The following is a 143,541-nucleotide window of genomic DNA, read 5'->3' as shown; positions in this document are numbered from 1 at the left end:
TATAGGAATCTCTGAAGTGATGGAAGGCACAGAACCCAGACCTTCTCAACTTGTCATGGTGGCCGTGCGTTTATTAATGGCTCATCCCTAAAAGAACGATCAGTATTGTAGAGGACCATGTGGAGGGTTTCGTGCACCTGAATTGCGGGTGCCTCCCCTGGTCCCCAAGAAATGCCAGGCAGAGGGGCGGACTCCACTTCCCCAGAGAGGGAGGTGGGCAGATGAGGAGAATGGTGGGAAGGGAGTTTGCCCTCAAAGAAAGAGAGTTTTTCCAAGCAAATGAAAGCTTTTCAGAGGAAATAATATCTAAAGAAGCTTTATCAGAAGTTGAGCCATGTAAAACCCTTGATGTACGGATAGAGAAAAATGAGTGCCAGCCAAGATGGGCATGACTTGGCCTCAAGCAGGTTAAAATCATCTCCTTTCATCAACTTCTTAAATGAGGGTGGCAATGACTCACCCAGATGAGGGAAGAGGGGTGAGCAGGGGGACGAGGAACGGGCACAATCCCAGGGTGGTGACAGGAGCTGACTGACACCTGAGCCCTGCAGCTGGGGGCCAGTCATGCTCTTAGACATCACCTGGTCCTGAGGGAGCCCCTCCACCTCCTCCCCCATTCTGAGTGGGGATCCTATGTCTGAGCTCTGAAAGCAATGAGTGGGAGGAACAAAAGGTCAGATTTAGGCCAAGGACAAGAGAAAACTTAAGTGTAGTGTAACTTCTAAGCTTCAGCTATTGTTCATGAAATCAGCTAGGCATTTTGTCTCTCCAAGGGAAACATCTCTTCAAATTAATGATAATTTACAACATGTCTTAGCATTTGCCTGGCACGATTGAAAATAAACATTGTAAAGCTGCCTTAGCCTTTGCAAGATGGAAATGATGCCAAGGCCGAGGCTCACACTAGCTCTTTAAGGGGCTCAGTTGCTCAGGACTGGTGGATGGCAGGTGGGTGGAGGAACCGTGGGCAGGGGCAGGTGTCCAGAGCGGGTGGGAAGGGAGATGGGGAAGGCACTGGCAGGACTCTGGTGGTGGCCAATGACAACCCGGCTTTCTGTGATAGGGCAAGCCTGTGCTGTGCCGATGTGCACGGGTCCTAGTTTGGACACCTGGTTCACAGCTCAGCAGCTACTTGACCTTGGGCAAGTTAGGCAAATTGGCAGGAGTGGAAGGGCCTGGGGGTTGGTTCTCCGGGACCATCATAAGGATTAAAAGACATGATGAAATGCCTCACTCTGTGCCGGGCACATGGTTGGTGGTAGATAGATGCTGATTCTTTTCTGTTTATGAACTTGGGGATGAGAAAACAGAACCTGGGTGATCTTTCCTCCCATCCAAGTGACTGGAACAGCTAATTCAGGTCTCAAAATGCCTGAAGCCCAGTCATACGCAATTTCCCCTCTCTCGCCCCCTCAGGCGATGCGTGGCTAGAGAGGCTGCCCGGCCCTGCCTCCAGGCCCAACCCCGCCCCGCCAGCCCCCAGCCCGCCTACAGCTGCCCTCTTCCCTGAAGTCGGGGGCCTGCTTGCCCAGCTGGCTTTGATCAGTCTCTCGCTGAGCCACTTTTCTGTTTTCATTCGTCCTTGTTTATGTTTCCTTGCAAACAAATGTCATGTCTTTCCCACGGGCTTCTCTGTAGCCAGTTTATTTTATCCTTGTGTAGATAGGGCCAGGTTTCGGCCCTTTGCCCCAGCCGCCATTTCCTGCGCCCAGTGAGCCAAACGCTGCGGCCTTCTGACACCTGTCCCGAGGTCCTGGAGTGAGGGACGTGCCCACGGGACCTGGTATGGAGCATCCTGGGGAAGGATGGGCAGGAAGTGTGGGGTTTCGCAAAATCTTACTTGTGAGCATATGTGTGTGTGTATATATACATATATATTATATATATCTATATAAATATTTTTTAAATTTAGTATTTTTTAAAAAATCATTAATATTTAAATAAAACTACAAGTAATTTATTGCTTATTTTCTTACATGTTTATTGTACAAAAATTAGAAAATAAGGGTAAGCAAAAGGATGGGAGAACCCCTTTTCCAAAGATAAATGTTGCTCACTTTTTGGTATGTATCATTCCAGACTTTACATATGTGAGCGTGCATATATATACATATACTAGGTTTCCATAACTGGGATCGTATGGTACATTGGACCCTTGAACAACAGGGGTTTGAATTATGCAAATCCACTTATACGTGGATTTTTTCCAATAGTAAGTACTGCAGTAGGATGAATCCGCGGATGAGGAACCTCGGATATGGAGGGCTGACCTATTTTTAACTTGTGGAGGATGGGTGCCCCCAACCCCCCCCCATGTGTTCAAGGGTCAATTGTATATGGTTGGAACATATTTTCCTGAGCTCTTCATGAACTGCATTGCATCCTTTTTTTGGTTGTCCCATATTTTATTCTCAAACTCTAGCAGGCATCTGAATCAATCACACAGAGGGCTTATTTAAACCCAGATGGCTGGAGGTACTGGGGTGGAACCCAAGAATCTGCATTTCTAACAAATTCCCAGGTGAGGCTGATGTAACCCAATCCATTGAACCTCCTTGCTTGAGACACTGGTTGCTTCTGAGTTTGTGCGTATAAATAACACCGTATTGAAAATAGGCCAGAGAAATCTTGGCATACTGTTAACTTCCTCAAAGATAAAGTTCTAGAAGCAAGATTGCTGAGACTGAGGGTATCACAGGTTTAAAGTTGTTGCTATATATTGGCAGAACATTGGTTTCAATTAATGTTTCTAACCAGTATACCAGTTCTGGACCTTGTGTTTATTTAATTCTTTTTTTAAAGCTAAAATGTGTCCATCTGATCTAGCTAATCTAGCTAAGGAAGCTGAATTCCCCTCCCACAGGCTGTATGACCCCAGGAAACTGCACCCACTGCTCCACGGCTGTTTCATGTTGATAGGGAAAGGATACTCCTTTGCCCACATGTCTAGGTTGCTGTGAGAATCATAAAATGATGGTGGGAGTAAGTGCTTTTCCTACACTGTGACCCACATGCAGGTGGGAGGGTCTGAGCACTTCCCTGAAGGATTAAGAAACAGCCTCTATTGTGGAAACTCCCAGAAAGTTAGAATTACTGGGGGAAATTTGCCTAAAGGGCTTGTTTTCCCAGCCAGAACTGTGGGCTCCACTAACTGAATGTAGGAGCCTCCAGTGATGCAACAGTAAATGTTTAACAACCTGCTCCCTCTCTGGGGTGGTCGTGGGGTCCGGGGTGGGGGTAGGGGTGGTAGGAAAGGCCTTGACTGTAGCCTTTGCCAATTACCATGGTGTAAATCCACCCTCCAAGCCCTCTTACAAGCTGCCAGTGTGTCATGAAATGTAGTAAAATAGTTAGGAATTGATGAGTTCTGAATATTTATTACTTTTGTGTATAATATAATCTATTTAATTGGAAGTTTATAAAATTTTAATTGCGATAATGGCTATGTTTCACAATTGGCTTGCAAAAATTTTTGAAAGATTTATTAATTGGCTTTCCTTAGCCAGTCCTAGGTGGTCCCAGCACACCACTGGATGCCCCTCTTGGCTGGGAACTCATTAAAAATGCAAGTCACTTTTCCATCTTTCTGGAGGAATAATGCCTGGTTATGCTGACTTCAGTTTTTACATTTGGCTGTGGGCAACAAACTGACAATCTGAATTATTTAAGGTTCCAAAGGTTTGGCATTTATATATTAAAATAGTCCAACATTAAGCTGTGCAAGGACTGAGGTCTGGGGTCCTGCTAAGACGTCTCGCTCTCAGGCAGGGCTGCCAAGCTCCTCCTGCATACGTCTGGTGCAGAGAGAAACCCAGCAATGTGGGAGAAGCAGGCTTTGTTTCCAGAACCTCATCACTGATGTCTTGAGAGATCCGTTTTCAGTTGCTGCCGTTCTTGCCTTTTAATTATCTTTGTTTGGGTTTATTGTGATCAATTTAATTTGTTGTGCGTTGGGTGGTGGATCCTACAGTGTGACTGCTTCTTCTCACATTACTAGTGTTCGTGGCCCGTCATTTTCCAAAAAGCCGACTTGAATTTATGTATACATTGTGGTCCAAATACGAGCTAGTCATACTTCTTTCACAAAGGCAGGTAAATAATATGAAACATTATTTTGGGGTCTCTACAATGCTATTTCACTGTCATGCACCACTGCCTGTGAATTTGTGCTATGTCAATAGTCTATTATGTGTTGTAGCTAACAAAGTAATAATATATTTGCTGGGTTATCTTCAAGTTTTAGGGAATCATTTAAAACTATAACTCAGGGCTTCTCTGGTGGTGCAGTGGTTGAGAGTCCGCCTGCCGATGCAGGGGACACGGGTTCGTGCCCCAGTCCGGGAAGATCCCACATGCCATGGAGCGGCTGGGCCCGTGAGCCATGGCCGCTGAGCCTGCGCGTCCGGAGCCTGTGCTCCGCAACGGGAGAGGCCACAGCAATGAGAGACCCGCATACCACAAAAAAACCCCACAAAAAAAACCCAAATAAAAACTATAACTCAAAATTTAAATAATATGCAGATCCTTTTAGTCTTCTCTTGCAAACAATAAAAAATTAATGTATGCTGCCCTCCGATCTTTATCATATTTGTTGAATTTCTGACAGCCAGAGTGGACTTGGGATGGCATCTGAGGAGAGCTGTCTGTCCCCTTGTGAAGTGAATCAGCGCTGACCTCCTTCTCACCAACACTGGCGGGGCTTCTCTTTCCTCCCCAGGATTGGTGCTCATAGCGCCAAGGATGCTGGCTGGTTCAGGTGACAGGTAGGAAGCGCACTGATCTCGCTGCTTTCTGCCCATTCCCTGTGCACTTGTGGGCGTGCTAGAGCCCAGTCCTGCCTCCTTGACCCTGAGATCCTCCACTTCACCCACCTGGACATGCTGATCACATGAAGCAGCCTGTCTACCGCAGCAAAGCCAAATGGGGTTTAACCTGGGAAGGCAAGGGTGGTTCAACATTTGAAAAATCAAGCAGTGTAATGCATCACATAAATAGAATGAAGGGACATAATCATGTCAATTGATGCAGAAAAAGCAATCTACAAACATCAACATCCTTTCATAATAAAAGCACTCAGTAAACTAGGATTAGAAGGGAACTTCCACAACATGAAAAAGGCCCTATACAAAAGCCAACGATGTTCTCGACGGTAAAAGGCTGAACGCTTTCCCTGAAGATAAGGAATGAGACAAGGATGCCAGCTTTCAATCCAACAGAATACTCAAGTTCTTGCCAGAGCAATTAGGCCAGGAAAAGCAATAAAATGTGTCCAAATTGAAAAAGAAGAAGTAAAACTAGCTCTATTTGCAGATGACATGATCTTACATATCAAAAACCCTAAAGAATCCACACCCCCCCAAAAAAAACCTGTTTGAATTAATATGCAAATTCAACAAAATTGAATTTTAAAAAGTCATATTTCTGTACAACAGTAATGAACAATCTGAAAAAGACATTAAGAAAACAGATCCATTTACACAGCATCCAAAAGAATAAAATACTTAGGAATCAATTTTAATCAAGGAAAGCAGGGTTTGTAGGCTGAAAACACACAGACACAAACCCCACTGTGGAGGGGGAGCTGGAACCAGTCTCACCGCACTGCGGGGGTCAGCCAGCAGCAACGGGTGTGGCTCAATGGGCTGCCTCACGTGCCGGCCCCTAAGTCTCGGCCTTGGGTTCCTTTCTCGGGAACTTTCCTGTGGTAATTTCACGCAGCCTGAGCCAGCCTTCCCAGAAATCCCCCACCTTACCGCCACTGCATTCCCGGAAGAAGGCATGGGATCAGCTGCAAGGCTTTGGGTAGTAGGTTGGGGAGAGACAGTGGCTGGTTTCCCTGGGACACCTCTACCATCCAATAAGCAACTGCATCATCTTACAAAAGAGCCACTTTCTCTGAAGGACTGGGATAGGAAAAGCCAGTCTTAAGACAAGAGTCTGCAATAGCCATTCTGATTATGGGGATAAAAATAAATCATCCTAATTCTGCTCTGGTGATCCGTGAGCTGCTTTTCAGCAGACGTGCAAATACCTTGGATGTTGGCTGAAGGCTGCATGGGGGTAAGCCCAGCACGTTTAGAAACTGTGCTAACTCACTGTTGGTCTTTAGGGTCCTGGGATCTCCCCTTCCATGTGGGAGCCATGCTTCCAGAAGGTTCACTCAGTACGAGGTAGCAGCTGATGTCCTCAGAGCTGGGTCCAGGGTGACCTATGGCCAGCATATTTTGGACATAGAGAGAAGGAAGACTCAGCCCTTTCCCCAGAGCTCTCCACGTGGCTCTCTAAGAACATTCAAGGGGGAGAGACCAGCAGCTGCGATCGTAGAGCTCCTGGGTCACATGCATGGCCTTCAGCTGGGATGTCCTTCCTCCCAGCTGAGGTCACCTTTCCAAGGAAACACAAGTTGGGAAAAGACACTTCTGAATCCAAAAATCTCGTTGAACCTTTGCAGTTCCATGGAGCCAGAGCTGGGGTGGAGGGGCTCTGGGCCAGGGTGGGGCTCTGGGGCCTGGAGCACAGCCAAGGACATGCCTGAGGGCCCTGCACAGGTGTCCCTCACCCTGCTCCCTGATGACAGAGAAGTCCTAGGTGATTCGTGTGGGCGTCCTGAGGTTAAGGTCAAAACCCTGAGACAGTTCCAAACAACCCACAGAGAAGCAGCAGCCTGTTATTAAGTCTGAAGGAAAACAAAAGCAAAACTCCCTTCCCTGTTTGCCTGGGGAGACTGAGGGAGAACTCTTCGTATTATATTTCTCTGTGGCTGGGTTTTCCCTTATGCGGTCCACTGACTCACTTCTTTTTAAATAGTGACAAGAAGCAACAGAAAATGAACTTGAAAGATGATACTTCCCTACTCTGATCCTTAACTTATCTTCTGGCACTTTCTCTGCAGAGTTAGCACAGGCTGAGGCCGTCAATAATTCCTGGGAATAGGCTTTCAGTGGGACGGACTCCCAGGCTGGAGGTCGCCCTGTACCTGGCCCGCAGCATCTAAGGCAACTCACCACTTCCCCACCTCCCTCGGTGTTAAGTCTGTTAATAGGAGATTTTCGAGAGAGGCAGCGACAAGGTGGCTGATGTCCCCTCAGGGGGCCCTATTTTCTAGCGTGAAGAGAGGAGTGTTGCCCACTTTAAACACTTTACACAGCGGCTCAGCCGCAGAAATGCTGCGACCGGTGCACCACCCCAGGTAACATCAGCCTCCTTGGCCAAGTGGACAGGCTATTTCTGGAGGCGCATCAGCTCTGGGATGAATGATCTGATTCTCCCTGTAGCCTGGATTGTGGCACAAGCCCGTCTCTGGAGTTAGAAGTGAAGGGAAGCAAGAGGTGGCATCTCTGCTTCCTGCTGGGGCTGTGGCTGGTTCATTTCCTGTTAGCTTCTTCTCAGCTAAGAAAAAAATAAGTGAGGGGGGGGTGCTGAGAAGAGGAGGTTTTGGAAGGAAAGTGGAGACTGGAAAATCCTCCAGGCCTTCTTGATGAGGTTTAAGACTCACATGTGATGTGTGAGATGAGCTGGCCAGGAGTCAGAGCTCCGAGAAAGTGCTGCGTTGGTCCTTTTGGGGTTTTGCACACCAACCCTGCCGGCTTCAGCAGTGGAGCATGAAGTTCTTGGCGAGGCTGGAGACCCAGCTGGAAAACTGAGGGGGCTGGGACGTAGGGGGCTGGGTGGGTCTGGGCCATAGCACCCCCACCCCTGCTCTTCCCCAGGGAGGGCAGAAACCCTGTATGGGTGGCCTGGGCTAAACATCTGCTTGGAGCAGGAAGCAGGGCTGGGACAGAGGACCTTCTTGTGGCTGGAAGCAGCCCAGAGCCCACATGAACGTGAAGGACAGTGGCACACTTCGGTGGGGCTTTGCTCTAAGCCGCCCCTGCGCAGCAGCCAGAGAGGGACAGCATCGGACAGTCTGACAAAGCAGCCCTGCCTCTGGGGTGAGGGGTCAGCACCCCACCCTCCTATCTCCTGCCTGTACTTCATCTAACCCCTTGGCGTCTCTACCTCCCTCTGAATATGTGGTTAATTGTGTCTCCCTGGTGGGATTGTTGAGAGGGTTAGAAGGAACATATGCACATTCTGGGGCAAAAAGGAACTGACCCAAGTAACTTTGGAAAATGGTGTTTTCAACTAGAAACTATAAGGCTAAAGGCAAAAGGAACTGTGTGTAAACACTGTACTCTAGTTGGTAAAGTAGTTTCCCAAGGGCTAACAACTTTGAAGCTGTTATACCTGCATACTGGGGTTGAACAAGTGGGTAAATGGACAGTGGGTGGTGGGAGCCTTCCTCCCAGTAGTGCTGGGGGCCAGCGCTCAGCTGGGCCAGGATGGTGCACTGCAGTCCAGACGCTGGTCGGTGAGCTGTCTCACTAGAACATACTTAAACATTGCATTGAAAATCAAAGTCTGCTGAATTACCATGGCTGAGTAACAGATTGCCCCCAAATTAGTGTGTGAATCTATGCTCCCAGTTTCTGAGGGTCAGGAATTCAGGCAGGAGATGGTGGAATTCAGAGGTGGTGGCTTACCTCTGCCCTGAGATGCCTGGGGCCCCAGCTGGAAGATTCAAAGGCTGGAAGTTGGAATCATCTGAAGGCTGGTTCATTCACATGTCTGACGGCTGGCTAGGACCTTTGCTGGAACTGTTGGCTGGAACACCTCTATGTGGCCTGGGCTTCCTTACAATGTGGTGGCTGAGTCCAAAGGAGAGTGGAGAGAGAGAGAGAGACAGAGAAGGAACCCAGAGGAAGTCATATTGTCTTTTATGACCTAGCATTGAAAGTCTCCAAGCCTCACTCCTCTACATTCTGTTGGGGGAGGTAGTTAAAAAGTCCACTCTGGGTCAGGAAGAGGGACCCTGTCTCTCGATAGAGGACTGTCAACTTCACACTGTAAGAAGAGCACATGGGACGGGAGCACTGGTGTGGTCATTTTTGGAAAATACCTACAATCTCCCATAGCCCCTCCTAATTTTTTTCCCTTTCCCTGAGGTCACCACTGTTCCCAGTGAGGTGTGATTATCTCCTCTGTGCCTTTGCATTCATAGACAGTATAGACTTGGTTTAGGGCTTTTGGGGGAGGGGATACATATTTAGTTTTTATATTAGTGGAATTCTCTTACATCTTGTTTTTTTCACTTAACATGGATTTACTTATTAGTACATGTAGATCTCTTTATTGCAGTATAGTCTTCCACAGTTTGGTTATGCTGTAATTTATTTAACTACTTCTTTATTTGGATGGATCTTTGAAAAGTTTCCTTTTATTTTCTAGTATGGATAATACTGTAATAAATATTTCTCGATGTGCTATTTCACCCACATACACAAAATGTGAACGTTTCCCAGGAAGGAGGTGTTAAGTAAATTGGTGAGTTGAAAGAGCCCACTTTTCTAAAAAAAATTTTTATTTATAATCATTTTTATTTGGCTGAATTGGGTCTTCATTGCTGCACCGCAGGCTTTCTCTAGTTGCAGAAAGCAGGGGCTACTGTTCGTTGGTGCACGGGCTTCTCATTGCATTGGCTTCTCTTGTTGCGGAGCACGGGCTCTAGGCACGCAGGCTCAGTAGTTGTGGCTCACGGGCTCTAGAGTGCACGCTCAGTAATAGTGGGGCATGAGCTTAGTTGCTCTGCGGCATGTGGCATCTTCCCAGACCAGCACTCGAACCTGTGTCGCTTGCACTGGCAGGTGGATTCTTAACCACTACGCCACCAGGGAAGCCCTAAAAGAGCCCACTTTGAATTGTAATGGGTGCTACCAAATTTCCTTTGAGAGAGGCAAGTCATGCACTTACCAGTAGAGTGTAAATGTGTTCATTTCCTTTTGTTCTCACCAGCACTTAGCAACTGTCAATCTTTTAAATTCTTGCTTGCCTTGTGGGTGAAAACAATATACTATATAGCATGTGTTTTTAATTTGTAGTTTCCTTCCTAGAGTTAGGCTGAACATCTTCTCATATGCTTATCAGCCATCTGCCCTTGTTCTCCTGGGAATTGCCTGTTCATTTCCTTTACTGAACTGTTCATTTCAGTTTTACTGAAAAGCAGAGAAATGCAAATGTAAACAGTGAGATTTTTTTTTTTAGCAATGAAATTAAAAAACATTGACATGTATACACTGATGTGTATAAAATTGATGACTAATAAGAACCTGCTGTATAAAAAATAAATAAAATAAAATTCAAAAATTAAAAAAATAATAAAAAAGATGACAAAGATTCTCAGTGCTTGTGATTGATACATTTAAGTTTAGAAAAGCCACCCTATAATTACAAATGTTAACTTATATTTTCTTTCTAAACATTTTAACTTAAAAAGCAACCCCAGAGCCATAAAAAATAGTCTTAGTTGTCTTATATGAGGTGATACCAAAGTTGATTTTTTTAAAAATGAATAAAAGTTTTCAGCATCATTTTTTTTTTCTCCCAGACTTTTGTTATTTACTTTATCTCTTAAAAATTCAAATACGTCATGTGATCTTTTTCTGGACTATCTCTGTCTTCCGTTGATCTATTTAATTTTTGTGCTAGTACCCCTTGTGTAAAGGCAAGTCTCTTAATTTATTAGGCAAGAAAGAATACATTTGCAGTGTTTCCTCTTCCTGCCAAGGAACATTGTCTCTTTGTAGGTGCAAGTGTGACTTTCCATCTATCGGTAAAGCTCTGTGGTATTTTGCTTTACATAGTGGCTACTAGTTCTGGAGAGGAGTATATTCCTGGATGCTGGCTGTGCCGGTGGTGTTGGTGTTGCTTTCAGGATATTGGGATTGTTTTCAATCTATCACCTTTTGAGCTGTTGAGAATTTGAGATCCAGAGGAATCGAGTTGGTGAGACTGAGCAGGGGCTGGGGGCATATGGGGAGAAGTATTTGGGAGGAAGTGTCTTCACATCCTAAGACATCCTGGAGCAGAGAGAGATGGCAAGCTGGAATATGTACCAGAGGGATTGTGTGTGCAGTGAGGTTTGTGCAGGTGGAGAAGCCGGAGGGGACTCCGGGTTGTGGGGTGAGAACCAGCCTGCCTTGGGGCTACAGGGATCTGAGGGGTAGAAAGAAGGCAGCTCCCCTAGGCAGGCAGGCCCCTGTCAGCTCATCCAAATACTGTCCAACGTGTTCATCATTTATTTATTCATTAATCTGACAATGATCTCTAGAATGCTTGTTAATGTGTCAGTGTATTCCAGATGCTAGGGATATAGAGGAGGAAATGAATGGCGTCTCTCTCCTGGAGCTGACATTTAGGAAGAAGTAGATGAATGCAGGGAAGTTGTTATGTATATACATGCATATGCTATAGAGTCTGAGGGTGATGGATGCTAGGTGGCTCTGATAGGTGCTGTTTCAGCAGAGATTGCAGTGACAGAGTGAGCCATGCGGGCCCTAGGGGAGGGCACTCCTGGCAGAAGGTAGGGCAAGTGCAAAGCCCAGAGGCAGGAGCATCCCTGGTATGTTTGAGTCCCTGGAGCTGAGCGAGGGTGAGCACAGAGAGGGGAGACTTGAGGAGGTGCCTGGGGACGCAGGCCACGGAGCTCCAAGAGCCCTAATGAGGCAGCAGTGGCGACTCTGGAGTGGGGGGGGGGGAGGCAAGATTTCAGGTCACCTGCTGCCACGGTTCAAGGTAGGCCCACTTTGATGTTGGGTGATGATAGTACGTGTGTGAGCATGTATGTGGTTAAGTGAATATGGTCTGAATCTGTATGTGTGTGTATGTTTCTGCATGTTTAAATGTGTGTTTATGTATGTTTGAGTGTATGTGTGCCTGAGTGATTATGTGTGTGTCGGTATGAGTATACATGTGTTCACATGTGTGTAAGTGTCTATGTGTGTGTGTTTAGGTGTTTGTGTCTATTTGTGTGTACATGTGTTTATATGTGTGTGTGTCTGTGCTTTATGTTTGAGTCCCTGACAATACACAAAGCAGGAAAGGTCCCGACAGGGAATGAGATCCTGGTGGGGAGCCTCTCTTGGCATCCTGGCTGGGTCTCTGTCCTTGCCATGGGTCACAGAGCAGACCAGTGTCACTGATGAGGTCACAGAATAAAGCCAGGATCCCAGTGACCATGGATGCCTAGAGGCCACTGGCCTGGGGCCAGCGGAGGGCTTCAGCACTGCCCGAGCCAACTCTCACCCAACGGCTGGAGCTCTGAGTCCCTGGGCACTGGTGTCATCATGAAGCGTCACTTCACGGACCATAGGGGAGAACAGTCACCAACGGACGGGACCGTCCTCAGCCTGGCCAGCCCAGGGTCCATGGAGGAGAGCGTGGAAGTGCACTGGTCATGTAGCTCGAAAGAAGGGGTGTGGCTGATGTGTCCCTGAGAGGGTGGTCCTGGAGGGGATGGGGAGGGGAGGGCACCAGAGTGCCCCTTGGTGCTGTCACCAAAGTGCTTTGTTGACCATAAAAATGGACGTGGGTCTGACTGAGGCCGCTGTTGTGAGCACATGAGGTGATTTCAGAAGGTATGAGGATGAAATCCTAAAATGTTAGTCATATATTTTAATGTGCTTTGAAAAAAACAGAATTGACATGTCAGTTCTGTGATTTCAGCAGTGATGTAAAAAATTCCTTTATAATAAATAGATTAAAGTTAATCTAGAACATCAATTTGGAATGACCATGGGCAGCACCTAAGGGTCACACCGGCTCTTGGGGCTGAGTGAGCGGCACCAGCTCTGGCTCCATCAATCATTTCAATGCTCTGTGCCTCAGTTTCTTACTTTGTCAAAAATCATAACAATGGAATTTCTTAGTTTTTTTTTTTTTAATATTAAATGAGTTAAAATGTGGCAAGCACTTAGCACTTATATGGTGATGAGATCCAATGGATGTTCAAGAAAAGGGTGAGATGCCCCTGGGGGAAGACGAGACATGTTACAAATGCCAAGGGGAAGGTTGGGCTGAGTGGCCTGGCCAAAGCACTTCCCAAGTCTGGTTTCCTAAACTGGCTTTACTGAGCTGTGATTTAAATACACAAACCTCACCGATTTTGTGTACAGTTTGAAGAATTCTGACATGTACACATTTGTTTAACCACCACAAAGATCATGATGCAGAATACTTTCATCACCCTCTAAAAGTTCTTAGTGACCCTTTGCAGTCAGTTGCCCTGCTGCCCTTAGCTTCCGGTAACCCCTGTTCTGTTCTCTCTCCCTATAGTTTTGCCTTTTCTAGAATGTCATCTAAATGGAATCAAATACTCTATGACCTTTTTACCCTGAGTTCTTTCATTTAGCAGAATGCATTAGAGACTCGTCCATGTTTTGCATGTAACAGTAGTTTATTCCTTCTTATCAACAAAGAGGGTTGCCCTTTGTGGGTAGGTGTCCCACAGTCTGTATTCAGCAGTTGATGGCCTTTTCGGGTTTAGTCAAGTGCTTGGATATTACATTCATACATTATTTGATCCCCGTCATCACGTCCATAACTTTAAGATATATCTGTTTATACATTTGATCTTTATCCTCGCCCCAAGAGAAAGGCATTTCATCCCCACTTTATGGGGAAACAGGCACAGGGAGCAAAAAGTACCTGCCCAGGGGCCCCTGGAGCCTGCATCCTTTCAGAGACCTGAGGTGGGTTGTGGCACGGATCCCTCAGCACCGATGAAAATGTCCTTCCGCCTCCCAGGGACCTCTAAGAGAGAGGAGCCGTCTCCGCGGCCCGGCCTGGCCGTTTCCCACGAGGAGGACATCTACTTCTCAGGCAAGGGTCGGGGCATGCTGGGCTGGAGCAGCTCGCCATCGTCCCGGCCCTCCTCCGAGTATCAGTCCTACTCCCAGTACCAGTCTTGCTCTTCCAGCACGTGTGGTGGCGAGGACACTGCCCGGCAAAGCATGTGCGCCTTCTGCACCCATGTGTAGACCGTGCAGGGTGTGGCCGTGGCCTGGGAGACCGACTGTGGCTTTGAGCCGGTCAGTCGGCAGCCTCGCATCCACGAAGCAGAGTTCATCAAGAGGCAGAGGCGGAAAGGCTCCTCCTTTGAGATGGCTTCCAACACCGACCTGCGCTGGGAACTGGAAGATGGCAAGAACAACACCTGCCCAGAGCTGGACGACACGGAGCTGCTGGTGCCCCTGGAGTGCTGCCTGCAGGAGCTGCGGGCCACCCCGGACTGGCTGGTCACCACCAACCATGGGCTGCGGTGTGTGGCCTGCTGCCGGGTCTTCCCCACGCTGGAGGTGCTGCTGGAGCACGCCCAGTACGGCATCCAAGAGGGCTTCAGCTGCCAGATCTTTTACGAGGAGTTGCTGGAGAGAAGGTGGGCCCGGGGCCAAGTGCAGGAGCAAGTGCCAGAGGGGGAGGGACAGAGCACTTCGGACAGGAGTGAAAGTCCAAGACCCCACGTCAAGCTGCTTCCATCACAGTCACGGTCAGAGAAGCAATGAGCTGGAGGTGATGTGCCCCGCCCTGCGCTCACCTCCGGCACCGCAGCTGCTCCTTTCCCGGCCATCAGGACCACAGCCACGGGTGCAAGGAGAGAGGATGAGGGCCGGGGAAGGACGCGTGCTGAGATGGGAGGGCCGTGAGAAGGGACGGGGAACGCACCCTCCAAAGGGCACAGCGTTTCAGGTAGAGTCCATTTCAAAACCCGAATCAAGTGTTTCTGACGGTGGGTGCAAGACCTGAAGCCCGCAAGCGTGTGGCCAAGGCAATTCTTATTTTTTCTGGTGGGTCTAGCGGGTCGTGACTCATAGGAGAGCCAACTGCAAATGAAGCATCAGCCCTATTTTTTTCATTGTTAGGAACTCATCATAGGCCCTAGTTCTATGTCTTATTTTAATGGGATTGAACTTGAATAACTCAAAGTTTAAGGCAATGACTAACTGAGTGAATCATGTTATTGGACCCACCGGAAATTGCCATTTCTGAAGGTTACACACTGGCATGGACATCCCGAGACAGCAGGTTCCCAGGGGTAGAGATGGGGGCTGGGTAAGTCCTGCTGATGCATGAGTTCAGATATGCCAACTCTGTTTTAAAATGTTGCTACAGAATTTTTCTTTGCCCTTACAGGGGGCTGCGTTCATTCAAGAAAATACATGGATGGCCCACTGTGTGTTAGGCATACTGATGAGACATGTACCCCAATCGTGCAGTGAGAGGCAGGTAGGACAGACAATTGCAAGCCAAGGGGATGAATCACCTAAAGGAGGCTTGGGGAGCCCAGCGGAGGGCCCCCAAACTCATGCTGATTGTTGAGGAAGGAAAACGTTCCAAAGAAGTAGGTGTTCACAAAGGCTGGGAGGACAGGTAGAATTAGTGAGAACCAGGAGTTTTCTTCAGAGTCATTAAAACTAAGAAAGATTGTTTCTAGGAGAGGGTGAGCCATGTTAAAAGTGAGAGTGAGTGGGAGTGAGCTGAGGGTAAAATGTTTCCTTTCATTTGGCACATGGAGGTTGCTGATGGCTGTGATGAGAGCAGTGCCAGGGACTGAGGGTGGCAGAGGCCAGGCGGGCATGGGGCAGTAGCGGGCACACAAAGAACCACTGGACACAAACATTAGACAGCTCTGCTGGCAAGCTTGTCTGAAAAGGAAAGCAATGATGGCTTAGCTGGACAAGAGGAGACTACACAAAGGCAAAGATGGGGAGAGAGCACGTTTATTTGTAGTGGGAATGATCTGAAAGAGAGAGGGAGGCGGAGAATGCAAGAAAAATGGGGAAAGAAGAGCCAGCTAAGAGGAGGCTGGATCCTGACCAGATACGGAGAAACCAGCCCCTGACGAGAGAAACTTCATGTTCTCTGTTGTAGGCAGGTGGGAAGTTAGGTCAAGTAGGGTTTGGGAGCCAAGAGGATGGAACTTGAATTTTTTTCCCCTGAAAACTGCAAGGAGCTCCTGAGGAATTTTCAGCAAATCAGGTTGGCCTTTGTGAAAGATCTCTGTGGTGAGCAGGGTCAAGAATGGATGAGAGAGCATCACTGGTGCCAAGGAGCGCAGTTGAAGAGTTGTAGGCAGGGTGAGTTCAAAGAGATTTAGGAGATGCAAATCACAGGTTTGGGCTAGTGTTTGATGAGGGTGGTAAGAAGAAGTTGTCCACAACAACTTCCAAGTTTTTTTTTTTGTTTTTTTTTTTACCTGAGTGGTTGGTGAATGTGGGTTCCATTTTGGAGCACCAAAGGACAAGATTTGCTGGGATGCCCATGAGCCCACTTTTAAATAAGCTCAGTTCATGATAGAAACCTTTGGAAGGGAGCTAGTTAGAAGGATCTGGGGCTTTGAAGAGTGTTAAACGGGATAGAGATAGATTTGTGGTCATCTGTGTATGTGTGGTTACCATGGCCCTTTCCGTGGCCTTGTGTTAGATGCATTCTCTGTACCAGTCCCAGTGCAGCAGAAGCTATGGGATCATTTTGGAATGGATGTCAACCGTGGGGATGATATTGCAGCACCATTTTCAAGATGCAGCAGAGTCACAGACTTTCTCAATTCACTGTGAATAGGGCTGGAGGACCTTCAGGAAGAAAAGAAAGGATAGGACAATGGTCCAAACTTTGTCAAGCTCTTCTGAGAAGAGCTATGTGGTGTTGGAGGGAGCTCAGTAGGCAGGTAGAATCCAAGGACTGTCTAAGGGGAGAGGAGGCAGCTGAACCAGAAATAGTGAGCACTGGTGAGGAGGAGAACATTTCTATTTAGAAATCAGTTGCAGAGGGAACAAAATGAGGCATGGCATCTAAGCTCTGGAATTTCAGCCTTTAAAAGACAAGTGTATTTATGTGTTAAACATGGATATTCTAAGGACCAAGCATTGTTCTAAACACTTCATGAATAATAAGTCATGTAATGCTCTCCACAAACCAATGAGGTGGGTCCTAGGATTAGTCCTGTTTTATAGGTGAGTAAGCTAAGAGCTTGTCAAGGTCATAGAGCTGGTGTACAGCAGAATCAGGCTTCACACCCAGGCAGCCTGGTTCCAGAGCCTACACTCTAACCATCACACGAAGAAGCAAAATTTTAACATTAAGACAGATGCGAGATATTCAGAATAGCAAACATGTCAACTCCACAGGTTGTATTTTCTTTGGATTAAGCAGTAGCAGCTACAGACAGGGGGGAAGATGATGGGCATTAAGGACAAATGAAAGATGACAAGAACATTGGGGAAACAAATTTTTAATGTAGAGGATAACTTCAGCTGACATGGATGGAGGAAGGAGGGGATAAAATTGTTCTTCGGATAGTGACTTATTTTTAAAACATATCTCAAACTCAGCTGAGGTAAGTATTCATTCATGGTTTAAACTCATCACTTTGTAGAGACCTGGGACCTCCACCAAATAAGACAAGGATCAGGGTGAGTAAGGGGAGCCTTTCCAAAGGATCAAGGGACCTCAAACATTTTAGATCTTGAACCACTTTACACCCTTTATTTTCCCAAACTACAGAAAGAGATGGAACTTATTTTATGAAATTTACAGAAATGTGACAACAAAGCCTGACAAAGATGGCACTAAAAGAGTAAACAATATATTGATCTCACTTATAAACACAAAACGATATCTAATCAAATTTATAGAGTGTGAAAATAACAATTCACCATGATTTGAGTTTGGGCATCTCATGACTGTAAAGACAGAAGTTGTTAAATCTAACAATACTTCATATTGAAAGAAGGATCTTATGATAGTCTTAGTAGATATTAAAAAGAAAAATATTCAAAAATAACCCCATACATTTATGGTCAATTGTTTTTCACCTATGGTGCCCAGATAATTCAACAGGGGAAAGAATAATCTTTTCAGCAAATGGGCTGGGACAACTGGATATCTGTATGCAAAACAGTGAAGCTGGCTTTCTACCTCATACCACATATACAAATTAAAATAAAAAAGATCTAAATGTAAGAGTTAAAACTATAAAACTCTTAGAGGAAAACAGAGGTGTAAATCTTCATGACCTTGGATTAGGCAATGATTTCTCTTAGATATGACACCGAAAGCACAAGCAAACAAAAATTATATAAATTGGGCTCCGTCAAAATGAAAAACTTTTGTGTTCAGAGGATACTATTAAGAAAGTGGAAAACAATCCACAAAATGGGAGAAATAGTTGCACATCGCATATCTGATAAAAGTCTGGTATCCAAAATATGTAAAGAACTCTTACAACTCAACAATAAAAAACAAGTATCCCAATTTAAAAATGGGTTAAAGATTTGAAAAATATTTCTTCAAAGGAGATATACAAATGACTAATAAGCATATGAAAATATACTCAACATCATTTGTCTTTAGGGAAATGCAAATCAAAACTACATGAGAAACCCACCAGGATGGCTATAATAAAAAAGGACATAATAAGAAGAGTTGGTGAGGATGTGGAGAAATTGGAACCCTCATACAATGCTGGTAGGAATGTAAAATGGTGTAGCCACTTTAGAAGACATTCTGGCAGTTCCGTAAAAAGTCAAAAATAGAGTTACTATACAGCTCAGCAATTCTGATAATTGAAAACAAATGTCCACACAAAAACCTGTACATGAATATTCATAGCAACATTATTTCTAATACAAAAACGTGAAAACAACCGACATGTCCATCAAGTGATGAATGGATAAACAAAATTATTCAGCCATAAAAAGAATTCAGTACTGATCTATGCTATAACGTGAATGAACCTTGAAAATATTATTCTAAGTGAAAGAAGCCAGACACAAAAGGCTACAAAATGCATTATTCTATTTATATGAAATTTCCAAACAGGCAAATTTATAGAGACAGAAAGCGGATTGATGGTTGCCTGGGATTCAGGGAAAGGAGAGGAACGAGAAGTGACTGCTAATGGATATGGGGTTTCTTCTTGGGGTGATGAAAGCATTCTGAAATTAGATAGCAGTGATGATTACACACTTTGTGAATAGACTCTAAACCACTGAATCGCATGCTTTAAAGAGCTGAATTGTATGGTATGCAAATTATATCACAATTAAAAATGTAGTGAATACAACAATAATTCCTATATTCTTTTTAAAACTAAGGATAGAAATTTTCTTCAGATGAGATAAAGTATTTATCTTAAACCAAGTAGCAAAAAATCTACAAGTGTTCCCACTGAAATCAGGTAAAACATGGCATCTATTACAATTTTTTATTTAACATCATTCCGGAGGTTACAACCAATTCAATAAAACATGAAACAGAAATGTTATATATAATGGACAGAACACTGTTCGTTTTTTTAGAAAAAGACAATATACTTACCTTGGAAACAAATGAATTTCCAAAAAAAAGAGGTAATCGAAGGATTGAGGCAAAATATATATCGAAAGATTTCCTATGTACTCAATGTGACTTATTAGGAAATAACATGGAAAATATTCCATTCACTAGATACACAGATATTCTTGGAAATATTGCAAGTGCAATGAAACATCAAAGTGATTATCTCCAGTTGATAATTGTTGATGAATTTTGGTTTTCCTGTAACATGCAGTATTCTTTGTTTTCCATTTGAGGAAGCATGGCTTTTATAATAAAAAGGCAATAAAACATTTAATCAAACATTACCTGAGGTTAGAAGTGACATGTCCACATTTGTGTCCACATTTGTGGTCTATTGACCACATTCTGAGAAGCCCAGCTCTTGACATCTTAATCCTTGGCTCTTCTGAATCAAATTAGCTTTGATTTTAAGAGGACTTTATAATGAATGAGGACTCAGCCAACTCAAGAGAGTTAAATTACAAAGCTCTTTTTGTGGTGTGTCCTCATTTCTTATAAAGGTTGAAAGCTGTGAGTGAGAGGGAGATCTCATGAGAAAACTGTGGTGGGAGCTCAACAGCAAGAAAGGGTAAAAGATAGTGAAACTGGGAAGAAAACAAGATCATGAAAACGGGACTTTGCAGGGAGACAGAAGGGGAAAGAGAGAAAGGGCAGATGTTAAGGAGGATACTTCGACAGGGGAATGTGACGTCACAAAGGTGGTCCAGGTATGAGGCTTGGGTGGGGGAAGATGAGGGTCCATCAAAGATGTCAGAGTCCTGACTGACCTTTCCATGGGAGTCTCTGAGGTGCTCAGCTATGGATGCTGTCATGGGCTGAATTGTGTCCCCCTCCCCCAAATTTAAAGGTTGAAGTCCTAACCCCTAGTACCTCAGAATGTGACCTTATTTGGAGATAAGGTCTTTAAAGAAGTAAGTAAAGTAAAACAAAGTCATTATTAGGCTGGGCTCTAGTCAAATATGACTGATGTCTTTATAAGAAGAGGAGATTAGGACACAGACACACACAGAAGAAAGACCACAAAATGAAGACACAGGGAGAAGACAGCCATCTGCAAACCAAGGAGTGAGGCCTCCCAAGACACTAACCCTGCAGACGTCTTGATCTTGAACTTGTCCTCCAGAGCTGGGAGATAATACATGTCTGTGGCTTAAGGCCCCCTGTCTGCAGTGTCTTGTTATGGCAGCCCTAACAAATGAATACAGATGCTGAGGTGGCAGCCAGGAAGGCTTGAGGAGTCCCTGTTTCTGGTGGGGAGGCTTCCGGGTCTCAGGCCCTCAGGAGAGCAAGCACACAGTGAGTGCTTAATCAGTATTTTGTCGATTTATATGCCCAGAATGGCATGACTGAATTTGGGACCCAGAGGCTGACTTTTGGCAAATACGGAGTGGGATTACTGGCCCTGAGCACTCAGAGTGCTTTGGGCTCCCATCAGAGGGGATCTGGTGTGTGTGTGTGTGCGTGGTGGCATGTAGGTTGGTTAAGAGAATACAGTATGTTCCCTTCCATTCTCTTCTAAGTCTCTACTGCTTCCCCTGTCAGTGAGACTGACGGGAAGCCCCCACCTAGAAATGAGCTGGGCCAGGGATGATAAGGACCAAGATGTGCTGAGCTGTAGGCAGGACGGAACAAGAGTTCACAAAAACAGTTCATGAAAATGCCATGTCTCGAGCTCAAAGCACGGCGCCAGGAGCCAGACCCTGTGTGTACACGTAAGCACGTGTGTGTGCATTTGTATGTGGTATGTGGTATGTGTTGCTGTGCACTGGGCCGTGCTGTGCCTGGCTGGGGTGCAGCACAAGGACCTGCAGAGAAGGTCCATGAATGATGCTCTAACCCCTGAGGGCTTTTTTTTTTTAACATCTTTATTGGGGTATAATTGCTTTACAATGGTGTGTTAGTTTCTGCTTATAACAAAGTGAATCAGTTATACATATACGTATGTTCCCATATCTCTTCCCTCTTGCGTCTCCCTCCCTCCCACCCTCCCTATCCCACCTGCTCTGCTGCCGGACTTCCTGCAGCCCCTCCCAGGGCACACCCAGGAACTGCAGTGTGAGGTACCATCAATCTTAGGAGAAGAGAGTGAGAATTCCCTACAGCAGTATTTTGCAAACTTGAATACTATCCTTTGAAAGGCCAAGAACAGGCCCGGGTTGACTTAGTTATTGCTGCTTACACAATGACTTAAACAACACAAATATTCAAGTTTATAAGTTCCTTGATAACCATAAAAATAAAAACACATTTACACATTAAATACAAACACAATTACAACAGCAATAAAACTCAAACCAACAACATTAATTTTATGTCACTGCTGAGCTTGGTGTTTGCAAAAACAAGTTGCTTCCTAAATGAATATGGGACTGCATACAAGGTAGATTCTTCTGGGGCTGATGGGTTCTCACTGCAGCATGCTAAGATGACACAATCTCCCAGTGTGGACAGTATGTAAAGCTATACCATTGGAGATCATCCCATTGCCAATGCAGGAAAGACACAGAGATGATTGATGGCCAGTGTCTTGTATTAGGTATCAGAGAGTCCAGCAGGGACATTTACGATGCTGTATGTAGAGATTTGTATAGGAAACCGTGGGGGCTCTGAAGAGGGGACCTAACTCAGCCTTTGGGGGCTTGGAAGGCTTCCTGGAAGAGGTGATACCGCTTCAAGAAGAGTCTTGAAAGGATAGAAACCCAGCACCCCCCTGAAGGGGCAACTAGCCCAAACATCCCAAACTGAACTAGGACTGGGGCTCTGCATTTCTAGAATAAAGGCTATCACTATAAAGAAGGAAAAGAGGGTTTCTTTTGCCCTCTAGAGAGCTCATCCCTTTGTCCCCATGATCTTCTCTTCAGGCAATTAACAGTTGAGCAATTTCATCATCAGAGAGCCATTCATTGACTTAAGACTTGTCCTCATCTATTTTAATTACAATATCCTTGGAAAGCGCGCACACTAAGACAATATCAGCCTTTTACGTGAATTATTTCACCAGTTAGCTAGAGGTTCAGAGAAAGTCCCTGAGGGAATGGGAATGGAGTTAGGGCAGGGCTGTGGCAGAGAAGTGGGACCAGATCTTGGAGCTCACCTGCGGAGGGGTGGGTGCCAGGAAGAGGGAAATGTACCCTGAAGATGTCTTGTATCTCTCATCCGTCCGTGTGTGGAGTGGGGTGCATGTGACTGTGCCCTCAGGGGAGTAAAAGGGTAGGTAGGGTGGGATGTCTTCTCACTCACCTCTGAAGGAGGTTACTCTAGATGCTGCGCAAAGCACTAGCTTCTTGCATCTTGTCCTCATCCAGACAGGAAGGCTGGGAGGTACAACCTGGCCTGCCCGAGATAGAGGCTGGCTGAGCTATCAGCCAGGCTTCCCTTTTGACCAGCCCTGGCTCAATTTGGGCCAGTGTTTTGGAGGAGCCTGAGCAGTCCTGACTCTGATTTTACTGGACTCAGCACTCCTCTGCAGAGGCAGAGAGGAAAGCCAGGCTGGCCGTGAGAGACTGGGCTGAAAGATGCCTAGTCCAAGAACAGCATGATGACCTGGAGCTGCTGGAAGACAATCAACAGCCAGTTTTTCTTGGACATGACTCTGAATCTTGTGCACCCTCTTCTCACAAAGCCCCAGAAGCCCTCGGTTGCCCCGGTGACTGCGTCAGTGACTTCCCATCGCTCTCTCTGTTTCTAAAGTGCGCGTGATGATTGGCATTTTGCATGGACTGTTATTTCCCAGGCAGGACTACCCAGGGCAATGTAGGGCATTCATGTCATGGCCCCTGCCTCTGAATGACAGTAGTTCATCCACCCCTCAAATCATTGTGACAATCAAAAATGTCCCATACATTTCCAAAGACCCCCTAGGGGGTCCAAGCTGCCTACTGAAGGTTGTCTCTCCAAGGACAGCCTCTGCCAACCTCTAGCACTGACCTTTCCTTGTTTGATTAACCCAAAGTAATAAGTACCCACAGGGCACAGGGGATGGAGCAGGGAGATCAGGATGGGCTCACCCATGTGGGGATGATGGGGTGCTGAGGGGGTGGGTGCTGGCATGAGAGCTGCTCCCAGCTCCAGATCTCTGTGGCCCAATAAAGGCTGCTAGTTAGGAACATCTGAAATGCACGAGAGGAGAGAAGTATCTTCTCCCAGACTCCCAGGCTATGTTTTTCAATCCCAGGCTAGGGTGAGTGAATGAAGAATTTTCTTGGTTCTCTTGTTGCCTTTGTTTGGGGATAGGCTGTCCCTCTCCGTGATAGCTGACGTTGGTGGCTGAGTCTCTATTCTCCTGGCTCTGTATCCCTATCTCGATTTGTCAGCCGCCTTCCTCAGCTCCCTCTTTGGCTGCCTCCTTCTTTCCTCCTCCTCCCTTCTTCCCTGCTGTTATGGGCTGAATTGAATCTCCCCCAGAATTCACATGCTGAAGTCCTAAACCCTAGCACCTCAGACAGTGACTGTACTCGGAGATAGGGACTTTAAGGAGGTAATTAAATGAAAATGAGGTCAGTAGGGTGGGCCCTAATCCGATATGACTGGTGTCCTCATAAGAGAAGATTAGGACACAGACACACAAAAAAGAAAGACCAGGTGAAGACACAGGGAGAAGATGGCCATCCACAAGCCAAGGAGAGAAGCCTCAGAGGAAAGCAAACCTGCTGACACCTTGATCTCAGCCTTCTAGCCTCCAGAACGGTGAGTACAATACATTTCTGTGGTTTAAGCCCCCCCAGTTTGTGGCACTTTGTTACGGTAGCCCAAGAAACAGCTTCCTTTCTTTCTCCTTCGCCCCTGAGATATATATTGATGGCCCATCATGCACTGGGCACTGTGCAGGAATGGGTTTTCTAGGGCTCAGTACTCAGCCCTTCTCTTGTCTCAGATCCTGGACAATGACACTTGTTTTCAAGGTATCTCACATTGGCTTGAGTCAATTGTCTTTCCTTTTTCTCTACCCTCACTGGGAGTTATAGACTCTGAAATTCAACATTTCTCTTGGATTATTGTCAATAGCATTGGAGATATTAGACTCAACGTAGCCCCTGCCTCCAAACCTAGTGGTGCCTCCTCTGTGATGCCTGGGGGACCCTTGCAACATCTCTCCTCCTTCACTGATGGCAACCACCATCATTGGGATGAAGTACAAACTCCTGGATCTGCCATTTGCGGGGCTGCTAGGGCTTTGTTCCTGCCTGTCTCTCCATCCACATCTCACTCCCCAGACTCAACTGGTCTTTTAGGCCCCCAGAAGCCACCTTCAGGACTTGAAAGTCCTGCGTCCTTTAGCCTCTGTGCTTTGGCACATGTTCCCTTGCCTGGAACAGTCCATCACCCGCTGCTGGCGGGACTCTCCCAGCATCCTTTAATTTTCAGTTCAAGGGCTGCTTTCATGGTAGATGTTGCCAGCAGGACTATAGGAAGAGGAAACAGGCATGGGCTCTGTTGTGATCAGTGATATAGATGACCTGTCCAGTTCCCAATCCCACCCTCTTTCCAGTCCCTTCCATCTGGAGACTTCTAGAATCTGCGGGCCGTTTCTTTCTGCATCCAGCCTGCAGAGCCTGACAACCAAGCTGACGATCACTGCTAAGGTCATGGAATGACCCAAACTTATATACTATAGCTTTGGAGAAGCTATTTCTATCTAGATGTACTGCCAGCCTCATGGCTTCATATTTCCTTACCTTTAGGGAAAAACCAGTGCACTCCACACCCCTTCCCTAGTTGTGCATGGGAAAGATGCTGCAGGTTTCATGAAAGTTCCACCATTGCTGGCTGATGGCTGCTGCTTCTGATTGGATGGACGCGTCCTCTGTAACCATGATCTCTTCTTTCCTATCCTCCCTCCATCAGTCACAGCCGAAACCCTTTCTGTCCGGAGTGTACTCTTTGTTCACTCCCTATTGGTGATAATTCAAGCATGCAACTAAGTGCTTTTGGCTCCAGAATGCCTGCGAGCATTAAGGAGGAGGAGACCTTAAAAATTACTTGTGTAAATCCAGACTGAAAAAGCAACAGCGAAACCCACCGAACACCTTAGAAGGCGGTGTTTACTTTTCTTTGGTGCTTTTAGTTTAGGAATATACTTGCTATACACAAAATCAAGCTGATTAAAAAACCGTGCCCTCTTCTTTCATCAGACCAGGTTTTAGCAAACAACTGAATAATGGAAGAGGAAAAGGAGACCTCCACTCCCCAGCCTGCCATGTGATCGCAGAACACATTTATTTTGAGGGAATTTGGATTTCTAAGATTCTTTCAGTGGTGACCGATAGAATCAGGATTAGTTGAGTAGGGCCTCCGCATAGCTTAGTGTCCACCGGGACCTGGATCAACTTCAAAACAGTCTGAATGCTCGTCTAGAAACTCCAGACAGGGGGGATTTTTAGAAGAGATAACTTAAAAAAATAATTGGATTGTATTATTCTTCTAATTTAGAACATAGACCTGATGGAGCCATGGGTTGGACAAATAAGTTGGTGGAGGATTTTCAAATTGTCCTAAGGTTGTAAGCGAGTGAGCAGGCAGCAGCGTGAAGGTCAGTATCTGGAAGGTCTTTGCTATTGTAGTCCAGAACAACTGAAATACTGCATCTCATCTGGGTCACTGGCGGTGTCTGCCCAGGAGACTGGATGTGGTTCCCGGGTCATGCAGCAAAGGTCTTATCAAGATGGTCTGGTAGATTATTTGGGAAGCTGAAAAGTACTGAGAGAGCACACAGCTGAAAAGAGAACAACGTTACGTATCGCAGAACTGCAAGAAAAGCACTTTCCAGCCCCTAAATCTCCAGCACAGCATCAATTCTGGCAAAGAGAAACCGAGGCAAAGGGTGGGCATTTAAGACTAATGCTGAGTGGAATATCTGCTCAGTTCTGTGAGGAGAGAACGCTATTCAGAAATGATACAATGGGGGACTTCCCTGGTTGTCTAGTGGTTAAGACTTCACCTTCCAATGCAAGGGGTGTGGGTTCAATCCCAGGTTGGGGAGCTAAGATCCCACAGGCGCCTCATGCGGCCAAAAAGACAAAACATAAAACAGAGCAATATTGTAACAAATTCAATAAAGACTAAAAAAAGGGTCCATATCCAAAAAAAAAAAAAAAGAAAAACTTAAAAAAAAAGTGATACAATGACCAAAGCAAAAATTGGCTCCTTTAAATGTGACTGACCTGTGTAAAGGGCCCTTTCTACTTTCCACCAATGGGGAGTAAATAGCAAGCACAAAGGTTGAGGTGGGAGGCCATGGAGGACACCAAACAGTCCTGCTGCTTCCTTAGCGCCCTACCCACGTGCAGTCATGCTGACATGCCATTTTACATGTGGACAATGAGGTTCAGAGAGGTTGTATTGCCCAAGGACCCACAAGTGGCACCCAGGGTGGGATGTCTGTTGACTTTCAGAACCAGCGCTTCTCCTCTGGCATCCTCTCTCCTGTCTCACCAAGCGCTGTCTTCCATAGTCAGAATCCAAGTTCCCCGTCCAGATACTCTGTGGCCCAAGAGCCCTGGACAGGTCTCCAGTCCTCTTTGAGCCTGAGCTTACTAACCCATAAATTGGAGCCTGGGACCTCACAGGGATGGGGTGTGAGGCTTAGTTGCTCACACATGCAAAGTGGTTTCCAAGCTCTGGTCTGGAAGTCTCCCAGAAATCCAGAAATGTGTGCATTCCTGGGCTGTAGGACCCAGTTCGACATCCGTTCTTGCCCTCACTTCTTGTCCTTGGCATCAGACCCAGCAGCCTTGCAGCCAGTTCCCCTTTGGCTCCCCAGTTCCATCACCCACCTGGTGGTGAGAGGTGGGGCTGCTCCCTCCAGTCAGACTGTCTGGATAGTCAGCCCAGTCCCTGTAGGGCCCTGCTCCTTGTGAGGGTCTCCAGCTAGAAGAGCCCTAGGGAGCCCCTGGCCCCCTGGGAGTTCCTGGCATTTGGAGAGATCACAAGGGCTGTACACCCACTGGCCTGGGCTGCAGGGTGGATGTCTCCTCTGGGACGTGCCCTGGGGCTGAGCACCAGTGGGCAGCACCACCTCTGTCTCCACGCCTTCCCCACCCCCATTCACTGCTTTTAGAGAGAAGGAGAGGGTGCCATGTTCTCTTCCTCTTCCAGGGACCCCAGTCCCAATTAGGGCCCACCTTTTCTGGAACCCCACAAAGCCCTCCCCTGACAGACACGCACAAAACATACCTAATATACACTTTCTTTGCTGTAGAGATGCTGGGTTAGCACATCAGTCAGGCTCAAACTTAGAAGCATGGTGAAAAGACCATTGGCTCAGAGTAATCTGGGCTGAATGGCCTTGTCATCACATCCTGGCAAGGATCAGCCCTTTCATCTCTCTGCCTCTGCTTCCTTATCTGTAATAATAAGAGTAAAGATAGGTGACATTCACAGGCCAGGGGCCAGGTGCAGTGCTGTAACTGGAAATGTCTTACTTGATCTTCAACACCCAATGAGGGACATGCCAATTTTCCCATTGTACAGGTGGAGGAAACTGAGGCACATGGAGATTGAAAAGCTGTCCCAGGGTCTCACAGTGTCGGGATTTAGTGACATGGTGCAAAGTATCTAGCCCAGGTCTGTGGCTGAGGGCACCCTAAGCAGCCATTACTGTTTATAGTGTCCACACACTCTGAACTTATCTGTGTGGACCTTCTCAATTTTCCAAGCGTCTCCGTCCCTGATACCCTCCCACCCGCATCCAAATTCAGCTGCTCCTTGGCTCCCAAAGGTCTCTGTGGAGCGACTGCAAGAGGTTCCCTGGGCAGCAGGTTAGCCTTAGGTCAGGGAAGCCCCCGAATTTGGGAGTCGCCCCCCACCCTCTTCCCAACCTCCAAGACACCCTCCCCTTAGCAATAACTGGCCTGTAATGCAAAGTGACCTCCAATGTCATTGCATCTAGTATGTCCTGTGTCTGAGCCATCGCCTCTCAGAACCTCAGTTTTCACATCTGTGAAATGGGGGTGGTGAAATGAGCCGCCCACAGATCACAGAGAGGATCGCTGGCGGCGGCCCGCGCCTCCGCCGCTCGGGGCGCCCAGAAGCCCTGGCCCTGCGGGGGCAGGCGGCCCGAGGGGCGGGGGCGGGGGCGGGGGCCGGGGCCGAGCCGGGGGCGGGCGCGGGGCGGGCTGCGCGGCGGTGGGGTCGGTGTGTGGGGGGGCGGGTCGGGGTTGGTTGTGGTGGCGGGCGGGCGGCGGCGCTGCTCCCGCGTCACAGCGCCGGGCGCGGCGGGGAGATGCGGCTCCTGGCGCTGGCGGCGGCCGTGCTGCTGGCGCGGGCTCCGGCCCCGGGTAAGCGCGTTGGGACCGGGCGCCTCGGGGACCCCTCGGGTGGGGCGAGGGCGGCCGGCGCCGGGGAGCCCGGGGCTCGGGGCTTGGGCCTGGCCGGGAGGCCCTGCCGCCTCTGGGCTGTCCCCTCCCGGTCCCCGTCGGCGTCCGTGGGCCCGGGTCTGGTTGGCCAGGCGGCGGAGCACAGCGGCGCCTCCCAAGGGTCGGGGATGCTGCGCCCCTTCCTCGCTCCCCGCCCGGCCGGGACCCCAGCGCTCCGCGGAGACCCTCCGCAGCCCGGTTGCCTTCCAGGGGCCAGGCCTCCAAGTGGAAGATGCGAGCAGAACCGTGCGAGCCCTAGTTTTGGTTTGTTTTCTGTTTTCTTCCCAACAGGCAGCACCGACAGCTGTTGGCAGGTTAGTGTGGGCAGAAACTTCCCTTTAACTCTCTTCGGAGAGTTCCTCGGAGGACCCGGTCCGAAGGGGCCGGATCTGCGCCGCTGGCGGTTGGGGTCTAAGGACTTGTTCGCGGGCGTTTCATGATGACCAGGCCTGGGGAGATAGGGGATCCGCGGCTGCCTGGAGCCGCGGGCCCTTTACCCTTTTCCAAACCACCGTGCTTTAGGGCAGCCCCTACCCGCATTGCTAGCTTTCATTTGGGGTTTCTGCTCCCACTTCTAATTTGCCGAAGAATTTTCTCTCCTTATTTCTCAAGGCTGAAAGGGCTGTGCTGGCTAGAATAATAGTAATAATAAATACATCGATGGCACTCACATTTTCTGGGTGTCCATTGGGAGCTACAGTTATCTCATATAATCATGACAGTGCCCAAAAGTAATAATGACAAGAGTAAATATATATATCCAAGTGCTTTGCAAACATTAACTCAGTTAAGCTTGCCTCTGAGGGAGGTGCTATTATTATTACCCCCATTTTATAGATGAGGAAACTGAGGCCAGGTCCATGCGTTGACTCGCTTGACAAGGCTTATACGTGGTAGAACTGGGATTTGAACGCAGGAGGCCTGGCTAGGCTGTGTTGCTGGTGTTTTGTAAGTAAGGGGGCTGATGCGTAGAGTTAAGTAATTTTCCAAGGGTGGCCCAGCTACCAAATGGTGGAGCTGGCATTTGAGCCAGCATAGACCAGAGTTTTAGGGGGGAGGAACTTGGATCACAGTGGGAAGAAATTTACCCATTGTCCCCTGGCTACCAGTGCAGTGGAGTTTCCAGTGAACTTGAAATCGGCCCTGTGGAAAATGTTCCTTTCACAGTTGTCACTGTCTTGGCTGACAGTTACTGGAGGTTTGACTGAGATGGTTGGGCCAGGGCAGCTCTAGTGGCCAGCAGCCAGTGAGATACAGGGGACACAGGGATCTTTGTCGCCTGTGCTCCATGACCACCTTCTTAATTGCAGGTGCTGTCAGAGAGGGTGTCCCCAGAGAGGGGCTTTTTGGGGGTCAAAGACATTCTCATGTTTCCAGGAGACCTCAGGAGCCTAGAGAGCTGGAATTAGAGAACCGTTAGAGTCCACCCTGGCTGTGCCTAAGGCTGTGTAATGATGACAGCCCTTGCTAGTGCAGCAAGGCACTAGCTGTGTGCCTGTCTCTGTTCTAAATTTTTCACCCACAATCCCTCATCATATTCCCCTCAAGAGAGAGCCTGGCAGAACCACTTTATACATAAGTCTGGACTCTTAACTGGCACACTTTTCTGCCTCTCCATTGTGGGGAGAAGCGGGACCTCAGGGGTTACCCAGTCCCACCTATCATTTTACAGAAAAGCAAAGTGAGGGGCAAATATTTACTGAAAGCCGTGCTGTGGTCCAGATTGGTGAGTGACTGTTGTCTCTGATGCCAGATGGCCTAGGTGCTAATTCCAGCTCTGCCATGTTCTGTGTGAGCTTGAGTAAGTGGCTTAGCCTCTCTGGGCCTCAGCCCTCTTGTCTGTAAAAATGGGGATAAACATACTATGAGGATAAATCGAGAAAATACATCTACAGTAGAACAGTACTTGGTCTAGAGGTCACACCCAGCAAATGTTAGCGTTCATCTTTGGTCAAGGCCATGTGTTTGTCCTGGTTGAGAGCTATTTTAAGGTGACCGCCTTAATATGAACACATTACCTACTCTATAGACTGAGTCTCTGCTTGGTGCTCGGTAAATACCGGCTTCTAATGCCATGGGTTTTTAAGTAATACAATTGTATTTCTTTCAGAGATTTATTTGTCATGAATTCAGACTGTCCTTTTAATAAGAGTGAGATTTGCACTGCCAACTGGAACACACAATTTGCATTCAGGGAGCCAGGAGCTCCTGGCTCCCTGAAAGGATGGGGGCAGTCCGTTCAGGACAGAGAAGAAGTGTGGAGCACGGAGCCACTAGCACATCTCTAGCCAGGTCGGAACAGAGGGGCCCCAGCCTTGCTACCTCTGTGTCCCAGGTGAGGCAGGTGCCTTGCTTTTGTTAGAAGTTCTATACTCCCCTGCACCTGTAAGTTGCTATTTCTCACTTCATGATGAGTGTGAGAGGAAGAGAGAGAGGGACGGAGGGAGAGGGGGAGGTTGAGTACTACATGAGTTGGTTGTGTACTGTTGGGCCACACTGATGTCCTTTTAGGCTGTTTTGTGAGCTTTAGTCCTTTTCACAACATTATCCAAATGGGATCAAGAGGATTAGACCCCATAAATTTTATCCACAGGAACTTAATGTTCACTTATAGGCAGAACCAGCTACATAATTTGTGGGATCCAGTGCAAAATGGAAATGCGGGGCCCCTCATTTAAAAATTCTTAAGCTTTTAAGACAGCAACAGCAGAGATTAAATCAAGTGGGGACCCTCCAAGCATAGGGCCGTGTGTGACTGCAGATCATACCCACAAGAAGCCTATCCTGCTTACAGGTCACTGTGCGTGTCACTTTCTGTTATCCCCACCTGTTGCGCCCTCAGGGAGTGTAAATTTTATCGATATTTTCAAGGTGCTTTCTTGTTGGAGCCTTATACCCACCACGCAAGGCATCATCTTCCTATTTTTGAGATGAGGAAACTGAGGCTCTGAGGGCCTCACTCCTAATAGAACCAGGGTTCCAGCCCGGCTTTGCTGGATTCCAACCCCTGGCTCTCTGCCTATAGCCCCGCTACACCACTGGGAAGGCTCTGGGCCTTGAGCGTCCTAGCGCCCAGCCCACGGTGGGGCGGGCACACCCACCTACCAAGTCATGGAGCACGTGCTTGTTGAAGGAATATGGTTCTCTGCAGCAGGAATCCCAACCCTCTGTTTTGGGTCAGTCTCTTTCCTGCCCATGTTGTTATATTCCTCCTTTAAGAACTGGTCTTGGGGGCCCCTCCTGAGGTGCAACGGCCCCTCCTGAGGTCAGTCTGCAAACACAGGTGGCTGCCTGGGCGATGGTGTGGTGCACTTCACTGGAGGACACTGCACCATGTTCCTCCTGCCTCAGGGCCTTTGCACAGGTAGAATCGTCTTCTAGGAAGATCATTCTTCACTGCTGCCCTGAATTTATGTCATGAATTCTACCTCAGCCTTCAGTTCAGGGTCACCTCTCCAGGGTCTCTTTCCTCCCTGACACACAGAGATCAGAATCTCACCCTGATTTTTTTTTTTTAATAAATTTATTTATTTATTTTTTGCTTCTTTGGGTCTTTGTTGCTGCACACTGGCTTTCTCTAGTTGCGGCCAGCAGGGGCTACTCTTCATTGTGGTGTGCGGGCTTCTCATTGCGGTGGCTTCGCTTGTTGCAGAGCGTGGGCTCTAGGCACGTGGGCTTCAGTAGTTGTGGCACGCAGGCTCTAGAGCACAGGCTCAGTAGTTGTGGCACACAGGCTTAGTTGCTCCGCGGCATGTGGGATCTTCCCCGACCAGGGCTCTAACCCGTGTTCCCTGCATTGACAGGCGGATTCTTAACCACAGCGCCACCAGGGAAGTCTCTCACCCTGATTTTCATAAGCCCCACACCTTTTCTCTGTAGCATGTGTTGCTGTTTGTAGTCACATTCTCCTGTGTCTTTTTCCTGATGACCAGTGCCTAGCCCACTGGACTCTCAGCTCTGCGAGGTTAGGGATGTGTCTTCTTCTCCCAGTGTCTGGCACATGGCAGTTCTCAGCAACTATTTGTTGAGTGATTAAGTGAACAAAGCATAAGCTGGGGTGTAAGCTGGAGGAAGCAGAGCACTGAATGTGGAGGTGGCCAGGGGATGGGGGCAGGGGATCTACCTCCCACCTCCTTTCCCTGCAATGCAGGGTCAGAAAGCAAGAAATTAAATTCTCCAGCCTAGAATGACTTCGATGCTTCTCCCTCCTTGGCCGGGAGAGAGGAGACTCTGCCCTGCCCCTGGCTGCTCCCTTACCTTACCTGGTGTCAGAGGGTCTAGTGACACCCCACCTCCCCTGTCTTGTAGTTTGCTTGCCTTGCCCCTCTGCCCTGCAAGGTGTGGAGACCCAGAAGGGAAAGGCCTGAACCCCCATCCCCGGCCCCGGCCCCACACTCTAGTCAGCCTGCCTCCACTGCCTGCCTCTTGGCCCCTCTGCAGCCTAATGACTGCTATGGGGCAGAAGCTGTGTGATGCTCTCTCCTAGTATTTAAACATCCAGCTCAGCTAACATTGGCCAAGCACTGGGTCCTCTATCTGCAGTTTCTCCCCTCCCTCAAGCAATGCCACTTCTCACAGCTGCGTGCCTGAGAGCCGAGTTGTGTTCCCTGGGCTTAAGGTAGTCATTTCCAGTGTCAAGGGGAGGGCATTAGCTGGGGCACCAGCTTTCTGAGAAAGGTCGTTGCAGGCACAGGGATCCACACAACCTGAGAGCCTGTGTCTTCTAGCAAAGCTTAATGCGGCCGAGGAGCCTGTGAGCATCATCGTTTCAGTCCCAGCCCCATACGCTCTCATTGAAAGTGGGTGTAAATATTCGGGCTGGTGGTAGGACTAGGCCTGAAATGAACCTTCCTGAGAGCAAGGCTGCTATCACAAAGTGCCACAGACAGGGGGCTTCAACAACAGAATTTTGTTTCTCCCAGTTCTGGAGGCCAGAAGTCTGAGGTCAACGTGTCTGCAGGGTTGGTGTCTTCTGAGGTCTCTTTACTTGGCCTATAGATGGCTGTCTTCTCCCTATGTCTTCACATGGTCTTTCCTCTGTCTGTGTCTGCGTCCTAATCTCCCCTCATTACAAGGACACCAGGCATGTTGGATTGGGGTACACCCTATGGGCCTCATTTTAACTTAGTCATCTCTCTAAAGGCTTTCTCTCCAATACAGCCCCATTCAGAGGTCCTGGGGATTCGGGCTTCAGTATAGGAATTTGCAGGGGACGCCGTTCAGCCCGTAACAAGGGTCTTGCACTTCAGTGGGAGAAATGTGCCTGGGCCATTTGTAAGAGAGTATGGGGCTAACTGAAGGCAGAGAGGCACACCAGTAAAGAAAGAACGAGGGTTCTTCTGGGGAAGATAGTTCAGTCCGTCCCCTTTCCTGGGAGCTGCTGACTCGGCCTGAGCTGCAGAAGAGGAAGAGTTACTAGTTCGCCTGTAGGATGGAATCTGGCCTCTCATGGGGACTGGAGCACTTGGCACGTTCTCCTGGTTTCAGTCACTATAAATAATCCCTCCTTCATGCAGCATTGATAGGAGGAGACTAGGGTGTGGGGTCCTGGCTGTGCTCTCATCCCATCCATATTGTTTCAATTTCCTGCCTTCTCCTTGTCTCCAGTGGGGAGCCCTCGGGGGCGGGCAGAGCGGGACTTCAGTTCTGGAAGCCAGCTGCTCCATCTCTGCTGCTCTCGGCCTGCTGAACCCCCGGGCAGCTAGCGGAGTGGGGTCAGCCTGGTGTTTCCGGCTGTGTGGCCACTCACCAGGGAACTCCTGCTGTGGGACCCGTGTGAACTTCAGCCTGGATCCTGGCATTCGGGGAAAATGCTTTTGGACTAATTTAACATGGTGTGTGGGCAGGGTGGGGGCCGGGTGGGTGAGGTGCGGGGAGACGGTAAGGGCAGTTGCTCCTCTTTTTGTCCTGCGTGAGTGACTTGTGTGGACAGTGGGATTGTTACTCGGAAGCGTGTGCCTTCTTTGGTTACCTGTTGATCTGCATTCCCCGAGTATCTCCCTGGGCGGCTTTGTCCTTTGTCACTGTAGACCTAGAAGACCTTGTTCTTGTCCACAAAGAGCTGAGTCCAGCCAAGCATCAATCTTTTTCTTCTGAATTCACTTCCATCATTTTTTTTTTTTATGGTGACCAAAGACTATCACAGTGCAGTGAGTTGAATGATGACCCCCAAAGATGTCTGCGTCCTCATCCCTGGAACAATGAATGTCACCTTATATGGCAAAAGGTGCTTCATGGGTGTGATTAAGTTAAGGATCTTGGAGTATCCTGGTGGCCTGGCTTTTAAGAGATGAGAAAGAAAATGAAATGAAATTGACCCTCAGGTCATATCTCTCAAGGTGTTTAGTTTATTAAATCAATAACGGAAACCGTACGTAAGGATGAGCTTATTGCCTGGGTTTTTACAATGAAGGATGCTTTGTAGGTCACACTCCCCCCAGTAACCCCCACCCCAACACACACAGGGCCTCACCTTGTTGACTCACAGCCTCTTCGCAGTAGAAGGTCCAAACCTTTGCTCTCTTTTTCATCCTTCCTCCTTGCTTACCTGCAGCACTGACCAGAGTTCCAAGCTTTGGGTGACTCTGCCATCAGGGCCCAAGTCCCTTCATGTGACCAGAAGGCGGTGTTTGGGGGCCATTTGTAATTTGGGATGACCTTGGGGGCACCTGCTCGAGCACTGGAGTGGGCAGGGAATGGTGCTTCCTGGAGTCGTGTGCTGGGCAGTGCAGGGGTGACGATGTGGGACCTGGTGAGAGGACAGCCCAGCTTGGACAGAAGGAAGCTCTGGACCTCCTGTCCCTTTCTGGGCTCTGCCTGCCAGGCGGAGGTTCCCCCGACCGTGAGCTCCGGGGCTGCACCGCCGCACTGCACAATCCTTGCAGACGCCATGCAGCGCGTCTCCTGGGAGGAGGCCTCTGTGAGGGCGGCGAGGCTGGATGGTCTTGGGTGGCCAGTGGCACTCTCAGAAGTCAGCTTGGGGCAGAATGGCAGCTAGGAGGGGCAGCCCTAACTAAGAAGCCAAAGGACAGGAAGTAGCGGCCTGGGCCTGGAATCCTGGAGCATCTTTTGGGTTGCTGGGAGAGTCTGGCACCTGCTCCTGGGCTCATTCATTCTTTATTCTTGCACTTCAACTCCTTGACCATGGATCCTGGTCCTAAGAGACTCGGAGCAAGAAACTGAGACACCCCTGTCATTCCAGCTCCCTGGTACAGGTTTAACACCCGCCTGACCGGTACTGATAATCTGCCTTGGTTACAGCATTTTCCACTCAGGGAGGTGATGAAACTGATGGAAGCAGGCCTTGGGAGGCAGGTGGGGAGGGGAAATTGGATGTGAGCTGGAAATTTTTAAGAACTTCCCCAAATCCAAATCTTTATATGATATCTCCTGAATTTTAAATGTCAGCAGGTAATTAAAATAAAAAGAAATACATCTGGGCCAGGTGGTCCATGGCATCCCGCTTGGCTGGGATCATCTCATAGATGAGGACATGGGTGCCCACAGAGGCACACTCCACACCCCAAGGAGGGCTCTTTCGAGAAGGCAGAGAGAGCATAGAGGGGATGGGGATGGCCCACCTCTCTGGCCATGCAGACCAACCTGGCTCCTGGAGAGAAGACGCCATGTGTGTTCACCTGGGGAAAGGTGGTGGCCTTCCTCATTTTCTTCTTTCCTTTTTTCTCTGCAGAGGTCTGTGGGGCCCTCAATGTCACCGTGTCCCCGGGGCCTGTGGTTGACTACCTGGAGGGGGAAAATGCTACTCTTCTCTGCCACGTCTCCCAGAAGAGGCGGAAGGACAGCTTGCTGGCCGTGCGCTGGTTCTTCGCGCGCCCGGACTCCCAGGAGGCCCTGATGGTTAAGATGACCAAGCTCCGGGTGGTGCAGTACTATGGGAATTTCAGCCGCAGCGCCTACCGTCAGAGGCTGCGCCTCCTTGAGGAGCGGCGCGGGGTGCTCTACACCCTCTCTGTCTTGACCCTCCGGCCAGCCGATCAAGGGCATTACGTCTGCAAAGTCCAGGAAATCAGCAAGCACAGGAATAAGTGGACAGCTTGGTCCAACGGCTCCTCGGCGACAGAAATGAGAGGTAAGGGTGCATCCACTCTCTGGGGAGAGTGGGAGGGTGACAGGTCAGTGGGCCTCCCTCCAGCTGGCCAGGCAGTGGCCTCCAGGACGGCTGTGCTGAGCTAGAACACATCTTTTTGGCCTCTAAGGGCCAAGCCATGTGAGGCAGGCCTGGGAATGAGGATAGATCTTTACATGGGTGCTGTGGCTGACTTGTATTATAGGCGTGGAAGGCTGAACAGAAAGGGGCAAGTGTCTGGCCCCATGCCACCCAACCCACCCCTGGCCAAAACCTGTTTTGCAGCTGAAAGATTGGTCTGGCTGTGTTCTTTGCCTCCAGCTCAGGTCTGCACAGCCTTGATCTCTTTACCTGGCAGGGTGCCGGGCACCTATGGGAGGAGGCCCGCATTGGGAGGTTCTGATGCCTGATGTGAGTTGCCAGGCTTCAGAGCAGGGCAGCCTCCGTGGCTCTGACCCATCGCCCAGAGGAACTGATCCAAGCCTCCGGCAACAGCTCACTGAGAAATTCATCCAAAAGTGGGCAAGGGACCAGAGGTGGCCCTCCCTTCCTGGAGACAGAGAGGAGGCGTGGGCCGCGTTCCGGAACGTCTTAGCTACCCAGTGCCATATTTGAGGGCTATCATTTTTTGCCACTGATGTTCTATTCAAGAAGACGCCTCTCACAATTTTAATAAGACCGGCTACTGTGTACTAAAATTACATCTTTGAGTGCTTGGAACCTGAATTTGGTCTGGTAGACGATCAAGAGAATCACAGAGTAAAGCTGATGATGCCAAGTGTGAAAAAGAATCTACTTTTGTTGTATACCTGTCATATGATATTAAAGGCATTAGTGATGTTGTCGAAGGGATCAAACTCAGTTGTGAATAGGCATTTTTAATATCCTATATGTTAAAGTAAATCATTTACATGGATAGTCCAACTTCATTTGTCCTTGGAGTTTGCTTATTTTAATGTTGTTAAGCACGGAATGATATATCATCTGAAATGTTGTGCGCTTTTTCTCCTTAAGCAAATTAATTCAGGAAAACAAATGACTATTAATATAAATATGTATTTTGGCACAGAAAATAGAAGAGTGCATCGGATGACCACAGGCTAAGGAGGGAATCCACTCTGGATATCACTTGGCTCTGAAACATAAGGTCTTATATCTGCCCTTTTAATTTTTATGTCTGGGTGTATTCCGGAACCGTGTAGTAAATCTCTCGGCAGTGACGACTGCTCTGCCAGTTAGAATAGATAAAAGGATTTCCTACATTCAAGTGAGTGCCGTCATCCAGTCCGTTATTTCATGTGCGTCTACTTTCAGTGAATGAAGCTGGGTTCCTTCTAGAACATTTATTTGGGTACGTGCTGCAAAAACCTGAGGTGGTTCTTAAGACTTCAGTGGAGCTAATCTCTTTTCCCCACTTCTCGTTACTTTGATTTGCTCTTATGAGTGGAAGAGGAAGGGGTGGAGTTACAAGGCGTGTCCAGGGAATTGTGTGTAAACTGCAGCCTGTCACATCCCTGCTGGTCCCCGACATGCTGGCTCCTGACGAAGTCCAGCTCGTTAGCCACGTGCTTGCAGAGTGCTTTACCAGCGTCATGCAAAATGAGAAACTGGAACAGAAATTTAAGAACAGACCAAATAACAATTTGCCCCCATAATTGCAGTGTTACTTGCTTTATTTTACTCTGTGTGTTTTTGAGTTTCCCCCAAATCAGAGTAAGTCCTTGAGCATGTGTGTGTGTGGTGAAAAAAAAAAAAAGTAGCAATTATTGGGGAAAAAAACTATGTTAATAAATAAATTTGTCATGACTTTTTTCCTGAAGACACCTCTGAAAGTATGGGGCTAAAAAAATATTGGCTATATTAATTTGGGACAAAGCATAAGTTGCCATTTTATGTTTTAACTGTGCAAATTATTAAAATATGATGGAGAATTGGGGATTTTGAAGAATGGGGAAGTAGTAAATTGGGGTTTGTCTGGAAACCGCATATGTATGAGATCGTGGGTGGGGAGAGCTCCTGACTTCAGTGTTGTTGGTACCAAACGATATGATGAATAATGAAGAATGAAAATGTGTGATCCTCTGGGTGACAGTGGAGTCACACTTGGCTTATTTTAGAGAACCTGTCATACCATGTGAACTTAGTGTCATTTTTATCACACAGAGCTGGAAGGAAAGGCAAGGAATGTTACACAGTTTCTTCAGTTGCTTATGCCATGTGACCATTTCACTGAGCCAGAAGCCCTGCCTGCAGAGAACGTGGATCCAAAAGCCCTAAGTGACACATGGTGTTGGAACCCTCTGGAGCGGTTTCCAGGAGGGTTGATGTTAGGTTTGATTTCATTTAATTGTTTTATCAATGACATTGAAAAGCGGGCACACATCACCTTAATGAACTTTACAGAAAGTACAAAATTGGGACGTTCTTAACATCAGCAAGGAGTAAAACATAATGAAAAGGGAATCCAGGGAGGTAAGAAATACGAGCAGGAAATACCAGAATGAGATTCAGTTTGGAAAATGGCAGAGTGATACATTTGGGGAAAACGAATCACAGGCAGTGTTGGAGAGTCAACGGGAGGCTCTCTGTGAAGGAACTTTGGTGATGTCGGTGGTGAATTAGATGCGCATCTGCAGGGTGATATGGCAGCAGGAACAGCCTGTGTTATTTCCATCTGCATACAGTAAGTTGGCCTGGTGTCCCTGAGAATGAAGTTGGTTGTGTCATGTGTACTGTGCTGGGGAGACACTAATGTGGACTACACCGTCCGTTTGGGGAACCTCACTTTCAGAAAGATAGATTCAATCTAGAGCAGAGTAGCAAACATGATGAGGAAATGAGTGGCAGCCTTCGGAGAGACGATCAGTTCAGCTGGGGGAGCCTTGCTGGGCTCAGCGAACACATCACATTGGAAAATAATGTGGACTACAGTGTTCTGCAGTGCTCGGTAGATTCATTCATCTCTCACTCAGTGGGCATTTATTTTATGGTGCATCTGCTCTGCTGGACACTTGGGGACACAGGGGCGGATCTGTTTAGAGGGTGGCAGATACAGAAACAGATACGATGTCATGGAGTCAGGTGCAGCGGTAAAGGTGTGCATGGAGCACTGCGCACATGCACAGGAAGGCCCCTAAGGATGAGGCAGGGGGCAGTGCTTGAGCGGACACTGGCTGTTTACGTGGGGCAGGGAGCCAGAGGGGACGGTAAGACAGCGGATGGAGGGCCCTACAGCCGTGGGTCAGGACTGCTGGAGCCTGAACTAGAAGGTCGGGCCAGCAGTGGGTAACGAGGGGAGGCAGGCAGGGCTGATAGTGGAGGGGCCTGTACTGAATATTAAGGAATTTACACTTGATTTTGTAGGCCAGTATTCTCAACCTTGCCTAATGATAAGAATCTCCAGGGCCATCGTTAACATGCGGATTCCCAAGCATCTGCCCTGGAGATTCTAGTCTATTAGGTCTGGGTTGGAATTTTAATATTTAACATCCAGTCTAGTTGATTTATCATCAGGCATTTTGGGGAATCTCTGCTTTAGTCTTTGGAAACCCTGAGAAGCGTTTAAAGTCTTGACAGACCCCTCTGTTGGCTGCCTGGGACATGGATTTGGGGGAATCAGACTACAGGGTGAAGAGGCAGAGTCTTTTGTATTTTCCCAGGCTTGAAATGTTGCAAAGTTTGGCAGTAGGAATGGAGAGACATTGGAGGTCAAATAAGAAGTTTTGAATAACTGGGTGCAAGTAAGGGAGAAAGCTTTGGGATGATAGCCAGGAGTCTCACTCACTGTGTGCAGGATGGTGCCCACGGCTGACAAAGGGAACATAAGAGATGAAGCTGGCCACAGGGGAATTGAGAGTGAGGTTGGCTGGAGGCCATCCTGCACTGATGTCCAGTAAGCACGCAGAAATGTAGAGCTGAAGCACCCATCTGATCTGGGCGGTGACAACTGATTCTGAGTCAGGCAGGTGAAACCATGGGGGTGGGTAAGATCCCTAAGGGGATCCCCAAGGGGCAGGGGCCAAGGGTGAAGCCCTGGGAAGCACCAGTATTCGGGGCAGCAGACTTGGCGTTTGGAACGGGCTCCTCTGGGCCAGCCCCCTGGTGGTCTGGAAAAGGCAAGGTGTTTTCAGTAGGAGAGCAACACTGCAGAGCGAAGATGTAGCAGCTTCTTCCCAGGAGTGCAAAAAGTCAATCTTTGGGAAATCTAGAGGTGCACAGTGTTCCAGGCAGGAATGAGGTGCATTGACCTTGGCAGCCTGGCAGCCTGGTGAGCCCTGTGTCCTCCTTTCTGGTGACAATCATCTCTAGGTAACAGCTTCTGGCTCATTTAGCATGAGCAGGTGAGATGCAGGGTTGGGTCTCGCTGTAGGTGAGAGAGGAGGAAGTGAACTGCGTGGGCCTGCCCTGCCCGAACCCAAGACTTTGGGGAGGTCAGGTCCTGAGTGCCCTGTCCCTAACGCTGAGCAGGCTGAGCAAGGCTGGAGTTGGTGGAACAGGGAAGTCAGGATGGAAGTAAAGGGCACGAGCAGGGGTTCGGGGTAGTTTCCAACAGGGAGACGAAGCTGCTCAGCGGGGTCTCTCTCGAAGGGGTGCCTTATTTATGCTTGGGTTGTTCAAGGTTTTCTGAGCTGGAGGCTTCATAGATAGACTAGTGCAGAGTTTTCCAAATATTCTTGGTTCCTTTAGGCCAAAAGAAATAACTAACAGCTTTGCTTTTTAAGTAGTTGGGTCCAACAACATAAAAAAGGATTTCTGTCCTAACACGTCCTGAGAGCATAACACGTCCCTAGACGTGAAGACAAGCTGTTCTCTTTGGGGTAAATTCCAGTATCACTTTCGAATCGAGTTGAAGCTTGCTATTTTAGGGGGCCAGCATCTCTCCTATAGGTGCAAAAGCACTTTCATTATTTCAGAAGCAGTCCGATAGCTACTTGTGGTCAATTTTTTGGCAAATTGTGATACTTTCTGAAGTTCGCTTTACTCTGTCCCTGTAGACACAGAGGTAGTGTCTGACCCTGCGTTTGTTCTCTGCACTCAGTGCTGACTGGTACTTGCTATGCCCAGGCGTGCAGTTTAAATTAAGCCCGCCGTCTTCCCTGAGCTGGTACGGGCAGGTCTTGTTGCCTCTCCACATGCCCTTCACCCTGTCTGCTCCACGTTCCCGTGTCCAGGCACTTGCCCGTTGTGTTTTGTGCCCGCTTTCTTTAGTAATCCCTTGACCTCCCTTTGCTGTCTCTGCTCCCCAAGCTTTGGGGGTCTCCCTACCTTTGTGCCTTCTCCATCCTGCTTGATGTCCCTGTGACCCCCCATACCTGTCCTTCTCAGGCACTGATGTGGCCTGGTCCCTCCCAGGACACACAGACCCTGGAGAGTTTTAAGCGCAAGGACGGCCCTGGCGTGGGTGTGGGAATGGGAGGTTGGACCAGTTCCTAAGCCTGGATTTTCTTCAGGAGGATTTCCGGGATGAAGCCTGAGAGTCCCTGGGGCTCCCGGTCAAGGGCAGGCTGTGGCACGGTCCTGGGTGCCACATGTCCCTAACAGTTGCTGAGCTCTGACATGGCCAGTTTGGTGCTTTGCTTGAGGGTACCACATGCGCCCTTGGCACCAGGGAGTGTGAGCCCCCCGGGGTTCTCAAGAGTGACATTGTCATTCATTTTAAGCTTCTTGTCTTAGGGGTACAACCGCTTGGATTCCCCATTCCCCAGGCCGCGTACAAAATTATCCTCAATGGCTTTTCAGCACAGTTCTGCCAACCACTGACTCAGAAGCAGTCTGATGTTCTGAGCAGAACCGAATCTCCATCTTTTCAGGTGGAGATGTTTTCATCAACGGTGAAAATGCTAATAAGAGAAGCAATTTGCAAGGGCTGTCTGCTGCAATTTAAACAGTATTTCAGTCTAACCCCAAACAACATATTTTAACAAGCCAAATTGTTCTTTGACTTCAGATTATATAAGTGAGCTTTAAATGTTAGGAGTGGACAAAGCAAATAGAAAACTCTGCTTACCCTAAAAAGTATTTGGGGGCAAAGATGAAATTATAATATAATTTCTTATCTATTTAACCTCAAATATTAGAGGGAATTTAATAATTGGATCTGAAAGTATCACCACAGGGAACCGATATTTCAAGTTTCAGTGGCAGAAATTAAAGAATTCCTTTTTCTCCAGAAACATGGAACAGATGATTAGGAATGAGATTAATGAAACATTTAGTGCTACTGCTTAATTAAGCAAGCTCACATTATGATGTTTAAAGTGTCAACAGGTCCTATACTCAAAAGGAACCAATTGACAACTGGAGTGTAATTTAAACACCACTTCAAACACTTCTTCATTGTATCTACGCTCCTTGCGACTGCCATGTTCTTGGAAGAGTTTAAGAGATTGGAATTTAAGCTCAGCACCATGTATGAAGCCCCGGTTTATGAGCCTGTGGTCCCTGTGCTTTGCCCAAAGAGAGTTATGCGTGGGGAGGTTTGATCCCCTCCCTCTGGGGTCCCCAGCCTCACAATCTGGAGGAGGAGACATATGTCAATATGGGTATAGGTTTGGTAGACATTATCGACAAAGCTAATAGAAAGAGAGTATGAAACGGCCATACAAGAGGGTGAAGCGGGTACGGGGGAGTCAGCGGAAGACAAGGTTACATTCTTTGGGGAATAGGAGAAGGCCACCTGGAGGATGTGGCATTCTGCTGGGACCACAGGGTGAGGGGGGATGTGACGACTATGGGCCGTGCCATGTCAGGAGATGAAACAGCTGGAGCAAAGGTATGGATGAAGGAGAAGAGGGATTTGCAAATAACTTAGCGGAGTTGGATGCATGTTTGTGATTGGTAAGGGCTAAGGTGGGCAGGGATAAGAGGAAAGGTTGGCGTGGTGGCCCTGCCCGGGGACCTGGACTCCAGGGACCCTGCCAGATTCTTCTTAAATGCACCCACATGCCTGACACAGTGCATGGTACACAGAAGGGCTCTGTCACGAAATTTTTAGATGAAGGACTGATGAGTGATCCAAACTCTTTGGTATAATGCCATTTTAATTAATGGCAACAAGGAGTGGAAGGTGGTAGCAAGAGAGTAATATATAGATCTACCCTGGGGTTGTGTCTGGAGAGGGCCTGTTACCAAGCCCTAAGGTTTAGTATTTCCTAACCGCTATGTGGGGACATACACATGGCCTTTGTATTCTGCAGCTGATTCCGTCTCAGAATGTGAAGTTCTTATCTAACTGCCTTGTCACAATGGGAAGTCTGTTTAACATGGTTTTTCGTTTGCTTTTTTGCTTTGTTTTCTAGAATTTGTCTTAGAGTGAATGCAAAGGAAAGAGTGGCTTAAAATAGACAAAGCTGGAGCTTTTCCGTTTCTCATCAGCTGCTCCATCAGTGCAAGTCACTCAGAGGTCCTAGTCACATATATGGCTTTGTCCAGGCCCCAAGAGAGACTGCCTTTGGCCTGAGTCTTGGAAGGGCAAGGGGAAAAGGAAGCAATAGGCAAACTTCTGAAAGCAGAAACAGAGAAGTTCTCTGTGTCTCTCTGGGCTGTAGTTGCCTTTCTTGAGAACACTGACCCAGTTATAAATAGTGGGGACACAGCTACATTTAGTTTTTTCCTTGGGAAACTATCTGATGATTGAATAAGAAGGGCCAGTGAACTGACTATATTAATTTTTGAATTTGGAGCAAAAGTGTTGACTCCTCTTTATTTTATTTAAGGGTCTCTTCTTGTGCATATTTCATATCCCCAGCCTCTTCTGGTCCTTGGAGATTTTCCTTTCCCATTGATGTGTGCAGAATGCTGCCTGAGGAAACTGAGGTAGGGTGTGTCCGCTTTCCAGCTTTCTACACCCCCTGGGTGCACATTAGCAAGGTCTACATGCAAGGTCCAGGGCCTTAAACTTCTGCCCCTCTCCTTTCAACTCAAAAGAGCTTAATCATCTTATGCTTAAGGTTTCTGGGCTAAGAACTCAGAGGCCATAAAGTAAATCACGACAGACCCAAAGCATGCAGCTCCAAAGTTAGAGCGCTGCAGAGAAGTCGGCCCTGAAGGCCTGGTGAGCTAGTGTGTTCCCCCTGCTTCTGAGACAGGTCTTCCATGGGAAGGAAGGTGCTGGGTAGGCCAGGGTCCCCTGCCCTGGGCTTTCTTCCCAGCCTTCCACAATATAAGTTTGTCCCAGCACCAGGCTTTCTTTGGGAGACCTTGATCCACCAATACAGCATCATATTCATTCCATTCATTTGTGCGCTCAACTTAACTAGGACCTGTTATGGGCCAAGAAGGATTCTGGGAAGTGGAAACAGATGCAATTCCAGCCCGCATGGAACTTCCCTTCTGCTGGGGGAGGCGGACGATGAACCGGAGAAATGAGTAAAGCATAGTGATGCGTTCTAAGGCAATGTGTTCAGCAGGGACAGAGGGTGTGGAATATTAGAGAATCATTGGAGGAAGGTCTCTCTGACTCAGATTCTCTCTAGTTTCCAAGTTTGAGTCGGCCACTTGGGGAGACGCATCAGCCCTTATAGACAGTCTGCTCTTTTGGAAACAACTTTCTTGAAAGCTGTGTTCTTCACCTCGTATTCCTCTGCTCTGAGACGTGTTATTAAGGGGCCCCTTGGGAGTCCTTTGTAAACAACACTTATGTGATAGGCTTATTCCTTAGGTTTTGCTGTTACTCTCCTTTTCCCTGGATTAAATTGAAGAGCATTGGTTGAGTTCTGAGTGCTGGACCCCAACCTAGACTGGATGGGAGATTGAGGCCCAGGATCTGGCCCCTCAAGACCTGAATCCCCTCTCCCATGTCTCTTGGGACTTGGTGCCCACTGCTATCTGTAGTAGGGGTATGTGAGCCAGGGCTTCTCCACGTGGGGTCCTGGGACCTCAAGCCTCAGAATTTCCATGACTGTGTGCTCCCTAATCATGCAGGTTCTCAGGCCCTCCCCAAATTCCTTGAACCAGAAGCTCAGGGGTCATGCCTGGGAATCCCCATTTTAACAAGAGGCCTAAGTAATTCTCCCCCACAGTAAAGTTTTAGAAATCTTGGTCTTCAGGTGCTCGGTGAAGGCAACACCCTCTACCATCAGGAGTTATAGAATCCTGGAGAATGCTTCAGCCTAGCCTGACCGGTAGTAGAAATAGGAAGGTGAAGGTGTGTCTCTCCAACTCAGGGCCAGTCTTTCCCGCATCCGTGCCGCTGCCCCGTGCGGCTTCCTCACTCCTCTGTCTGTTCCGGGGCCCTCCCTGCACTCCTCTCCGTCAACCTCTGCCTTCCGGAAGGTGTTCTGTGTCAGAAAGGTGCACCCTACTTTGGGTGTAACCCATGGTTGCAATTTAAGCCCCTTTAATTATAGGATTCTTTGTTAAAGGAACTGGAGGCATAGGTGAGCAGGCAGGAAAGAATACTGGGAGAAGGGGAGCCTTCCCAGGGCCTCTAAAAATCACGAGCCATCTGTTCACTGGATGATGGGGGTCAGTCCTTCAGCGCAGGCTCAGGTAAATGCTCTGTATCTTCAGTGAACAGGAGACCAGGAAGGAAACAGGAGGTCCCTCAGCCGGAGGGCATTGTCATAGGGTCTTTGGCGTGAACTCAGGGGACATGGTCTGCCACAGCCTGTGAAACATGCCCTCCCCAGGGGAGTCAGTGGGACGGTCTGTCCAAGTCAGAAATCAAGGGTCTCAGTTTTCACACCTCTCTGAGTGATGGTTTCCCCTCAGGTCCCAGCAAAGGGGACTTGACTAAGATTCTTTCTTTCCAACCTGCTTCCTCCAGACATGAGGCTGATAGGATCGTTTTGTCTCGGTGCCTCTGGGCTGTGTTCTTCCAGACTGTTTGATCCTGCAGCACTTTCAACCGGTTCTTCCCAGAGGCCCGAGACGTGGTGGCTCTCACACCCCACCCCTTCTTAGATTTCATCGGATTCTGCTCTCTTGGGGAGGGACCCAGGACGGCCTGCTGCTCAGTTATCCGGGCCACCACCTCACAAGAAGGTCAGCCAGGCTCTGCACACTGGGCGCCGGGGTCCCCAGGAAATTACAAAGCAGTCAGTAGGTCAGTTGATGACTTAGCTTTTGAGTGCCCTTTACTCTCCTTTTCTACTGTGGCCCAGACCGATTGATGAATGTGCACAGGAGTCAGAAGTCAAAATGCCCACTTTCTGATAAAGCTGTATTGAGAAGAGTGGTTTGGTGCTGAGGCCAAGCTGGGCTTCCTTCTGCTTCTCTGATCAGTTGCACTACCCTCCTCCCAGGCCCCACACCCTGTGGGAGGAGGTGGTCCCAGTACCGCCCTCCCTCACGGGACCTCTGGATGCAGGAAGGATGGAAGAGGCAAGGCTCCCCGGGAAGCAGGGCTGGCATCACTCCCAGCAGCTGGAGTAATGGACCTTCCCCAGGGGGTGCCCACTGCCCACCCCCACATTAGCTCCTGGCTGAGAGGCTGGGCTCAAGACAGAGTCCACCTTGAGCAGGGCATTGGCCATGGTCTGTGGACGCAGACGTGCGGCATGACAATGTATCGCATTCATTTTGAGACAGCACGGGATCAGCAGCTGAAACAAGAGAGCTACGTGGAACCTCGGGAAAATTTCAAAAGCTCTGGCAGAGTTCATGTAGAAATTTTTCTTGTAGCAACAGATAAGATTATGGCTGGTGTCACTGATCATCGTATGCCAAACAGAGTTGCTGCACTTTCCCATAAAACAGCTGCACGGGAGAGAAATGAGGAACCTTCGTGAATTCCTTGCTTAGAGCCCCCTTAGCTTTGAATCCCAGCTTGTTGGCTCTTTCAACACCCATCTCCATAACTCCACTGGGGAGACCTTGTTACCTTCTATCCCACATAAGGCAAAGGGAATTGTAATTGGACTAAATCAAGGGCCCACAGCTTCTGAAATGAAAAAATGTAAGATGAATCAAAAGTGGTCCAAAGGCAGTGGCCTTTGCCTTTGCTGGAAGGGTAGCAGCCCGACTGAGTTGCAGACGTTTAGCCACAAGGTCAGGGAACTCTTTCTTATGGACCATTTGGACAACTGGAGATTCACATTCTCAGGCAAAGGACTGATAGCAGAGGACCATGCTAGGATTTAGGTGTGGGAATTAGAGCAGTGAATAAAATAGACCAAATCCCTGTCTTATGGAGCTAAGGTCCTTGTGGATAAAAATGGCTCACTAGGTCTCAGGCACTGTTCTGAGTATTTCACATATATTAACCCATCTGGTTCTCACACTCACCCTGAACTTATTATCATCTCTGCATAACAAATGAGGAAACTCAGGCAGTGGGAAGTTAAGTGACTTGCCCAAGGTTACATAACCAGCAAACGGCAACTCAACCCGGTGTACATCAGTGCATCTCACACTTTAAAGTGCATATAATTCATCCAGGGAACCTGGGTTTAAAAGCACATCCTGATCCAGTAGATCTGGGTTGGGTCCCCTACAGTCCTGCACTTCTGACAAGCTCCCAGGTGACACTGATGCTGCTGGCCCGTGGACCACACTTGGAGTAGTAAGGCTCTCGACCATGCTGGGCATCCCTGATCTCCTGAAAACTACGGTCCTCAGAGGTCCACTTCTTTCTCATTTCGCTATTGTCTTCATTAGGACTCTGCGGTTATCGCAGCCTAGGCTTAATTGGTTGAAGATGAAAACCCATTCAAGCTAATTCAGAAGAGAGGTGGGGATGGTTGAAGGATATGGAGCTCATGCAATGCAAGGTCAGCAAATAACATGTCAGCCCTCTTGGTACCCAGAGTACCATCAAGGTCAAATCCTCCCACCTCCATATTCCTCCTGCAGGTTCTGCCCTCAGCTCCGTTTGCTTTCCTGTTTTCCAAACACGGCTGCCCACCCCAGAGTCCACAGGCTTTTTCAACCCCAGGGCCTACAACCACCATATGTACTCTGTTTCTTAGTTTAAATTCTTGATGGGGGAATCTGCTCGGTTGCTCTGGCAGTGAGCAGATTACAGGAGCTGTGGGTGGGGTAAATTAAACAGGAAAGGTAATGGATGAATTGTCTGACATGTCTAATATCACACGCAAGACCAAATGTCCACTAAGAGTTCATTCCTGGATGTCCAGATTTCTTCCTTTGAGGGGCCGTCAGGAAGAAATAGATCATTCATTTATTTACTGGGCACCTACCAGCTGCCAGGCAGTGTGTCCCAAGATGGTGATACTGAGGTAGAAGACCAGCTTCTGGTTTTGAGGAATTTAGGTTCTACTGGGAGAGGGGTTCTTTCCCACAGAACAGAGCCCTCCTTCTGAGAACAATTAGAAATGCTGAAAAAAAAATCTGTATTTCAGCTTTCCTAATTATATATTTATATTTCATAAGTATATTTGTATTACATAATTACACAATTGTCTGTGTGCATATGTATTTCAGCTATCTTAATTGTTCTCTGAAGGACTATATAGATAGAGTGCAGAGAAGAGCAGTGAATGAGACCAATTGTCAGAGTCGCTTAACTCTTTAAGAAATTCAGCTGTTTTTTCGCAGTGCTTGTTGAGAAAAGTAATGCAGAAAGTGACAATCAGGTTGTTTAGGAGGCAAGCAGAGCCTCTGATAGAGCAGAGTTCTATCAGTGAGATGAAAATTGGAAGCGCTATGATAAATACTTGAGGTTTTCTACTGGGGATCCCTGAAGTAAGGGCAAACCAGAGAGAAACCATATCCTATAAAAACTGAAACCCAGCTTCTAAACAGTTCATATCCTCATTGGGTTAGGTGATCATCCCCCTACTCTAATTTCCTACGAGGAAAATAAAATTTTATCTCGAATCTACATGATTTTCCACATATGACGTCTGGCATTCAATTAAAAAATTATCAGGCACATCAAAGGACAAGATCAAAATCAAAAATGGGTAATAAAAATAAGCCTATGGGCAATGCAGATGTGAAAGATATCAGTCATGTACATTAAAATAATGTGATAAATATGGTTGAAAAATTAGATAACATGCTGGATAAATTCATCAGAGAGCTAGGATATATAAAAAGAATTAAGTGGATGATCTATAACTGAAAAAAATCCATAAATGAAATCTTAAATTTCAGAGATGGCTTTAACAGCAGGTTAGACACAGGTGAAGAGAAGATTAGTGATCTGTGTGGTAGATCAATGGAAATACCCAGTGCAAGGCCTGGAGAAAAATAAAGATGGAAAATTCAGAATTGGAATCCATGACAATAATAATATAAAAGTTTGTGGGAGGGGCAGTAAATAAAGTTCCAGACCATCTTTGCCATATTCCTTACCTCTCATATTGATTCAATTTTTATTCTAGCCACCTTTGTCTTGTTATTTGGGTCTTAGAGATTCTCTTCTCTGGAGCTCTTCAGTGTGGTAGCCACTGACCAAATGTAGCTATTTAAATTTAAATTAATTAAAATGAAATACAGTTACAAATTCAGTTTCTTAGTCCCATGTGAATAAGCCACGTTTCACATGCTCAATAAAAACATGTGGCCAGTGGCAGCTGTATGTGTCTTGCAGACACAGAACATTTCCATCATCTCAGAAAGTTCTATTGGGCAATACTCTCATTCCCTGACATTTTACATTTTTCTGTCAGGTTAATTTTTTTGATTTTTGCCTACGATTATGTTAGCCCTGTATGTGGAACCTTCCCATATTTCCAGACTCTTTAGTATGATGTTCAAGGTTTGACATAGTGTAACTCAATTCTGTTTCCCTGACAATTGAAAGCAGACACAGTGAATTCAGTGCTCAACCACTGACTGAAAGCAGACAAAATAATCTCAAAATCAGATCTTGCAGCTCTGTGACTGTCTTACATGGAGAATGTGCTCAGAGCACTGACCCTGAGTCATCAGATGACCTCAGGCTTCTCTATCTAGGGATACCCAGGCAAGTACACTACATTTTGGAAAGATGTCCACTAAAATGGTAAAATAAATAATGTTTTGGTTCTTGGAATTCCCACTGGGGAACTCTTTATTTTGCAAATATATGGGGTGAGTGAGGCTTCTAGTGGACTGAGTACCAGCAACTTAATTCCCCTCTCTGGTCTCTTACTTGTTATATGTAAGTCATTGCACCTTCCCCTGGCTTGTGGGTTGTGACCATTACATGTGTTTTTTGCAAATATGAAAATTACTTTATAAATGTAAGTGTCGTATATACCCTATGATATTATTTTGGACTGAGGTGGGCTAGGTCCATGAGCTGCTCCACTTCATGCTATGCCATTTCTCTTTTGTCTTACAGTGATTTCCCTGAAAGCGTCTGAAGATTCATCGTTTGAGAAAAAGAAAGAGACCTGGGCATTTTTTGAAGGTAATTGCTTATTTCTTTATTATAAGATGCAGCCTCACTTTTAGATAATAGGAAAGGAATAGACTGCTTAGTTTTCCCCTAATATCAAATGGTTTTCTTGCCCTAAACTTACTCAGGAGTAGGTTGGAAATCCCTGGTGGTATCAGCCCACAGATTTTGAAAAAGCAGACATGAAAGCTCCAGTCTGCATACTTTGGGGTTGTTTGTTTTGTGCTAGAATTTCTGCTCCGAGGTGATATGAGGGAGGGATCTTCAAGGAATATAAAAATGCAAATTACATCTACTGTGACTAATTTTATCTCAGGTTTCTTAAGGAGTTTGGGATTCTGGAAACATCTGTAAACCTTAAGCAATTGATTTTCAACCCATGTCAGCATCACTGGGGAGCTTTAAAAATGCTAATGCCTGCACCGCATCTCTAGAGATTCTGATTAAGTTGTAACTTGTTAAAAGCTCTTCATGGGTTGCCAGCATGCAGCCATGACCTTAGGGAGGTGTTTTCCAAAACTGGTTCCAGACCACCAGCATCAGCATCACATCAGCATTAGCACCACTTGGAAGGCTGTTACAAATGCACTGTGTTGAGTGCTACCCTTGCTTATGGAATCAGAATCTCCGGGGGTGGTACTCAGCAATCTGGGTTTTAACAAGACCTACGAGTGATTCTGAAGTACACTCAGACTGGAGCCTTAGAGCAGTGATTCTCAACAGGAGGTGAGTTTATCCCTCTAGGGAACATTTGCCAATGACTGGATACATTTTTGGTTGCCACGACTAGCATTTTGGTGCTACTGGCATCTATCGGGTAGAGGCCAAGGAAGCTGCTACACATCCTCCAGTGCCCAGGTCAGCCCTGACAACAAAGAATTATCTGGCCCCAAAAGTCAAGAGTGTCAAGGCTGAGAAAGTATATGGCCTTAGTGTATGGAAAACTCACAGAAATTGTTGTTGTAAAGTGGTTGAGGATTATGACCATAAGCAATGAAAGAATGTATTTTGTGAGTTCTCAGGGAGAACCTTTGATCAGTAAAAAAAACCAAAACACAACAGATTAATGTTAAGATGTGATCAAGAAACTGTGAAGGATTACATCTTGTGAAGGCATTGCATTTTTTGATGATGTATGGACCTAGCCAAAAGGATCTAAGGAGACGTGTGCCTTGGGCCTTCACCATCACCTTTTGTTAATTCAACAGGTGTAGGAACTTGCCCTTGGGGGAGAGCACTTGGATTCAAACCTATGTCTTCCAGTAGCTAGTTAAAAGCAGTGGATTGAGGAACTTTCTGTCTTAGAAAAATGTAACCATAATTATGAACATGGTTTGCAAACCATAAGGTGTCACTCAGGTAGGCCATTAGAATTGTTTCGTTTTGAGGTCATAAATATTGCATTTCTCGGGTTGCACTTTAACAGTGATTCTTTGTATTCCCTGCCTTTTCTTCTGCACATTTTGTAGATGGCTTTTTCTTTACTTGATGACCTCCAAGTAAAATAATCCCCAATTCCCTCCCTTAGTCTCTCATTCAGTGAATGCCTTTGTTAACAAAGAGATGTGTGACTTTCCTTCTCATAAAGTGAAGCAGTAGAAAAAGCAATTGATGTATCCATATTTCTGAGGCTGTCCTATGACCCAGGCACTGGGAAGAGGTGGGAGTCTGGAGATGTCCTGGGGGCTCCCTAAGGTAGGCCACTGGCAGATGTGACAGCAGGAGCCCTGTTTATCATCAGATGCATAAGGATATCATGTGGGGGTTGTTAGTAACCCAGACTCTGGGCTGCCCCCCCACCCTGCCCCACCCCCTACCAAGAATCTGATTATTATATTTAGGAAGAGATAAAAGAATTTGCACTTCATCAGGGCTTGAGGTGTTTCTGGTGCAAGCGATCCAAGAACTGTTTGAAAATGCTATGGTACAAAACCCCAGACTTTATATATTTGGCAGGATTGTAGCATTTAAAAGTCCACACACGCCTTGTGGCACAATCAGCATCTCTAAAACGCTTTGTATAATTAATGATATTTTTAAATTCTTGTGTAGCTACAGAATATCAGGGTTATTCTCGATCTAACTCTACAAAAAATCTGTAGGCCAACATGCACTGTGTTCTCAACGCAGAGAATTGGGTCCCTTTAGGAAGGCTGAATTGGAATTCTCACTGTGTATCCTGCCTCAGAGCAGCTGTGTCCAAAGTGCTCTTTCCCTGTGATTTCAGCAGCAGCAGCGGCAGCAGCATCTATGGGTTTTGCTTTTTTAACCCAGCCACAGCGTTGGCGAGGTCAGGGGTACAGTTGAAATTCCCCAGCGCCTGATCCCAGGCCTTTGCCCTTTTGTTCCTGGATGGGAGAGCTGCGGCAGGGCTTGAGGACGGATATCCATCCTCCTGGGGCTTAGCTCGGCCTGGCCGTTTGCCTGCAGCACACAAAAAAAAGCATTGTCAGTTCTCTTGGTGAGACCCTGGAGTGAGTTAAAATCCTTCAAGGCTATTGCTCAGGTATTTCTCCCCGAGCAAGATGTTATCACCGGCTGGATAAAAAAATTAGTAGAAGTACGAGGTTTTCTCAACATAACTGTGATCTAGGTATTTGTCGTTGCCCTGGCAATGTAGAGGATGGACATTGACCTTCTGGATTTAGTGGTCCGGGGGGAGTTGGGTTCCTTCCCTGTGCTGAGGAATGCTGGGGTCACTGGGTTTCAAAGCAGCTCTGAATACTCCAGCCGGCCTCAGGGTTGCCGGGCAAGAGGTGTGCAGAGCGGGGACCGCTCTGCCTGGTGTGGCCTGGCTTTCTGGGAGGGTGGGAGCTGGCATGCAGACGTTGTGCACCTTGTCTTGGCCTCCCTGCCACGTGCACATCGCTCCAGCCTGCCGGCCCAACCATCTGCTTCAGGGAGGCCCCGGGCCGGGGGCAGCAGGGAGATAACTTTCTGCATGGCGGCTTGCAGTTGAGTCCAACGAAGCAATGTCTTTGGAAGTCCAATGGCAGAAGACGAAACTGCAAGTGAATTTGGAGAATATAACAAGATTTTTAGAATTATTTTGAGTGTTCAGTGTTCTGTGGTATTTTAAAAGCTAAACCCAGATTTGGTTAAGTGCAGATGTTTTGTTCAATTTGAACCTGAAGGTTTGGATTCAGCCTCCAGACAAGCATTGTTTGGATGGGTCTGAGTTTGAAAACCTCTGGCCCACATTTATAATTAGAGAGGTGTTTACATGAAAGGTAAAGGAAAAGACGGAAGATAGGGCAACGTTGGGCCAGTATTCCAGCCTGAGAACGATGTCTGGAGCTGCACTGTGGCTGCCTGTGTCCCCGGGGCAGAGCTTGGCTCTAGCCTGCTGGCAAAATGTATCCCTGGAGTGTTGGGAGTTTGTGACCCCGGCTCAAATGACTCAGGGTTTAACCTTTGTTTTCAGAGAAAGGGGAGGTGGTTTTAGCATTCTGAGTAGATACAGCAGGGAGATTGCCTTTGTGCAGCAAAGGAATGATTGGAACAGAGGAAAAAGTCAGCACCTTGGGGTAGTGGCTGCTGCCCAATCCAGGGAAACTCAGGTGTTCTTCTTGAGTTTTTCCTCCTCCTACAAGGTGACACTTTTTACTGTTCTTGTGGCTTCAAGAATACAATAGAGCAGGCATGATCCATCCTAGGCCTGTGGGGACCCACGTGCGGGCGGCTGGTGCCTGCTGGCCGGTGTCCACAGACTGGAGGGCCTGTGTGCTTGGCAGCATAGCTGAACCTTCCAGACAGGCCAGATGTTTTATGACTGCAGCTGCGGCTCCCCGTGGCGAGCCCCCTCTGTGCGCGTTGAGGAGGCTGTGATCTGAAACCATCGTGTGGGCCTCCTGGTGCCCCTCGCCTCCTGCCTAAGAGGGGCCACAGATGTCTGCAGCATGCTTCTGGGGACACTCGTGGGAGAGTCTCGCTGCAACCTTGTTCCCACTTTGGTTCCTGCAACCAAAGAAAGAGTTCTGATGAAGAGGGGAGCTTGTGGGTTAGGTCGCTTCGCTCCAGCAGTGCAGAAACTTTAGGAAGATAGTTCTTCTCTCCATCCCAAGACTGAAGCCAAATCGCTGTTGCCTTTTGGTCCCGGGGCCCGAATCTCTGGAACCCTTTTGAGGCAGATGCTGCGCCCACCAGCCCCCGTTCTGTCTGCCTGGCACTGTGACCACATTGTTTCCCAGCCGCTGGTGCCAGAAATGGCTCTGCAGTCCTGTTCCCAGAATAGTTTGCTCAACAGTGTGTAAATCCAGGACTAGCCTTATGTTCTCCGTGTTCTGTCCTGTCCTGTATCCTGTCCTGAGTCCCAGTCTGTGACCTCTGCTCTGTCCCTTGGAATTTCATGTTGTTTAAATGGAGGCCCAAGCCTGTCTCCTAACTGACCACTTGCAGAGTTCTCTACTGTATTAAGTTTCAAGACCCACACATCCGAGACACAGGCATCTATTTAGAAAGGCAGTTTTGATCTCAGTTACAGGGGAGAGTTTTCTCTATTTCTGTGTAGTCTCCTCATACCCCATGGAGCTCCTCAACCCCTGTAACCTGGCTTTGTCCCTCCCATCACACTGAAAGGGCTTTCCTCCAGGACTTTTCCAGTAGCTTCCTACTGGGAAATCCCAGTGGGGGTTTTCTAGTAGCACGTGATGCTGTTAGAGAATCTTTCTTACAGCATTCTACTCTCTTGGCTTCTAGAACTCTCAGTGGGTCCTCCTCGGCTCCTGTGACTGGCTCCTGGCTCCTGCTCTCTTTGTAGGACACTCTTTCTCGTTCCCACCCACCTGCCGTGTTCCCTAAATATTAGTGCAAGTGCTCCCTTCACCTGCAACCTTGTCCTATTGTGTTTTCTACTTAGTTTAACTAGCTTAAGTGAATATGCTGGCTGAACCTGAGACCAAGGGAGGCACTCCAGGGGCAGGGACATCCCCGGGCCTCCCAGGGGAACCCAAGATGTCTGATTCCATCCCATTCCCCCTCCTTCCCTCTCCTTGACCATATAGCCTTACCTGCTTCTCCAGGCTCGCCGCGGAAGCCAGCCACCCCAGTAGGCTTACTGCTTGCTTTTTCAGCTTAAGCACTTAATCAGCTGCTTCTCTAGGTCCCGAGTGCATTCTTGCTGACTCAGTAATTCCACTTCTAGGAACTTTAATCTTGAGAACACAGTGTGAGAGACTCATTAAGGTTTAAGGTTGTGAATACTTATCATAGAATCATTTATTATAGGGACGTTCGGAACACTTTGAGTAGCCAGTGATAAGATATTAAGTCTCTCATGATGATGTATTAATACCACAAACTTTTATCATAGTTTTCAAAATTAAAATCACTTTTTGCAGAGAGCATAATGAGAAAATGAAATTTAAATAAAAAGAAAGATATAAAACAGTAGGCTCTTAATTTAAAAATTATATGTATACATCATAAAGTACAGCAGTAGTTAACTCAAAGTGATGGATGGCTGATGACTTTTTTTCTCTCTCTATCTTTATTCTCTCTCTGTATTTTTGCACTGTCTGTGTTATTTTAACTACAACTCACCACAGAGGTCCAGTCCTCTGGGAAGCCCCTCCCAACCGCCCCAACCGGGATGGGTCCCTCTTCTGCGTGTTTCTGGTTCTGGACACGTATTTCTATGGTTCAGGTACCATGCAGCCCTCTGATTTCTTGACGAGAAGACCTTTGGATGTTCATCATTATATTTCTTGTACCTAAGAGCAGACTGAATATGTCTGTTGGCTAAAGAAATTTGTTAGCAGAGAAACATTTTTGCTAAGTTCAAACATTTTCTAAGTTCAAATATCTGCAGGCTTTTGCTTCATAGAAGATTAAAATAATGATTCTAGCTTCCCTTTTGCTTTCTGAGCAGTTTGGGCATCGTATCAATCAGATCGGTGACAAAGTTGATCCCTGGAGTTTAAGAAATGGATGTATATTGTTATGGTCTGAATGTTCGTGTCCCCTAAAATTCATATGTTGAAATCCTAACCCCTAATGTGATGGTATCAGGAGGTAGGGCCTTTGGGAGGTGATTAGGTAATGAGCGTGAAGCCCTCATGAATGGGATTAGTGTCCTTATAAGAAGGGATCCTTGAGAGCTTGCTTGCTTGCTCTCTGTTCTCCTCCACGTGAGGATACCAAGAGAAGACGTCTCCAAACCAGGAATAGAGTCCTTACCAGACACTGCACCTGCCAGTGCCTTGATCTTGGACTTCCTAGTCTCTAGAACTGTGAGATATAAATGTTTGTCGTCTAAGTCACCCCGTCTATGGTATTTTGTTACAGCAGCCTAAACTAAGATACACATGAACATGATTGAATCATTGGAACGTAAAACAAACTTATTTTGAGATAATTGTAGATTAACATATATTTCTAATAAGTAATGCAGAGAGATTCCTTGTACCAGTTGGTACCCTTTTATCCAATTTCTCCCAATGGTGTCATCTTACAACTGTAGTATAACATTGCAACCAGGATATTGACATTGATATAGCCGAGATACAGAACATTCCCATCACTACAAGGGTCCCTGATAGTAAGACTCATTTTTCTCCCATCTGTTCCCTCCTTAACCCCTGGCAACCACTAATCTGTTCTCCATTTCTATCATTTTGTCGTTCCAAAAATGTTGTATAAATAAAATCATACAGTATGTAATTTGGGGGGATTTTTTTTTCCACTCAATATAATGCTTTGTGCAATAGTTCATTCCCTTCTGTTGCTGAGAAGTGTTTCATGGTGTGGATGGACCACAGTTTGTTTACCCATTCACACGCTGAAGGACACCTGGGCTGTTTCCAGTTTTTGGTTATTATGAATAAAATTGCTACAAACATACACGTACAGGTTTTCGTGTGAACTTAAGTCTTCATTTCTCTGGACAAATGCCCCAGAGAACAGTTGGTGAGTTGCGTGATAGTTGTAGGTGTATCTTTTAAGAAGCTGTTTTTCCAGAGCGGCCGCACCGTCCTACATTCTCACCAGCAATGTCTCACCTGTATCTTTGTCAGCATTTGGTATTGTCCTAGTTTTTATTTTGGCTGTTCTGACAGATATTATCCCAATATACGGGATATCTCATTCTTCATATGGGTATTTACAGAGCAAAGTTTTAAATTTTGAGGAAATCTAATTTTTCTAATTTATCAAGTTTTCCTTATCTGGATGGTGCTTTTGGTGTCAAGGCTAAAAGTTCTCTGCTTAATCCTAGATCTCAAAGATTTTTCTTCTATGTTTTCTCCAGAAGTTTTCTTGTGTCTCTTTTACATTTAGGCTTGTGGTTCATTTTGAGTTGAGTGTTGATAACGTGTGAAGTTTTTTCTATTTGGAGCGTCTCCCGTGGTGTGGCCTGTCCCGGCAATCACCTGCGTGTCCCTGCCTTCCAGACCTCTACGTGTACGCTGTGCTCGTGTGCTGTGTGGGGATTCTCAGCGTTCTGCTCTTCACTCTGACCATCATCTGGCAGTCTGTGTTTAGCAAGAGGAAATCCAGAGGTAAGAGAACAGATAAGAGTCATGTGTGGCGTGGGAGCACAGCCAAACCACAGACAGGCGGAAGATGTTGGGCAAAGTATCACTTTCGTTGAAAGATGCACCTGAGTCGGGGATTATTGACCTGTGACTGGTAAGCAGCGTGAGGAGATGTGTCTGCCTTAGCCTCTGCTAAAATCAACTGTGGCCACTGTTGACATCATTTCAGTACCCCCTTTTCTCAAGTCCCTTCCTTCGGTGGTTTCTGAGGGCCCTTACCTCTCTCTTCCTCCCAGAAGAGGCTGTGGAGTCAGATGACCCTGGGTTTGATTCTGGCTCTGCCACTCAAGACTGAGTTTTTGACACGTTCCTTAACCACTCTGAACTTTGGTTTCCTCATTTATTCAATGACATGGGATGGACACCACCTTCTTTAGATTGAATGTTGTTGTGTGTTCATAATTTAATTGCAGTACCTGACACTGCACCTGGCAGGCAGATGGGACTGGAAAGGCACCCCTTCCCTTCTCTTCCTGTCCAGTCTGAGTGTTCCCTTCCTTCCGTCTCCTTTCTTGTTGGTGTCCCTGTCCCCTGGGTTCTGTCCTTAGCCCCTTCTTGCTTTACTCTTTCTTCCTTAGTGATTACAGTTCTCATGACTCTGACTCTTATCTCCCTGTGAATGCTGCCTGCTTTCTCTCTCTAGTTCCCGCCTCTCACCAAACCTCCAGGTCGCGTTTCCACCAGCTCCTGTTTCCTCTGAAATACCCTCCCTGTGCACCCCGACTTCAGAATTTCTGAAACGGATGGGGACCCTGCAGCTCCCAGAGATGATCTGGGTAAGAGCTGGGCTCTGGAATTAGAATAACTCTGGTTCAAATGGCGACTCTTCACCTACCAGCTGATGACTTACCTGCCGTGCCTCACCTTCTCCCTCTAAATAATGGGGAAAATACCAGTATACCAGCCTCACAGGATTGTTGTGAGGATTAAGTTGAAAAAAAAAAAACCCCACAAATAAAACCCTTTACCCATTCCAGCTCCTTGTAAGTGTCCTGCATTTATGATGACTATGGTTATAGTTATATATAATAATTATTACTATTAGCCCAAGGTCATAAAGCTGGGAAGTATTACATTTGGTGTTCATGGCTTAGGGGGACAATTAAACAGGGAAACTGAGCAGAGTTGCCAGAGGGGACTCTCCCCAGAGGTGCAGTCAGGGCTAAAGGAATCTGGGAGGGAGGGAGAGAAAGGCATTCAGGGACCAGCACCCGGGGGAGCTTAGGGGACAAAGGGAGAAGAGGTTTCTGGAACTTTTGAGAGCTGCAGCTGTGGGAGAATTGTCACCAATAAGAGCCTTAGAAGAGGGACTCAGGCAATGCCAAACCAGGCCGCAGCAGGGAGGGAGCCAGGAGCCTACCTTCCTCAGCCCCTCCCTGCCCCCTGCCCTCAGGTGTCCCACGGCTGCTTTCCTTTGGTCCTGCCACCCAGACTGGAAGCCAGAGGACGTGCACAGAGGTCAGCCTCCAGGGCCCGAGCAGGGTGGAGAGAAGGGATGGGGAGCTGGACGGGTGCGCAGAGCCATGCAGCACTGGAGGCAGAGCCAGAGCTCTAGCCAGGTCCTTCTTCCACAGCCCGTGCCCTGCGCACCGTGCTCTGTGTGTCTGTGCTGCACTCTGAGAGCCTCCCTCCACGCCTGCGCATACCTCATCCACGGTGCCCGAGCTTTTCTCCTGTTCCAAAGACTTGATGGCTTTGATGAGCTCGTGGCACATGTTGCACACGTGCAGATGTATTTGCCCCCTCCAGGAGGATGGTGTGTAAGACAGGGACCATGCATCTGACCCATTCTCCTTGGAATTCGGCTCATGACAGCTGCTCAACAAATGGTGGGCAAATGGCTTTGTTTCCCAGCTGCTTTGTTCCCAGCTGTTGGAGTTTTCATGCCACACTGGCAGTCTCCAAGCCTGTTTTGCTCAAAAGGCACCTCTGCCTGGGCTCAGGGGCATGATAGAGAAATCTGCCTGGAGTGCAGGCCCTCTTAGGCCGTGGGGAGGAGCAGGAAAACAAAGTAACGTAGGCAGTTCAGGAGAAGTCCTTCTCCTCCAAAGCCAACAAGGCAGACTGGGACATAAGCTCCAGGCTTCCCACAGAGCCACTGAGAACCCAGATCTTAGCTGCCCTCGTGCCCCCGGGAGTGGGCTCCAGATGGCCTCGTGTGTGCCTGTGCACAGCGTCTGAAGCCCTGTGAGCTGTCAAGAGCTTTGCCTGAGCACCTGCTGTGGGCCAGACCCCTTGCTGGCCCCTCCACGTTCTCATGAGTCCTCACCACCAGCCCGAGTGACAGCCCATATTGCTCCCATTTGACAGAGGACACAGCTGGGGAGCTTGATCAAGTCCTGAAACGAGGGAGTGGCAGAGCCCAAGCCCAGCCCGATCCTCAGCCTCCGTGTTTCTGTTCAAGAAAACCTCAGCCATCTGGGGGCTGACGTTGCCGAGGAATTTTCCTTCAGCCTTCAATGCGGTTGTTGCTTAGGTCCTCCCCAGACAGCAGTTCACGGCTCCCGCAGCTCCTCGGGGGCTTGGCGTCCGTCTGGTACAACCGCTGCCCGCAGGCTGGCATCCTGTATCCCTGGCAGGACTGTGCATGTTAGGCCTGGCGTTAGCCTTCACCTGGACCTGAGAGGCTTAGAACAGCACTGCCCAAACCTTCAGGAACAGACTGCTCACCTGAGAACCTGCTCCAATGCAGATTCCGATTCAGAGCGTAAGGGCAGGCCCGACAGTCTGCATTTCTAATGAGAAGTGCAGGCAGTGCCACCCTGATGATGGGAGGCCTCACTCTGAGTAGCAAGGCCTTAGAACCAGTTCTTTTTCACTCTAGCCTACTCAGCGCTTCTCTTTACAATGAATATTTTGAAATGATCCCATTACTATCTTGAAATGAAACTCATAGATAAACTGTGCTCCCTGGATGCACAAAAATCAAATCAGGCCCAGACCCCCTTGTTATATAGACAGTTTCTGGGTTTCCTATGCAAGTGTGTGTTTGTTGGTCCTTCTGCATCCTCCTGCCTGCGTGGGAGCCACAGAGCACGCAGGTTTGCAGGCTCCTCACACACACGTGGGAAGCAGAGGACAGCCTGGCACCTGCTCTCCCGCCTGCTCGGCAAAATCTGTCTGAAAAGAGGATGTCAGAGTAGCTGTCTGCTCCTGATGTGATCTCCCGCTGAGCCCCTGAGACACACACACCCCATCCTGGAAGCCAGGGGACCTGAGGGCCAGTCCCCTTCTCTCTTACCTTCCTGCTGCCCTGCCCTCACCCTGTCCTCCTAGGGCGCTCATTGTTCATAGGGCTGGAGTTAATTGCACCACGTGTGACTTACTTTCTACTTTTCTCTGAGCTGTGGGTCTCCATCCCTAATCTTTGTGAGTGCCGGGGTGCCCGGAACTTCATCCCAGGGCCTCTGCAGCTCTGAGTCACCCTGGAATGCACCAATCCTGGTGGCGTTACTCTAGTGGATTTTCAAGCACACTGGTTTCAAAGGCCTTTGCTTCTTCCGGAATGAGTCCATACCTGCTGCTTTGGTGTGGCCCCAACAATCCCTCAGCCTTCCATGTTTGAGCTTTTAAAAGGACGGCTTTGAAGGCACACACAGCCAGAGGGAGAGGGGTCTAGCCCCTTTGTCTCGGCTCTCATGTTTGTCATGACTGCGTTTAGCTTGCACTCGATGTGCTAAAACCCTGGCTCCAAAGCCAGGCTCCGCACGGCTTGCTAGGCACCTACATCTGCCTGCCACATACTGGCTCTCTGCTTGCTTACCCGTGGTGATGGGATCGAAGGGCCTGTGATCTTTTCTCCCAGAAGTACAAGAAAGAGAGACCTGGGGCGCTGCCTCCCACTCACAGCCCCGCTTAGTGGAGGGAGGAGGCTGCCAGGTACGGAATGGGGTGGCTGTGGACAAGGTGTCCCTGGGACCTTGGGGAGGATGAAGGGCTCACCAGCCTGGCATCAGAGACGCTTGGACACTGGGACACCTCAGCATTAGCTCTCCCCTCCAAACACTTCTGAGACACAGGCTTGGTCATCAGAGCATGTGGGAAGGCTCGGTGAGCTCTCCTGGGCCCACTGCCCCATCAGAAGGGAGCCCGTCTCCCCGAGTGGGTTCTCGGAAGCCTCCCCAGTAGCTTCGTGAATAGAGCGCTGGACCTAGGGCCTGGATTCAAGCTCCTTTACTTGTAAAGCAGGTCTTCTCAGGCCCCAAATAAATGTCCTGAGCCCCAGGTGTCCTCACTGTGAAATGGGGATAAAAGTTACTCTGCCAGTCCTGGGCCTGGGCAGCTCCAGGGGCCACCTTCTTCTGTGTGTGCTCCACCTCTCCGGGTGGCATCCCTCCACTGTAGTCATGGTGATGGTGGCTCAGCCCTCCCGACGACTAGGGCAGATACACCTCCCCGTGCACTGTCCTGAGTAGAAATGCAAGGTGGGCTGTGCATGTAGTTGGACATTTTTTTTGTTTTAGTAGTCACATTTAAAAAGTAAAAAGATAACAGGTGACATTAATTTTAATCATTTTATTAAACCCAGTATATCTGAAATACCATTTCAACAAGCATCATCATAAAGATTCTGAAAGAGATATTTTACATTCCTTTTTTCATATGAAGGCTGAAATCCAGCAGGTCTTCTCAGGCCCCAAATACACATCCTGAGCCCCTAAGATTTCACAGTTCCAGCACATCGTATTCTGGACCAGTTACATTTCCCGTACTTGATAGCCACCCTAGCTCACGACTACCATACAGGACAGCATGACTCTAGATAGAGAACTTTATGCACTGGTGCTTTCACTGAACGGCTGTGGCCCTAAAATGCTCTTTGTACCAAGACAACAGGAGGTAGAAAACTTGGTTCTCCCCCTCCGCTTTCCACCTGGTGACTGAGGGAGACGGCTTTACCTGTCCTTGTAACTGTGCCGGCCTGGAAACGTGGTCAAGGCAGGGCTGCTTCCTGGAGGGGCTGGCCCTTGAGCTTGGCGTGGCGGGAGCACCCTGCTGCGCAGAGGAAACGGCTGGGGTAGGAAGAGGGCATCCCAGTCCTGACCCTCCCTCCAGAGAGACGCAGATGGTGCTTTTCCAGGCTGCAGGGCGCCTGCCTGTGCTGGGGCGGGAGGATGCTGGGAGAGCACCGTGCAAATGCACCGGGCCCTGTGCAGGGGATGCCACTGTGCTCACTGTGCGTGCAGAATGCTCTGTGAATGGAGCAGGAGTATCCACAGGACCTATCTCAGAGTCTCTGCAAGGCCTGGGGTTCTGAAGAAGGTGCAGGCAAGTTGGGGGGCAATGAGGGGGAAGGTCAGCCGTACCTCAGAGGCCCTAACACTGCTACAGAGCGTGATAGGAGGGGGGGCATGGCTGCCTCCACCCCAGATTAACCATAGTGGGGTAGGTAGTGGTGACAGGGACAGTCCCAGGTGGCATTGATGGCCTCCGGCCTGGACATGTCATCTGGGAGGTTTGGCCATGCGGTGGCCTCTGGGTGCAGCGTAGCCCTAGGCTACAAGGCAGAGGAATGGTGGCTCAGGACCTCGTGCTCACAAATGTCTTCCTATTGGAAGAGGTGAGAAAAACAGCCCTTTCTTTTAGAGTCCTCAAAGTCCTGAAGGTCACAAGTCACCACTTAAAAAACACCGTGTCCCGCGTTTTCATTTCTCTGTAGGTTGGTTGCCTTGCGTGGAGCCGGGAGCCTTTGGGTCAAGTGCCCTGGGTGCCAGGCTATGGCCTGTGGTGGAGACTGGCTCCAGAATTACCCTTCATCGCTCTTCTTCTCTTCCTGGTCTCACTGCCCCACTCTCCAGTGGGTTTCTTAGGATCACCTCCCACATAGACTCTGCACTTGAATCCCTGTCTTACAGGCTCTGCTTCTGGGAACCCCTAGCTAAGACAGGTGACACAGTTATGTAATCAGCAGTGATTATGCTATGCATATTTAAGGGAGATTCCAGGCAAGGTCTATTTCTCAGATGCCCATAATTCTTCCCCTTGGTGCCCAGGATCACTTTTGGCCCCTGGGCTGTCCCTCTTCATTAAAGGGACATCAGCCCTGCATTCACTGGGCTGAGACCTCATAAGCTTCAGTTGGCAAGTGCTGGCTAAGGTGCACGGCCTGTGCCTGGCACCGACTCTCCTCGCCAGGCTCCTGGCCCTTCTGAGTTAGTCCCCCGCCCCCATGGCCAATTACTAAGGAGCCCCCCAGCTGCTCTCCTGCTCCCTGGCTTCCTGATCTGCAGGCTACCTGCCTTACTGCCCCTGGACCGGACTTTCCCAAACAGGTCAGAGCATGGGGTTCTCTAGGGCCCAGTCCCGGCTCTGCCCTGCTCCAGCCCTGGGATAGGAGACCAGCTGTTTATCCTGGACACTACTTTTTTCATCTGTAGGAGCCCTAATACCAGCCGCCCAGTTCCTCTGAGAATGGTGTGGAGTAGTTACAAGAGGGCTCTGGAGTCAGGCTGCCCAGTTTTGTCCCTTCACAGGTGTGTTAGTTTGCTCGGGCTGCCATAGCAAAGCTTATAGGTGGCCATTGTCTCCCTGTGTCTTCACATGGTTTTCCCTCTGTGCATGTCTGTATCCCTCATCTCTTCTTATAAGGACACCAGCCCACCCTAATGACCTCATTTTAACTTACTCACTCCTTTAAAGGCCCTATCTCCAAATGCAGTCATATTTTGAGGTATTGGCCTTTAGGGCTTCAACATATAAATTTGGGAGGGGGTACAGCTCAGCCCATAATATTAGCTGTGTGACCTTGGGCAAGGCCGTTAACCTCTCTGTGCCTCAGTGTCCTCCACTGTAAAATAGGTATGATGACAAAGTTATTGTGAAGATTGAATTAGAGTACAAAGTTGTGGTCTTCAAACATTTTTGTTTGCATAGCCCCTAAAATCATTTAAAAATTTTTGCATCATTGAACGTTTTTTATTTTTGACATCTAAACTTTTTCATCATAAATATAAATTGTTGTAAAGGATGTAATTTCCAAGGCAAATATTGACATCTTAAAAAGAAATGGTTGGGGCTTCCGTGGTGGCACAGTGGTTGAGAGTCCGCCTGCCAATGCAGGGGACACAGGTTCGTGCCCCGGTCCGGGAGGATCCCACATGCCGCAGAGCGGCTGGGCCCGTGAGCGGTGGCTGCTGAGCCTGCACGTCCGGAGCCTGTACTCCGCAACGGGAGAGGCCACGACAGTGAGAGGCCTGTGTACCGCAAAAAAAAAAAAAAAAAAAAAAGAAATGGTTAAATCTTTCCTTTACATCTAAGTATCATGAACTTAACTACATCTGTTGATTTAAAAAGACTCCAAAACAAACGTTAGCCATTAGAAATTTTATATTGTCCCTTCTTCTCTTTGAATTTTTATCTTCAATCCACTTCCCCCACAAAATTTTATCCTATTTTCTTACATTTTTGTTTTGAAAGTTCTTTGTTGATCACTGATTATATTTCTCTGTAAAATAGTATGTGTATAAAAATTTAAATTAAGATTTAAAAAATTTCCTTATTCCACAAGTCTTTAGGTGCTAAATTTTTTTCCTGGATTGAGTTATCAGTAAATACTGCACAATTAGTAAAGATTTAGAAATGAATATAAAATTAATCAAAACCACATAAATACAAGTTTAGATAAATAATCATAAGAAGTAAAATTTTAATGGAAATGTATATTTATTGAAATGGATTTTTATTGTTACTTCCTATATTCTTGTATGAATTTGTAATAGAATTCAGCATCACTTCTATTCCTATATTTTTAAGAGATGTTAGCTCTGAAATACCTCGTTCAATATAAAAAGAGGCAGGAATGGATGAAGTTTCCTTATACCACTCAGTACTTTAAATTGCTTCTGAGTTTTATGTCAAAAGTCACAATGATCTATCATCGAAAATGATTTTAATACTCTACCAGCTGAGGACTGGATTCGGTCATATTTCAATCCTTGTTGAAAGCAAAATATTGGAACGCTTTCCTCTAGTGAAAAGTTTATTTGCCCAGTCATTGCTTTCTCAACACTGACACCAATATTTTAAATCATTTATTGATTCATTGGGGCCATTGATATGCCCACTGGCTTTTACCCCTAGGACAGGTCTCTGTAGTACAAGTCAGGATGGGTAAGAGGTATGCCTTGATTTTATGAAGTAGAAAGGGTGATGTAACAGGGAGGGAGGGAAAGGAATACAGCCAGACCTCAGGCAAGTTCCAGGGGAATGAATTCTAAGTAAAGAATACCATGGAAGGTGAGGATCCAGAAACAGATGTCCTTAAAACTATTCTTCCTAAGGGTGCCCAGGGGTACGCAAACCCCAGACTAAAGACCACTGATCTATATAATAAGCTTAGAATAGTGCCAGGAACATATGAAGTGTTCAGGAAGTATGAACTATGGTTTTATTATTATTGCATCTATAAATGATCCAGCATATAGTAGGTATTAAGTAAATGGAATGCAGAAAGAGTTCAGATACTATTAGGGGGTTGGACAAGATAAACCAAAAAAACCCCTCTAACGCTGATTCTGTCTTTCTGGTTTGGAGCCTGCATTGGTCACTTGCATCACAGATCACTTCAAGTGTAGGAGCTTGAAACAACAACTGTTTTATTTGCTCACAATTCTGCAGGTCAGCAAGTTGACCTGGGCTCAGCTGAGCGGTTCTTCTGGCCTCAGCTGGATCACTCATGCAGCTGCAGCCTGCTAGTGGGTCAGCTGGGGCCTGGCTCCTTTGGCGCCTCAGCTGGGATGACTTGTGTCTGTTTCATGTGGTCTCATCTTCCAGTAGGCTAGCCAGGCTTCTTCATGTGATAGCAGAAGAGTTCCCTGCAATGAGAGAGAGAGAGAGCGAGCGAGCGAGAGAGAGAGAGAGAGCTCACAAACCTCAGAGCACAGGGCCTTTTATGCTTCTGCTTGTGACTCATTGGCTAATATTTCACTGGCCAAAGCACATCATGTGGCCAAGCTCAGAGTCCGTGTGGGAGGGAGTTACACAAGGATGTGTATAGATATATTAATGTGTGATTCATTGGGGCCATTGATGTAACGCTCTACTACACAACTCCAGGGCCCTGTGGCTGTTTCAGCTTTACTTCTATTTGAGGTGAACTCAACGATGAGCTTAGAGTGGACACTTTTTAGGATAACTGCCTAGGTATTCTTATTTTTCCTCTGTAGCTAGAACACGGTTTTTCTGAAGGAGACCTACTATGGAGGATGTCATTGCAAAAAAAAAAAAAAAAAAGGCTGTTTGTTTCCCAGGACCTCCTCTTAGTCCTGGAAGAGCTTTGATCAGAGAATTAAAACCCATTTTATAGACAGGAGCGCCTAAGTGGAGAAAAGTTGCCCCCAGGAAGCCTTTCTCATGGCTAAGGCAGAGCTCAGAAGTTGGGTGACTCTATAACTCTAGGTTAGAACCCAATTCAACCTGGCTTGGCAAAAAAAATGAATTTGGGGGGTTATGTAACCAGGAAGCCTGAGGTATATGGCTTCATGCCTGGCTTGATCCAGGTATGGAACAATATCAAGTCACTGTGGTGTCCTTGCCATGACTCTGCTGTACTCACCCAAAGAGAAGTATAATAGCCCTGAGGGGTGGTTTGTGCCAACGTTTGGGCAATACCTGGCCACCTACATTTCCTAGGAATTCCTGGAGAATATATATCTAAAGTAGCATTTATTTACCATCTTCTATTTCTTTTTCCTTTCACAGTGAGACACTATTTGGTGAAATGCCCTCAGAACAGGTAGGAATATTTTCTTCTTGTTTTCAAGTAAAACTCTTTGCTATTTTATTTTCTTTTGATATTACCAAGAAATGGTTAAATTCATATCTTTACCTTAACGTCTGCATATTAGTTCAAAAATTGGCCTAAAATGTGTGTTCTGCATGCACTTGCATGTTTCCAGATTTCATGTTCTGACTGTCACCCTGAGAAGGGCCAGCAAACATGTGGCTCAGGCTGGCCCAACATACATGCTGGAGGAGGCTTGACACCTGCCCTTGAATGACTGTTCCCCTGTTTAGGAAGGAGCTGGCAGGTGGACTGAACCACTTTGATGCCTTTTGACCACAAACACTCCTGATCCCCTTCCACCAACGCCTGCTTGTCCTATGTCCTACTCTACAGAATGCGTCCATTAGTGATACATGTGCTAAGATGCTAGCCTTTTAGCTGATGGGACACACCTCACAGGTAACAATAGTTATGGAGTTACAGTAGATATTGCAAACTCATAGTATTTAAAAATTTGAGACTTCTGGTCCAGACAGGATGGATTAGATCAATTTCTCTCTGCTCTTCCCTGCTAATAAGCACAACTATCAATTCTGGAAATAATATAAGAGACAGACAAAGGAGGACTCTGAAAGGTAGTAAGAAGAAAATGATGAAAGACAAAGGCAAAGAGAAATATGTTAAAAGCAACCAGAGAGAAACAATGCATTACCTACAGGGAAACACAAATTTGAATGACAGTGCATATTTCATCTGAATCCGTGGAGGGCAGAAAGAAGCAGCCCATTTTTCAAATACTGCAAGAAAAGAAATGTCACCCACAAATTCTATATTCAGCAAAACTATCCTTTAGGAATGAAGGGGATATAAAGACATTCTCAGATGAAGGGAAACGAAAAGAATTTTTAGTTTCACTATCAGGCCTACTTTAAAAGAATGGCTAAAAGAAATTCTTGAAATAAAAGGAAATATCTTGACGCATTAGGAAAGAAGAAGGAAGAATTGAAAGAGCAGAAATATGGGTGCATAAGTAGACTATTCTTTTCTTCATGAGTTTAAAAAGTAATATTTGATGATTGAAACAAAAAATTATCAAACCATCTGATACTCAAGAAGAGCATTATGATATGTAAAAATGAGGAGGGTAAGTGACCTAAATAGAAATGAGATTTCCACACTTTACTTCAAGTGATAGAACATTTTTACCAGTGGGCTGTGGTGTCACATGTGTGTATTGCAATGCTCAAAGCAATTATTAAAGGATTATGAAAAGTACATTCAAAAACAGTATAGAATAATAAAGATAGAATCCTAAAATATGTTCAAGTAACATAAAGAAACAGAGGGATGAGAACTGCAGAAAACAGACAGAAAGCAAATAATAAAATGGCAGACTTAATTGCTGACATACTGTTTATCTTAAATGTAAGTGGTTTAAATACATCAGGTGACAGAAGCTGACAGAGTGGATTAAAAAAAAAAATGACCTAAATATATGCTCTTTACAAGGAACTCATTTCAAACACAGTGACATAGGAAGATTGCAATAGAAGGATGGAAAAAGATATACCGTGCAAACATTACCAAAAAATTCAAGAGTGGGCATACTAATACATGATAAAATAGACTTTAGAGCAAAGAAACTTACTAGAGATAAAGAGGGACATTAAATAATGATAAAAGGGTCAATCCACCAGGAAGACAAAGATCCTAAATGTGTACATATCAAATAGCAGAACCACAAAATGCCTAAAGCAAAAACTGAAAGAGCTGAAAGAAGAAATAGATAAGTCCACAATGATAATTGGCAACTTCAACATCCCCTCTCAGCAGTAGATAGACCAACTAGATAGAGAATTAGCAAGGATTTTGAAGACCTAAACAACACAGTCACCCAAGAGGACCAAATTGATACGTATCAAACACGCCAACCACCAACAGCAGAACACATGTTTTTCCATCCCCCATGCAACATTCACCATAAGATATGGCTTGTCTTAGACCAAATCCTGGGTTATAAAACAAATCCCAACAAATTTAAAATAATTAAAATCATATAAAATGTGTTCTCTGACTGCAGTGGAATCAAACCATAAAGCAGAAATAAAACAACAGCAAGAAAATCTCTAACCATGTGGAAATTAAACAACACACTTAAAAAAAAAAATCCATGGGTCAAAGAGGAAGTCTAGAAGGAAATAAAAAATACATAGGATTGACCAAAAATGAGAATAAACATAACAGAATATGTGGTATGCAGCTAAAGCTGTGCTAACAGTGAAATTTATAGTATTAAACGCTTACATTAGAAGAGATGAAAGCCCTCCAATCAACATTCTGAGGTCTCACCTCAGGAAATTAGGAAAAGAGCAAAATAAACCTGAAGCAAACAGAAGGAAGGAGGTAATAAAGATCAAAGCAGGAACTGATGAAATTGAAAACAGCAATGTGATAGAGAAAATCAATGAAACAAAAAGCTGTTTCTTAGGAAACCTTCGGGGAAAAAATGGGTAACGTGTACATAGGATCTCTCTGCTTTATTTCTTGTGACTGTATGTGCATGTCCAATTACCTCTGTTAAAGTTTCAGTTAACAATTGTATTTGATATCTCTGGGGGATCCTGTTTACAGTCCCAACAGTCCCTATACTGGACTGCTTTGTGTTCCTGCTATTGAGTTTGGGATCCTCAGAAATCCTGTTACTCATATCAAAATGCAAAGTTATTTTATTGAGAGCTTACCGTCTACCAGGTACTGTTCTAGGAGCTTGGGAAGCAGCAGTGAAGTAAAGAGACAGAAATCCCTGCCTTCATGAGTGCAAATGTATGTGTATATGTCCCCAGGAGAGATGTCTGAGTATGGTTGAGTGAGGGGATTAGCAAGTCCTCTCCCCCAAAAAGCAACTATAAATCTTAACAAAATTGACAAAAGTAACCATTTTAGAACTTTGGAAAGACCAGAGGTATATATTAACCTGAGAGGCTTTTCTACTTGAAAAACTGCTGAACTGCTGAGAGGAACAGTGGTACCCTGTGGAGTTTTGGCCTTGGGCAGCTCTGATATTCTCCCCTCCCAGCTTGGCTGGTGAGGAGATTTTTTTATGGCAGGAAATGCTGGGAGGACCATCAGCCTCTCTATTGTGGTAGAAGGGGGCTCACTTGACTTGGAGCAGTGTGCAAAGCCCACGTTCAGCAGTGTTGGCAGTGGAAGTGGCAGTCTTAGCGGTATTGAGCAGGGAGGCCCAGTGGTTCTGCTAGCCTGAGGTTTGGGTCACAGTTGGGTCAAGCATATCTCTGGCTGAGACAACATGCATGTGCAGAGGAGAGTGGAGGGCACCCAAAGGATAGAAAAAGATACACCATGCAAGTAGGAACAATAAGAGAGGTGGTAGCTAAGTTAATAAGACATACTTTAAGACAAGAAATATTACTAGAGACAAAGAAAGAAGTTTTATAATTATAAAAGATCAACATATGAGGATAATTTAACACATTGTATTGGACCAAACAGCAGAGCTTCAACATACATGAAGCAAAAACAGAAAATTAAAAGATGAAAATTTTCAATTATTCTAGAGTAATAGCTGGAAATTTCAATGCTCCACTCTCAATAATTGATAGAATACTGAGAGAGAAAATCAACCAGGACACAGAAGATGAAGCAGTTTTACCTGACAAATAAGAATGCTTTACCCAGTGACTGCATAATGTATTCTTTTCAAGTTTATTTGGCACATTCTCCAGGATAGGCCATATGCTAGGCCATAAAACAAATCTTTATAAAATTAGTATTTTATTTATGTAAGAAATCATAAGAAGTCTGTTCTCTGACCACAACAGAATTAAATAGAAATTAGTGACAGAAAGAAATCTGGGAAATTCCTAAATGTTTTGAATTTCAAACAACATACTTTTAAATAATATGTGGGTCAAAGAAGAAATCAAAAGAAAAATTAGAAAATATTTTGAATTAAATAAAAATGAAAACACAGCATATCAAAACTTATAGGATGCAGCAAAAGTAGTGCTTAGAGAAAAATTTATGGCCTTTAAATGCCTATATCAGACAAGAAGAAGGGTCTAAAATCAATAGAAGCTTTCACCATAAGAAACTAGAAAAAGAAGGGTAAGTGAAATCCAAAGTAAGCAGAAGAAAGGTTATAATAGAGATTAGAACAGAAATCAATGGCATGGAAAACACACACACACACACAAAGAAGTATCAATGAAACCAAAAGTTTGTTCTTTGAAAAGATCAATGGACTTGCCAAACCTTAAGTTAGACTGTCCGTGAAAATAAAAAAGAGAGAGAGAAAATAACCAATTACCAAAATTAGGAAAGGAAAAAGGAATCACTACAAACCCTACAAAAATTAAAAAGTTATAATCCTGATAATTCAGGTTTATTCTAACAAATTAGACAACATAAATGAAAAATTCCTAGAAAAACACAAATTTCCAAAACTGATTGAAAAAGAAAGCTATAGTCTGAATAAACCTATAATAAGTCCAGAAGTTAAATTGTTAGCTAAAAAGTTTCCAGCCACAAAAAGCCTAGGCCCACCTTGCTTTACTGGTGAAGCATACCAAGTATTAAAGGAAAATAAGAATACCAACCCCTCACAAAGTCTTTCCAAAAAGTTGAGAAAGCATAGTCTTTTCAACAAATGATGCTAGGACAAAATATATAAAGAACACTTACAACTCAATAATAACATGATAAATAACAATTAAAAATGGATAAAGAAGACATACAGATGGCCAACAGGCATATGAAAATATGCTCAGCATCATTAATCATCAGAGAAATGCAAATTAATCCACAATGAGATATCATCTCATACCTGTCAGAATGGCTAGAATAAAAAATAACACAAATAACAAATGTTGGCAAGGATGTAGAGAGAAGGGAACCCCCATACACTGTTGGTGGGGAGGTAAGTCGGTATAGCTACTGTGGGAAACAGTGTGGAGGTTTCTCAAAAAACTAAAATAGAGCTACCTCATGACCCAGCAATTCCACTCCTGGGTATATATTCGAAAAAAACAAAAACACTAATTTGAAAAGATACATGCACCCCTATGTTCATAACAGCACTATTTAGGATTGCCAAGATATGGAAGCAACCTAAGTGTCCATCAACAGATGAGTGGATAAAGAAGATGTGGTATATATATACAATGGAATACTACTCAGACATAAAAAAGAATGAAATTTTGCCATTTGCAGCAACATGGATGGACTTGGAGGGTATTATGCTAAGTGAAACAAGCCAGACAGAGAAAGACAAATACTGTGTGATATCACTTATACGTGGAATCTAAAAAACCAGTAAATATAATAAAAAAGGAACAGACTCACAGATATAGAGAACAAACTGGTAGTTACCGGTGGGGAGAGGGAAGAGGATTAAGAGGTACAAATTGCTATGTATAAAATAAATAAGGTACAAGGATATATGGTGCAACACAGGGAATATAGCCAGTATTTTATAATAACTATAAATGGAGTATAACCTTAAAAAATTGTGAATCACCTTGTTGTACACCTGAAACTTACATAATATTGTACAGCAGCTATACCTCAATTTAAAAAAATGGCCAAAAAAGGCTTGAATAGATATTTCCCTAAAGAAGATACATAAATGGCTCGCAAGTTCATGAAAATATGTTCAATATGATTAGTCATTAGAGAAGTGTGAATAAAACCAAAACGTGGTGCCACTAAACACCCACTACAATGGCTATCGTAGAAAGATAGACAATGTCAAGTGTTGGCCATGTTGTGGTGAAACTGGAACTCTGTACATTGCTGGTGGGAATGTAAAATGGTGTAGCCATTTTGGAGAAACAGTTTGGTGATTTCTTAAAACATTAAACATAGACTTAACCATATGACCCAGCAGTTTCACTGGTAGGAATCTACCCAGGAGAATGAAAACATATGTCCACACAAATACATGCATGCAGCTTTTCATAGCTGCTTTATTCATAATCACCAGAAGCTGGAAACAATCTAAATACATCCATCAACTGGTGAATGGATAAACAAAATTTAGTAGTTCATTCACTGGAATACGATTTGATAATAAAAAGTAAGAAACTGCTGATCTATGCTACCACAGCGGTGAACCTCAAAAACGTTGTACTAAGTCAACTAAGCCAGATGCAAAAAATTACATATTGTGTGATTCCACTTATTTGAAATGTCCTGAAAAGGGACATTTATAGAGTCAGAAAGTAGATTAGTAGTTGCTTAGGGCTGAATAGGGATTAACTATAAATAACTATTTATTTATAGTTTTGGGGGGTGACAGGGATGTTCTAAAGCTGTATTGTGGTGATGGTTGCACAACTTTATAAATCTACTAAAATTATTGAATTGTACACTTATGATCAGTGAATTTTATGGGGAGTAAATTATGCTTCAGTAAAGCAGTTTGTTTCTTTTTTAAAGCATATGCCCCGAAAAGGCTCCAAGGGCCAGCATTTCAGGTGTGGGGGAAGGTCATGGCTCAGGTGATCAGAGGCTGTGGAGGGACCAGCCCGCCAGTGTTTCTCAGGATCTGCATGCTGTGGTCTAGCATCTGGCCTTACATTCTCAGCAAGCGGTGCGGGAGTTTGGGCTCCACTTCCTTCCATTCCCTGGCCTTCCCCTGCAGTTGCACCTATTCAGAGCTGGTGCTGAGGCTGGAAGTACAGCGAAGATGTCACCCCAGCCTGGTGGGCATTAGAGTTTGGTCTCCCCCAGCCCTGCGATGCCTGCCAGAGGTCAGAGATGACCACAGAGTCCCGCTTAAATGCTGCTACCCGCTGGTGCTGTCAGTGAAACTGGTTGGGCTCCTGAGTTGAGCGCCCCCTGTTGGCGTATCTCCTGTTGGGCCAGCCCACAGATCTGCCTCTGGAAAAGCCTGCCTCTTCTAGTCCACTGCACCCCAGGACCCTGCAGGGGCCAGGTCTGCCCCCATGAACCTGGTAGCGGGTGCCCTTCTGACTTGCATTCATCTTTCTATTAGAACCTCATGCTGATTTGACCTAGTGCAGCCCATTCCCTGCCACGGGGCCTCACTTGTGAACTGGTCCATCCTTGCCATTTTAACTGGCCTTGACCTGAATTGTTCTCTACCTCTGCAGCCCAGGCATTTTTTTGTTTGTTCCGTCCCTGTTGTGCTAGAGGGCTCCCAGATCCTGGCTCCTTCATCTGTGCTATGGCAGTGGGCAGCCGGGCCCTGGAGTCTCAAGCTGTGATCGGGACAAATGTCCTTCCCTGTCCTCTGACCACTTCCTCCTAAGGGAGAATGGGCAGAGGACACAGGACCAGGACAAGATGCCAGGAACAGAAACCCTCAGGCAGGGGAGGGACCCTCAGGAAGAGGCCACATGCTGGCGCTGAGGCTGTGGTCACTGAGACAGGGACCTTGCCAAGTGACTGGGGCAGAACCCGGGGACTCTAGGGACTTCCATGACTTATTGAGAGAAGCTCAAACGGAAGGAAAACAAGTCTCATCTCGAATGTGTGTCATCCTTGAAGTCGGAAGTTGCCGTTTCTTGGGAGGGGCGGCCTTGACCTTTGGGGCTGGGGACAGTTCCTTTCTGATGGCAGAGTGCTGTCTCCCGGAGCAGAGACCCAGGCCTTAGTGAGCGTCTCAGGATTCTGCAAGATTTTAAGCGTGCCCTCCCTGGGGAAAGCAACTCAACTGGTACGTATGAAACTGTACCCCAGAGTCCTGGAAAACCAGATTTTAGTTGAAATGCCACCAATTTCATAGAGTTATAATGTGTTTTCATACCATGATACCTCCTCAGTGCACTCAGGTGCCTTTCTTCAAGTACAAGAAAATTGTCAAGAGGGTGGACGGGGGCACCTAAAAGGCAATTCGCAGCCAGTACGTTTCCTGACCTTTTGCTTGACCTCTTCTTATGGGTTTGAGATACTAAATTTTTGCAAATGGGAGCAATTAAAATGGACATTGTGTCACTGATGCAGTTACAGCTGATGCAGTTACAGCTGATGCAGTTACAGCTGAAGTTGTGTAAGCTTTCTTCATGTTTTCTGGCGCACACACTTTCTCAAGGATAAAGAGTCAGGGCCATAGACTATTTACATGTTGGATAAATTACAGGCACAGTTTTACTGTACTTTATGAGCTTAGTTTAAAGCATTTTTCAGTCTTTTCTGAACGATCAGAGATTTTTAAACATACTCCCACAGTCGAAGTATGAGATTTAATAAGTGATTTGTTCAGGATTTAGAGTGAAGGCAGAGATGTGATTTCAAAGAGAATATGAAGATATATGCTCAGAACTAAGATATGTAACTACTTGCTTCATTTGTATAATATTGAATAGTAGCAGTGTTATAAAACATTTATTCCTTCTGTGAAAGGCAATCTGCTGTGATGGTTAAAGATTCTGTGGCCAGGCTGCCTCAGTTCACATCTGGGCTCTGCCACTGATTGCTGTGTGCCTTTAGATAATTTTTCAACCTCTCTGATAAAATGAGGGCAATAATTGTCCTAGCATATAGTGTGTTGGGAGGATTTCATGAGTTAGTCTGTATGAAGTGCTTCCAACAGGTAAATGGTGAGCTCTATGCAAATGGTTCTGTTATTATTCAGTCAGTACTTACGATTGATTCTTCTGTAAGCCTGTAAGGCCCATAGAACAAGGATGAAATAACACACAGCCCATGCCCTGAGGTCTGCCTCTAGTGGGAGACCCAGAGAAACAAGACCGTGGCAGCACCCGTGGGATGCCCACGGAGCTGTCACGGACACCCAGAGGAGGTGCTCCTAACCCTGTCCCAGGGGTCTGTGGGTGGTAGGGAAGGCTTCCTGGGGGTGAAATCTGGGCCAAGTCTTGAAGGGTGAGTTAGAACATTACAGGAGAAGAGGGTTGGGGGAGGGCAGCACACAGAACTGGGGAGAGAAAAGCACAGCGGATGAAGGGATTTAGTCCATGGAGGTGAGGAACCCTGGAGATTCAGGGCAGAGCAGCAGGGAGGTGAGGCTGGAGTTGGTGGCAGGGCCAGATGCCAGGGGATGGCAGTCATGATAGTAATAACAATAACGGAGCCACACTGTTATTAAATGCCGTGCCCATCTTCTTCCCGCCTCACAACAACCCCATGAGTGGGTGCTGTGATTATCTCCATGCTATAGATGAGAAACCAATACAAAAAGTGTCGATGTTGGTGAGGTCTCCTGGCCAGTGAGAGGAAGAACAGCGAGGGCTGCCAGCCCAGGCCACCTGGCTCCAGGGCTCACACATTAGCATAGGTGTGCTGGGAAGCTTGGATCTGACTGTGAGAGCTTTGGTGTTGGCATTCACACAAATGAACAAGAAGTAGATGCTGCAGAAATGTTAAGGCAGTGGAAGGAGAAGCGGGAAGGGTTTGGCTATCAATGCTGGGGGTGGCTGCAGCTTCCCTGCATCCCTTGACTTTGAAAAGTGCATCCCTCTGGTCATAGGCATGGATTTGTGGGTGTCTGAGCCTCTGTCCGCATTCAGCTGAGCAAGCAAGGGGGCGAGGGCAGGGATAGCAGATTTGGGTGTGTGTCTCCTGACCTTCCTCCTGCATCCCTGACATCACTGCTGTGCAGTCTTATCCTCGCCCCACCCCAGGGCTCAGGCTCAGCTCCCTCCTTCCAGAGCCCTAGGCAGAGGCAGGCATGAGGAGGACAGGCCTGTGTGATGGGACCCGGTTGTTATTCCTGGAATAACGTGACAAACATCTACCTGGTTTTAGTGTCAGTTTGAGCTGTGCCACTCAGCAGCTTGTGCCAGTCACTCAGCTTCTCTGGGAATATTTCACCCTCCACAAAATGGGCACAAACCTGCCTCTGTCCCTGTGGCTCAGGGTCGTTGTGAGTATTCAGTGAGATAATACCGGCTGTGGGCTAATTCCTCATGGTTACTCAGGGAGTGCCCGTGTACCTCTGCAGCCGAACACTTTATGGGATTTACTTCTGATCCTCATAAAAACCCTGCAAGGTACAAATTAATCTCCCCAGATTAAGAATATGAATAAAACTGCCAACTCTTAGATGAAGAGCTAGCCCTCTCTACTATTTACGGACCCTTTGATTCCAGGTAACAGAAAAGCCAGCTCAGATGGTCTTACCCAGGAAGGGACTTGGCTGGCTCACCTGACCGGAGATGCTGCAGTGGGTGGGCTTTGCTCCGGGGGGCACAGGGGCCTTAGGGCAGTGGCTTCTGCTCCCAGCCCTTCTCTGGGCAGTGCTGCCTCCAGGCTTTGATGTGTCCTCAGGCCAGGCCAGCTCCCCTTGGGAAGGGAACGATGGCAGCACGTGCTTTCACCCCTGGCCTCATGAAGGAGTCATCTTGCTTCCTAATGAACAAACACAACTGAACTCACTGTTATGGGACCAACCTGAACCAAGCACTAAGGCCAGAGGGTAAAACTGTGCCGAGCAGGGGGTGGGGGTCAGTGCCACCCAAACATGTGCCTTCAGCCCTAGGGGGCAGGGAGTGGATGCTGAGCAGGTAATCCCAGGGACCTCTCCTTGCTTTTATTCTTATGACCTAAGACCAACACTACATAGAACCGCTAAATTTTGGGTGGCCCAAAAGGTTCGTTCGGTTTTTTCCGTAAGATGGCACTAGTAGCACTTAGTTGTCTTTAACTTCATTCGAGACAATTTTGTTAGATCGTATGTGACAGCTGTCATATCAACGTGCATTTAAAAAAAGATATCGGGCTTCCCTGGTGGCGCAGTGGTTGAGAGTCCGCCTGCCGATGCAGGGGACATGGGTTCGTGCCCCGGTCCGGGAAGATCCCACATGCCGCAGAGCGGCTGGGCTGGTGAGCCATGGCCGCTGAGCCTGCGCGTCCGGAGCCTGTGCTCCGCAACGGGAGAGGCCACAACAGTGATAGGCCTGCGTACCACAAAAAAAAAAAAAAAAAAAGATATCAAAATTGGTGGATTTTTGTGAAGCCTTTTTAATATTGAAGTTGGAAGCAAAAAAGCAACATTTTTGGCATATTACACTTTATTATTTCAAGAAAGGTAAGAACACAACCGAAATGCACAAGAAGATTTGTGCAGTGTATGGAGAAGGTGCTGTGACTGATCGAATATGTCAAAAGTGGTTTGTGAAGTTTCGTGCTGGAGATTTCTCACTGGACGATGCTCCACGGTCAGGTAGACCAGCTGACGTTGATAGCGATCAAATCAAATAATAATAATCAAATAAATAACAATAATTAAGAACAATCAACATTATACCACGTGGGAGACAGCCGACGTACTCAAAATATCCAAATCAAGGGTTGAAAATCATTTGCGCCAGCTTGGTTATGTGAATCGCTTTGATGTTTGGGTTCCACGTAAGTTAAGGGAAAAAAACCTTCCTGACCATATTTCCACGTTCGATTCTCCACTGAAACATCATGAAAACGTTCTGTTTTTAAAACACATTGTAACACATTGTAACACCTTGTTGCTGTACAACAAGGTGGAACCGATGAGATCATGGGGCAAGCGAAATGAACCACCGCCAACCACACAAAAGGCCGGTCTTCATCCAAAGAAGGTGATGTTGTGTATATGGTGGGATTGGAAGGGAGTCCTCTATTATGAGCTCCTTCCAGAAAACCAAACGATTATTTCCAACAAGGACTGCTCCCAATTAGACCAACTGAAAGTGGCACTCGACGAAAAGCAACCAGAATTAGTCAACAGAAAACGCATAATCTTCCGTCAGGATAATGCAAGACTGCATGTTTCTTTGGTGACCAGGCAAAAACTGTTACAGCTTGGCTGGAAAGTTCTGATTCATCTGCTGTATTCACCAGACATTGCACCTTCAGATTTCCATTTACTTTACAAAATCATCTTAATGGAAAAAATTTCAATTCCCTGGAAGACTGTAAAAGGCACCTGGGACAGTTTTTTGCTCAGAAAGATAAAAAGTTTTGAGAAAACCATAATTCAAAAAGAGACATGTACCACAATGTTCATTGCAGCACTATTTACAATAGCCAGGACATGGAAGCAACCTAAGTGTCCATCTACAGATGAATGGATAAAGAAGATGTGGCACAATGGAATATTACAATGGAATATTACTCAGCCATAAAAAGAAATGAAATTGAGTTATTTGTAGTGAGGTGGATGGACCTAGAGTCTGTCATACAGAGTGAAGTAAGTCAGAAAGAGAAAAACAAATACAATATGCTAATACATATATATGGAATCTAAAAATAAAAATGGTTCTGATGAACCTAGGGGCAGGACAGGAATAAAGATGCAGACATAGAGAATGGACTTGAAGACACGGGGAGGGGGAAGGGTAAGCTGGGACAAAGTGAGAGAGTGGCATGGACATACGTACACTACCAAATGTAAAATAGCTAGTGGGAAGCAGCCGCATAGCACAGGGAGATCAGCTCGGTGCTTTGTGACCACCTAGAAGGGTGGGATAGGGAGGGTGGGAGGGACGCACAAGACGGAGGGGATATGGGGATATATGTATACGTACAGCTGATTCACTCTGTTATACAGCAGAAATTAACACAACACTGTAAAGCAATTATACTCCAATAAGGATGTTAAGAAAAAAAAAGTTTTGGGAAGATGGAATTATGAATTTGCCTGAAAAATGGCAGAAGGTAGTGGAACAAAAGGGTGAATACGTTTTTCACTAAAGTTCTTGGTGAAAATGAAAAATGTGTCTTTTATTTTTACTTACAAAACTGAAGGCACTTTTTGGCCCACCCAATATTAAGGAAGCACCTCCTGACCTTACCAGTTAGTGTTCAGAGATTTCAAACTTACAGACTAAACCACCTCCAAGCCTTTGTGCAGACTCTGTGAAACTGGCAGGGACCAGGAAGGACGAGCGCTCACGGTGAGGCCCGGCAGAACCTCTGAGGTGATGTAAACCGTTTATGATGAAAGGCCATGGGGAGGCTGTGGACAGGGAGGTGCCTTGGCAGCTGCCTCACGAAGGAGCAGCTTTTATCCTGGTGCTCTTCACAAAATGCCATACATAGGATGAAAGCAGCAGAAAGTAATGCATCAGGACGCCCGGGGTCTGCAGGTCCTTTCTAGGTGCGCCCGCTCTGGCGCAGGTTTCTGAGAACCCTGCCATGTCCGTCCAGTCCCCATTCAAGAACTCGGACAGCAGATTCCATAATAATGATGATCATAATGCTGGTAAGATAGTCATAGGTGACACAACGTACCAGATGCAGTTCTACGTGCTTGACACGTGTTACTCATTTATGAGAAAGAGCCATCTCAAGGGAGGCACCATTCGTCTGCCTCGAAAGTGAAGTTCTGTAACTTGTACGCAGCTCCTTGGCACGTGCTGTTGATTGACCTCATGTGGCAAGGAAAGCCCGTGGAGCACTTTCAAAAGCCTAGAGCGAGATGTCAGGAAATTCGCCCTATTTGCACTAGTCCTTGGCCTTTATCAATGGCAGCTACCTTGGGCGGGGGACCTGTCATTGTAAACGACAGTGAGATGCTAACATAGTTGTTGAGACCTGCGTTCCTCCTGCAAGATTCCACACTTGACATTGCAAGGTACAAGGTTATAGGGTGATGAGTGTGTTGCGGGCAGTCTTGGAAAGGCAGCCTGGAGCTGCTCGGAGAGGAACTGAGGAAGCCCTCTGGGGGTCCTGGTGAGTTCTCACGGTCTGAACTGAGGTGTGCAGGCTGGAGGAAAGGAAGCACATGGACACTTCGGAAGGTAAAATGAATCAACGGAAACACTGACTTTCAAAGCTGGTGTGGGAGCGGGAAGGGTTCAGGGAGGGCAGGCCCAGAAGGATGCTGGCAGGGCCAGATTGGCACATCTTCCTCAGCCCTGCTCGTGGAGGGCTTTCTGGGTCGGGATCTTTTGCCCGACAGACCACACTTGGCATCCCAGCCATCCCAGTTCAGGCCACACTGAATCCCTCTGTAGCATGTGACGGACAGCTTTCTGCCAGGATGAGGATCCTCTGCTCATTCAACTGGAAACGGGGTTGAACAGACCCCAAGGGGGCATAGTTCATATGTGGAGGCACCGAGCTTGTCCTGGATCCAGGGAAACACCAGGCACCTGGGGGATGAAGGCTGGGTGTCTGAATGCTCCTCGGTGGGAACAGTTAACTGCTCCTCTGGTGTGTCCCAGTGAGGCAGCTATTTGATGGAGGGGTGGCACTCCTTATGCACAGGCGCTGTGTGGTTCGGTATGAGGGCGCGTTGAGCTCACATTCACTTATGAAAGCAAGGTGTGCCTGGGTGTTTGGTTCTTCATTTTAAAAATGTTCCTTGGTGGGGTCCTCTCAGTTTATACTATTTTTTTTTTTCTGCTCCCAGACACACTTCGTTGTAGAGGCACAGAATTTCCACATGGCTGGCCTGGCCACACCCACCTCCTTTGGGCCGCTGATACTGTTTATTTCAGACAATCCCAGGGACAGGCATGTGCTCCCCTCCTTCTCTGCCCAATCTTGGGCCAGGATGGCCCTTGGTCTTGGGCACCAGTCACTGCTCCTGCCTCCAGGACCCTAGCATTCAGGATGGCCCCTCTTCCTCCCACCAGGGCAGGGCTTCGAGCAGCTGTAACAGTCCTGGATCTAGTATAGACTGAAAGTGCAGTGGAATGCTGATGTCGCCTTCCGGTACCTTTTTGGGGAGCTGGCTTAAGCCTAGAGCAGCCATTGTAGATCTGGCTTGATTGGCCTTCTTCCTTCCCTAGTTCTCTTGTTCTCTGTTGTCTGGGCTGGGCTCAGAGTCCTAGCTTCAGGGCCAAGGAGGCAGGTCCACCCGGATCAGATCCCAGATCTCCTGCCTGGACCTCTCTGAGGCTTAATTTTCCCATCTGGGCGGGTCAGAGATTATGGATATCAGGCACTTTTCACAGTGCTTTGCATAGGGTAGACAGACATAGCTCTTATTAACTTTAGCTTCTGCAAAATATGATTGCTCACAATTTGTTCAGTGTCTGGTAAAATCCAGGTTGCCTGCTTTACCTAGTGTCCTGGAGTGGCCACCCATTGCTCAGGGGTTCAGCCTTTCTCTACGCCCTGCTCGCCTGCTCTGTCCTGCTTGGCACTTGTACAGCACTGCTACGTCTGTGGCTCTAGGAGGGTGCACTGTGCTCCCTTGGCAGAAAGATTTTCTGATCAAGGTTTAAGTTGAAGTTTGTGCTTCCCCTCAGGGCCAAGACATGGCATCATGAGATACCCAAGTAGCAAAATTGTTTTCCCTGGGTAACACCATGACATGCCCCTACCCCCCTACTGCATCTACACGCTGGAGATTAGGGTCCATGCTGTTTAGCCATTTCATGCCCCATCTAATTGAGGCTGAGCTTTCTTATCTGACCCTAACTATGACCCAGTGAGATAGATATCAAGGGTACATCTTCCCATCTTACAGGTTGGGGGATGTGGCCCAGGGAAGTGAGTGACTTGTCCTGTATCACCTCTCTAGTCAGAGTGGAAGCAGATTTAGTGCAGGCTTTCTGCCCCTGTCCAGTGCCCGTTTGCTAGATCCAGCCACTACGTGCCACGGAGCAGAGGTGCCCAGTCTTTGTGGGACAGAGACTCCTGTGAGAGGCGGCCAGGCCGGAACTTCGTACATGTCACAACAAGGGTCCCACATGTGCACCTCCTGCCCCACCCTTGTTGGAGCCAGAAAAACAGCCCTGTTCCCCACAAATAGCACTTCTTTCCGATCACACAGCTCTCTAATTTAGCTGGAGTTTCCGGCCTATTTTCTATCTTCCTTGGTTTGACTGGCTCCAGCAATGCCCACTCCCTTGTGTCAGACACAAAATACAGTCCTGTTGCAACCCAAGATGTAGAATAACTTTTCTCGTAAGTGAATCATAAGACGGACTTTGTCAAAAATTCCTACCAGCCCTGCTGGCTCAACGCGAGACGTAAGATTCTGAGGGAATCACTGTCTATCGTATGTCACTGTGGTGACTCATTGTATCTGAGTGCTCATGATTGAGGTATGAAGTAGAACTAAATTTAGTTTAGTGCAGTTTTACTGTTTTCAAGGAGAATGGTGATGACAAAGCAGACCTTTTTTCAGCTTACTGAAAGCCCTGGGCATAATGGCCTACGTTTATGATGTCTCAAAATTTTCATTTTATATTAAAGAGCTAAAGAATTAGAGCCAAGAAAAGAGAAGAGGAAGGGGAAATATTATTTGATTTTGCGGGGTGTGAGGTGCAACTGGGGAAGATAATCCCAACTCAGAGGCAATAGACAAAAAGAAACTATCAAACGATTTTAGCAAAAACAAATGACCATGCATTTAACAGAAAGCCAAAATTCAAAAGTAGGGAAATGTTTGCAATAAGCATGTCAGGTTGATGTCAAAGATGCAAACAAATCTATAAGAATGACTCACAATCCTAATAAATAATAGCAGAAGGTGTCCATACATCATTCATAAATAAGGAAACACAGACAAACACGGGAAATGTTCCTCCTAGCAAGCAAAGAAATGCAAGTAAAAGGAGATATCACATTTTTCTTCAGTAAGTGAGAAATTTTTTAAACTGATAAATCTGATGTTAAAAAGGATGAAAAGATAAATGCCCTCATCCATTGACCAAGAGGCTATAAAGTAGTACTAACTTGTCGGAAATCATTTTGACAGTGGGTATTTTTTTTTTTTTGACAGTGGGTATTGAATAACCTTTAAAATGATCCTCCTCTGTGAACTAGTATTTCCAGGTCTAAGAATCCAAAAACAAAAGTCTAAGAATGGAAAACCATTATGCACAAATATATTTATAGCAATGTTATTTGTATATCAAACTGGGAACCAAATTAGATGTTTAGATGTCAGGGGAAGGCTAAGAAAACTATGGGCATGTCTTCTCACTGGAATAGTGGGAGGAGGTAACAATATGGAAAGTGTAGATTAAGTAAAAAGAAGGATGCAAAATTGTAATACAATATTATTATTATTATTTTATTTTTTTGCGGTACGCGGGCCTCTCACTGTTGTGGCCTCTCCCATCGCGGAACACAGGCTCCGGGCGCGCAGACTCAGCGGCCATGGCTCACGGGCCCAGCCGCTCCGCGGCATGTGGATCTTCCTAGACCGGAGCACGAACCCGTGTCCCCTGCATCGGCAGGGGGACTCTCAACCACTGCGCCACCAGGGAAGCCCCAATATTATTTTAAAAAAGGCAATGTATAAGAACCAAGGAAGAGTTGAAACTTATGTCCCCAAAAAGCCTGCACGTGGATGTTGACAGCAGCTTTAGTCATAATCTCCAAAACTTGGGAGCAAAAAAGATGTCCTTCAGTAGATGAGTGAATAAATAAACCCTGGTACATCCAGACAATGGAATATTATTCAACATTAAAAAGAAATGAGCTATCAAGCTATGAAAAGACATGGAGAAAACGTCAATGCATATTTCTAAGTTAATGAAGCCCATCTGAAAAGGCTCCGTACTGTATGATTCAAACTATATGTGACATTCTGGAAAAGGCAGAGCTGTGGAGACGGTTAATAGATCCGTGGTTGCCAGAGGTGGGGGAGGGAGGGATGAACAGGAAGAGCACAGAGGAATTTTAGGGCATGGAAGCTATTCTGTACGATACTACAGTAATGGCTACATTATAAATTTGTCCAAACCCATAAAATGTACAACACCAAGAGTGAACCCTAATGTAAACTGTGGACTTTGGGTGATGATGTGTGTCAAGGTAGTTTCATCAGTTAAAACAAATGTACCACTCTGGTGGGGATGTTCATAATGGGGGTGGTCAGGGGTCTATGGAAAATCTCTGTATCTTTTGCTCAATTTTGTTGTGAACATAGAACTGCTCTAAAAAATAAAGTCTTTTTAAAAAAATAAAACAAGAGGAAAAAGGCTGGAAATATTTATGAAGATCATGTTTTGGTTATGATAGACTTATTTTCTTTCGTCTCCATGCTTGTAATTACCATTTTAAAACATGGACGTGCATTAATTTATAATGGAAAGAAAAAATAAACATTTCAAGAGTTTAAAAAGCTAGGAAATGAAGCTGTATGTGTGGTTGTGTATTTAAACAGTTCTGAGGGTTTCTGATCCCTTGTTTTCTCTTTGTGGCCAGAGTTTTGTAAACACACATCCCTTTTGGCTATTTGTAAATTTACACAGTTGACCCTGTACTCTAAAGCCATGGCCAGTTAGAATTTCTGTTCCCAATAAAAATAAGCTATCTTTGGGGACTCTCAGTGTGAACTGTATTCTTGGAAATTTCCCCACAACGTGACTCAGTCTTTGTTTATTTTTAAAACTCCAGGACTATATTAGAATAGTCTGTTTTCTTTTATTAAATATATGTAAATATTTATTAGTGTTTAATTTACTGCTTTTCAAAGATTATACAATCACATGATTTAATAATTAAAATTTAACGTTAAATAATTAAAAATATATGTAATAATAATTCATATTATATTATATAATAATATATAATAATTAATTATATTATTATTATTATATTGTGTAATATGTAATAATAATAATAAATAATTCTCCTTGTCCAATCTTCCTTCTGTTTATTTCCTCAGCACCCCCATTTTAAGGAACCACTATTTTTAAATTCTTGTGAATATTTCCAAAGTTTCTCTATTTGTGTACATAAATACTAATATATATTATTTTTCTGTATTTTTATACAAAAGAAATGACACATTTTACACATTGTCCAACACCTAGCTTTTTCACTTAACAATGTGTCTTTTCTTATCCCTGTATAAATAGCTTCCTCATCCCTCATTACAGTTACAAAGGACCCCGTGTGTGGATTTGTGGATTCACCATAATTTCCTTAACCAGCCCCTCGCTGATGGACAGTTGGGTTGTTTCTAATCTATTGCTATTACCAACAGGACTGTAATGACTTAGATGTACATTTCATACCCATGCAAGGATATCTCCAGAATAAATTCCCAGAAGTGAAATTGCCGGGTCACAGAGTATAAGCCTCTGTGATTCTGATAGCGCCTGTGATCCTGATTGCCGAATTACCCTCCATCAGGAAGGGTTTACACTTGTACCAGCAATACTTCTGAGTGCCTGATTCCTCACACCCTTGCCAAAAGAGTGCTTTGCCTTAAGTTTGGTTGTTGCCATTCTGATATGTGCAGAAAGAAAGTGCAGTACATTTTAATTTGGCTTTCTCTTTCTTGAGGACGTTTTAGCATGTTTTCCTAGGTACGAGCCTTTCCTCTTGTGTGAAAACTGTTCACCACCTTCATTCATTTTGACTATTAGGTCATATCTTATGGATTTCTAGAAATCCTTTGTATTAGGGAGATCAAGGGAGTTACCAAGCCTCTCTTGGTAACTGTACCTACCTGGCTGGAATATGTGCCTGAGGACGAGAGATTCTAAAAGAGGCTGCCCTCTGGGTTGCTGGAGCCATAGGGTGCATTTGAAATAAGACGATGGCCATTCAAGGAAGTGCTTGGACTCCACCCCACAGGTAGCAAGGAGAACAGGTTTCACATCAGGCCAGTCTGGGTTTGCAGCTTTCGTGTTGTCTGCTTACAAACAGTGTCACTTAGAGCAAGTCACTCAGCATCTTTGAATTGGTTTTGTTACCTGTAATGTAAGGCTTACCTATTACTTTGGGTTATAACGGTAACACATAGAATCTGATACTACAGTGATTACACAGGTAACCCCCCAGATAATTGAAAACACTCACGACACTCCTGAGGTCTAACTCAGTCTTTACCTTAAAGGTGAAGGTACATACAGCAGGAGGAGAAAGTGTGAACAATCATGGGGCGCCCTAGGGACTCCCAGCTGCAACTCGCCAGGGTCCCTTCTCACTTGCACAGGTGCTGCTCTGTCTCTGGATTGTGAGCCACAAAGATGTGTGCGAGGAACGTTGGTTTTAGGGGAGCTCAAGGAGAAGGTTTTAGTGATATCTTAGTATCCTACTGGTGACGTAACCAAGCCAGACTGTGTAAACCCATTAACCAGGTGTAAACAGTCTATACACACAATCTGTACATCCCGAAACAATGTAGGCCAGCCGGCCCTGGGTCTCTCCAGAGATATTTAGAACTTTACACAGCACGTTACAAATCCCTAACTAGCTCAACTCATCATCTTTAGCCAAGGGCCAGTACCAGACCTCCAGACATCCTGGAGATAGGCACAGAGTGATGCCAGGCCAGCTCTCAGAGTACCCCACCTTACACACAGGTACGGGGGGTACCCGGAAACTGTTGTTTCCTTTTCCTTTCCCCGGAACAAGCCTGCCTTTGCCTTCACCAGGAACTTTTTCTTCTCCAGCTCAGGGGAGACTGTCACCAGCGTGACCAGCTTGGTCCCACTGCAGCCCAAGAAGGGCAAGAAGCGGAAGGAAAAAGCTGACGTTCCTCCCGCAGTCCCTGCCAAAGGTAGGAAGCCAGCCAGCAGTCATCCATGTGGAGAGCACCTGGGGTCTGATGTGAGCTCAGGACAGGAGAGTAGGCAGGTGGAGGATGTGACATCCCTGATTATATGGTCTGGAGAACCCCACCTAGATTCTGGTCATAACTGAGCCCTGTCCCGGAGGTGGGCTGGGGGCATTGCCATTGGACACGCATGGCTTTAGCGGGGGTCAACCTCTACAGGCTATTCCACAGTGTATTTCCCTTTGAAGTACTAACGTTCTCTGCACATAGCAGGGTGGGCCAAGGGGGTGTCAGCATCCTCTTGGTTCGTTCAAGGGAAAGAAGGCTCTGTGATTTTCCTAAAGATAAAAACCAGGTGTGTAATTTATTTTGGATTTGTTCTGGGGATTAAAATGAGGGTTATTACTTGATTCCAGTTACGACTTAGAGCAACATAAATGAGGAAGATGGACATTTCCTGAGGTGAGAAGTAAAACTGTTTATAAATCGTTCCTAAAATAACTGGCCAATTTAGGAGAAGGTCATACATCAAAGGATTTGATATACAGTTAGGAATACAAGGGTTGCCCAGGTGAATAAGAACAAGACAGGATCCATTTTATCCCTCAACTGGGGCTTCCCAGGATGGCCCCTTGGCACCCTTTGCGCCCTGTGGTGGAAGGCAGTGGTGCTGAGACTGTACGTATACTGGGTGGACAGAAGGGGCTGGGAGGCGTGAGCGTCCTGCGAGGCATGACACTTGTGGATCTGGGGAGGGAAGGGAGCTGTCCCTGCTCTGCGCCAGGCATTGTACTGCTGTATCACCTCATTCAGTCAGCATAGATGGTGCCCTACTTTACGAAAGAAGAAAATGAGACTCAGAGAGCCACGTGGTTGAGCCTGGCTTTGAGTTCAAGTCCCAATTCATCTAAATACTAGGTAGTTACATGATGTTAGAAGAGCCTCTGTTCCTCCTCTGTTAGATGGGGACAATAAGACCCTCCCTGCTGACCTCCCAGGTCACCGCTGTCAGCGTTAGCACGCAACTAGGAGGAAGCCCCAGGGAAGGTCCCAGCCTCAGCCTTTACCAAGTGCACCGGATTCTCACCTGCACATCTGACCTCTTTGTAGCTGGCGGTGTTTTATGCTGTGGTTTTGTTGACCGTGTTGAGAGGAGAGGATGACGTATCCAAAGGTTAGGAGAGGATCACCCTCCCCCGAGGGGCACCAGTCCAGCTGTTACCTGGATCAGAAACTAGAGTTCCTCCACGAGGACAGGAAGTGGCCCTATGTCCGAGGCTCTCTGTCCGTGGTGCTCGTGATATGTGGGTTTTAAGAGTCCCGGGAGGAATTGCAGACTAAACCTTTGATGTGCTTCCACAGCTCCCATCGCTGCCCCGTTCCATAAACCGAAGCTGCTGAAGCCACAAAGGAAAGTCGCCCTGGTGAGTAACCACAGTCTCTGTGTTGTCCCCTCAAGCCCTAAACACAGCGCTGGTCCGAGGAGTACCTTTATTGACTGAAAACATGCTCCGCGTTCTTGGGGCTTTGTTCCCAAGCAAAGGCGTTCTCTCTTCTCGGGTCAGCTTTTCAGTCAGCTTTTCTCCATAGCTAGTTCCCACAGAGTGACTTTTTTAAAATTCAAATGGAATTACTTTTCATTATCAATGCTCCTTTTTTGAAAAGAAGGGAAAAAATCGCACTCAGAAAGGTATAAAATAGAAAGTGGACCAGCTTGGATAAACTTGTCTTGATAACCACTCTGAAGAGATTGCTGAAGAACTTTCCAGAAAACATGTTATACTTTTAATTTTGAAACAACTTCAGTTTTACGGAAGAGTTAGAAAGATGGTACAGAGAGTTCCCGTCTACCCTTCGCCCAGCTTCTCCTAAGGTTAACTTCTCACATAGCCATGGTGTATTTGTCAAAACTAAGAAGTTACCGTCAGCACATTACCATTAACTGCACTCCAGACTTGGATCAGGTTTCAGCAGTTTTTCCACGAATGTTCTTTTTCTGGTGCAGGATCCCATCCAGGCCGTCACATCGCATTTCGTGGTCTTGTCTCCTTAGTCTCCTCCAATCAGGGCCAGCGCCTCCGTCTGTCTGCTTCTACAGCCTTGACACTTTTAAAGAGGAGTAGCTGCATTTTTTACAATGTCTCTTGAGTTGGGTTTCTCTGAGGTTTTCTGATGATTAGAAATGAGGTTATGGATTTGAGGGAAGAACAACACAGAGGAGACATGCCTTTCTCATAGTGTCCCATGGAGCGGACGTGCTATGATGTTGACCGTGACCACTTGGTGAAGGTGGGTCTACCAGGTTCCTTCAGTATAAAGTCACAATTTTTCCCTTTCCATACTTTATTTGTTAGAAGCCAGTCATTAAGTCCAGGTCACACTCAAGGGGAGGAGAGTGAAGCTGCACCTCCTGAATTCAGGGAGGGGTCTCAGAGACTTTGTGGACACATATGAAGACCACCACAGCAATTAATAGGCATTTTAGGGGCGATACATCAAGCCTGTGCAAATAGCCCTTTTTCCTTGAACTTTCGTCTACTCATTTTAGCATTCATCCATGGATTTTGCCTGCAGCACTTATTACTATGGTGAACCGATGGTGATTTTCTGTTTTCCTCAATCCATCTCCATTTACTACTTGAAATTCTTCTGTAAGGAAGAGCTGGATCCCTTTCCTCATTGACTTATTCACTAATTTCTTTATATCAGTATGGATGCACGAAGATTTCATTTCTTTTAAGTTTGTAATCGTATTGTTATTTACTTTGTTGCCAATTTTGTTCAGCAGCTGTGTATTTGTGTGTGAAAGAGAGAAAGAGAGAAAGGGAGAGAGAGGCAGAGAAACTGGCAAACCAATTCTAAAATGTGTATGTAAGATAATAAGATTATTTTGGCCTTGCAGAGGGCCAAGATAATCTTGAAGGAAAAGAACAAAGTGAAGAATTTATATACCAATTCACAAGATTTATATTAAAGCCATAGTAATTAAGCTGTATAGTAAGTAATGGTATTAGCACAAGAATAGACAAATAAACCAAATGAACATAATAAAGAGCCCCAAACATGCCTACATATGTATTGTCACTTGATTTCATGACAAACGTGACATTGCAGTGCAGTGAAGAAAGGGTTATATTTTTAGTATACAGTGATGGGTCTGTAGGGTCTCCACATGAAAAACAATGATCCATAAACTGGACTTCACACCACACACACACAGATTAATTAGAGAAGGTCCATACACTTAGTGAGAAAGGTAAAAATAAAACTTCCTAAAATTAGCTTATCTACATAAGTTCAGGGCAAGCAAAGATTTTTAAACAAGACGTGTAATGTATGAGCCATAAAGGAAAAGATCGAAAACTTTGGATTACATTAAAATTTAGAAGGTCTATTCTGATGAAACATATCAGTACAAGATTGAAAAGGGAAGCCACCTATGGGGAGAGTGTACCTGCCACGTGTATATTTGGTGAAGGATTCTTACCTAGCATTTGTGAACACCTACAAATCAATAAAAAAGAAAAAGGCAACACTACAAAAAAATAGGCAGAAGTCTTAAACATGTGCTTCACCAGAGAAGACATACAGATAGCCAGTCAGCACATGAAAAGTATTTAATCTCATTGGTGTCATGGAATGGAGGTTAGAAGCAGAAAACCAGTTCACATCTACCAGGATGGCTACAGTGAAATACTTATATGGTTTCCTTTTTTTTTTTGCCTGTTTTTCTCTGATCCATTTGGAATTTAGGAATGGATCCAATTTTATCTGTCATTCTTTTTAGTCAGATTCTTTTTTATTTAACTTTATGTTTCATATTTCCATAATCGCTACTTGCCAGTTTCATTATACGTCATCACTACATTCCAAACAATTATTTAAACTTAACTTTTATTCGTTCTGTTATTACTTTTTCTTGAATCCAGTGTCTTCCCCCCTAAATATATTTGCCTTTACATTTGAGTAGTTTGTCTGTGAATGGAATTCTAGTTTCCTAAACATTTTCCACTCTGTTCTGGGAAATATGCTAAGCACTTTGTGTGCATTTCTGTTTACTTCCCGTATTGCTCAGCATAAATGCCATGCTCATTACGGTGGCCTCTAATGCCTTATATCATGCAAGCCACATGTAATTTAAATTTTCCGGCAACCACATTAAAGACGTAAAAACAAACAGGTGAAACCAATTTTCATAGTATGGCTTATTTAACCCAATATATCAAAATATTATCATTTAAGCATATAACCAGTATAAAAGTTATTAATGAAATATTTTAATGCTTATTGTTCTGCTAAGCCTTCAAAATCCAGTGTGTATGTTATGCTTCCTGCACATCTCATTTCAGAACCACAGTTCAAGAGCTTAATAGTCACATTTGGCTATTGGTTACCATATTGGACAGCGCAGCCCTATAATGATCTAGCCCCCATGACCTCTTTGACATCATTTTTACCACTGTCACCCTTTCTCATTCCCCTCCCATCATTCTGTCTTCCTTGCTAGTCCTTAAACATACCAAGCATGTTCTGGTAGGGCTTTTGTTGTCTTATATGCCTGGACCGTCCTCCCCAGGCTATGTCTGTGGCTTATTACTCACCCCCTAGGGTCTCTATTCAAATATCAACTCAGTGGAGAAGCCTTCCTGAAACTCTATATAAAACACCACCCACCCTCTGAAGGAACTCCCCATGAGAGGCACCCTGACGTACATGTATCTATGACCTGCCTTTCTCTTCTCAGAATGCAAGGTCCATGAAGGCAGGGAGGTTGTCTGCTCTGGTCACTGCTGTGTTCTCCACACCAGAGCAGTGTCCAACAGGATGGGGATGTGTGACTTTGCACCCCAGCTTTGTGGAGTAGGTTCTGTCATTGTGCTTTTATAGATGGGCACAGTGAGACTCGGAGTCAGTAAGGTGATGGATGGACGACTAACCCAAGGTCATGCAGCTTGTGGGCTGCAGTCAGGACTTGAACCTTTGTCCTTCTGAAGCCAGAGTGTAAGGTTTTAACCAGCTTAATTGAAGCCTTGTCTCAGAGTGGAACCTGGATCTCTGTGCATGATTCTGACATCCTCTCATGGCTCAGCCTTGCCCCTGACCTTCCTAGTCTGTGCCCAGGTTTCTGCTGTTCTCCTAGACAGGATGGTTCCTCTGTTTTCCAAAGAAAGTCTCCTTTTGCCTGCAATGAGTTGTGGGTCCTGAAGGGCTTTTCATACAGTGTGATTCCATCTGGTTCATATCATCGAAAATTCCTTATCAGTTCTGCTCTGTTGACTACACTGTCTTGTCCTTAAATGTAGCAGTGGAGTTTTTGCTGATTTGAATAAATTTCTGGTCATTCAGTAGACTTTGGGAAACTCAACTGAACACAAAGGCTAAAACTATCAACTTCCCTTGGAGCATCCTTCATCCCAGCCGTTGAGGTCAGTCTCCCCAGATAGTCTGAGTTCACTCTCTCCCAGCTGTCCATATCACTGCACATCTGCGTGTGTATGTGTGTATCTTTTCCAGATCTTTTATTCTTAATCCTGATATTCATCAACAACCTCAAGAATGATTATACTTTGTAAATTTCCCCCATCTTACGTTCTAAGTTGCTCAGGGCCTGTTGTTTCTAATCCAATTTTTTACCCCTGGTAACAACAGAAACCGCTCTTTATTGACATTCCATTGATATATCCCAGGGATATATAAGAAAAAGCACTTTTTGCATGTCATCATATTCGCATTTTGTGTGTCATGGACCACATGGACATATTTTGCATGTCATCTCACAGTAAGTCCCCCCACTCCCAGATTTGCCTGTGAGGACACACAAACACTCTGTTTCAGAAAAGTGAGTTCCTACAACCCACAGGGGGTAGTGTTTCATCTCCCATGAATACAGTGCTGCTGACCCAGTAGATGGGGCAGTGTCAGCAGCCTTGAATGGACAACTTTTTTGAGTCCACAGTTATAAAAGCAGTTTGCCTTAAGCAATTTGGGGCCACTTATAAACAAAGTAGATTCAACAGCATTTTCAAAAATAACTGGTCTTAATTGCAAGTTTTTACGGTTGAGTTTTTGTCTGTTTGTTTGAGCTGGTATGCCCCTCTGGATGGAGAGGCAACATAGGAAATTCTTAATTTTCACAGAAAGTAAGTCGGGGCACTTATCTGCACTTCAAAATGGATTCTTTGTTTTATGGAAATATCACCCATGACAGTTCTTAAATGCCAATTGTCCTTTGATCTTTTAAGATACGAAAAAGCTTGAAATTTTTATACCAAATTTTCCAGAAACGAGTCCATTTGGAGACCAGTTTGCACCTATAACAATACACAGTGAAGTAAAGAGCTGACTTTGAGTGGCCCTCTGTCTGACCAGCAGTTTAGAGTCAAAAATACCAGGCCTAGCGTCTGCAGTTTTTGGTTAATATTAAGATTTATTTTCCCAGGAGGCCAGCATTGACCTTGGTCTCAATTTGGTCAATATTCCTCTCTCACATCAATAAGTCTTGATGGCAGCCGAAACTAAAGTCAATAGCTACTTGTCGACTCACACAGGCCTTAGTGGGTAATTTAGAAAATAATTTGGCAACATCTTTTCTTTGGGGTCTGGTACCAGTTTAGGTGTTTAATTCTGTAATTGTTGCATTTTGCCACAAAATCCATAAAAGCATCCTTCCTGGAGTGGTCACAGGCCACAGAGCCCCTCAGTCACCCAGCCGCTCTTTCCAGAGTGATACTGACACACGCTCACCCCAAGGAAACAACCTGCCTGCCACCTCCACTGACTCATTGGCAAAAAGCGAGAACCCTCATTTACTGAGCACCTACTGTGTGCCAACCCCTCTGCTAGGTGCTTTGTAGGCTCCATCTCCCTCATCTCAACCGCACATGCCAACTCCCAGCAGACTCTCAGACTCCAGGTGAAAATGACAAGTCAATGAATAATACTGCTGTGAATATGGATGTACAAATATCTCTTTGAGTCCCTGCATTCAGATATTTTGGATATGTACCTAGAAGTGGAATCCCTGGATCACATGGTAGTTCTCTGTTTAATTTTTTGAGGAACTGCTATACTCTTTTCCATAGTGGCTGCATGATTTTACATTCCCACCAACAGTGCACAAGGGTTCTGTTTCTCTATATCCTTACCGACACTTGTTATTTTCTGTTTTGTTTTTTAATATAGTAGCCAGCCTAATGGGTGTGAGATGGTATCTCATTGTGGTTTTGATTTGCATTTCCATAATGATTAGTGATGTTGAGCATCTTTTCATGTGCCTGTTGGCCATTTGTATATCTTCTTTGGAGAAATGTCTATTCAAGTCTTTCCCCCATTTTAAAATCAGATTGCTCGTGTTTTGTTGTTGTGTTTATAGAAGTTCTGTATATATTCTGGATATTAACCCCTTTTGGATATACAATTTGCAAGTATTTTCATCCATTCTGTAGGTTGCCTTTGCACTTTGTTGCTATGTCCTTTGATGCCCAGAAGTTTTAAATTTTGATTAACATTAGTTTTAAAGTCATTGACAACCTGCCCATCACTCTGTCCCCAGTGGGTGACCTGGGATCTGCAGACTATGTGTGGAATGAATGAACAATTGAGGGCAGAGATCTGAGATTGGAGCTCTAAGTCCTCACTGCTCAACGTGAGGTCCACGGACCAGCAGCCTGGGCATTGCCTGGGAGCTTGTTGGAAGCATGGAAGCTCAGGCCCCACCCTAGACTTACTGAATTAGAATCTGCAATTCCGTAAGGTTCCAGATGAATCTGGTGAACATTAAAGTTTAAGAAGTGCAGCTCTAAGTAACTTAAAAAACAGTAGCCAGCTCTGGTTAGGTCATGGCTGGCGGGACAGAGTCATCCCCGGCCACCTCTGGAGACAGTTGTATTTACATTTTAGTGAGAGAGTTCAGCCCACTTAGGAGAATGGTGGGTTTTCTTATTTATTCACAAAGAGAGAATTAAACATGAGAACCTGCTTCTAAAGGGTATTGTGACTCCCTTTCATTCCTGTAAACCTTTCCTGGATAGCTCATCCCCGTCTCAGCTGTGCTGTAGCCCTGTCCTATGATCTCCTAGGACCCCTCACAGTTACAGGTAGAGTATTCTGACACGTAGGGAACGTGTGACCAAGACCTTCTTGTCTGGGATTCCCTTGAGTTTAAAGTCTGCAGTAAACTTGCCTCCTCTCATGGAATCTGAAAGATCAGAGCACTTAAAACAGAGGGATGAAAGATCAGAGCACTTAAAACAGAGGGATAGGTTCCCTTCATAGTTGAAGGGAACCTGTCTTAGGAGTGGGCCTTGCACCCAGTGGTCAGCCCAGGCCTGAGGTGCCAGCCCTACTGAGTGTTTGCCTGGTGTCAGGAAAGCAGCCCCCTCTTCCAGTTCAGTTTTCACTATCGACAGTGTACTTGCAAGTCCAGAAAGAGTTTTTCTCTGATCAGTAGCAGAAAAGGGCTTTGAGGCACATTAGACACCAGGGATAGAATTCTGAGAGGATTTTAATAATAACCCAAATCCCAGCAAAATTATTTCCAGAGGACACGCATTTCAGGTTTCTTGAAGGATGTTTATAATAAGCTGAAGAATTTCTCTTGTTGTCGTTAAGTGGGCTAGCACTGGTTTCAGTTAAATTTTGCATGAAAAGAATATATTAACCTGCATAAAATATGTCCATAATCTCGATTTAAAATTAAAAAGAAGGAAAAACCCACAAGCACATGAACAATATATCTCCCCAAGTAAAAGCCTTGGGAAGAAAACAAAAACTTTGCTTGTACCACGCTAGTACCATTTTTACAGAGATAAAAATTCTATGCCCCCCTCGGTACACATGCACATCCCATTATTGTCACGGGGAGTTATGTGTGTCAACTGGAGGGAAGAATAGATGCCCGGGCTTCGGAAGGGATGAGAGTCGGGAAAACAGAAGTCATTTCGTTTCATGGGTTTCCTTCAGTCGGGGGAGGGCAGGTGGCTGGGCCTTTCGTAAGTGGGATGTGATCACCGAGGAGGCGAGATCAGGCCTCCCCAAAGTGGCAGTGGGAACATCTCATATTAGAGACTCAGCCCTGATGCAGGGCTGTCACTTCCCCACAGGCCACGAGGTCCGTGCCGAGGCCCCTCTGTGCTTCACGCTCTCTAAAAGCAGCTACAGGGTTGGAAGCTTCTCAGCTTCATCACAGGCCAGTGGAGGTTGGTTGAGGCTCTGATGCTATTAACAAAGGGCCAGGTGAAGCCGTTACTTTCAGGAGTCTTTTAAGACTGGTAGCACCTTAAGCACTCCTTGGGAACCCCCTTTTGGGAGATGACAGGACTCCTCTAGAAGTGGTGCAGAGGCAGTCTGCCTTGCCCTGTTCTAGAAGGGTAGTGTGGCTTTGTGCTTTCAGGAGGGAGGTGACCACCTTGCAGCTGTGTTCCTCCAACTTGCTGCGTCACAGATTCCCTTGGATCATTTTGCAGTCTCCCACTCAGTGTGGACAGGCAGTGTACGAGGCGCTATGGGGACAGGAGCCTTGGAGCCCCCTGACAAAGGTGAACAGGCAGCAGAGGGGTGAGCTGGGCCCGAGGATGGTCCAGGCTGGAGGCAGGCCCGGAAGCCCAGAGGTCCAGTCCCCTGAGTGACCCTGGCTGGTTGCACAGGCCCACCCTGCTCCCGGGGGTCCTGGGCCCACTCTGGGGCAGGGCCATCTCTGTGTGTCTGCAGGGAATGTCCCTTCAGAGCGGTAGCTTGTTTTGCATCTCGGCTCAGCTGATTTGCTGCCTTTATTGGGCACTTCATTGCTGGGATCATTGCACTGCTGGGAAATTTTTTTTTAAACTTTTTCACTCTATTTTATTTTTGTAATCTCCTGGAACAATATCATTTGTGCTCACATTTGATTTTTTTTTTAAAAAAGCCTATTTCATTTAAAACTTCATTTTTTTTTTTTTTTGCGGTACGCGGGCCTCTCACTGCTGCGGCCTCTCCCGTTGTGGAGCACAGGCTCGGGACACGCAGCCTCAGCGGCCATGGCTCACGGGCCCAGCCGCTCCGCGGCATGTGGGATCTTCCCGGACCGGGACACGAACCCGTGTCCCCTGCATCGGCAGGCGGACTCTCAACCACTGCGCCACCAGGGAAGCCCCAGAGTTGTTTTTAAAAGACTTTTTCAGTCTCAAATAGAGAATACTAGAAATGAAGCGCCATTTTGGAAAAAAAGAAAAGGAAGAAAAACATCATCAACCTAATCTGTAACATCACGGTGGGCATCCAGAATATCAGGAAGAAAATTTCTGTGTGAAACTCTGAGTTCATGACAAACTAATGGTACATTTAGGGGATTTTGTTTCCCTAGCCAGATTCAATTCTCATTTATTATTAGAAGTTCCTAAAGCTGAATTTATAAATTCCAACAAGTACCTGTGATGCAATAAGACACAGTCTTGTGAATTAAGATTACAGTGTGCATAGAAAGATGATGAATACGAACTATGAATTCAATCATATGTGCCCATTGCCCATATTACATATGAATCCAACAAATAAGCTAGCATACCTCCTACTATTTTGTATTTGCTCCTAATGCTTGCCTGTACATTGTGTCTAGAACATAATGCTGTGGTGATGATGGTGATTGTGATGGCGATGATGATGGTGGTGGTGATGATGGTGATGACGGTGATGATGGTGATGATGAAGGTGATGATGGTGATGGTACACACACTTCCCTTTGACGGCACTTGCCCATGCAGGCACTATCCTAGTGTTTACCAACATGGACATTGGGATGACTCTGACCTATGCATTGTAATGTGTCCATCTCATAGATGAGGCAGGGGAGGCATAGGGAAGTAGGACCAGCACAAACTCCCGTCCCACAAAGTCACCACTCCCATGGACCTGGCAGAGCTGGATCTGACCAGGTACTTGGCCCCCAGTCCCTCTTCTTCCTCGCTGGACTCTGGGGTCTGCTGCCTCTCATCAAAAGCACTCAGTAAAGTCCTAGGCCACTGGGTCAAGGGTGTTTTCTGTCCTGACTTTACTGGATGGGTTTTCATGATGAAAGCTGTAATGGTAATTCTGCGTGGGGTGCAGGAGTAAGGCTGGCAATTCAGGATCTCTATTTGTTAAAACAGAAAGTATAATTCTTCCTTGGGCCTCCTAATAGGTGGCTTCTGTTAGGAGATTGGCTTATATTCTTCTAAGTATTTTTCTATGTACATGTAAACTTAAATCCATATATATGTGTATATTCCCAAAGTGTATATACAGTTGGCCCACAGTCATTGTAGGTTCTGTCCACAGATTATGACAAATCCATTTCTGTGTGTTCCCTAAAAACAATCCTAAACAAAATATTCACACGTTGAATTGTCTTCTCATTAACAATATATCAGGCTCATATTTCTGTATCAGTACATATAGATCTACCCCATTCTTCTCATGACTGCAAAGTGTTATGGCATCATTGTTTCTTTAATCAGTCCCAACTCTAATTTCTCTTTGGATCAGTGCTCTAGTGAATATACTTTCAAATACAAATTTGCTTAATGGTGTTTCTATAGGAGAGATTTTTAGAAATGGGATTACGATAGGAAAGTATATCTGCATTTTCAATTTTGATAGATTCTGCCCAATTACCTTCCAAAAGTGTTTTCTTATTTTATTCTCCCACCAACAAAGGATGAGAGTGAACATTTCCTCATACCCTCCCCAGTGTAGAATATCTATCTATCTATCTGTCATCTATCTATCTACCTATCATCTATCTTTAAAACCATAAAGTTGAAAGCCAGATGCAAATTTTATATGATTCCAAATAGTAGAACCCAGGCATCCTACTTCTCAGTAGACTGTCCTCATGGAAACCCTAGATAGGCTGAAAGAGAAATGAGTCCCATGGTTCTGCCCATGATTTCTGAGAGCATCCCCTCCCTACATTCCTGGGACCAAGGATATCCACAGAACAGTTTTTAATGAGTGTCAGACTGGTTTTCTTTCATTTTGTCTTATTCATTCATTCACTCATTCATTTAAAAATGAGCATTGAGTAACTCCTGTGTGCCAGGTAGCACCTGGGTCAGGTATCTTCCTAGGAGCTAAGTTATAAACAATGGCGTGCCCCAGCCCACTCCTATCCACTAGAGAAAACAGATCTCTTCGGCATCTTGAAATCAGCCATTGCGGGAGGATTTACACATGTAAATCAGCAAATGCTACAAAAGAGAGTTTTCTTCTTGGAGGGCCAGTTGCTCGGCAATTTCCCTGCACACCACTGGGTGCAGCAACGGATAAGTTTGACAAAGTCACCACTCCCATGGACCTGAGTGGTGTGGTTATAGGCCAGCTCTTGCGCTGGCTCTGTCGCTTGCTAGCTGTTGAGCCCAAGCCTCCCATTTCTTTGCCTTGGTTTCGGAGGTCCAGTGGCATCCAGCAGCATCTGGTACATGATGTTTTCCAAATGACCTCTGAATATCTTCAGTTCTCTGCCTCTAAATATTTCAAAAGGAAATTGTTAAAGCAACACTTGTTCGTTTCTATGATAAAAGTTGTAGTCATAGTTGAGCCCTTGTGTAGCATTTACTGTTGAGCTACCAGGCAATTGTCTAAGTACATTACATATATTAATGCATTTAATCCTCAAAATAACCCCATGGGATCGGTACTATTATTAATCCCACTTTATGAATCCCGTGCCTCTGATGAGGAAACAGAGGCACAGAGTGGTTAAGTAACGTACCTAAGGTCACACAGCCGGTAAATAGCAGTCTTTCAGTCTCCGAGAGTCCATGCTCTTAAGTACCCCTAGACAGACCCTTGCCCAATCCGATGAATCTAGAAAAGTGTTAAAGATTGCAGTTGATTAGAAGATCAAGAGTGTTCAAGATTGAAGACTCTCAGAGTGGACTCCTATGTAGTAGGTAACCATACACTTTCTTTTTCAAAGCATAAGCATTCTCTTGAATAATACTGCCAGGAAAAGTAATTTTGGAAGGCAGCTGGGAAAACATACATCTATGGTCCACGGGGAAGAGAAAATACGTGACTGTATTAGATCATGGAGCTCTCACTGTGCCACTGTGAAAAGTTTCATGTATCAGGACCCTCCCCAGGAGCGTTATCTATAATCACATTTTAGCTTCCAAAACATATGTTGGTGAAATCTAGAGATATCCATCTGTCTGATGACTCGTAATGCCTCAGGCCTTTCAGTGCAAAGCTTCAGCACTTTCTAAAGCTGGTCACTTCTGTCTGTCCTCAGAGCAATTAGCCAGGGGCATGTGACTTTCCATCATCTCAAATTCATTCTGGTAATGCACTTTGCTAAACAGCCTTTGAATTCTCCAGATTCAGGAGCATGATGTGAATTTGCTCAGCTCATGATTTCCGAATGACTTCATCCAACCCAAGGTGCCAACACGCCTGGATAAGACTTTAAAATCTTCATCTCCATCCAAGGCTTCTCTGCTGAGTTACAGAGCCTTTCTAAGCCTTCCAAAGTCCTAGAGAACACTGGGTTATTGGCCATTAGTCACCGAGTAACCATGTGGAAGGGAAGCTGGGTGTGAGGTAGGCAGATGTAATTGCAAGGCTTATAGATGGCTGAAACAACAAAGGAAGTGGGCCTCAGAGAGTGCCTCTATCTCCGTGCACAGAAACGAAGGGTCCTGGTCTCTGGGTCCTGGCTCAGATTGTCAAGATGCATCTAAGTCAGCAGTCACAGCTGCCTGCTGGCTGTGAGAATGCAGCTGGATTCCAGCTCCCAGCTCTGAGGGAGGTCCCATTGGACCACTGACCTCAGCCCCCAGGAGACAGTGAGAGCAGACCTGGCATGCAGCTCCAGCGGGCACCTCGGAAAATTCCCCTGGATTTTCCAGTCCTACCCCATTGACACTTGGCTTCACATGTCTGCCTGTTCAATGGGCACCTCTAATCAAGAGTCTGTTGCCACCTCACACGCAGTCTGGCCAAAGCAGAGCCTGCACCCTTGTCACTTCCATCCCATGCTGGTAAGAGGCACGCTTGCTCCGTCCTTGGAGGTTAAGAGTCCTTTGTGGGTGAGACTGTGGGGTGAGACAAGTGATCACCTGAAGGGATTCCCTCCTCCTTCATCATCCTCTCGTCAGCGTCAGCACCACGTGTCTGCTCTTGGAGCCGCACCCTCAAGTACTCTGTCCCTCCACACCACGCCAGGCCTCTGATGAGCACGGGGCAGCTCTCTTTGCCCCACTTCCCCTTTAGCTGGAGCTCACCTGCCCACTGAGCAGTACAGACCTGTTCTGAAAACACACTCTCCTGAGATTTGTGCCAGTGAAGCTTCCCCCTTGTCTTTGGAAGGTTACTCTTTTCCCCCTTGGGATTTCAAGGTCTGCTGTCTGCCTGGTTGGCTCACCTGGGTACCAGGCGTCCACACCAGAGCCTTAGTCACTGCGGCTGGCCCTGTACTTGTAAGTGTGGGTCACTGCCCATGAGCAGAGGGTGGATTCTGGGCAGGCCTGCCTGGCTCTGAGTCCAGACCCCATCCAGCAATGGCTGCAGGACTGTGAGTGATGTACCTGCCTTTTAAAGCCTGTTTGCCCCTCTGTAAAGTGGGCATGGCCGTTGGCTCCACCTCGCATACCTCAGGGCTGGTATGTGAGGATTGACTGAGCTGGTGAAGATTAGTTGACATTTCCTGAGTTCTGTCTCAGAAGGACCACTTCTCAACCCCCATCCTCTGTCGCCTCCCAAAGTCACTTCTGGATTGTGTCCTTCATACCACAGTTTAACATCTCTATCTTGGAAAGGTGTCTCGTTTGTTCAGTTTGATTCTTTATTTTAATTTAATGTGCATACTAGGGAACTCTACTTTTTCTTTCTATAATATGTTTAAATATAAATAAACATATAAACATAAACAGTCAGCAGACCTTTGGAACTCAAAATTAAGTCAAGTTCATTTCCAAGGCATGTTGTTTCTTACAGGACGTATAAGGACCACAACAGTTTTCTTTCGTGAGTTGGGACCTACAGGTATCCATTGAGGACCCTCCATCAGATAGAGCTTCACTGAATGCACAGCATTCCTCACCCCAGTGGCCATAGTTGCATGTGTACGGATATTGGGAGGTGAGAGTTTGTTTTAGCAGGTACTCCTCTGTTGAATAAAAAATGAGCACTTATCTCAAAGGGGGAAGAGGAAGTCTGCCCTTGATAATATGGATAATATGTAATTCTCTCTTGGGTAAATAGATTCCTGATCGTGCAACTCAGTAGAACTGCAATCACATTTTTAAACTCTAAGGTGACGTTAGCATAAACATCCCATGTCCTAGTTATTGATCTGTTGCTGCGGTAATGGTATTACCCAATTGAACTTCTGACATTGGAGAACTTGCAGTGGCTGCAATTGCATTTTTCTTTTATTCCTGCAATTTAATTCAACTCGCACGTCCAACTGTGATCTCTGTGAAAAAGTGTTGTTTTGCAGGAGTCTGCATAGAATGTTAAATCTCTCTCTCTCCTAGTAGGAAAGTTCATTCTTGGCTTGAATCCCAGAAACACACCTACAAAATGAAACACTCAAGAAACTTCCAGTTAGGAGCTCGAAGTGAGGTGTGTTCCCAGGAGTTACACAACTTCTGCCTTTTGGGGGTCGACTTTTCTGGTGCTAGTTTTATCCAGTAAATCCTTCCCCATAGATAATGTCCCATAATCATCACCCTAAAACTGGCGGTAAGTGGGGCTTAAATGAGAAGTGGGAGGTCCAGCCTGGAGGCCGTCGTCTGCTGTAGCAGCGTCTCCTCACTGGCAGAACAGAAGGATAGGGGATGGGAGACATGGTGTTTCAGACTTTGAAACTTGCATACTCACTTTGTTACGCCTGGAGTCCAGAAGATTCCATCACTGCCTCAGAAGACTTGTCTGTGTGATAATCCTTTCCCAGTTCTCCTGAGGGGATGTCGTGCTGTGTGGGAATTTAATCTGGCTCAGTGGCCGTCAGTGAGAACTTGAGCACAAGTCTAGAATTGGTGAGTCCCTCGGGGACAGTGAAATAGTAATTACTGGATCACTAGCACCTACTCGAAGGGCTAAAGTAAAAAACACGGGCAACACCACGTGCCGTCCTGTATGCAGAGCAATTAAAACTCAGATATCGCTGGAGGGAGGGAAGAACGGTGTAGACGCTTCGGACAGGTAGTATGACAGTTTCTTTTGAAGTTCAACGTGCTTTTCATGCAACCCAGCAACGCCCTTCCTGGGTGTTTACCCTGGAGTAATGACACATGACACACAAGCCTGCCAAGAATATTTATAGCAACTCGATTCATAACCACCAAAAACTTAAAACGACCCAAATGTTCTTCAGCAGGTGAACGTATAAGCAAAGCGTGGCATGTGACACACCATGGAATACTCCTTACAATCGAAAGGAGCAAACTGTTGATACACGCAGCCACTTGGATGAAATGTGAGGGAATTATGCTGAGAGAAAAAAGCTGATCCCACAAGGTTACATACTGTATGATGCCTTTCATAAGACATTCTATAAGAGAGAAAACCATAGTGACAGAACACAGATCAGGTTGCCCCCCATGGTCAGGTTGGAGGGAGGACATGACCTCAGAGGAAAGCGTGAGGGCACGTGATGGGACTGTCCTGTGTCCTGGGCCCAGAAACCTGTACTTGTGTTCAGATGCATACAACGATCCCCCTAAAAAGTCACTTTTACTGCATGTTTTTTAAGAAAATTAAATTAAAAAGTGAAATAAAAATCTCCTTGGTGTCCCTGGAAGGCATAGTGAGAGGTGTGAGTAGATCTGTAATCCTAGGGCTGGGGGTGCACGGTGCGTGCGTGAACCTGTGGGCTGGGGGGTTATGGGGTGTTGCCTGTGTTGGAGAACATAGCTCAGGAGCATGCTTAGAAAGGTTTAAATATTTATTTATGTAAATAAATAAATAAGAATTTATTATAAAATCTCTTCACTCTTTGGCCAGTGAGCCATTTGATGATTACTATTATTAGAGAGAGAGAGAGAGGGAGAATATGTCATGGTGGATCCCAGTGCAATCTCAGAAGACCTCACAAGGTTGGGCAGGGGTGTGGAGGAAGATGTGGCCAAAGATAGTGTCCGGGAGGCCTCACCGAGGGCTTGGTTGGGTTTTGAAGAAGGAGGGGTCCACCTTGTGTATGAGGGGAGAGGGAATTCCATGCCGAGGGATCCAGCATACATTGAAACTTGAGCTCCCCTCGCCTGCTTGGGACGTTACAGGAGGGGAACCTGGGAGGAAGACTGAAAGCAAGTCACGTGGGATAGTTTGCATCTAGAGCATAAGCCTTGGCACTCTTAGCAGTGGCAGGATGTCCAAAGTACATCAGTGCCTTCCCTAGGGGGCTTGCAACCTACAACACGTATTGCTAAAGAACTTCTTTGATATTCCAAACAACACACCAGAAAGATCCAAGAGGAAGGTACTGTGAAAGAATAAATCTAGCCCTGCTTCTGGCTCGTGTTGACACCCATATCCTGAGCCCCACCCAATCCTACACCCACAGTGGGCTGGGTCCTCTTTCTCCGTACCAGAGGCAGCAGACTCCAGGCTGCCATGATTGCTGAGAGCTACCGGAGATCACAGGTCACTGCCCCACACTATCTGGCCACTTCCACTTAGGCCTGGGAGTAGGAATTTCCAAAATCATGGTTTATTTTATGTATTTCATTTTATTTTGAAACACTGTCATTTATTTGTCTTTTACAACAAGATATCTGGGCATAGGCTGGGGCCACTGCTAGTGCATATGGCACTTTTAGGTAGATTATAGAAGAGTGCCCCTTCTGAATAGACATTGCAGAAGGGCTCCCCAGCACTGTTGGAACAGCCCTGCACCCTCTTGGGAAAGCTGAGCATGGAGTGAATTTCAACCCTCAGTTACCTAAACCTCGGGGCCTTGGTTTCCTGAGACCAAGAGGCTCCACATCTTGAGCCTGTGGAGCCTGGTTTCCATTCTTTTTGCCACTAGTCTCAAAATTAATTCCATTTATGTTTCACTGGGAAGAGACAAGACACCTTGCCCAAGAAGGTCTGAGCGCACAGATGTATTATCACTTCCCTGGATCAAGGAGCCCTTTTCTGTGGGATTTCAATCTGTCTTCTACTCAACACTTGCTAAACCTCATCCAAGTCTTTTCCTGAGGTTTGCTTCTCCTTATATCAGCTGCATGAGAAATGGAAGCAAAAGCAGTGGCTTCAGGGAGAGCTGGGGAGGGGCACGTGGGTGCACGGGGATTCGGGCAAAAGCAACCTGATTCGATAAAGCTGACTGTTCCACACTCAGAGCTCTGTTTGCTCAGTTGTAAAGATGAGGATAAGCGTGGGCTCTGTCTGTGCCCTGGATTCAGTTCAGAGGGCAAGACTGTCTTGCAGCCCATTATTCACATGGAGGCAGCCGTGCCTGGGCCTCGGTTGTTGCCTGCAGTAGCCTCCTTCTCATGGCTGGAGCCAAGCGCCCTTCTTAGCAGGATATAAATGCCAGCATCCCCATCCCATGTTTCCTAAAAGCTAATAGGTATATGGCCCAGCAATGCAGCTAGGTCTGTTGCAGCCCAGGGTCCAGCTACGCCGTGGGGGCCGGGGCTGCGGGGGTGGGAGGGGTGTGTGTGTGTGTCTTGGGGGGTGGGAGTTGTGCCATATGAGAGAGTCCTAGAGCCTCTTTATTCCAATGTTGCTCCTCACCGAATAGGGGGAGAGGACGGCTCTCCTCCCATGTTGACATAAAATGCAGTGACTTCTTATATGCACACACCCCAGTCCTCTCCCACTAAGGCAGCCCATTCCCTCTTCCCTTCTCTTCTGTCCCCATCCTGACTAATCTATCGGTCTGCTCAGCTGTCAGACAAAGTACCATAGATTGGGTGGCTTAACCAAATATTCCTCACAGTTCTGGAGGCTGGAAGTCTGAGATCAAGTTGTCTGCAGGGCTAGTTTCTTCTGAGGCCTCTTGCCTTGGCTGGTAAAGGGCCATCTTCTCCCTGTATCTTTACATGGTCTTCTCTCTGTATGTATATGAGTCCTAATGTCCTCTTCTTACAAGGACACAAGTCATCTCGGATTAGGGCCCGCTCTAATGACCTCATTTTACCTGAATTACCTCTTTAAAAACCCTGATTCCAGATATAGTCACATTCTGGGCTATTGCAGGTAAGGGCTTCAACATATGAATTTTGCAGGGACACAATTCAGCCCGTAACAACTGATTTCCTAGAATCTCTTCCTAATGTGTCAGAAGATATCCAGGACTACTTAGTTCACATAGTTGTTGGTAACTCGTGAAGATCTCAGAAGGTACACAAATGGATATTTGAGCTGACACTCTGGAGAAGAATGATGACACCAGAGCATTATTCATTCAGCAGGCATGCGTTTAGCGTCTTCTATGGGGTAGGCCCAGTGGTGTCAGAACATTCCATACATCATCTCATTTAAATCTTCATTTACATCGGCAGGGTAGGTCCTTGAGTGCCAGTGATGGAACTGGCCCGAGGTCCCACAGCTGGCATTTGACCCAATTCCTCCTGCACCCACGCTCTGCAGGCAGCCACCGGGTGACGGCCTCTCTCCTCACCTCCTTGCCGTGAACACTTTCACTGAACCGGGAGCATTTCCTTTTATTCTCACCTTCCTTGGGTGCAGTGACACGTGTCTACATCCGAACCTCCACCCCCGCTTGCTCATAGAATCCCATTCCAGACTAGGGAGTGGATTCTTCATGACTAGGAGGAAATGTATGAAAAGTGAGATTAAAGGCACATAAAACAAAGGGGTTTAGAACCTACGAGACTCCAAGCAGTTGACACAAATACCAGGCCTCTGTTGGAGGAATAGAAGGAGAAATGGACCAGGAGTCTCTTCAGGCTGGGTGAAAGGGAAAAGAAAGTAAAACCAGACAGTCCTGGGAAAGAGGAAATGGCACTATTGCTTCTCACATGTTTAGAAAGTTCTGGAGCCTCTCCTAAAGGACCCTACCAGAACTTCCAGCTGTTGGTCCCCAGCCCCCTCCTGTTTCCGGGAACACAGCAACAGCAGACCTAAGTGTAAAGCTCACGTCTGAGGCCTGGAAGCTGTACCTTCCACAGCTTCCTTTGTGTTTTCCAGTGCCGCCGAGAGCTGCTGCAGGCGTGTTTGTGAACAGCCAGTTCAAGGGTATTAAATTTGAATCATTCTTCTTGAGTGCTGATGCCCCACGTACTTCCTGCACCACCAGGAACAGGACGGGGGCTTGAAGAGAGGGTCATTTGAGGGCCAGAAGCTGTCAGGGAACTAACAGAAGTATGTCTTGATTCACCTTCGGAGACCCATTCACTGTACTCCAGTTCTTGAATTGCCATACGCATTAGGAGTGATTCCTTATCTTAAATCCAAACAGGTTTGTGTTGGCAAGATGGTGGACATCACCTGACATACAGGTGGGGCCCTGCAGCAGGTCCCTCACCCTGCCTCTGCCTCATTGCAATTGCCCACTTTAACCTTTACATTCTGCTCCTGGCTCCCAGTTTTACTACCAGTTCTACAGTCTTACCTGGTCTCACTGATAACGCCATTCATTTTCTCTAAGCTACTTCTTAATGCACCTAAACCTTCCACTAAAGCGTCAGTGCAAAAAAAGGTAGCTGGGTGAAAACTGGTGAGGAGTCTACATTTTGCCCATTTCAGTGGCTGTTAGGAATTTATTTCTAGTTAAACAAGCTGGGAAATGTAATTAAGAACATGGTTGATGGGGATAGCCAAGGATGCATGCCAGAAAAACAATACGTTCTTTAAAGGTGCCAAGGGCTAATATTATGCATCTCCTGTTGGAAACTGTATACACTTCACAATTCAGAGCCTCCTGTGTGCTGCCTCATATCTTCAATCAAATTATTATATTCCAGAAATATGCATAAGGGAAATGATTCTACACATTTTATGGTGGGTTGTTGCTTGTAGCAGTAATTGAAGTACCTTTCCACTTATGAAAGTACTAATTTTATTTGTTTTTATTGCTTTTCTAGATGCAATTATTTATTTAGTGTGCTTTGGCTTTATTAAATTATGTTTACTATAGGAACATCATAAAAATGTATGAAAACAACACATCAGCCAAACCAGCCTGGTGACCTGTATTGAGAAAGCTAGTGTTATTTTTCATATCCAAACGTAATGGAATAACTTAAGAATAAACAGATAATCTACGCTAGAAAACAATGCAATTTCAAAGTAATGTAATAAAACACCTGGACAATATGATTTCATAAATCTTGGTCCTAAAATTTACATGAGTTGGCTTTTGTGTGCTTATTTGAGGACACATGGCATTTCTAAATGGAATCGTTATAATGTGAAATGTAATTAAACCGAAAGGCAAGATGTAAATGGTATTTTTGTTGGCTGGTAAGATATGGATGACTAAGAAACAACGTAAAGATTTTTGGTATCAAAAGACAAGCAGGAGGCTCTGATCCATATAATTGTCCTTAACGTTGAAATTTAAAAAGGGCCAGACAATTTTGAAGGTCGCTCGGCGGTCGCCCCTGACCAGTCAGTACTGGCCGTAAGGAGTTCTTTACATTCTCTCTTTGTCTCTTGCTCCCTGTCCTCTAGTGTGATGCTTTATCTCGAAAGAAAAGAGGCTTTTTGCTTTTGGCATACTTTTTAAGAAACTTAAATCGAATGTGTACGATTTATTTGTCCTGAATTCTGGTGTGTTAACCAAGGTATAGCCCCCAAAATAAAAAATAAAACAATGACAACACAGCCAAAGCAGCCAAAACACAAAAGCAGGGCTGCTTAAATGAAAGTGATGTGTCTTTTACGACTATAAATTAGTGACCAGCTTTTATTTTTCTAATTGTGGATTAAAATTAATTAATGTGCTGTTTAAATAATGTACCATCTATAAAATTTGAAAGGTACCAACAAATGTCTACAATAAAGGTTGAGTCTCTCTCCAGCCACCCCATTTACTTCCCCAGAGGGAAGCTTGGAGACCAGGTTCTTGACTTCCAGGCGAGTTCCAAGGGTTTTCTGAGTATATAACATATATACATGTATATATACTCCCATACACTACACAAATGATAGGAAAACATACAGTGTACATGCACAGCTCCATCATTCTTTTTAAAGACTGTACCGGATACTCCATTATGAATGCATCAGGCTCCTATTGACGTCCACTGAAGTGTTTGCAGTTTTTTGCTTGTACCAATAAACACTTCCACCAACAATATACAAGAGGACCTGTTTCTTTCTGTTTCTTTTGGAAAACTTTTAGTTTGTTTGTCAACTTGAAAGACAAAAACTGATGTCTAAGTGATTTTAAATCTCTCTTGTCCGATTTTGAGAGAGGTTGAGTCACACTTAATATGTGTAAGAGCCTTTGTGTTTCTCTTCCTGTGCACTCTCTGGTTCTGTCTCTTGTTCTTTGCTTAATTTTCTAATGGACTGTTGGCCATTATCTTTGTTAAATTGTAAGGCCCTTTCATATGAGTTGCAAATATTTTGCTCATGTTTTCAATTGTCCTTTGACTTTATTTAGAGAATATTCTGCAATATACAGCATGAAAATTTACATATCTTTTTTTGTTCCTCCTGGATTTTGTGTTAGACTTTGAAACACCTTCCATGTGCTGAGATTATTTTTTTGAAAATTTCCCCACACATTCTTCTAACACTTTTATGAGTTCAGTTTCCATATTAAAATTTTAATTCATCTGGAATTTATCTAATGTAAAGAATGACATAAAGGATATGATTTTTTTCAAATGGCTACCCGAGTATCCCAACACCGTTTATTGAAAAATAATATTTGGGTTAATTTCTGAATGTTTTCATCAGTCCCACTGAGGTCTATTCATTTGTTGATACCGCAGTGTTTAAATTATAGCAGCTTTATTTTTAATATGACTGAAGTTGGATCACCAATTATTCTTTATTTTAATAATGTTTCTTAATCATGGTAAGAAAAAAAATCTATGACTACATTATCAAGAATTTTTTTTTTTTTTTTTTGCGGTACGTGGGCCTCTCACTGTTGTGGTCTCTCCCGTTGCGGAGCACAGGCTCTGGACGCGCAGGCTCAGTGGCCATGGCTCACGGGCCCAGCTGCTCTGCGGCACGTGGGATCTTCCCGGACCGGGGCACGAACCCGTGTCCCCTGCATCGGCAGGCGGACTCTCAACCACTGCGCCACCAGGGAAGCCCATCAAGAATTATTTTTAACAAAAATTTTAAAATTTTTATTAAATGCCTCTCCAGCATCTATAGAGATAACCATATGGTTTTTCTCTCTGTTACTACTGTGAATTATATTAATAGATTTTTCTAATATTGAACCATCTTTGCATTCCTGGAAAAAAAATCAACTTGAACATGATTATCTATCTTTAGTGTGCCTTTTCATAGTCTCTGAGTAAATCTGATTTATGCTAATTTATACTAATTCATGAAATTGTTCTAAAATATGTGAAGTTTTTCCTTTTCTGTAATGCTCTGGATCAGTTTAATTATATTGGAATTGTCTGTTCCTTAAGGGAATCTCTCTTAGAAATTCTCTTATCAAACTGCCTGTGCCTGGTGCTTTTGACAATATTTTCTTCCCTGCCTTCTGACCTTCCTTCCTCTGTTCCTTTCTTTCCATTCTTTTTTTTTTTTTTTTTTGCGGTATGCGGGCCTCTCACTGTTGTGGCTTCTCCTGTTGCGGAGCACAGGCTCCGGACACGCAGGCTAAGCGGCCATGGCTCACGGGTGCAGCCGCTCCGTGGCATGTGGGATCTTCCCAGACCGGGGCACGAACCCGTGTCCCCTGCATCGGCAGGTGGACTCTCAACCACTGCGCCACCAGGGAAGCCCATCATTCTTTATTTTCGATGGTAGTTAGTACATTGACATTTTCTGGAACTAATGTTCATAATTTATACTTTTCTGGACTAGTACTCATTTTATCCTGTATTTCAAGATTTTTGCAATACGTTGAACAAAGTTGAAGTTTTAAAACTTCTTTCATTTTATTATACCTCCTTTCTCATTTCCTATTTGATTCATTTTTGCTTTTTCCCTTTTTATCTTGATTCATTTTTTTGTTTGTTTCATTGATGTTTTTCAAGCACAAGCTTTTGGATATTTTTGTTTATTCTACTGTTTTCTGTTTTCTGTTTTCTGTTTTCTGACTTATACAGTCAGTGTTTATTTTTTTCATTCTTCCTTCTGCTTTTCTTTATTTTGTTCTTTTTTTTTTTACTAACTTCAGTTGGATGCTTGATCCATTTAATTCATGTTGTTTAATATAGATATTTAAGGATATGATTTTTCTCTGACTACTACAGTCTTTAGGTTCTGGCATGTAATATCTTCATCATTATTTTCAAGATATGCTGAAATTTCAGTTTTATACAGGTTAAGTCACTTAAAACTTCTAGATGGTAGCATTCTAGTTTTGTTGTCAATTTTTGGGATTTTTGTTTCTGTCTCTACCTCTAGTTTATCCTTTTGATGAGAGACTATAGTTACATTATTTTTACTTTTCAGAATTAAAGTTTACTTTGTGGCCTCATGTTTAATCAATTTTTTGTTAGTATTCTGTGACAACTAAAAAATAAATCATAGTGTTTTTTGCAAGACATAGTGTTCTGTATAAGATAACAAGATCTATCTTATGTTATTTAGGTTTTACATTTCCTTTTAAATTTTTTGTCCATTTGTTTCCCTTTGAATCCCCAAAGTGCTATGAAAATACATGCCTGATGAATGTATGTGTGATGTTGAACTCCCGGCAGTCAGCTCAAATTGTGTTGTGTTTTGTCTTATAGCCAAAGATTGCCGAAGAGAACTTGACCTATGCTGAGCTGGAGCTGATCAAGCCCCACCAGGCTGCCAAAGGCATTCCCACCAGCACCGTCTATGCCCAGATCCTCTTTGAGGAGAACAAACTGTAACTGTGCATCATATTTAATATCCGCCACCCCAGTTATTTATGAAACCTTGGATACAAAGTCCTTATTTTTGTATTTTCACTTGTGCCTTCTGTGTGGTGGGAGCCCCATTCCAACGGCATCCCAGGTGCCTTCGGAGAGGTACAAGGCTCCTCTCTGCAAAAGAGCAGGGGCTGCAGCCCTTGGACAAATCTCCCAGAACAAGATTTTCTGGGTCTGAGTCCTGAGCAGTGAGGGCTCTTGATTCTGAGACCATCCAAGGAGATTTTCTGCTGAGCCAAACCCCTTCATGTTTCTTCTTGTTTCTCTGGGTTTTATAATTTTTAATCTGAATTTTAATCTTCTACCCTTCCTGTATCTGTGATATCAAGCTCATAGTATATAGCTAGAGGAAATGCCATTATAGGCCCAAGTGTGAGATGGTAGATATGTACTAATTGGTTTTCAAAGGATCAGATAACATTGCCAGGGCACCCAGAGCGGTGCAAAGTGCTTATTGCAAGCGGTCACTCAAGATAGCATCTCTTGTGTTAAATAGATGCACTGACTCTGGTGATTCAAGGGCAGAGAGACAGACTGTGAGACAGTCTGACATCTAAGCTGACAGTGAACTATCTGGATACCCCAGTGCCCGTTTCTCTACCCACTATCACCCACGGCCACTGGACAAGTAGAACATCTTTCATTCTGAAGGGCTTCCACCCCTTTGGCAGGGGGGCTTATCCTGGTATAGAGACTTATATTCTCCAAGAAGTTCTCACTCATCCTTTTCCAAAGGAGCCGGGCGTTTGCCATCGATTGACAGATGGAAGAAGGGGACCTCTTGGAAGTGTGCCGAGGTTACCAACTCTAATTGAATGTCCACTCGTGTGAGAGCATAGTCTTTTGCCTGGTTCCCCAATGGTAGGAGAGTAGGAAGTATAAGCAGGGCTGGAAAACTGTGTCCTGAACACGCTTCTGTTATACAGTGCCTTGCCCGACTCAACTTTGCATGTGAATTCTAATTAGCTTGGCTGGGAGGCAGTGATGCATACGGCAGATAGATCCATGGGAAGTGGCTCTGTGGGCCTGTATGACATCCAGGATCTCACTGAAGGCGGATCCGTTCCAGTACAGAGTCATCCTATCAGCTGTGTTGTTAAGGACACACTTCTTGATGTGTGAGTGTGGTCTGGGTGGATTTTTAGTGCACACTACGGAAGTTGTTTGGCTTTGTAATGGACCATGGATATATGGTAAATTATATATTTTAAACACAACCTTGAGTGTGAGTTGTGCCCCTCTGTGCAGCCATGTGAACTTGGTTGAGTTTCTCATCCCCTAATTGTCTCAGACTCTATGTTTATACAAAGGTGAGTTAACCTCTCATAGAATTCTTGTAATGGGATAATGGAAGATTCTGGACACTATAAATAGCTATACAAGTACACTATGTTAACATACATGCTAAAACCAGTCCATATTTTCCAAATGAAAATGTCTTTACTATTTAAGGCTCTCATTGCAATAACTTTAAAAAGTAAATATTTGTCCGTAAACTTAGCTCTACAGTAACTTTCCCAAAGACCCATGATAGTTTACTGGAAAGGGACCAATCGGGAGCAGGTAATGATTTTCCAGAAGCAAAAATAACCTGACTTTACAAAGAGGAAGTCATTCTCTCTAGCCTGTACCTGCGTCTCATTCCCTCCCTCTCTGCCAGATTTCCAAGGTAGTGAATAAACTGCGCAGTTTTTGAGGAGGAACTTCCCAGAGCATCTCTTTAGGACAGGAGGATATAAGGTTAGTATACCATTCATATCATAATTATCCTAGGCATCCTATCATATTTTTATCATGGCAGTCTTCCGGCAGAACATGGTTATATGGTGTTTTGGGGAAGGAGGATGATTCCCTGATTTGCACAAGGACCTATTTGGACTGGTGGGGCCCTGGGAGTGCCGGGTGGGAGTGGAGAGTTGGGGTGTGTGAAGAGGCGATGGTGGGGAGAGGGCCATGGAGTAGGAGATCTCCAGGCCTCTGCAGAACTGAACTTCGATCACCCCCAAACCCACCCCCTTAAATTCAGTGGGAGCTCCGTGCCATCACATATGGAAGTGAATGCATTCCACCAAGAAGAGCACAAGCTTTGAAGAGCTGGTAACTGTAGGTTAAGTCCAACAAGTCATTGCTATTCAGTGATTCAATTCGGACTGTCCTAAACTCTGGTCATAGCTGCATAAATCCACACTGAGGTGCGTGAGTGGGGGACCTGCTGACATAGGGTATAAAAGGAGGCGGCAAGACCATCACTGTCTACTGAAAATGCTTCCCAAGGGAATCATGGAAGCTCTTGACAACATCTAAGCAGAGCTTGTCCCACTATTATCTTTAGAAGCAAACTGTCCAAGCCCTGCTCAGAACTGGGAGCAATGGATGACTTGCACCTGCCGCTTCTTTGGGATGATAAACCTTGATATTATCGTCGTAATAAACTTAAAAATGGGTCTACTTATTTGTTTTCTATCAAATACACCACTAAGTCTGTATTGACATTTCTAAAGATAAGTAAAGGAATACACATCATTCAAATAGAAATTAGGAAAAGTTCTTCAGTTTGTTTTGCTATAAAGCATCTGTGGGAACAACTATAGACAAGCTGTTTTCAACATGGAAAATGGCCTGTGCATTTACGTAAAGTTAGAACAAAGAACCCATTGCGCAGAATGGAATGCAGTGGTACTTGCAGGCAGAGTGCACCTACTCTCAGATTTGGTGGTGGATTTCGGCCTAGGCCGTGCATGGCAGAATCTTCACAGGAGGAAAGGAGAGGGAAAGGGGTATTCCCCGAATGCAACCGTCTTGCCGAGTCAAAGCCCCAGGCCCTGAACTAAAGCAGCTGTGGTAGGAGGACAGGGCTGGGATTTCTTTAAGGTCACCTCTTCATGAAATCATCATGTCTCTGTTAGCTCACAGGGCATAGAAGAAAAAGCCAAGCCTAACCCTCCCCCTCACATTTGTTGGTGTGGAAATGACATGGGGCACTTCATATTTTTTAGCGCATAGTCATCATCCCACACATTGATGTGCCCAAGACTCACTTGGGATAAGAACGCTAAACCAGTTGATGCTTTTAGGGACTACTCGTGGCCTTGTTCATCACTCAGCCCCTGACATGCATGACTACAACCTAGGCCGGGCCAAGAATGGGACTCATGCCCCAGGCCACAAAAAAATGGGCCAAAGCGTGCATGAGGCCGGGTCTAGGCAGATCAGAATTCTCAGGAAAAAGAAAGCATCTTTCCCTTGGGCAGCTAAGCTGGGATGCCTCCTATCAGAACCACCTACAGCGACGTTTCCTGCCAAGAGGAGAAGGCTTGGCGAATGAAGGAGATGCTGAGAAAGCAGCAGGGAGGACAGGGTCCTGGGAGCATGGAATCCCAGCTCCCAGCCCCTAAGATCCCCCAGACTCTTCTTTTTCCTTTCGATCTTCTTTCGATTCAATAAACCACCCACTTCTCCTACTATCTAAATCCTGGTTTTGCTCAAGCTAGTCAGATTGCAGTGGAGAGAATTCTGACTAATACAGTATGCATCAAAGCTGTTTCCCAGCCCAGGAAGCAAAGAATTTTACCACCCAAAGAGCCCACTTCCATCACATCCAGCAGCTGAACTGGCAGCCACGAGCTCCTGCTGCGCTCTGTTTCTCACTCAGTGGGGCCCTCACAGGGCTCCGAAGATGCCCTTCTCCATGGAGAGGGACCATCAGGGTTCAGGCCTGATGCTCTCCTAAGAGAGGGACTCTCAGTTTTGGAGTTGGGACCCTGGCAGTACTGAGCCATGCTGGTGGCAACAGGGGAAGGGCACAGGGTAGAGACCTGACAGGGCGAGCCCTGTCATGTGGACCTTGGAGGGAGCCTTTTTGTGTTGGCTGGCCCTGAAGTTTAGGCTGGCTTCCACATAGAGCGTCCTGTCTTTCCAGTATCCCTGGGCAGGAGGGAGCCTGTTATAAGATGAGGCAGCCACTAGCTGGGAATGTTGACCTTCCCCCCAACCCAGCATAACACACCCCACCCCCGCCCCATACACCAGATAGAAGCTGTTCGCTGGGTTGGAAAACAAAGAAGGACTTCATGTTTTGGAGGAAGGATCTGCCTTCAGCCTGGACCTGCTGAATTTGGGCTCTGGGAAGTGTCCAGATGGATAGGATAGACTAGTTCTCCCTAAACTTTAACGTGTGCGTGAATCACCTGGGTCTCTGTTAAACTGTGGCTCGCGGTTCAGGAAGTCTGGGTGGGCCCTGGGAGTCTGTGTTTCTAACAAGCTCCCAGGGGATGCCCATGCTTCTGGTCCCCAGAGCACACTTGGAGTAGCAAGGATGTAAACTGTTGGGAAATGCGGATCTGGACCCCAGGGGGGATGGGGGTGTCCTCAGAATATAGGTCACAGCTGAAGCCCTGGCAGTGAGCAAACTCCTCCAGAGAGAGGCAGTTCAGCCAGGAGGGAAGGTACCGGGCCTGAGCGGTCGGTACTCCCCCGCCCGCAAGTCTGGTCTGGAGAGCAGGCGAGGAGCCTGACGGGGACCAGAGCAGAGCAAGCTCAGAGGAGTCGGAGATGGTCGGAGAAAGCTGTGTCTGGGAGTTTCTGAAAGGAGGTGGGGCTCAGCAGTGTGAACTCTGCAGCGGTCAAGTAGAATAGAGGTTAAACCTCTGCTCATTCTGAATTAATTGTTCATTTCACATTTTAAAAAAGATTTGTTTTGCTGGGGCCAACAATTCCCCGAGTGCACAAGCCTGACAGACTTTGGTGCTGAGCTCAGGGGACTTTTTCCAAAGCAATCGGTGTCTTTCCACAGGGTGGAAGACTTGGAGAAGACTTAATTAACGCGTAGGGCAGGGTGGGAGGCTTGCCACGGAGGGCTTCTGCTTCTGTTGTCATTGATAAAAGATGACCTGGAGCCTGCTTTCTAATAAATACAGCTCACCAACTTCACGCCGATTGAGTGTCCGGTTGTTAAATGTTAATGTACTGCACCCTGTAGTTTTAAATTGAATTAGAGATGTTTACAGCTTTGCTTAAATGCACCTTCCACATTAAACTCTATTACAAGTGTCCTCCATCAGCAAACAGGAGGACTCATTAGGAGCTGGTCTGTGTGCGGGCCGTGGTTGCTGCCGAAAGAGCTAGCGTTCTATTTCCCTTTACTACACGTTTCTAGCTGGTGGGGCATCGGGTGTGATTGCTTCCTAGAGTATGATTAGAACCTCAGGTTCCTGGGTGTACGGGTGGATCTTAGGGAATCCACAAACACCCAGGGATTTATTTATTTATTTATTTATTTTGCGGTACGCGGGCCTCTCACTGTTGTGGCCTCTCCCGTTGCGGAGCATAGGCTCGGGACGCGCAGGCCCAGCGGCCATGGCTCACGGGCCCAGCCGCTCCGCGGCATGTGGGATCTTCCCGGACCGGGGCACGAACCCGCGTCCCCTGCATCGGCAGGCGGACTCTCAACCACTGCGCCACCAGGGAAGCCCCACACCCAGGGATTTTTATGCAGAAGTTTGCACTGCGTATCTGAGAGTCTGACGCTCTCTTCGGTTTTCTAAAGGGGTCCACGAGCCACTAAAGATGGGCCTTTTAGAGACTCTCTGCCACGGTCCTAACTGCCAGGTCCCCCAGAGCATCATGATGAAGCTGGTCCCTTTGCAGCTGGGGAAACGAAGGAGACAGAAAAAGACCTGCTAGTTGGTGGCAGAGCCAGTGACTTCCGGCCCAGGGACATCCATGAAGCCCACCCATAAGCCCCACGCCCACCGTCAAGCTCTGTCTCCAGGAAGCCTACCTGTTTCCACCCTGGCCTGCTGCAGGGCTGGTCTTTGGCCTAGCTAAGGATCAGGGCTGCCCAGCCTCCCCTTTCAGGATCCCCCCGGTCCCTATCCTTCCTCAGCCCCCGTGCGCGTCCCCAGTTCTCAGGGAACCGCAGTTGGGGGCCCCATGACTGCACCTGGCCCAGCCTGTGGCCAACTTGGAGTCGTTTAAAATGTCTTGCTCCGCTCCCCTCCTCGTCCTCCCACGTCTTCTGGATTCCGTTTCCTGGCTTTTCAGGGGTCTCCTTCACTAGGTATCCCTGCTCTTGTTTTGTACCTTCAGCTGCTCCCTCAGTCTCCAGAGTGACAGGCATTTCTCAGGCTGAGTGGCCCACCTCCCACGCGGTCTCCTCCGCTCTTTCCTTCCATAACCCAGAGTCTACGCTCCCTCTGCCCCTCTCGCCTCTCAGCCTCCACTGGCTGCCTTCATCCCCATCCCTGAACACAGCTCTGCCCCGGACCTTCGGGGATCATGGCTGAGCACGGGCTCTACTGTGGAGCGTGTGTTCTGGCATTTGACACAGGCGTCCTTTCCCTGACTTACCCGGTTGCGCCCCCTAGGCCACCCCGTAATCACCTCTCCTCCACTCAGTCCTTCAGGGATGGCTTTCTCTAAGGTGCCGTCCCCTCTCTCTCTTTGCATGCACACCTGTGTCTCTGACCACTCTTTAGCTGCAGCCTGAGGACCCCGCATCCACGGCTCCAACTGGACCCCTCTCCCGACTTCCATGTCTACCCACCAGCTGTCCCCCCAAAGCATCCTTCTCACTTCTCAGAAGCCAATGTCCCATCCTGACCACCATCATGAACATCCCACCCCGTCATGCCCTCCCTCACAACCAGCACTTGAGATCACCTTGTTTTATCATGAGGAACTGAGGCCATTCTGAAGTGAGCAAAAGCTACAATAAAAGGGATCATTTGGGATGCCCAAGGGATGGCAGAGAGAACAAAAAGATACTCTGCAGGGAGAAGTTCTCCACCTTCAAGTCCCTAATTGAGGAATTCTTCTCCACTCTCATCCCCGAGGAAGGGGGCTTGGTGGCCTGGTTACTTTTGTCTCGGATTTGTTCTCTTGATTTTGACAGATCGGGAATTTATGCAAACAACTGTCAACATGGTTTATGGCTATGTGAATACAGAGACCTTTGCTGATTTACAAACTCTTCTGTTTATGGCCAGCTTGACTGTTGACGGCATATGACTGTCAAGAAGGGATGTTGTGAGGGATTCATTCCGGGTTAGGGACTTCCTGAGTTAACAGACGCGGCTGTGGTGGTGACAGTTTCCTTGCCCCTTCCGTGGCCGCCCCCAGGCTGCTTCTCCCACCTCCGTGTCTCTTGAGGCCAGCCCTGGACCATAGCCGGGCTACTCGGGGTGGACAGTGCCACCTGGTGGCCATCACTGAGAACTTGAGGACCTTCGGCCATCTCTCCTTCTTCACAGGGACCTCCCCTCCCCTCTCCGTCTCTGTCAGCTTCTCTGCCTCTCCTCTACATGCCCACACAGGCCCTTCCCCATCCAACCTTGGCCCAAATCTCTCTCTATCGCTTCTTATCATCATCTCCCTCTTTTCGTCTCTCCCTGCCCCTTCATTCCATTTACAGGTAAAGTCATCCTTTGTGTCGTGTACCACAAGCAGACTATGAACCCAGCAGATATGTCCAAGCCATCTCTCTGACTTGGGCGCCAGAGTCAGGATCAGAGTCTCCAGATGAGTTCCGTGTCTGGTGTTCTTTCTCTTCCCACACAGTTTTTTTTCTTTTGCTGGAATCCTGGCTTTTCTCACTCAGTAGCGTGAGTATAGGATTTAGAGGCAGATCTGGTCCAAATCCCGGGCCTGCCTTTTAATTGCTGTGTGTCTTTGAGAAGCCACCTGAGCCCTCCGACCTGCAGTGTCTTCATGTGAAAAAGAGCCAGGGCCAACAGGATTTAAAGAGCTGTCTTCCCGTGTGGCGTAAGTTCTCTGGGAGAGAGGGCAGGGATGGGCTCACAGTCACCTCGGATGACAGCAGGGGAGGGCTAGGCATGTGGAGGGTACAGAGAGGCGGCTGCCTCCCAGCGAGAGCCACCCCGCAGGCCGAGGACTGAGAGTGTTCGTGCTCATGCTGAGCTGGGAGGGTCCAGCCCCCCCGGCTGGCTCTCCCATCAGCTTGTTCTCAGCTTAGCTGGGGATAACAACATCTGCTAGTATTTATATGACCCGTGTGAACGCCAGGCCTCGTGCAGAGAGAGCTCTCCAGAGTCTTCCCTGAGCCCTGAGATCGGTCTCTGGCTGCCGGTTGTACTTCCTCAGACTGCTGTGCCTTGGTGAGCAGAGCAATGAAATAATGCCACTAAGGGCAGGCCCCTGTGTGCCTTGTCACCACACTGTCCCTGCAGCCTGTCACAGGGCCTGGTACCCACCTGCTTCTCAGTACTTAGAAAGGGTATCAACAGCCAAGGACTGGGGAGGCTCTTTGAAAACTAAAAAACAACCCATGTGGAACGGATTTTTTTTCCTATAAATTTTGTTCCTCCCTAAAGGCATCCAGATGCCGTGCCTCTGACCACACCATCCAGAGCTTCCACAGCTCAGCAGAAAGGCACTGCTATATTTATCCTGTTGGCAGCCCCCTCCGCTAATTTCCGTCAAAGAACAGCATGAAATAACACACTTGTCTGGGGGGGTGGGTGACAAGGCCACAGTGGCTGCCAGCACCCTCTGGCTGTGGTCCGGCCCAGCAGGGGGAGGGAGGACGCTTGACGGGAATCCTGGGGTGTCTACCACCTCGGGGACCTGCAGAGGTGCCTCTTCTGTGGGACCACAAGGAGCTGGTGTATTTTCCCAGAGAAGCGCTGGACCAGGATGGGCCAGGAGGCAGTCTCAGGACCCTCCAGCAGCCTCTGAAACTACCGCCATCAGAAGACCACAGCAGAGGTCTTGGGCCTGGGGGAAAAGTCCTCGACTTCCTAGGAAGATACCTGGCCTCCGTATGAGACAGTTTCAGGCTAATGCATAGAGGCTTCAGCAATATTTTATTTCCCCAGATGAAACCCCAGCTCTGGAGCAAGGTTGTGAGAGTAGCTTATGTTTGTTGAGCTGCTTACATTTTTACAAAGGGTGTTCCTGGTGTATTGTGTTTCTCCCCCAAATTCAACACATATTTTTTTTTAGAACCCTCTCTGAGGAAAGCCCAGGGGTTGGTCTAATTTCCAGCCACCCTAGCTCTTCCCTGCTATTTAGCAGAAGAAGGGCTATCTCCTGCTGCTTCCCTGTACCCCCTGCCCACTCGTCCTTCTCCTGTTCCTTGCCCTGTTAAGTTGCCTCTCATACCCCAGTGACGCCACGTCACCACCTGCCCTGCCGCTTGCAACGTCCAGCCCGGCTGAGTTTTCCTCTGAGGAATTCAGTGGGACTCCGCAGCTCATAAAAATCTTGCAACAGAGGAAAACAGAACTTCTAATGAACCCAAGTAAGGCAAACGTAAAATGGATTACAGTCATCCCCCCTCTTATCCGCAGTTTTACTTTCTGCAGTTTCAGTTACCCGTGGTCAACAGCGGTCCTGAAATACCGAATGGAAAATTCCAGAGATAAACAATTCATAAGTTTGAAATTGCAGGCTGTTCTGAGTAGTGTGATAAAATATCACACTGTCCTGCTCTGTCCCACCCAGGATGTGAATCATCCTTTTGTCCAGAGTATCCTGCCTGTAAGTCACTTAGTAGCCGTCTCGGTGATCAGATCAACTGTTGCAATGTCAGTATCGCTGTGCTTGTGTTCAAGTAACCCTTATTGTACTTAATAATGGCCTCAAAGTGCAAGAGTAGTGATGCTGGCGATTTGGAGAGTCCAGGATATTGCGACTGGCTTACTTCACTCATCATCATGTCCTCAAGGTTCATCCCTATCATGGCATATGTCAGAATTTCCTTCCTTTTTAAGGCTGAATAATAGTCCGTAGTATGTACAGATCAGTTGTTTATCCATTCGTCCATCGATGGACATTTGGGTTATCTCCACCTTTGGGCTACTGTGAATGATGCTGCTACGAATTTGAGTGTACAAGTATCTGTTTGAGACCATGCTTTCAAAGGATGCGTTTTTTTAAGAGGCTGATCGCCACTGCTCAGGACAGGGCTTCACACAGACGGAGTGCCCTGTAAGTGCTGACTTATTGCCGTTTATCCATTCCCTAGAGCAGTGAGTCCCCTGCTATTGAGACGAAGATGCCTTTGGAAGTCAAGGATCTCTTTGAGAGACATTTAGAAATTGTGATATGTTCAATCAACGATCACCAAGGATATAATTGAGTACTAACTTAGACATCTAATTTGTAGTTAAGAACGTTCTGTTTATTTACCTTAACAGTTGGGGGAGGGGGGGGAAGTGTCTTGAGTGAGAATTGGAGAAAAGCTCCCATCTTCATTTTTTATGGTGGAACCTTCTAACAGTCATGTTTGTTGAGCATAGTTTGATGTCTGTACCTAATTTGGATCCTCTCAGGAACACCATGTGACCGATGAGGACGGACAGACTCGGGCCTGGTGAAGGTCTCAGGCCTGTGGCATGCTCCCCATAGGCCAGCACCCTCGTTCAGCAGAGTTTCCATCCCAGGAACTGTTGGTCTGAATCCATCCATGTAACTAGTTCAGCTGGGACCACTCTTATTTCTGTTCTTTGAGAGGAACCTTAAAGGCACGCGGTCCAACAGGCTGGGGGAGGGGCAGGACATGACAGAAGGAGGGTCAGGACACGTCTGAGCCGTGGGGGGCTGGAGTGTAGAAGGGTTAGGCACTGGGTGACTTTTTTTTTTTTTTTTCTGGCCGCACCGCACAGCATGCAGAACTTCCCCGACCGGGGATCAAACCTGTGTCCCCTGCAGTGGAAGCGTGGAGTCCTAACCACTGGACCACCAGGGAAGTCCAACATTCTTAAAATTCTTGAGACTTGAAGCATTTTCCAGCCACTTTCTTGCTGTTTCGTTTCTTAACCTCTCCAAGTCTCAGTTTTCTCATCTGTGAAATGGAGATGGTTCGTCCTGAGATGGTTACGAGGCTTAAAGAAGCCAGGACAGGAAAGGGCTAGCAGCCTCCCAGAGCATGCTAAGTGCTCAGTGAATGGGGGACAGTGCTAGCCTCCTGCCCGGCCCACCATTCTGCCCCTTCCCTTCAGATGGCCTCGAGTCTTCACCTGCAATGTTCTGACACTAAGGGCGTCCTTGAGGCCCTTTTGTGAGGATGAGGCAAAATTGCACAGAAAGCGTCCACGCAGAGACCAGTACACAGTAGGTGCTGAGTCGACGGTGACGGCGCTCCCTGGGCCGGCGGTGATTCTGGGTGACGGAGGCTTTCCTCTGCTTTCCTCTGCTTTCCTCGTGCTCCATGTGTCTTAACAGCTACCTTGGGCCTCTGGCGGGGGCTGCGGATGGGAGTCCCCCAGCGGCCTCTGCTCAAGCGATACTAATTGTGCCAGGGAGAACGGCTCACTAGAGTGGAAAATAGTCCTCATATATCTAGCTGCAGACGATAATGACCTTTTAAATAACAGAAGCAATTTTATTTCAATACCTCAATTACTCTGAACTCTCAAATGTCAAAGTGCTCAGCACTTTCAAAATAGCTTAATATAGACATTTATAGCACTTAGACACAGCTAGTTTCTTATCTAACCTAATTATGTGTTGTACAGGAAATGGCCAAGCTCACCATCTCTGTGATTTTTCACAGCGATCCCCGTGCCGGGCCCTGGACTCGGCCTGGAGTCTGGCAGCTGGAATTTCTCCCCGGCCGAGGATGCGTGTTCTGGAGCAGACAGGACTGGTCCCTGCCGGGGGCCGGGCCTCAGCCACGTGCGGGGAGGAGGCTTGACGTGGGCCTCCCAGTTGGTTAACGGGCACAGCCCTGTGCCTAGACTCCAAGGCACAGTTGCCAGGAATGTGAGATGCCGGGGCCACTGAGAGCGGGGGGCGGGCACTCTGCCTCGTAGGTCAAAGGCAGGAGGTACCTTCCCAGGATGTGGGTGGTGTGAGGCCAGCATCACCTGGCCACACCTGGCCAGACTGCTACCTTCTGTGGCCATTTTTTTAGAGGCTTCCCTCCACTCTCCAGGGCAGAGGCAGCCTGAAAGCCCCTGGCCCCAGGGTGACAGGCTCCTATGACCGTCCCTTCATCTCCACTCTGACCCTGTCCCTGACACTCTCCATCACTGTGCCCCAAATCACAGTCACCTCCCTGCTGTTTCTCAGAGCAGCACGTTGCTTCTTCAGGGACGCGCCCGTGCTCATCCGTGTGCTGGAATATCCTCCCCCCACCGTCTCCCACCGACACCCAGTGCTCACTCCCCTGCTGCTGCAGCTCTCAGGTGTCATCTTATTGGGGACGCTGTCTTGGTCACCCTGGTTCATATTTCTCTTCCCATGCTCTCTGGCCCCTTCCTCACTTGGTGGTTGCTGTCGGTTTTTTTTTTTCTCCTTAGAGAGGTACCTTATTTAACTGGTATTTTTCTTACATGACTATTGTTTGTGTCCCAAAGTAGAAGGCAAGCTCCTTGCAGGCTGGGGGTTTTAGGAGTCACTGCTCCATCTCAGTGTGCCTTGATAGCACCAGACACACAGTAATGGATTCAAGACACGTATTCAGTATATAGTGAATGAGTGAGTGGATGGAAAGTCAGGAGAGCAGGCCAGCTCCAGGCTGGAAGGTCCATGGAGAGAGCAACCCATGGCTCTAGGCTGGTTGACAAGCAGGCTCTGAGGCTATGCCAGGAAATTGGCTCGGGGAATGCACTCATTGTACATGAAGCCTTTTATCACAACTTTTTTTAATCGAAGTATGGCTGATTTACAATGTTGTATTAATTACTGCTGCACATTATGCATTTTAACCCTCCGTCAGGATTGGGTGTTGTGGACATTTTACACCTTTGGAAACTGAGGCTCAGAGAGTTGTGCAATGTTCCTCGAGTTCCTCAGCTGGGCTTGGGCAGACCTGGGCTATGGGCCCCAGTCTGTCTTACTCCAAAGCCACACCTTGACCAGGGCTCAGTGTCCCCGGCTGATGGCAGCTGCGCTGAGCCCGCCAATCTTGGGAAGGTCCAGCTGTGTTCAGCAGTTGACCAGACCTCCTGCCCCCTGCCCAGGCCCTGTCCCGAGAGGGGCCCCATGCAAGTGGCCAGTCGGCAGCCCCTGCTCCCATCATATTGCCCACTCTTTCTCTTTGTATCTCTCATTCCCTTTTAGCTTCTGTTTTCCCATCTCCAACCCTCGCTCTTTTAGCTCGAGGCCAAGCGTCTGCTGGTGCCCAGGCGGAGGTGGTTCTCCTGCCCGAGCTCAGCTCCTGCCCTCCCAGCTGCAGTGGTGCTCGATGCTCCGTTTATCATGCCCTTGGCAAGACACTGAGAAAACACGTTTGCAGAACTTTTGAGAGCTCCTTTCCGTTCATCATTCATTCATTCATCCATTCACTCATTCATTCATTCATTCCCATATTTATGGAGCGTCCATGTGGGAGCAGCCCTCCTGGTCCCGTGGGCAGTATAGAGACAAATAAATAGGACATTATCTCTGACCTTGAGGACCTCACAGATGCTTGGAGGTTGGCTGGAAAATTTCAATCCAGAGCATTGGGCTGGGATAGAGGCAGGGTGGAGTAAAAGGGACAAGGGAAGAGTACAGCTGTGGGTCGCTTGGTGCGTTGAGTCCCTGCTCCCCTGCAGCAGGGCCTGGGCTTTGCGCTGGCGCTCAGAGGAAGCAGTCAGGGGCCCCTGTCTTGGTGATAGGACTGCCCAGGGGGAGGCAGACAGCAAATAGAAAAGTGCTTCCCAGGCGGCCTGTGTGAGGGCAGCGAGAGCACAGGAGAGAGACAGCCGTGATGTGTCCTGGAAGGACAGGGGAGGGACAGGGTGGCCACATCCTAGAGCCAAGGAAAGGAGGCTGGGGAGAGCTGGCAGGACTCAGTGCTGTTAGAGGTTCCCCGACAAGCCTCTTCTGCAGTGGGGGGTGGGAGGATGGGTGTGTGTGTGTGTGAGATAGACTCATTCCCACAGAGGATGCTTCAGCTGGGACGGGGCACTCAGCTTCCTAAGCCTCAGTTTCCCTAAGTGTGAGATGTGAGGATTACATGCAGACAGGATCTGGATCCTTTACCCTTCAGCTCCCAGGTCCCTGGAGGATGTCCCTCACTGCTCCGCCCCGAGTCCCCTGATGTCCCATCTCACAGGATGGCACTCCTCCACAGCCTTCCTCAGCAGCTGTGATCTTCTCAATTTTGTCCTTGTCTGCCTCCCTGAGTGGACTGTAAACTCCCTGAGGGCGGGGACCTTATCCGTCTCGTTCAACATCGTACCCTGGCACTGAGGAGCGTAGGAACTTGATCAATAATTATGAATAAATACGGAATGAATTGGAGAGTGCCTGGCAGAGGGTGTCACCCCAGTGAATTGTTTGGAAATTCTTACAAACTGCTGAGTGCCTCCAAGGCGCTGGGCTCTGTGGGACAGTGTGGGGGTGCTCTTTTGCCCTGCGTGCAGTGAGACGGGGTGTCTGTACATTTCCCTCTCCGTGAATCTGCCCCCAAGTGCTGGCCCAGTGGTGGTAAAGTAAAACAGGTTCTGGGGCCAGTCTAATAATGTGACTGCCAGAAGCAGCCTGCGGAAACAAAGCAAGAGGAAGAGGAAGGGTCTGTTGCAAACTGGAAATGCTAAACCAGCCTCTTCAAGGCGCTTGAACTCAAAATAATGATTAGCACTGCATGGCTCAAACTGAAGGCACCTACAGACTCTACCTGGTCCCCCAAACCAACAGTCTGTAACCTTGCTATGGTCTCAAAACTTCAGAGGTCACCAGTATAGAGACTGGGAGTCTGGGTGCCCTCTTCCCTAGGCTGCTGGGGGTATCACTATTGGCTGCCCTGAGGACTAAAGGGGCCAGATGCACAACTGGCCAATGCCCCGGTCATTGCAGGCTCCTGAAGAACCATGGCCCCTCACACTGGTGAGGGCGATGCTCACACTTGTACCATGGGACCCCAAGATCCCCAGGCTTCTTCAGCCTGTTGTTCAAGAGGAGTGGGAATGCCCCACTTTCATGGGCTGTGCTCCCCATTGCACAGTGGCAGGTCATCCACATGGGACCCCTCAGTTATTTTAAGAAGTTGCCCGGGGAGCGTCTTGTGCCCTCAAGGTCTGATCCCCATGGACTCCGCCGCTGCAGCTTCTCTGTGAGGGTCGCTTCCAGCCCCGTGAGGCCCCCACCACTGGCCCTGCTGCTTGCACCCCATACTTGTGCCTCTCAGCTTCGCTGAGCACCAGTGACACTGGGGGCATGGACCACTTCCAAGTCATTGCGCAGGGGTGTTTCTCTAATGATGCACTCCTGGCAAATGGCGGTAAAGGGTCTTGCTCAAGGGCTGTGTCTGTATTAACCAGTTTAGGGGCAGAGATCTCAGCCAGGGCAACACAGTATTCCCTGAGCTTTCAGAGATTTGGAGGAAGGAGACAATTGGGAGAATCCTTCTACTTACTAAGAAGCTATGAAAGTGCTGCAGGCAGCAGCCCGCAAGAGGGCAATGGAAGCAACACACACACACACACACACACACACACACACACACACACACACACACACACACACACACACACACACACACACACACACACACACACACACACACCGTCCAGTCGGGGCATGTGATGTGTACCCAAGAACTTACTGAAGCAAAACTGATTTTGGTTAGAGAGATTTGATTTTATGCTGAACAAATTTCATCAGGATTTTCATATGAAGAATCTTTTCCTACCCAAATGTGCCCTTCTTGGCTGCATGATAACATGCTCAAATCCAATCTCCAGGTCCTCTGTAGGTCCCAGGACTGGGTTCTCATGACTTGGCTTCTGGCTGCTGGCTGGGCTTGGGGGAGGCAGTTCCTGTCACAAGTGGCTTCCAGAGCCCTGGGCTGCTCTCCTTGGAGGCCAGGGCACAGAAGAATGAGAGCAGAGGGCCAGCATGGGGCAGGAGGCTCTATCCCCCAGAAGGGAGGGCCAGAGGGACCCAGAGGCCCTGGAAACTTGGTTGGTGGCACGAAGAACGAGCCGCATGTGAGCCCTCCACCTGCTTCCACTGTTGAATTTCAGTCTGCTCAGGAGAAGGGATTCACCCATCACACACCGAGTACCAGCAGGTTGTGTTGGGCCCTTGGGCAGGGCACCATCCTTCCCGGCCTCTAAGGGGTCCAGGGAGCAGGGTGACCAGACTTAACAAATACAAATACAAGACTCCCAGTTACATGTGAACTTCCAATAAACAACGAATACTTTTTTCTTGCAAGTATGTCCAGGTGACCCCAGGCCTGTCGAGATGGTGAGGTGGGCACGTCCTAAGCCTTCCCAGGGGCCACAGTATGTAGAACCATCTCCTTGAGGGTGGACTCGGGTGCACATCCTGATCTGGTGCTTTCCCAGCCCCACTGGAAAGCCCTGCTTTCCCCTCTGCAATTAGAGGGATGTCGGTTGCACTGGGTCCTCTTCCCTGCCTCTCAGAGGATGTGGAGTGTTGCCATGATGAACGGCTCGGAGAGCAGCTTTTACTGGGGATGGTGACAGAGTTGAGACTTTCCCAGGGCGGGAGCAGCGGCTACAGCATTGCTTGTGGAGGTGGGCTGGGGGCTGGTCTCACAGTTATTAAGAAGTTGTCACGGGAGTTATTAGGAAGTTGTCACAGTTATTAAGAAGTTATTAAGAAGGCTCAGCTGGGTGAGAGCTGGGCACGGCTGCTGTCTCAGGCTGAGCTGGTGAATGTGAGTAGAATACGGGAGTCCCTGACCCCAGAGGCCACTCCCAAGCCACCTGTTCTTGGTGGGTGGGTAGCAGAGGGCAGACACCTCCATCCTCAGCCTGTCCTGTCTCTGTCTACTCCAGAATGTCTCCTCCAAGTGGGGACTCTGCAGCCTGCATCAGCGTCACCCAAGCGATTATTTTTTTTAACACGAAGACTGTGGCTTCTGCTCTAACTGAGCCCCAGAGCCTGAGAGTCGGACTTGCCTCCCAGGATGTTCCCGAAGAAATGCCATTCCTGTGTGAGCACCTGGCTTCAGCCTGCTAAACCTCTGGGAGTGAGAGCAAACGTGCTTCCTGTCATGTTTTCTCTGTCCTCTGCCCAGCCTGGGCAGGGGACTCCCCGGGGAAGGGCAGAATGGCTCTCTGTCCCCAGGGTCCTGGCACAAGGCCTGGCTCAGCAAGAAAAGATACTGGTAAGTGAATGAACAAGTGAAGTGTTGAAAGATTACATCATGTCGGGGACTGGCGGCCTGTCGTTTGCTTCATCCCTCCATCAAATAAACAGGTAGGATTTCAATCTCACGACAAGCCATTGTGTAGACACTGGAATCTGATTTTCCAGATACAGAAACTGAGGCTGAAGTTGGCAGGAAGTGGGGACACTGGGAACGGGGCTCAGGCTGCCTGGCGCCCGGGCGCAGCTCTCATCTGTGACCTTCACTGTGCGTGCCCGTCCTCAGATTCTGGTCTCCAGATACGGAGCGGTCGCTGCACAGCTTGGCACAGCTCCTGCTCTGGGGGCCCCTTGTCCCTGCTGGATTTGGGGTGCTGGCAGGCCTGCATCTGCGGGGCCCTCGCACTTCAGCCCTGTTGGCCGGTGTGCCTGCCCTCTGCCCTGCCTGCCCCTCTGTTGGGGGCCCTGGTGCCCAGCCCGCTCTCCCTCCCCACTCCTCGGGCCTCTGTCCTGGAACTTCCCTCCATCACTGACAACCGTCAGGGACCCCAGGCTGGCTGACTTCTGGAATACTGAGGCCAGCAGGAGTCTCCTATCACCCAGGTTGCCGAGGACCTTCGCACCCTGGACTCCCGCTGTGCCTGGGGCTTCTCTCCCTGCCCCCCATCCCAGGCTGTTTGTTACCCCAGCAGACTCGGCTTCTGACCCCGCTGGAGCCCACGGGGTGCCAGCTCTGCAGCGAGGGTCGGGGTGTCCCTGCTCCCCTCTGGATCTGCACGCCCAGCTTCCCTCCTCTAGGTAACAGGGAGCTGGTCTCGGTGGAACGTAGGCTCTCAGTTCAGTGCCACTAGGAAGGAGCTGCCACCAGGTAGTCCTCCGAACCTTCCCTGACTCAGCGCCCTGACGGTGACCCTGCCTCCCCGGCTCCTTCTCTGCCGCCTCCTCGGGGTTCGTTCTGCCTGCAGCCTCTCCTGCTCCCATGGACGCTCCACGGCTGCCAGCTCTGTGGAGGGCATCGACCTTTTCACCCCAGGATGCTGGCATCGTCCCCAGCCACATCCCGGATCCTCGCTCCCTGTTGCTTCACCCCGCCCGTGAAGGGGCCACTGCCTGGACCTGCCGTCACTCAGAGCTGTTTTTCTCACTCCCAGAACCGCCAACTCTGAAACGCCCGCCACCACGGCTCAGTCACTCATCTACACATGCGCGGACGGAAGCAGCGCTTGCAGAGCGCCCCCGTGAGCTGGGCACTGGGATGCAGCTCTCGGGGTGGGGGTGGGGGTGGGGGTGGGGGTGGGGGGGTCCGTCTCTGCCTCCTCACTCCCGCTCGCCCTGCCCCAGCCCCTGCCTGCAGCCTCACAGCCCCGGAGCGGCGGCCGCCCCTCCCTCCAGCCTCTACCTTGCCTTCTATCTTCACCTGCTCGTTCTTTCTGCCACCAGCCCGACGCACCCTGTCCCTTCGCCCACGCTGTCCCCTGTCCCTATAAAACGCTGCTCTCCACCTCCACAAGGCCGAGACCCACCTGCCCTTCCAAGTCTTGCTCCAGGGCCATTTCCTCCAGCCAGTGTCATGGGCTGAACTGTGTCTTCCCCCAAATTCAAGTCCTCATCCCCAGGTCCTCAGAATTAGCCATATGTGGAGATAACATCTTTAAAGTGGTAATCAAGGTAAAATGAGGCCATATAGATAAGCCGTAATCCAATATGACTTATGTTCTTTGAAGAAGAGGAAATTTGGACATAAACAGGTACAAAGGGAAAACCACGTGAAGACACAGGGAGAAGGCAACCATCTGTGAGCCAAGGACAGAGGACTCAGAATAAACCAACTCTGCAGACACGTTCCTCTCAGACTTCTGGCCTCCGGAACTGTGAGAAAACTTCTGTTGTGTAAACTGCCCCTCCCACCCCCCCACCCCCCCCACCCCCCCCACCCCCCCACCCCCCCCACCCCCCCACCCAAACCACCCCCCCCCCGCCCCCCCGGCCTGTGGTACTTTGTTACAGCCGCCCTAGCTAATGACTACAGCCAGAATGACGTTCCCTAGGGCACGTGAGGTCTCCCTTCCACTTCAGGTCACATTTGTTTGCACAAACAGCTCCAAGACCCCAGCAAGATCTCCATCCCCCACCCCCATTTTTCCTGTGATTTGGGGAACCAAAAGGCGGTGCTCAGGAAATGTTGAACGAATGAACCCAAGAGAGCCTTTGGGCCAGCAGGCCTTTCCGCTCTGGGCGAACGCCGTGAGCTGCGTCCTGAAACATGACAGCAGGCTCCTGATATTTATGATCCGGCTTGTTGGCCTTCCCGGGGAGGGCTGCACTCTGCTCTTCAATTTACGGTCCTCTGCTGCAGCCCCAGACTGACTAGGGGATTGCAAATGGGCTGTCTGCTAACAGCACATGCAGACAATGCAGGAGGTGACATGATCCTTGGCTCCAGGGTCAGACACCTGCCCTTCTCACCCAGGGAGGAGTGCTCAGGACTTGAGACAAGTCTCCTCCTCCTCCTTTCCTTTTGCAAAGACCTCAAAGTTGACAGATAGATTACTATCTCCTAACTATCTCTCACTCACTCACGATTTTTGACATAGTTCATACCACCTCTACTTTTTTTTTTTTTTTAAAGATGTTGGGGGTAGGAGTTTATTAATTTTTATTTTATTTTTGCTGTGTTGGGTCTTCATTTCTGTGCCAGGGCTTTCTCTAGTTGTGGCAAACGGGGTCCACTCTTCATTGCGGTGCGTGGGCCTCTCACTATCGCGGCCTCTCTTGTTGCAGAGCACAGGCTCCACAGATGCGCAGGCTCAGTAGTTGTGGCTCATGGGCCCAGTTGCTCCGCGGCATGTGGGATCCTCCCAGACCAGGGCTCAAACCCGTGTCCCCTGCACCAGCAGGCAGATTCTCAACCACTGCGCCACCATGGAAGCCCCCGCCTCTACTTTCTTAATATTTATCTTTACATTGACTCACTACCCCACTGGAGACCAGAGGACCTGGGCCACAAGACACTGAGTCCATTTATTTGCCATCCCCAGGCCTGAGCTAAATTGGGATGGGCCACCCAACAGGGCCTCTGCAGGGCTTGGAGAAATATGGGAAAGATTGATATTCTCTAGAAGGAAAGTCTCAGGAAGGGAGTTAAAGCTAAGGAGTGTTGCCACCCCAAATCTCTGTACGCCCACCTTAGCTGGATTTCATTGAAGAGGCAGGTGAATTTCCTTTCAAGGCTTCCAGAAGGCTGGGGGTGAGAAGACGTGAGAATGAGGGTGATGCCTTCAGTATCCAATGCCTGCACCTTAAGGTACTGGAATTCCTCAGAGGGGCTAACTAGTCACTGCCATGTACTTTCAGATGGAGAGCAAAGTCCCATGGCAGTCCAGATTCTCGCAAGATGAGCTGCAACTCAAAACGAGCATGTGGACTGGGGCCCTTGACCTTGTACGGACAGGTCCCTGGAAAAACCTGCCAAGACCGAGCCCAGCTGGGACCCACCACCTGCTTGTGGGGTGCAGAGTGGGAGCAGGCACCCCAGGCAGGGTGTGTCCTCCCAGCTGACTGGCCTACGCCTGCGGTGGGCAGCCATTGCGTCCGGGGCCTGAGTCCAGCCACGGCCGCTGGGCCTCGAGTGTGGGCCCCTGCTCCCGACGCTAAGGTCCCCCCGCACAGCAAGACCACGGGAGGAGCCAGATTCCACGGGGGGAGCTGGAGGGGCGGAGAGACACTCTGAAAGGGGGCTGTGCGTCCCTGAGGCCTTTCTAAGTGCGGAGCTACAAATACCTCAGCGGGAAAGGGTGGAAATTTTAAACTCAAGAGCCCTCTTGTGTTTGGAAAATAGTTGTTTTAGTAAAATAACAATACAGTCTTTCCCATTAGTTTCCAGTAAGCGGCCCAGTGTTTTTCCAGTGCAGTAAGCCCTATGAAAAGTGAGTCACGTGTGATTTCGTGCGCCGGTTGGCACCCTCGCGCCACGCTTTCCAGTGCTCTGCTCACGGGCCCCGATGGGCGCGTGTATCTGTTTTGTAGAAGTGCATCCCTGTGCAATCCAAGGCCAAAGTTCAGGGTGTGTAGCTCTAGCGGCCAGCGGCCACATCCTTGGGGACCTTTCGGAAGGCAGGCTGGGGGTTTCCTTGGCGCCCCTGGCACTGAGTCTGCGCCTTCTGCTTGGTGTTGCTGTCCCTCAGGGCACACGGCTGCCATGCCAGCGCCTCCACCAGCTCTCGCCTCCTAACCCTCTGCGGACCAGCAGAATATTCTCCCCCTCTCATCGCCGACCAGGAGTTTGGTCTGGTTTCTTGGGAAGAGAAAGAACAGACAAGCACGTTAGAGCAAGCCTGTGCAGCCTGCGCGCATGGCATCACAACGTGGGGCTTCAGTCCAGGACCCCAGGAGCCTGTACCTGGCCTCCACCCGAAGCGGGGGGAGCTGACCCACCGCAGAGTCTTTTGAACCGGGGACAACTTTGAACTAGGAGGCTTGTGGCTCGCAAAGCACTGAGGGGACGCTCCCGGAGAGCAGGGCTCCAGGGAGGAGGGCGAGGCCCTGAACTTCTCCCTCGAGCGGATACGCGGTCAGGCTGGTGGGTAGAAGGAAGGACAAGTTCTCCAGCAAAGAATTAGGGCTCAGGGCCTTCTGTCCCTACCCACAGACTCCAGCCTGAGCCACACCGCCTCAGCCCGGCATTCCCACCACCACGGACCCCAAATGGCCCCCTCCAGGGCAGGGAGGGAAGGACAGTGGCCCCTGAAGGTCTGGCCCCCCGAGACCACACTCCTAGTGAGTAGAACTGGCTAATGCCAGTAAGCACCGCCACTGGGTAATTGTGAAAAATAAAACAATGTAGCCAAATGTCGTATCTGACACTTGTCTATTCCACATTGGCTTAGAGCCCTTAAAGGCAATTTCTGTAATGTAGGATAATCATTATACCAAATGTTAACAATTGGCAGTGGACCTCAGGAAAAAAGTCCCTCTTTAGGATAAAAATCACAAAACAATATACTTTTACCTCCTGGATTTCTTTATGAATTCGTAGATATTCAAGAGAGAGAGAGAGAGAAAGAGCAAGAATGTGTGTGTCAAAAACCATTTCCTAGGGCCCTACGCGGCCGCCTCGCCTGTATGCTGTATATGCTGGGCCCCTCTGGGTCCCTGGGTCCCTGTAGCGAGGCCACCTCCCAGGGCCAGGGAGGCCTGAGCAGAACAGCCAGGGCTTTCCTGGGGGTGGCACAGCGCCCTCTGCTGGAGGCCGGGAGCAGCCAGCCCGTCGTTACCTGGACACAGCCAGAGCTGTCACCGCAGAGCTGGCCTTGCTGGGCTTCCCTGTCAAGGCAACGCTGACATCCAGCTCTCTGCAGAGGGCAAGATTCTTCTCCCACCTGTGACCTGTGAGGAGTGTGCGAGGGGAGTTAGAAAACCCAAGCGTTTTCACACACGTGCATGTGTACGTCTACACGCAGGGCCACAAACACATACACATATATTTATATTTGTGGTCAGCAACTTGTTAAATTGAGGGGGAAAATATATTTAATCTTGGTCTGTGCTGTTGCAAAAAGGGCCGTCCCAATTTAATTTGCAGGCTATGATAGTTACATGTGCTGACGTGCTGCGGTATCCATTGTGTACCAAATTGGATTTGTGTATTATTGCTTTCTAAATTGCATGCCTAGTTCAGCAAAATTGTTCATCAGTGTTTACTGGCTTTATGCTTAATAAGATGCCCCACAATACCTTGCTGCCAGGAATGTAATGCAGCCCATAATTGCTTAGTAAAAATAAATTACATAAAGTCGGCATTATCAACTTATCTAAATCCTCTCACGCCACAACCGATAATTAAATGCAGAGAACGTTTTTTCAAAAAATATAACTCAATGATTGTTACTTCAGTCATTTTAATGACTGTATTTGGGGACAGACAGTAATTGCTTCTTGGAGGGTGAGGTGGAGAGACGTCAGCTGGGTCTGTCTCTGCAAAGTCACTTGGTCGGAGTCAGGGCAGGAGTGGTGCAGCTGCCCCAGCTGTCCCAGGGTGGCAGGCAGCTCTGTGCATTTTGTGTTTGTGCAAAAATCCAAAAACCAAGCTTTTCCCAAGCATTTTTTATGTACCAGATTGAGGCCAAATCTATGGAGCGATTCCCAAAATAAACTGGACTCAACTGGGTTGGTCCTTGCTGCAAATGACAAATAAATGAATTCCAGGCAGAAATCAGATTACATCTGCACACAAATGCAGTAACCTTAATATCCTCAATACCCTCAAAGAACTCCTTTCTTGCCCCTTAAGGTATTTGAGGAATGCAGTAATAGACACACCAAGAGACGTGCAAACATCTGTGTGTCAGGCCCAGTACTGGTCCCCTTCCAACAGAACAGTTATAAGCAATATTATGAGAACAAGCCCTCCGGTGGCTAAGGCCTGTAAACCTGCACGTGGATTTGCTAACTCTAAGCGGTGGCCCAGCCTGAGTTTTATGAGTATGTCTGTGCCCTTGTGTCATTTCATCCAAATCCTCCCTTGAACTGTAACTGCAACCCTGGCAGTTAATTCTACTTGACAGCTGTGACCTCAGGCAGGTCAGGACAAACAGCATGGGAAGGATGTGGGCCTGGGGCTCCTGTCCACCTGACACCATCTTGTAAGTCCCCTAATGTCATCAGCTGGTGTGTTAGGGGAGAAGTCTCTTAATAGTCCAAGAAAATGATAATGATGAACTACATTTTGTTGAGTAGATCTTGGACTACGTCTATTATCTTTCTGTCATCTGCTTCCCACGAGTTAGGATGTACAGAAGTACCTCTATTGATGAAACTGAGGGCCTAAGAGGTTGCTGGAGACGCAGCTGGGTCTAGAGCCTCGTTTCCTGATTTTCATCTTCTCATTTCACGAGACCCCATTCCCAATGAGCACAACCTTGTCCATCCTGAGTAGAAACCTGTGAATCCATTGGCACTTCCAGAACCAACGGAATGGCTCTGAGGTGCCCTTTGTCTGTCTGTCCCACCATCCATCCACCCACCCACGCAACCAGTATTCCTGCTCAGACATCCACTTGTCAACCAGGGCCTGAGCTAATACCTTTAGCTTATGGGAGCTTGGAAGCTTCAGAAGTGGGTAGCTGAGCCCAAGACTGAAGTGGTGTGCGCTCAAGCAGGTGTGCCACAGAATCTCTTCATGAACAGGCAGAGGATAAGAACCTCGTACTTGCTCTCTGAGTGGGTGGAGGCAGGGGAGGGAGTTTGGTCCCTGTTCTCCAAAGAAGTGCCGTGAGTTCCCTAGAGTGCGCAATCCTCACGCGTCTCTTTTTACACTAAGATGGGCTGATTCCTTGTGGTCCCAAAGGACCCTAGAGATCTTAGGACCAGTGAACTGAATCCACAGTGTTTGTAGATTCTTGTAGGGTCACAACTCTGGTTGGCCCAGGTTGTGGACAAGGGCTTCCAGATGGTGTTATCTTGAAGAAAGGGATTCCCATGTAGGGGACCTAGTAAGGGCTGAGCAAATGCCCCTACTATGTGAATAAAGAATCCATGAATCAGTGACTAAATGAATCAAGGACGTGCGGAGCACATTTCAGAAATGAACTAACTAAAAATGGCTACTCCCTTTAGAAGGCAACCCTCCACAACCTGGAAAATTCTCTCTAGTGGATGCGGGTCCTGAAATGCAGGGCAAACCAGAAGGACTCATGATGACAGGAGAGTTCTCACATCATGGTAACGTGCTTTCTTGAATCGTGGGCACGAAGAAGGATGTCTCAGTTCTGGGCCAGAACCTTTGACGAAGACAGAACTGAGAAAGCTTGGCTGCACTGGAGGAGGTGATGGCGGGGCCCCAGGGAGGTGAGAAGAGGAGGTGACGGCCTTGGTGGTGAGGTTTGTGCCTGCGCTCATCCTGGAGGCAACGGGCTGGTGCCGGTGGCTGAGCTCATTCTGGCAGTGGGCGTGTCTACTCTGGCGGCAGAAATGAGAACGATAGTAGTAATGCGCTTCTGGGTCACTTTGGGCAAGTTGCTGGACTGCTCCTTGCCTCAGTCTCCTTATTTCTCACACAGGTGTCATCGTAGTATCTTCCTCGTGGGGTTGCCGTGAGAAATAAGAGAATGCACGGGAAGCGTGCACAGTGGACACTGCTCACGGTCACCTCTCTCCCTCACAGCTCTGCGATGGTGGCCATGGTGGTGCTGGTGCCAGAGGCCATGATGGCAGAAGGCAGAACGGATTTTGTTGTTTCAGGCCCAGCTGCCACAACCAAAGAGGGCTCTGCTGCAGGACGGTGGTTCTCTTACTTCGGCGACACCACCACTCACCTGGGGACTTCTTAGACATGGGAACTCTAACCACCTCCAACCTTTTCCCTGAGGTTGGGTTGAGAACAGGTCCCGGATCTCAATGTTCCATGAGCCTCCTGGGCGATGCTGACGCAGATGACCCTCAGACCCACTTTGAGGAACTTGCCACGGAGAGTAGCGGGGCTGAGTCAGGATCAGCAGGGCAGACGGGGGCCTATGGAACCACTTCCTCTCCCCGGGACACGGCAAAGCCGTCCCTGCTCCTGTCTGCAGCCTGGCAGTCCAGGCCAACAGCCAGCTGGATCCAAGTCCTGGGCTGGGGAGTTTGGCATTTAAGAGTCACCCAGGAAGACGGAGAGCATCAAACCAAGCCCTGCTGGGTGTGTCCCCCTCCTGGGGCTCCGGAGCCCCACAACCACCGTCACCAGTGTTCACACGCCCGAGAAGCATCCCAGAGCTCGCTGATCCCTGCACATGAGTCTGGTACTCAGGGAGGCTTTGAAACACCGCTTCACACTCCACCAGCAGCTCTCAGGAAACGTGCTCCTCACCTGCAAACTTGGCAACATCCCAAGAGACGTGGTGGCTTCCCTGGGCTCTGCAGGCCTGGATGGAGCTGCCGCCCTCGGGCCAAGGAGAGGAGAGGGGAGGGAGGGCTGAGCAAGCCAAGGGCGCCCCACAGGCATGACTAGCACAGCAGTTACCTCTGGGGCTTGGAGGTGGAGCCCAGGGCCCCTCTGGCGCTGCCTGCTCGGGAACAGACATCTTCAGCTCCTCGGTCTTCCAGATCTGTCCAGAACAGAGAACACGCCATGGGCTGGGGCAGTGAACCTGTCTGCAGGCTCGGGGCCCATCCACTCCTCCACACCTGGGGGACCCTGAGGAAAGCGGGGCATGGCCCCCTTTCACTTTTGATGTTGCCATATTCTCGGGAAAAAAGCCTGCTTAGGCTTCAGTTTCCCTGTGCGGAGGTTTGGCCGAGCACAGCTGTAGCCTGGGCGAGTTCCCTCCCCACCTCTGGGTCATGGGGCATCTCCCCCAACCCTTACCTACAGGGGCGAGACTCAGCAGCCAGCTTACTATCATTTTACTCAGCTAGTGCCGTCCTGTCTGTCTGCCACCATCCCTGGAAGCCTCCCTCACCACTCAGCAGCAGGGCCTCCCGTCCTCTGTGTCTGGTTCTTGGCCCCAGGCCTGAAGTGGGCGCCCTCAGGCTGAGCAGAGACGGCGTCTCACTTGCCGAGCCTGGACTTTCTGTCCCCACAGGACAACGAGCAGCCTCCACTTACATGCTGCTGTGAGCGCCGTGCCGGGTCTAGCCCAGTGCCAAGCCGTCCCGGGAGTCACTGCGCTGCGTGGACGAGGGCTGAGCCCCTGGAAGACTCACGCTCCTGCGCTGGGGGCCCCACGAAGGAAAGGCAGCTGCTGCCCAGCCGCCCAGGCTCCTCTCACTGACCCACAGTGCCGACCACGACCCACCCAGCCCGGACTTCCGCTGCCTCCTCATGTTTTGGCCAACCCAGGACACCCTGCTCTCTGCAGCGACCCTGGCCCTCCCAGCCGACGGATGGGGCCCTGCTAGATTTCTCGGGGGGTTCCCCTCAGTCAACTCTCCTGTGCACGCACGCTGGTGCGCCGGCCTGCATGGCCTTCTCCATATGCCCCGACCTCTCCTCATCCTCAGGGCTCCGCTGAAATGCCACCTCTCTCTGCTGGAAATAAATCCATGCTCCCCTTGGACCCCCACCACGCTACTCATTCTGCTTCCTGACGCATCAGCGCCGTGATTATTCTGAGCCTCTGGGCATGGAGGCTCCGGCAGGACAGGGCTGCGTTTTAGCCGTCCTGGCACACAGTGAGCTTTCACAAATGCATGGAGAATTCAAAGGGCATTTTCTTGAATACCTAGTGGCATTCAATTGACATTTCGTCTCACAAACTGTGGATTTTAAGTGCCAGTTTCTTGAGCAGGGCTCTTAATTATTCCTTATCTTATTCATTCCTTCCTCCTTCCTGTCAGTCTCGGAAAAATTACCTGTATTTTGTTCTCCGTGCTACACCTCCCACCTCAGTGTTTCTCCTTCGTTGTCTTCTTGGTTTCTTGATGATCTCTCTGTCCATGGCCCTCCTCAGAGGATCCATGGCACTCTTTGATTATCCCAGTCATAGCATGAACCACATTCATGTATTTTCTGTTTGTCTTCTCTTCTAGAATGTGAGCATCTTGAGGACAAGGGCCTGTTTATTATTAATCTCTGTGTCCCCTACGGCTTGTAGGAACTTGGTACAGAGCCAGAGTTCAATGAATGTTAGGTGGATAGATGGATGGATAGTTGCAGGGACATGTGAGCGGGTAGATGGGTAGGTGGAAGGATGGATGGAAGAATGAAAGGATGGATGAATGAATGGAATAGTGAATGGATGGATGAGTAGGTAGAGAGATAAACAGTTGGATGGGTGGATGGATTAGTGGATGGATGGATGGATGAAAGGATGGCCCAAATGTCTCTTTTCAGTAATGGCCTATGTTCTTATGCATTTGACCATTCAGCTTTTATACCTTGTGACAGTAAGTATGTATTTCATTGTATGAGTATATGTATGTATAAAATTTTATATAATTTTATCTATTATATAATTTTATGTATTTACTTTTTGCCTGGAAAGAGCCTTGCCTTTGCCCTCACTTGCTGTGTGGGGACGTGGTCTGGGATGGTCTTAAATGCAGCCTGCAGATTTGACCCTTAGAGGAAGTGGGTAGAATGGAGATGAACACATTTCTTGTACCATGCCCTCATCCTGCCCAAGACACACCTACCCGGACCACGCCATCCTGACTCCCTGTGATGATGGCATGGCTCGTGTCCCATGCTGGCCCGTCCATCACGCAGCAGCAGGTTATGACTCCTCCTGGGCCCCAGGCCGTGGTAATGCTGGCCAAGGGTTGTCCGTTGACACTCCACAGCGACAAGTGGGCTCCCGCACAGGAGACGATGGTGCCCTGCAGCAGTGAGAGCGGGCTTCACTTCAGGCAGGAGTCGCTGCCTCCCCATCTGCCCAGCCACTCGGTCTGTACACATAAGCACCCTCAACGTGTCATCTTCTGAGGACTAACCAAGGTACTCCCAGACCTCCTAAGATACCCACTTCTTCCCAGCAGACTCATAGGTCTGCTGTGTTTTCACACAAGTGTACATTTCTGGTTCTCTTCATACTGCAGTCAAGTGTTTGGATACTGCTTTCCCCAGCTCAGACCGGCTGGCTCACCGTTTGGGCTCCTCCCACAGCCCTCTCCCTGGCAGCGTACTGACTGGCATAGAAGACCCAGCCTGCACACCACCCCTGGCCTGGACACAGGGTCCACACCTGGCTGGCCAGCCCTGTCCCCATGAAGCAGCTTTGGATGACACCTGGTGGAGGGCAGGGTACAGAGGTTTGAATGACTGCATGTGGCTCATAAAATGGGGCAAACTTCCCCCCACCGCCCCAGGGGGAATTTCTGAGGAGAAATCTGCCCATTGCATCTTCCGAAATGTTTATGTCCACAGTGTTTTCTTCTCAAGTCCTTGTCTATTTTGTGCCCAACAGAGTAGCGGTCACTGCCACCAAGGACCCACCAAGGACCCCAAGAGCCATCTGGGGCCATGCCTCTGAACCCTGCCCTGACCACAGCAGGGATGTAGGGAGCTCCCTGCCCCTCTGCAGCCCTCTGGGCTGGGCTCCATCATGTCCTTTCCTGAATCGTTTGGTGGAGTCTGCCTGAGGCCAGGGACCATGTCTGATACACCTCTACCAAGCACCCAGCGCGGGGCCCAGCAGGCACTCGGTGAGCTCAACCAGCTCCAGGACAAGCTGAGTTAAACAAGTTGTGGTCCTGATATCAGTCTTCTCTGAGGTCTGGGGACATAATTCCTTATGAATTTATTTTCTACCAGATCAGGGCTTGGTGGTTTCCCCAGTATATGCACCCATTCATCCGTTCACCCACCATCCGTCCATCCATCCATCATCCATCCACCGTCATCCATGTGCCCATCTAACATTCATCCTGGATCCAAGCCTATCTGGATCACCACTTTCAGCCAAATTAGCACCAGGAGGCTCCTTCATCATCTCTTCCTCCTCCTGTGGTACCCCTGCGCAGTCTGTCCAGGCTCCAGGCCCCTAGGTTTTTCTATTAGCAGATGCAGAGTCTCTGGATCCTCAGAAAACCCTATACCCTATGATGGGGATTCCAGTGTAGAAGAAGCTCCACACTGAGATAGATACATATATATCACTGATATATGTATACACTGATATATGTATATATCACTGATATATGTATACACTGATATATATCACTGATATATGTATACACTGATATATATCACTGATATATGTATACACTGATATATGTATACACTGATATATATCACTGATATATGTATACACTGATATATGTATATATCACTGATATATGTATACACTGATATATATCACTGATATATGTATACACTGATATATATCACTGATATAGGTATACACTGATATATATCACTGATATATGTATACACTGATATATATATACATATATATATATATGTATTAGTCTATCACACACACACACACACACACACGTTCCTGACAGGCTTATCTTTGGTAGCCAGCATGGAGGGACAAGCAGAG

At 47.2% G+C, this 143,541-nt stretch overlaps 3 protein-coding genes across 4 annotated transcripts in view; 2 read left to right on the top strand and 1 right to left on the bottom strand.

The window, feature by feature from the left end:
- The first annotated feature begins 12,109 nt into the window (after positions 1-12,109).
- FAM170B (family with sequence similarity 170 member B) lies at positions 12,110-14,378 on the top strand. Its single transcript, XM_060127141.1, is given in 2 exon segments — positions 12,110-12,273; positions 13,621-14,378. Coding segments are annotated over 2 exon segments (870 nt in total). The 5' UTR covers positions 12,110-12,161.
- A 14,009-nt stretch (positions 14,379-28,387) lies between these two features.
- Positions 28,388-114,783, top strand: VSTM4 (V-set and transmembrane domain containing 4). 2 transcript variants are annotated; one of them, XR_009536105.1, is made up of 9 exons: positions 28,388-28,487; positions 36,256-36,654; positions 50,885-50,953; positions 58,330-58,437; positions 68,173-68,206; positions 88,489-88,595; positions 89,009-89,054; positions 89,955-90,016; positions 113,402-113,464. XR_009536105.1 is itself a non-coding variant. In XM_060126392.1 (8 exons), exons 1-8 carry the CDS (start codon positions 28,433-28,435, stop codon positions 113,525-113,527), a joined length of 960 nt encoding a protein of 319 aa, XP_059982375.1. In that variant the 5' UTR covers positions 28,388-28,432; the 3' UTR covers positions 113,528-114,783. The 2 variants fall into 2 exon arrangements, 1 of the variants encoding a protein (XP_059982375.1); XM_060126392.1 differs by lacking the exon at positions 89,009-89,054 and having other exon boundaries at positions 113,402-114,783.
- A 19,670-nt stretch (positions 114,784-134,453) lies between these two features.
- The window catches only part of WDFY4 (WDFY family member 4), a 248,647-nt gene continuing 239,559 nt past the window's right edge, over positions 134,454-143,541 (bottom strand). The window contains exons 59-62 of the mRNA XM_060125755.1: positions 141,692-141,874; positions 139,578-139,662; positions 135,853-135,964; positions 134,454-134,873 (exon numbers count right to left, since the gene is read on the bottom strand). Coding sequence (XP_059981738.1) covers positions 134,807-134,873; positions 135,853-135,964; positions 139,578-139,662; positions 141,692-141,874 — 447 coding nt within the window. The 3' untranslated portion in view covers positions 134,454-134,806. The remainder of the gene's footprint in view (positions 134,874-135,852; positions 135,965-139,577; positions 139,663-141,691; positions 141,875-143,541) is intronic.

This window comes from Lagenorhynchus albirostris, chromosome 16, assembly GCF_949774975.1.
Source record: "Lagenorhynchus albirostris chromosome 16, mLagAlb1.1, whole genome shotgun sequence".
Lineage (NCBI taxonomy): Eukaryota > Metazoa > Chordata > Mammalia > Artiodactyla > Delphinidae > Lagenorhynchus > Lagenorhynchus albirostris.
The sequence above is the reverse complement of the archived record's forward strand: the minus strand, read 5'-3'. Positions and strand labels throughout refer to the sequence as shown.

Bases quoted from the DNA above. Each gene is read 5' to 3' on its own strand.
- VSTM4 (XM_060126392.1), top strand. From the start codon at position 28,433: ATGCGGCTCCTGGCGCTGGCGGCGGCCGTGCTGCTGGCGCGGGCTCCG. The intron at 28,488-36,255 runs GTAAGCGCGTTG...TTTTCTCTGCAG, and splicing joins GGCGCGGGCTCCGGCCCCGG to AGGTCTGTGGGGCCCTCAAT. The intron at 58,438-68,172 runs GTAAGAGAACAG...TTCCTTTCACAG, and splicing joins TAGCAAGAGGAAATCCAGAG to TGAGACACTATTTGGTGAAA.